The sequence below is a fragment of the Vipera berus genome (assembly GCF_964194415.1).
Source record: "Vipera berus genome assembly, chromosome: 1".
Lineage (NCBI taxonomy): Eukaryota > Metazoa > Chordata > Lepidosauria > Squamata > Viperidae > Vipera > Vipera berus.
Window position 1 is genome coordinate 111,575,155 of NC_138202.1, and position 144,179 is coordinate 111,719,333.

The 144,179-nt window shown below is 39.5% G+C and overlaps 1 protein-coding gene across 9 annotated transcripts; it reads right to left on the minus strand.

Moving 5' to 3' along the window:
• Positions 1 to 9,779: 9,779 nt before the first annotated feature.
• RASSF7 (Ras association domain family member 7) lies at positions 9,780 to 75,493 on the minus strand. 9 transcript variants are annotated; one of them, XM_081341136.1, is made up of 7 exons: positions 75,183 to 75,493; positions 28,053 to 28,172; positions 25,601 to 25,753; positions 19,987 to 20,894; positions 17,263 to 17,431; positions 13,779 to 13,886; positions 9,780 to 12,636 (listed from the first exon to the last, which is right to left on the minus strand). In XM_081341136.1, exons 3-7 carry the CDS (start codon positions 25,701 to 25,703, stop codon positions 12,605 to 12,607), a joined length of 1,320 nt encoding a protein of 439 aa, XP_081197262.1. In that variant the 5' UTR covers positions 25,704 to 25,753; positions 28,053 to 28,172; positions 75,183 to 75,493; the 3' UTR covers positions 9,780 to 12,604. The 9 variants fall into 9 exon arrangements, with proteins under 9 accessions (XP_081197262.1, XP_081197259.1, XP_081197263.1 ...); XM_081341133.1 differs by lacking the exon at positions 75,183 to 75,493 and adding an exon at positions 38,582 to 38,689 and having other exon boundaries at positions 28,057 to 28,172; XM_081341137.1 differs by lacking the exon at positions 75,183 to 75,493 and adding an exon at positions 38,582 to 38,668.
• Between the last annotated feature and the right edge of the window lie 68,686 nt (positions 75,494 to 144,179).

Sequence of the window (144,179 nt, forward strand, 5' to 3'; positions counted from 1 at the left end):
TTGCGGCCACAATTAGATGGAATTGGTCCCTGGCCTTAAGCTCTGGTAATCTTTTTTTTTAAAGAAAAAACATGGCCTGGAAACAAAGTCATTGTTTTTAAGCGATGTTAATTCAACAGAAATCATTTTTTCAGTCTCAAAAATGCAAGGATAAGGCAATGTAAATCTGTAGAAACACTCAGTGAAATCTTTGTTCAAACTCAAAGAATTAAATTTGTTGAGCGTGAGACTTGAAAACAACTAGAAAATCTCAAGAAGTTATAAAATGCAGTGTGTAAAGTATTGCAAAAGTCCTAAAAAAAGAGGGGGAAGGGGTCAGCCCCCCTAAATTTTCAATGAAAGCATTGTGTTTCTTTCTGTCATTCCCCTCCTCCTTCATTTGCTTTGATCTTCAACCATGTAACAAGCAGGCAAGAAGACAGACACAGTGAGAGTCTGTAGAGGGGGCTTGAACGAAAGTAAAGCTGAGGCAAATGTGAAAAAAAACGCTTCAAAAAATGAAGAATAGACAGCAGAGAATGTGAACAACAGAAAGCTCTTAACTTTTATTTTAACATGCACTCAGGTTACACAAATCACAATGCACAAAATATACACAAGACTCTTACACACAAGAATGAGTGGTGAATGCAAGTGTGGCCAGATCCTGCATTCACTTTCCAAACACTATTTTATTACTACAGAGATTCGGCTTTTATGTTTATGTTTGTTTATGTTTATTGGACTTACATACCGCCCTTCTCCCGTAGGACTCAGGGCGGTTCACAAGGTATTTAAAATAACAATACAAATTACAAAAGTTAAGAACAATTAAAATAATTAAATTTAGTCCTTGAATAAAGTATAAAACCCCTGTTAAACTCCAATTAAAACCCAATTAAAATAAAATTAAAATTAAAATTCTCAGTCCTGGCCAGAAAGCTCAAAGAGCCAGGTCTTCAGGTCCCGGCAGAATGAACAAAGGTCAGGGGCAGTCCTGAGCTCTACGGGCAGCTGGTTCCAAAGGGCAGGTGCACCCACAGAGAAGGCCCTCCCCCTGGGTGTTACCCGCCGGCAATCTTTTGCCGGCGGCACCCTGAGAAGGCCCTCCCTGTGGGAGCGCACAGGACGAAGGGAGCTTGATGCCGGCAGCAGGTGTTTTCTCAAATATCCCGGACCCAAGCCATTTAGGGCTTTATAGGTCATCACCAGCACCTTGAATATCACCCGGAGGGCATCCGGAAGCCAATGCAGCTCGCGGAGCAGAGGTGTTACATGGGAGTATCGGGGAAAACCCCATCACAACTCGTGCGGCTGAATTCTGCACCAGCTGAAGCCTCCGAGTGGTCCTCAAGGGCAGCCCCATGTAGAGAGCGTTGCAGTAGTCCAACCAGGAGGTCACGAGCGCATGAGTGACTGTGCGTAGGGCATCTCAGTCCAGATAGGGCCGCAACTGGCGCACCAGGCGAACCTGGGCAAAGGCCCCCCTGGTCACGGCTCCTATATGATCTTCAAAACTGAGCTGTGAATCCAGGAGGACACCCAAGTTGCGAGCCCTATCAACGGGGGGTAACACCTCACCCCACATCATTAAAGGTGGAATGGACTGGTTAACCCGAGATGCCGGTATGCACAGCCACTCAGTCTTGGCAGGATTGAGACGAAGCCTGTTTCTCCCCATCCAGACCCGGACCGCCTCCAGGCAACAGGACATCACGGCGAGGGCATCGCTGGGTTGGTTCGGGGTGGAGAAAAAAAGTTGGGTATCATCAGCATACTGATGATACCCCACCCCAAAACCACGAATGATCTCGCCCAGCGGCTTCATATAGATGTTGAACAGGAGGGGAGAGAGAACCGACCCCTGAGGAACTCCACAAACGAGAGGCCTCGGGGCGGATCTCTGCCCTCCCATCAACACCAACTGCGAGCGGCCCAGAGATAGGAGGAGAACCACTGCAAAACAGTGCCTCCCACTCCCAACCCCCTGAGACGCCGCAGTAGGATACCATGGTTGATGGTATCAAAAGCCGCTGAGAGATCTAATAGGACTAGGATGGGACAGACCTGCTAGTCAAATTGTTTCTATCAACATTAACACTGACAATGTAGCATCTCTGTCTCCCCCCCCCGCTCCAAACCCCCCTCCCACTTCCCTGCTTGTTCTTGCATACAATCTGTCACCATCCTCAGCCAGGAGGAAGAGATGCCTAATCCTGGTGTGCAGGTAGGATGGTTCAAGTGAAATTCAATCAAACCATTCAACCAGGAGACAGGTAAACAAAAACTAAAAATATTGTTCTATTATGTACATATTCAATAAACTAAAGGCTGATTATGCTGATTGTAATGGCATGGTGGTAGAATTTGTCTAAGTATCAAATCTTCTATTAGCTTTAATGGTTTCAAATTTCAATCTTTCAATAATCTTAATCTTTCCAATTGGCATATTACTTTGCCCTGAGCAATATTTAGATTAAGGGGGAAAAATTACAAATGTCAGTGGCAAATTAATTCACATACACGCGCACAGACACAACCCCTTGTATAGCTTCAAGATCTTTTTTATTTTTAGAACTAAGCTGTACGTGCTTAAAAGTCTTTCACATTTTGCATCATGAGTTTCATCAGTGCTCTGAACTATGTTGTGGTTTCCCCCCCCCACTCATTTGATTGATTTCCTGATATTTCTGTAAATACTCAAATAGGGTTAACTTTGGTTCTTGACCAGATTACGAGGAGATCCTAAGACATTATTACAATTAAATCCTGGATTGCAGGAATATCATCTGAAAGTTGTGCCCAGCAGCCCGTTTTTATCTATTTTTAAATTCTTCTCACCAAAAAAAAGTTTCAAAAATTTCAGTTGTCAACAGTTAAAAGTTCCTAATTCTGGCCTATTTTGCTTACCATATTTATCTAACAATCTCTTCTGTTTAGCTTTGTTTCCTATTCATTCCTATTTGAACCAGGAACTTTCCACCATCTCAAGCTTACAGGAGTTTTTCTAAGTAAGGTTGTTGTATGATTCTTAGAGGGAACAGTCCAGCTGCTCCTGTGGCAGTGTTTGTTGGCTGCTTCAAGTTGTGCTAGTTTTTCATGTTGCTTTTTGTGATCTCAAGGTTGTAGTCTAGTTGATTTTCTCCCAAAGCAGAGAGCCCCTCCTCAGGCTTCCTCTCGCCCCACCCTGTCCACTTGCTCTGTCTGAATAGAGCTGGTCACAGCTCCTTCTCAAGTTGGTGAAGGGTCTCCAGGTGAAAACATCTGCATGACAAAAGACTTGAAGGCTACAAGACAGGAATCAAGTCATCTTCTTCCCTTCAGAAGTAGGATAGGGATCGAGGGAAAAGATGAAAGGCATAGTAATTTGAACCATTATCTGGGCAACTTGTCACTCAGTTACATCAGCCCACTGAACCCAGGAGTCCATTTGGGAGGATGATTCTGCTCAATTTGCACTCAGACATCCCCCCCCATGGTTGCAAATCCAAGGGGTCCCACGTCAGTCACTTCTCTCGTGAAAGATGTCGAATTTATCTTGTCCACTTCCCTGTGCACAATATGACTATTTTTCCCCCTGTTCTGTGCTGGACAGAGTTCCCTAGTTCCACAAATGGACCACGAGACACAACAGGCTGCTCCCCTGTCCCATTACCTTTGTGTTCTCTCCTATTGAACTACCAGTTAGTGCTCACCCTCTCCTCTTTTCAATTGTCTGCCTCCTCCAAAGATATGAAGATAAATTCTGCCTGTACCAGCTGTTGCATGTTCTGTGACTGAGGTGGGACAGTCCGAGCCTTGAAGGGAGCCACACCGCAATTCTGCAAAGCCCCCAAGTTGTTGTCCAAACAACTCAGGCACCTGAGTTGGCACAGAGCTGGAAAGAACCTAGACCTTGTACATTTGTTTAACAAATTTATATATCTGCCCAATTCACTCTCAATGATTGAATTTGGTTCGCTTAATGACTGCAGCACTTAGTCATTAATAACCATCACAAAAAAGGTTGTAAAATCAAGTTGGTCACGTGACTGACCTGTCTTACAACCCTCATAGCACACGACCACAATGAACAAGCTCCATTATGGTCATACGTCAAGGACTAAAGATTTCCTCTGTCCAATCGTGTCCGACTCTAGGGGGCGGTGCTCATCTCCATTTCTTAGTCGAGGGAGCCAGCGTTGTCCAAAGACATTTCTGTGGTCATGTGGCCAGCATGACTATATGCCGAAGGGCACAGAAAATGTTACTTTCCTACCAAAGTGGTGCCTATTTATCTATTTGCATTTGCATGCTTTCAGATTGCTGGGGAGCGGGGAGCAGTAGCTGGGGCAAATAACTAGAGCTCAGCCCACCACACGGTGCTCAGGTTTCAAATCTGGCTGTCAACTTTCCAGCTGACAAGCTCAGTGTAGTATGTCAAGGACTACCTGCAACATAATCAATGATTTGGGTTTTGGGTCAGTTTTTTAGAGTTTGCGAAAATTGAGAGATTTAATGTCACCAACAATTCAGAAATCTTTTATGTTCACAAATCCTAGTTTTTTCAGGCTTCCAGTAAAATACACTATATTTGATTTAAGAATTTCACATTCTAGCTTGTAAATGAAGTAGGAACATACCAGCAACATCTCACAAAAAATCAAAATGACATACATGTTACTGTGCAAATAGCATGAATATATAATGAGACCATAACGTTTGAAACAAATACATGATGGCATTTGAGTGATGTCTTGCATGTGCTGTGGATTAAGGTCTCTCCCCCAGATTTCCATAGTTTATACCATTCTTCACATGCTAATTGCCGCAAGTTTGATAAAATCTGGTAAATGTAGGATTATTTTTTAAAAAAATTAAGATAAAAAAATTAAGCTTGACCATTTGTTTTGGAAAATATAGTCAGTGGGAATATATTAATCTCTAACTTTATAGCATTTTCTATTTTTCTATTCCTTGTTTAGGACAAAGGCTTTAAATACATTATTAATTCCTCAGGATCAGAAAGAAATGGCAATTGTCCTGATAACTAAAGAATCTAATGCATGTTTAGTTAGTATCAATTGACCTTTATTTGAATTCCTATTATTACTTATTTTAACCCAAATAATAATAATAATAAAATGTTTTAACTGGTCCCGAGAAGCAGAAGATGCCATACTAACATTATTAGGGTTAGATGTTAAAAAGATGCATCTTTATTTTTTACCTGTTTGGCGCAATTAAAGAAATTACATTGAAATTCAATTAGGTTTTAGCTGGCCTCATCCTGTTTTCTTAGTGGTTCCACCTCATGACAGCAATTTTGTGGAAGTGTGGCTGACAGTGCAAATGCACCCACATGCACCAACAGATTTCCTAATGTTGTGGTACACTATGTCTGGTATTAGTGGAGGACCCCAAGGATTACCTCTTAACATGGTAAAATAATTCAGTAATTTATTTATTTATTTATTTATTTATTTAATTAAATTTTTATACCGCCCTTCTCCCGAAGGACTCAGGGCGGTGAACAGGGCATATCTTAAAACTACAAAAGTACAAAAGTTAAAAAAGAATTAAATTATTGCCCACAATAAAAACAATAAAAAATATATATAAATATTAAAACCCTAAGTAATTCCCCATCAGGCCAGGCCAGCTTGTTCAAATAAATGGGTCTTTAACCCGCGCCGGAAGGAGCGGAGATCCGGTGCCATCCGGAGCTCAACCGGCAGCTGATTCCACAAAGCCGGAGCGCCCACAGAGAAGGCCCTCCCCCTGGGGGCCACCAGCCGACATTCTCTGACTGGAGGCACCCTGAGGAGGCCCTCTCTGTGGGAAGGCACGGGGCGGAGTGACCCTGAGGGCAAATGGCACAGGTAGTCCTTGATTTTTAACCATTCGTTTGGGAACTGTTCACAACAGCACTGGGAAAAATGACTTATGACTGTTTTCACACTTACGACTGTTGCAGCAGCTCCATGGTCACATGTTCAAAATCCAGATGCTTGGCAGCTGGTTCAGATTTATGATGGTTGCAGTGTGATCACCTTTTGCAACCTTTTGACAAGTAAAGTCATTGAGGAAGCCAGAATCACTTTACAACTGCTTACTAACTTAACAATTAGCAGTGATTCACTTAACAATTGTGGCAAGAAAGCTCGTAAAATGGGGCAAAACTCAAAACTGTCTTGCTTAGCAACAGAAATTTTGGATCAATTGTGGCTGTAAGTCAAGGACTACCTGTAATATTTTCTGTATTCCCCCTTCCTCCTTTAAAAAAAAGTGAATAAGACTTATTCAGTAAAAGTTTGCCTGGAAGCAGTGCTAGAGACTTAGTCACTTTCTAAACTATTTTTAATTTTTTGCATTTCTTTATTTGTCCTCAATGCAAAGCTGAAAGGACTGAGTATTGTCTTTTCTCATAAGGGAGTTGGTCTATCTGTTGATTAATAATGAATTTAGTGAGCGATAAATTAGTAATCCAGTCTACCCCCATGCCACACAATGAGCTGGTGAATACTGGCTGAATCACTGATCATGCTGTGTAAGGGGCAGTCTGGATGAGCGCTTTTGTTTGCTTGCTCAAGCAACATGCAATGATAAGTTTCCTTTTTGGCAGAAATCCAGATGACACATGCAGCTCCACTGTTTCAGGTTTGAGTGGAATGTGCTTGATTGTTGCAAATATTGTGTGGGAAGTTAATAAAAAAATATAGCAAGGTTTGCTAAAACAGCTCTTAAAGATATGCAAGTCAGTAAGTCTCCTGTTGTAATGATCTACTATTAAATAAACACTCTTGCTCTTCTTCAATTTATTTCACATTTTGGGGTTAGGGTTAGGGTAAGTGAAGTGTCTGAATCTAGCAAACAGTGGCTTATTGAACAAACCTGGTTAATAAAATGGAACTTTAGTGCAGCATTGACATCCTGCTATTGCACACACACACCCACTCCCCGTTTGCTGTTTGTTCATAAGCATCAATATACTTGGGGAAGCCACAATATGCATTTTTAAGAAATACAGCATTAGCCCATGTTCATCAGTATGTTGTGACAATATATTTTGAAGTGTCTTTCTTCACGTTCTCCACCTTTCATATTTTTTTAGATTTTTAAAAAATGAAATGGAAATTAGCGTGTTGTAAAACAAAGCACCAAGCTGAATTCCTAACTATTGCTAAATGGACACACAGAGGCTGTAAGCAGCCAGCCCTTCATCAACTTCATCTGATGCAGTTAACAGACCTTCTGGAAACATCCAATATGTTCACCTCAGCAGAAACTCTTGCTTCTATCCCACTCCAGGAAGGGAGGCAAGCCAAGGCCAGGCAAGGCTCCTGCTTCATCATCATTGTGGATTTGTGGAATAGACTCCCTTTAGAATTAAGGTTTGCCCCGTGTTACAAACCCTCTGGGGGCTCTTCTGAAGAACATTGGTGGCTAGTGAACTCTCACTCTCTTTTAGTTTTACCAATAGTTATCAATCACTCTGTACTATGTTTTACCTGCTGACTATTAGACTCTCTAATCAATAAAATAACTTCCTTCAGTGCCTTTGAGAATCATCTAGACTCCAAAAACAGGCTGTAGTCCGCGGGTGTCAAACTCTCGACGTCACGTGATGTGTTGCAATGTATCACGACTTTTTTCCCATTGCCGGCAATGGGGTGGGTGCAGTTTTGGCGTGATGCATCTGGCCCATGGGCCGGCAATTTGACACCCTTGCTGTAGTCTAATACTTTCCCTTCCAAGATAGAAGAATTTTGTGACTGGACATCCCTACTATGGCAAATGTGTCCATAATACTCCTGTGGTGGTTTTAAGAAAATGCTAACATTTTGTTTTCAGGTCCTGTTAAGCATCATAAAGATCCATAATTTTCCTCAGTTATGTCTTTTTATGCACTTTTTAAAGGCTAGGAACAAGTGCCATTAACTCAAACTGGGATTGCATTTACTTCCGTACTTACAAATGCAGAGGATATTTATTGGTTAGCTGGAAGTGACCAGTGTGGTTTAATTGCTCTAGTAATGTGTGTTTTATTACTCATGAACCCTGGATTGTTTGTCCCAGGTCTAGTTTCTAATGCTGGCTGGCAGGCATGGTAAGAGGGGATAAAAACTTGCTTCATTCTACAAAGGGTGATTGATCTTTTTGCAGAAACAGGCAGACATGATTAGATTATTTTTGAAAGGAGCCTGCAGAGCTGATTAACTTTGCTTGTGAAAAAAGGCACGTAATGTGCTCCACAAAGATGTCTACTGTCACCGGACTGTACAACTGTTTAGTGAGAATACAGTGAAAAACAGTCTGTTTCAATAGATGGAAACCATATGATTCCAGAAAGTCCTCAGTCTCTCTTAACATTATAAAGTAAGTTCAACTTGCCTTTCTCATTCGGTTTTCCCAGTAGAAATCACATGGATCTGACAGAGTTCCTCAAAAGGGAAATTCAGCCAGGAAACCAAGAAGCAAGAGTGCCTCTGAGAGTGTGCATGTTGCATACCCTCGTGCTGAACAGTCACAACTGGATAAAAGCAGAAAATATTACTCTGTGTGTCAGTGTGAGGCTGCGTGGGTGGTTGAAAGGGGGGGGGAGAGAGAGAGGAACCTTATACTGTAGTATCTAATACCACTAGATGGCACCCACTGGCAATTTTTTAAGATTTAGCCAAACTGTCACATAAATTTGGCCATTTAATTATACATACTGTATCTTTGAAATTTTTCTTATAACTCGCGAATTTTGCTGACTTCTCTTATAAAAGGACATATGTTTGGCTTATGCTGAAATCTATGATTATTTCTTGTGCTGTAATCTAATCCAGATGATTGGACCTTGCATCACTTCCCAAGTTTTTAAATGCAGCTCCAATATATCCCTTTTTAAAAGTGGAGAGGAGAGCCATTCCCCACAATATGCACACAAGGCAACGTATTCTTAATCCCATCTTCCTAAAAGATTGGCTGAATGGTGTATGCAACCTGTAGGTAACCACCAGAATACTTTGGCTAAGACTGCTAGCTTTGTGCACCCTTGAGAGCTGAAAGGGTTTTTAAAAAAAAACGTTGAAGAGCAAAATAAAATTGGTGCATGCTTGAGGCTTATTGCTGCTTGAATGCAACAAGTACAGGAAGTCCTCGACTTACAACAGTTCATTTAGTGAGCGTTCAAAGTTACCAGTGACTTATGACCATTTTTCATCTTCTGTAGCATCCCCACAATCATGTGATCAAAATTCAGATTCTTGGCAACTGGTTCATACCTAGGAGTGTTGCTGTGTCCCAAGGTGATGCGATCACCTTTTGCAACCTTTTGACAAGTAAAATCAATGGGGAAGTCAGATCCACCGAACAACTGTGTTACTAACTTAACTGCGGTGATTCACTTAACAACTGTGGGAAGAAAGGTCATAAAATGGGGCAAAATTCAGTTAACAAATGCCTCCCTTAAGAACAGAAATTTTGAGCTCAGTTGTGGTCCTTGTCGAGGACTACCTGTATTACATACGTCAAATGTGTTATCTGAAACAGGCAACGCTACAAATGTGAGTTCTGCAAGTTCATTACAATCCCTAATTTGACCTTATGCTGTTTGGAACTACATCTCTTGTCTAAAATGAGATTCTTATTGGGAAATATCCCAGACCTGCAGCTGCCTGTATGACTAGAGAGAATCTCTCTAGAACCGCCATGTGCAAGTACAGAATGTAGAGAAGTTTCCATTGCAGCAAATGTACAGCAGAGGACGGTAGTTGTGTTCTTTGCAATCCTTGCTACAAATTACAAGAGACCCCTTTATGAAATCTTTCCAATGTTTTATTACAGTCTCAATCCAGAAAATATCATTAGTTCATGGGATATATACATTCTTACATGGAACCCCCTCGCCCCACTTTTTAAGCAGGCAATTGTATTTCATATACGATTCATGGACATGATATACATCAAATTAAAAAAGAAGTTTGGGAATTCCAAGGCTATTTGTGGTCCCCCAGGCCTTTCGTGCATACATTTGCTTTTCTTGGTCATACTTCAGCTGTGAGCAACTAAATGCATACAAACCCTCCCAAATGTACTGGCCAAACAGAGAGATTGGCAAGAAATGCTACCAGGAATTACTTTCGTAGTTCAGTAATCTGCAGTTATTAAGAGTCTCAACTGCCCATTTCAAAAATGGAGTTACCTTTGTCTACGGCAGGGGTGTCAAACTGCCGGCACGCGGGCCAGATGCATCATGCCAAAAACGCGCCCACCCCATTGCCAGAGCAATGGGAAAAAAAGTTGTGATACGTTGTGACACATCACATGATGTTGCGAGTTTGACACCCCTGGTTTACCGTCAGTGAGACATGACTAGGTTACACAGAGCAAGGCTCAATAAAATGTCTGGGTTTTTATTTGGTTCCATTAATGCAGTTCCCCTATGCTGCTGTCATAATGCTGTTTAGTATTTCAAAGTAAACTGAGTTTGCAAGTGAAGATGGTAGTAAAATGCTAATTACTAAGTTAAGTGCAATAATGTCATTTTTTCCATTCTAATCCGTGTTCCAGGCTTCATTTAAAAGTGGTAACCACCACTTGCCTTTAAAAATATAAGCACTTAAAAGAAAAAGAAAGTCCAGAAGGTTTTTTCTTTAAAAAAAACCAACAAAACTTGAAAATATTTTATCTTGAAAAAAATCAGCTCATTTTTACTGAAGGACAGAGTTTATAGAAAGTATTTTAAAAATGCTAGGTTTTTAAATGGCACACAAGTTCAGAAAAAAAAGAGAATGATTTCACTCTCTGTCCAAAACTGAAGTCCAGATTTTTAGCCTACCTGGGAAGAGCACTTCTGAAAAAGATATTGTGCCCTGGGACTCTTTCTAACATGCCCAATCTTTACTACGTTTTTTTAAAAATTATTTTTCTACCTCAACTACCTCAAAAAGGTTGTACTGGTACTGGGTGGTATATCTGGAGAATAATCTGGCTCATTTAGTGTTCCCACTAAAGATCACTTTAGCTGTTAATCAAAGTTCAACATATCCACATCAGTATTCACATCGCTTCTCAGTCTATTCTGAGAATGGTCAAAAACAACCGACAAAGGAAGAAGCTATTGAAAGCAGCCAGAAAGTCATAATTAGAGGAGAACATATATAATTTTGGGCAGTGGCCATCTCAAAGATTTGTCCAGGCATACACGTGGCCTCTTTCCTTGCCTTGCACTTTGTTCAACAGTAGCACAAATTGTATTATTATAAAGCTAAGGTGCTGCTGGGAATGAGAAGGGAAGGGTATATTTTCCTTCCTTTCGTTGCTGCTTTCAGATTTCAGGTTCCAATACACAGTGAATTAAATCTATTATGAGGCCAAATCAGCTGCAGCTAGTTGGAGGAGCAGAGGTAGCAATATTCTTTATCCTTAAATCAAAGCAAGTATCTTAACAAGAAACACCTTTCAAATGCTATTCAGGCTTTTGCCAAAAATGATCGGGCATAGACAAGCTTCACATTTCAGGATGGACTACAATTCCCATCCATTCCCTATTATTTGTCATGGTAGCAGTTGATGAGACTTATAATCCAAAATATCTGAAAAGTTCTAAATTGCTTATCCCCTGTGGAGACCATAATGTATTGCAGTTTGTTGCACCACCTCTGCATTGGCAATTCTCCTGTGCAACTCAGAATATATAACTAACCCACCAGAAGCTGCTCTGAAAAGAAAGACCACCAGTTGCTCTAAAGTGGAAGACGGTCCTTCTTATGGCTGGCTTCCACTGGAACATATCTATTTTCCACCGTATGAAAGTATCAAGAATTCGTTCACTTGGTAAAATTTTATTTTTACATCTTGGGTTTTAGAATAGTCCAGAATTATTGTGTGAGTAGAGAATATACATTTCTATGCTGGAGCAATTTATATGCAAAATTACATTGTACAACACTGGATGACAAAATACTTGGCATGTGACACAAATGGCAAGACAGGACTAGCACCTTGATCCCATCTTTTATCAGAGCTGAAGGATTTTTATATATATATAAAAGTCTGACTCAGGATCAACCACACCATAAAAGGCATCTGTGGATGGTCAAAAAACCTCTGTCCCAGAGCAGTATTTCTGGTTTTTATATTCTTATCAGGAATGAGATAATTTCTCTCTCATCAAGTTTTTTTTAAAAAACCCAACCACTTACTTTACAAAATATTATCATCATTCAACAAAAAAATCATCCAGCAAACAGTAAATGCTCCAGTGCATTGATAGAGTTCAGTAAAGAAATCCAGTTAGTAATACACACCTCCTTTGTTGGACGTTCTCTGCTTTGAACACTTCTCCAGCAGTTTATAGCCCTCCAGGACAATTGCTATTCAGTCCAAAGCATTATCATAGAATGGAGTCTTATATACATTTTCAACAAAGCTGTTCCAGTTTTTTCATTTGAAATTATAACAGGCACATTTTAAAAACAAAAACAAGCAGTCTGCTTCCTCCAAGGATCGTTTTTACTTTAAAAAAAAATCCTGTAAAAATATTCTGCACAACCATCTATATCCATCTAAGAAGGCAAATATACATAGGTAAAAAGAGTTTTATCTGTGCATCTGTTAAATTCGCAAAACTATCAGTCCTTCTTGGCTGGCCTTTTTACCTCCAGATGCTCTGCTTTGCTGATACGACTGCAAGACACATAAAAATAAATGAAGTGATCCCATTATTAAAGCTTAACATTTGAGAAACAAAAGGATAATAAAGTGTGGAGTTAAAAATGTTATTCCATGCAACCGAAAAATAGTGATAATCTTTACAATGGTTTCTTCAAAAATAAAGTCCAGATTTGGAACCTGCTACATATTTTAAGCTCCTGGACTTAAAAGCAATCTCAAAATTCAACCTCCTCCAGCAAAGGAAAAACAGTTTGAGGAAGCTAAATCGATTTAACAAAGCAGAACGAAAAGAAAGAGAGAAATATGGAGAATCTGGCTTTTTTATTCTCTTCTTTCTAGAATCATGGTTCAGGAATATACCCAAAGCATTCTAATGAAGGCTGCTGGGATTAAGAATATGATAGCAGAATAATTATTGCAGATTTAAATAAAAGGGACTTGCATAGGATAAATAAACAGTACAGTATCTGTTTGTAGTAATATATTCTCAAAGCATCAGAGACAATTTCACCAATTAAAACCAATTAGGTTTTCCAAGATTAAAATCTGGAGTTTGAGCCTAAGCCTGAACCATGCTCTGAGTTTATCTAACTCAAGGTCATGGAGTATGAGGGTTTTCTGAGAAGTCACCTTTTTCAATTGGAACTATTACTCATTATGAACCAGACCGTTTAAAATTAAGGTAAATTTCCTTCCAAGTACAAATAGCATTTTTTAAATCGTGGAATATAGTTCCTCAGAGGTTTACATTGTTTTTAAGGACTCTGAATTAAATCCCTTCATTTCCTATTCTTTCATTACTTTAAAAAAACATGGCACCTCAATAACACATACAAGTAGTTCTTGACTTACAAAGGTTTAATGACCATTCAAATTTACAATGACACTGAAAAAAATTGACTTATGACTGTTTTTCATACAACCATGGCAGCATCCCCATGGTCACCACCGCCATTTGCCAGGTGTGATTGCTGGCTTTGATAACCATGGAAAGACAAGCCATTCGAGCTCTAAAGACGAAAGAGGAGGAGCTAAAGCATTTGTAATTTCTTGTAGCTGGAAGCTACCCCCACCAAAGGAAGAACATTATATCTGGAGACCTGCTTGACAAGACCAGGCACAAAAGAGACTTAGGCCCCTTCAAACATACACACCCTCGGGGTTCAAGCTGGACACCAGGGGATTCTGCAGGTTCCGTGGATTGCCGAGGAAATGCTTGGCTGTAGTTCTGGGAGGTGAGTCTCTGCCGAGTTCTGACAAATCTAAGGAAAATGATAGTTTAATATCTAGCTCATAAATCCATCATTTATTCATAAATCAGCATTAGTGAATATTAATAATGCCAATTTTGTTTTCCTTCGCTCTTCTGAGAAAGAAAGGGGGGATCCAAACCTTTGAGCTGGATCAACTGTAATGGATATGAGAGTGCAAGTGTTGAACTGGGAACCAATTATTCCCAGGCTAGAAACTTGTGTTATGTAAACATGTATTTGTTTAGCACATTTCTCCATCGCCCATTACATCTAAGTGACTCTTGAGTGGTTTATACAGATAGTCCTCAACTTACAACAGTTCATTTAGTGACCATTCAAAGTTATAAATGCCACTGACAAAAGTAACTTATGACCGTTTTTCACACTTACGACCGCTGCAGTATCCCCCTAGTCACATGATCAAAATTTGGACGCCTGGCAACTGACTTATATTTATGAAGAGTTGCAGTGTCCCAAGGTCATGCGATCACCTTTTGTGACCTTCTTAACAGGAAGGTCAATGGGGAAGTGAGACTCACTTTACAACTGTGTTACTACCTTAGCAAGTGCAGTGATTCACTTAACAAGTGTGGCAAGAAAGGTCATAAAATGGGGCAAAAATCACTTAACAAATTTTCGCTTAGCCACAGAAAGTTTGGGCTCAATCGTGTCGTAAGTCGAGGACTACCTGTAATAAAAAACATACTGTAATTATAAAAAGCAGAGATAAAAACAGAAATAAAACAAAATATCCCCTCTGGGGGCAAGTGTTCCAAAGGGCAAAGGTAATAGTAGAAAGGGCTCTTTCCCTGGATCCCACCAATCGAAATCTTTAACATATTTCAGCTTATCTCAGCTGCTTCCACCGAAGACCATCAAAGGACCAGCTAAGCATCTGTAAATTTGGAAGGCCAGGAGGTTTTGGAGGGACTTTTATGTGCTTCCCTATGCTGGGCAATCAATGTCTGAGGATTCGTTCTTATCTGCAATTCGGTTTGTAAATTAGCTGAACTGTTTTTTAAAGTCTAGTCAAGAGCTGAATTAAAAGTATCTAGAAACCTGTACAGGTAGTCCTTGACTTACAACCATTTGTTTAGTGACCATTCGCAGTTACGACGACACTGAAAGAAGTAACTTATGACTGTTTTGACACACACTTATGATGATGCAGCATCCTCATGGTCATGATCAAAATTTGGGCACTTGGCAACTGACTTGCATTTATGACTGTTGCACTGTCCCCAGGTCAAACGATCATCATTTGTAACTTTCCCAGCAGGCTTCTGACAAGCAATGTCAATGGGGGAAGCCAGATTCACTTAGCGACCATATGATTCGCTTAAGAACTGCAATGATTCACTTAACACCTGTGGCAAAAAAGTTCATAAAATGGGAAAAAGCTCACTTAACAACTGCCTTCTTTAACAACAGAAATTGTAAATTTGATAATGGCAGCTAGGTTAGTGATGGTTAAATATTGGAGATGGAATTGGGTTATTCAAAGAAATGAGTGGTATAATGAAATATGGAATATGGCAATAAATGATAAATTAACAACAGAAATTAAATTTAAAAAAGGGATGATTAAATTAATTATAATGAAGTATGAGAGGATTTTATAAAGTCTTGGTAGAAGGCAAAGGGAATAAACTTTTGTTTTGGAGGAGATAAGGCGACAATTGAAATATATTGTATATTGTTAGTTGTTATATGAGAAGAAATATAGAGGGGCACTATAATATTTGTACTTTTTAATACCGTTTTTTATTTAGACTTATATGTATTGTGTTTGTATTATTTGTATTTGAATAAAATTTAAAAAAATTAAAACAACAACAACAGAGAATTTTGGGCTCAATTGTGGTCAAGAAGACAAGGACTACTTGTAATTTACTTCTGAGCCTGAATTTGAAGCCTGATAATTAGAAGGCAAATAAAATTCACAATATCGTTTGCACTTGATGGGTCATGCCAAGATAGTGTCAGGGATCAGCAGGATTCACAACAGCTTTGGCTCAGGAAGCTTAACTCAGGTTAAGTGATAGCTAGTCAAATGCTACACTTTACCAAAAAGGCATATTGTTTCTACAGCAATTGTTTATTTAAACTGAGATTTTTGAAGGCTGCACATTGGGGTTACTATCATAATATTCTTCACTGTTTCTTCTAAAGCAAAGATGGGAAACTAACACAGACCAAATTTCCGTAATATGTACTATAAATTCAAGTCAACCACAGATCCTGGTGATCAAATGGACACACCCTATGCAGTTTTCTGGGAAGGCAAAGTGTGGATTTTTCAAATGTTCCTAGTCTAACCTGCAGCCCCGGAATTCCTGATGGTCTCCTATTTTTAAGAACTAAGTACATTTAGCCCCGCTTAAGTTCCAAGCCCGCATAAATAGCACTAGTCAAGTTCTGACACCTGCTGAGACCAATCTGAAAAATAAAAAAGTGCTGTAGAAGTAAGAAAGAATACATATTTCAAATACCACTACCAAGACTACAATCTTCCACACTTATGTCTGCCTGCTAATGACTGCTGCACAGAAAAATTAAAATCTGCATAAATAGTTGTGAATGCCTATCATGCCCATTCCCCCAAAAGCAAAAGACATCTGAAAATGGACTAGGTTGGATGTAAGATAACTAGGGTTGAACCTCCCCTTCTTGAATTGTTAGCTTTTAACTCAGAACCTCCACTGTGCACTATCCTGTTCCATTCTTCTGCAGTTTTAGTCCAGTCAATAATGCACTAAATACTCAACAGAGCTGGGCCTCCACATCTATCAAGAATTTAAAAAGATGGTCAATTAATTGTTCTTTCACATGCCCCATACATACAGGGTGTACCAAAAGCCAAGCCCATAGGTCATAGGACAATCACAATATGTTTTATTGATTAAAAAAATCTGCAGAGAAAATGTTGCGGTACTTTGGAATTTTTAAAGATCATGCATTGAACAGGCAAGGAAGTATTTAGAACAAAATAGCAGCCAATTTGAAGGTTTAATGAAATGTATATGCTAAACTGGTATATCCTGTATTTTTATACAGAAAAGGGTTTGTTTTTGCTATTTGCTTCTCTGAAAGATTCTTTCAACTGAGGTTTGAACAGAAATCACTCTCACTCCACTATTTAACTACCATTTCTATGGATTCCATTTACAGCTATCAAAAATGGTTTGATGGAAATACTAATGATAATACTCTTTTTTCTCACATCCTAGTGCCTTCTAAATATGTTGGCTAATGCTTCTCATAATGCCTAGTGACATGGCCACTACCTGTATAATCTATAAAGCACCTCTGTAGGGGTACCAGACTGGGGAAGCCTTAAAACAATTCTCCTTCCTCTTTCCTGCCCAGTGAGTTATATTCTGACCTCCATTTCTCTGGTGAGTTGGCAACTCTTGGCTAATTTGATCCAGCTGCGATTCTGCCTCTGATCTGGCCTGTGGAGTAGTCACCATGGCTCCTGTCTGCTGGATGAATTGTTGTAAATTACATTGCCTGAGTTCCTTATTCAATTCCTCCAGCTCTTGGTTCTGGGCCTGAAAGACAGAGGAGGAACAGGCAGAGTAAATTCCAAATTTATTTGAAATAATAATCAACTCAAATTGCAGGGAATAAAAGGTTTGTAATTTCATCTAAGCTCCACCCAGTTTAACTCTTTTCTCTTTGTTCCTTAAATATGTAGTAGAAATCTATCAGAATTTTCAAGGCAAGTGGTAAATGGTATCAAGGTACACCTATCTGATCTTTCAAAAGTGGAGGAGAAAATTGCCTCCTTTGTTATGGAGTCATATTAAACAGGCAGCCCATTGTCTGGTATGTACGTGTGATGGTGTTTATGGAGGGTGTTGGGTAGAAGTGGAAATCCATCCAATACTTCAAGGCAATTTATTATAATTTGTAAGATATCAAAAAGCACATAATCTCAAGATCAGCTCTCTTCCATTCAAACACACTTTGGCAAAGGCAGCCAAAGATAATCTTGCCCAGCTCACATTACCTCACACTGGTCAGTCTTTGGGTGCTTTCCTCATTCCAGGGGTTTGATTAAGATCAGCTGCTGTAAAACTATCTATTCGGGATGCCGTTGTACTGTAATTAATCCCTTATTAAGACTTCTATGGTCTATATAAGCAGATGCCATTACCATTAACAGCTCTCTCTCCAGATAGTTGGAAGTCGTGGAAACACCTTTATCATTTAGAAATACCTTTATTGCATGTAGAATAGCTTTCAGCATGGTGAGGTGCACTCAGATGATGTTTGTCAGTATTTCCAAGATCAGAAAATGGTAATACTCCCAGTGTCTGCACATGTCTGCTGTTATCACGTTTGCTGGTTAAAGGAGAAAGAGAAGTCTCTAGGGACAAAGGAGGAGTAAGTCCATCCCAGAAAGGGGAGGGAAGAGGAAATACATGATAGGGTAGGAGGGTCTGACTGCCCACATTGTAAATTCTCCAAAACAGCCATGTGGCAGCAGCACACTATCTCTATTTACAAAGTGGAAAAGAGAGGACCTACTGGTATATCTGTTTTATCACAGATGGAGAATTCAGTGGACAATGATAAGTTTTCTACCATAAAGGAGGAGAGTTGCTGGGAGGAGGGCATATCAGTGCACTATTTTACAGACGGACACTATTTCTAATGTAGTCCCTATGTTAAAAAAAAGAGCATCTAGGAATCTGATAACCAGCAACATTCCAGTAGGAATAGGCAACAAATTAAGAAAGTATTTGGACACAAATATTTTTGCTTTATAACTCTGCATCCAGTGGAACTAAGCACCCAGAACATGAGATTTTATCTAAATAATATTAAATAAGTTACAGGTTTATTATAGCTGTGCAGAGTATAAAATATGATGCAGGACTGCAGAGAATTTCAGTTTAGAAACTCTCCTTTTTGTTTTTCTCATCCACTCATAACTAGTGAACTACTACTTTTACTTTAGATAGGAGACATAACAAGTTAATACAGATGCCACACTGGATGAATCTTGGAAGAAGTGAGGAAGCAGACAAAAGCTAGACATCATGTGTGCGTTCTTATGGAGTCCTCATTTAGTCAGCCTCCGATCAAAAAACCGCCAACAAGATAGCATATTTAGAGGAGTAGACATAAATTGTATGGTGCAAGAAGGAAAAAATAATTATTTATTCCAGGAATAAAGAATTATCTTGAGTTTCCCAATGGCCTAGTAGTACGATATATTTAGTTACTTTTTCCTTTCAGCAAGAATAGAAATTCTCAAGGCTTTTTCTTTGATCACAAAACTGCAAACAAGACCTGTATCAAAGAAGCCAAATTATGGGCTATGGCAAGTTTAGAACGAATCCAAAGCTTTAATCTTTATATGTGCTGAAAATAAATTTATATATAGGAGTTAGTTTATGCCTGGCCGGCCTGCTATACTTCAGGTATTACATTCCTATATGTCCCATTATACCATAAAATGAAAAGCAAGTTGATCTTTGAAGACAAAAAACTGTGAGGAGACGAGGTTTATGTAATGTACAGAATTTCTAGCCAGTATAGATAATGAATGTGCTGGTTGGAAATACTGGGCACTGTAGTATCTTCACACCTGAACAAGGGAAGGCAAAATTAGCTTACCACATGCAATTAATGAAAACTAGCCATCTCCCCCCACTCCCCTCTTCTCAAATCTCATATAGGGCATGAAAGTAGCCAGAATTGCTTTAACAGTCATATAACTTTTAATCATAGGATAGCTTCATGAAGCCATAGCATAGAGCATATGCATAAGGTGGAGGGAGAGGAAATAAATATCCAGCTTAAATTAAAAATGCAGTTTGGTTATTATGTTGATTTGCAATGATTTTGTTTGGATCACATTATCTCATACTTGAACATAGTTTGAAGGTGGTTCCCAAAGAGATATGCATAGGCATCTAATTCTGCTCCTAAGCACTGTCATGGAGGAAACAGGTGTAGCAGAGATGCAGTGTGGAACAGTCATTAGAAGCAAGCAAAATCAGAGAAGCATATCGTGAGTGCACATGGTGAAGGACAATCCTTTGGACTCACGCGTGGCTTGCTAAGAAAAAGATCATTATCTGTAAGCACAAACCTGCAGACTGTGCTCTACTTCCTCCAAGGCCCTCCCAACCGTATCCAGGCTGCTTTCAAGCTGGGCACTTTGCTTGGACTTGGCTTCCAGGTCTCTTTTTATTTTAGCTGCCATCTCCTCTAGCTCAGTAGGATTCACGGTAGAGGTTTCCTTGGTCCTCTTGGCTCTCTCAGCAATTTCCCACTGGATTTCTCTTTCCAAGGTCTCCGTTTTTACCATCAGCTCATGGATTTTTTTTGTATACTCCTCCATTGTGGCCCTCAGGCTGTGCACTTTTTCCCGCCGCTCCCTTTCATGCTCTTTTTCGGACTGTAGCTCCTTCTGCCAAAATTCTTCCTCACTCAGCTGACTCTCGTTTTGGCGGATCAGCTGCTCCAGCTGCAAAATCTCCTCCTCCTGATATGAGCCCTGGCTGCATTCCCAGTGCCTGATGTCCATTTCCAAGGCATCACCTTGCATCTCCAGGGTGCAGAGATGCTCCTGTTGGTGTAAGACAGTCTTGAATAGCTCCTCTTTGGAAAGTAACCCTCCTCTAGCTCCATCTCTAACACCCATCGGGTCCTTTCTGGGCTGCCGGAGTTTGTTTTTAGCGCAGGCATCACTTGAACTCACAGGACCCAAGTTGAAGGTTAAAGATTTTTTGGGTTGCCTGGTTCTAGGTACTTCTGTGCTGAGCGGTCTAGGTTTAATAGGCAAGCTAGCCCTGACAAACGTCCTCTCAGGCATCTGGGGGGCAGTTTCTGAAGACGGCCTCTCTATGAGGCTGGGGCCAGTACGTTGCAATATAAATTGCACATCCTGGGCATACTGGCCACATTTGGAAAGAGACTCTGCAGGACATTCATGCGGGAGAAGCTGTCTCTCCTTCTCACGTAGCCTTTGGATGAGAACATAGCGGCCTGTTTGACCTGAGAAAACAAGAGAGAGATTATGAGGAAAAGATTCCTTTGCTACAAAAAAAAAAACACGCCAGTAAATTTCCTTTCTCCTATCCAGCTGTATCAGGCTCACATTCCACAGTAATTTCCCTTGCCAGCCCACACCCATTGGCCCCTGAAGGCAAAAAGCTTTGGAGAATCGGGCATGGAGAATGGGGCAACTGATTCCCAAAGAAGCATGGAGAGGCCTGTAAATAGTGAAGTAATAAGAAGGATTGCCAGTGGTCTTCTATTTTTCTTTGTTATTTGAGTCTATATACCTAAACAAGGTACCTCCATACAGAACTAAGATTTAGGGGTGTTTTTTTTTAACTGGAGGTACCAGTTTTAAAAGCAGTTGTGATTTGGGAAGTGAGAATTTGAGAAGTGGCTTGTGCATTCATGCAGCAACATTTCTTCAAATTAAGCATGACCTTCACAGATACCCTCATCTATGTCGATAGCTCATATGTTAGTATTACAAAAGCACTTTGGAAAAATGTCACAGTAAGTGCATTACTTTTACCTGTGCTCTAAAAGGTAAAGGTAAAGGTTCCCCCGCACATGCGTGCTAGTCGTTTCCGACTCTAGGGGCCGGTGCTCATCTCCGTTTCAAAGCCGAAGAGCCAGCGCTTGTCCGAGGACGTCTCCGTGGTCATGTGGCCGGCATGACTAGACGCCAGAGGCGCACGGAACGCTGTTACCTTCCCACCGTAGTGGTCCCTATTTTTCTACTTGCATTTTTACGTGCTTTCGAACTGCTAGGTTGGCAGAAGCTGGGACAAGTAACAGGCGCTCACTCTGTTACGCGGCACTCGGGATTCGACCCGCCAAACTGCCGACCATCTGATCGACAAGCTCAGCGTCCTAACCCACTGAGCCACCGCGTCCCTACCTGTGCTCTACATGGTCACTTTAACAAAATGGGCATGCTCTCATCTGCAGCATTTTTGCTCATTTAACAAATATTCTTCACAACATACCACATATTATCCAAAATGTTTCTATCATACTTTCAAGTCTTATTTTTTCATATTTAATAAAAAAAAATCCTGCCAAGTAACAAATTTGGATACTTGCTCTATTTTTCATCATTCATGTATCACTTCCAACTGTTCACTCCATTGTGAAAAATAATTAACTTGGTCTTTGTTACACTAATTTTCAGATATATGCTCCTTGTTCCATCATATAATTTTCTAATATTTGCTGCAAATCAGTTGGACTCTGAGTCAGTTCTATGGCATACAAGAATACATGCTCATTCACATCCCTGATCAACACACTTCTAATGTTGCACAAGCATTTATTTGTAAAATTTGTCACCCGTATCGTATCCAATGACTCTGGACGGACAAGCATTCCTTAAACAATGATGCAAAAATGCATTAAACCAGGGGTCCCCAACCCTGGTCCACGCACCGGCACCGAACCACGGTATGCCAGAAACTGGGCCGTGCAAACAAGCAAAGCCCCATCCGTGGGATGCATGAAACCACACCCCCTCCAGTCCACAGAAAAACCTCTCTCCACAGAACCAGTTCCTGGTGCCCAAAAGGTTGGGGACCTCTGCATTAAACAACCAAGGGACATTATACCCACTTGTCTTACACTGCTCAGAGTTGAACCATTCAGGGAGTTTTCCATTTATTTTTTATGTGTGCTTTGTTTTCATCATACACAGCTCTTAATGTACTGAACAATCAACCTTTGATTCCATATTCATGCAAAATATTCATTTTATTGTACGCTTTCATTAAATCAACAAACCTGCAATAAACTTCCTCTCTCACACTCATGTTTTTCTTGATGATCTGCCAAAGAGCAAAATCTGTTCTTGCATGGGATATAGCCATACAGCATTTCTCAAATTTTGCTCATTGTCAATTTCACATACTCTTTTGGTCAGAATTCTGCCAAACACTTTCCCAAGCATGCTTACAACACACTAATCCTCCTGTAATTTTTTGCATTTTTTTCTTCCTTCCTTCTCTTTGTACGGGGGAACAATAAAAGCATTCTAGCGATTGTTAAGGCAAATATAGGCTTCAAAATATTAATCAAATTGCGCAGCCACTCTATAAGCATATCACATTCATATTTTAACATTTCTCCACTTACACCATCTACAGCTGCAACTTTACAAATTTTCAACATTTTCCTCTTTTTCATTATTTTTTCATGGAGTTCTCTATTTAATCTTACCCTTTTTCTTTGCTGACTATATGCTCTTTCCTATCTCTTCACTTTCCTCTACATACCCATTATCCAGTATCTTTCTCTCATGCTAATTTATAGCAGCAACTGTTCTCTTATGTAGATTTTTATCATCCAGAGGTTTGTTTTTTTTACTTCATCCCACTCGGTGTCTTTTCCATATTCCTTGGAATTAACTTTTTACATTGGATTCTGTAATTTGATTCTCTTCACTCTCCCCAAGCAGCTTCCATGTCCCTCTTTATTACAGGTAGTCCTGGTTTAACAAACTTAATTGGGAGTAGAAATTTCACTGTTAAGTGACATGGTTGTAAGTTGAAAAATCATCTAATTATGCTACTTAGTGACAGCAGTTCTGGCAGCTGACATCATTAAACAAGGGCCACATAAGTCATTAAGCGAGGACCTCCAATGACTGCAACTTTCAACTTCCTGCCAGCTTCCCCACTGACTTTGCTTCTGAGAAGCTGGCAGGGAATGATGCAAATCACAATGATGTGACTGTGGGGATGCTGTGCTGTACAAGATTCCGGTCATAACTACTATTTGCTCAGTGCCATCATAAGTTGGAACTGTCAGCGAACAAGAAGTTCACCTGTACTTCCACTCAACATTTAATCTAGACTTTCCTCAATAGAGTCCATTTTTTTCTTTCTGTAGTCATTCTATAACAGTATTTGCACTCAATTTTCCTTTCCTTTTATGCCCATTCCCCTCCCCCTATCTTCTTCTGACTGTATGAATAGCAGTCTGTCCCAAATTCAACAGCCTCTCATCACCTTCTCTCAACATTTCATTATAATCAACCAATTCCATCTTGCTTCAAGATTCTTTCCTTTACCGTATGAATACATGAAAGGACATATGTTTAAACCATGTATTTAAAACAAACAGCCCTTCTTCCAACCAGTTATTCATAATCATTCCCATTCATTCTTGGTTACTTTTCCCCCTCTTGTACTCTTGTCTCATTCCAGGCTTCCATTCATGCCATTTAACAAAAAAAATCACCCCACCTTACCTCAACAGCATTCATTCAAATTGTTGCATTCAACATAAAAGCTATTACCATCCCATGAATTCCTACCTGTATATTTACCCAAATCATTTTAGATAAGTTACATATTGTACTTTGATACTGAATTTTGCCCTTTCATTCATAATTAAATGTACATTCTTACTTACATGCATTTATTCATCAATTCCATTCCACAAGATCAGAATACTGTCATGCAAATCTATTCCGTCCTTTTTTAATTTCATTTTTTTTAAAAAAAAATCATTTGTGAATTCAGGTGTTTTTTATCTTAAATTTCTTTCACATTCCAAGTTGTAATCATCGCTATATCAGACATCGCATGCTGACCAGTTTTCTTAGTTTTGATATAATGGTTTTTAGTAAGATAAAGGAGCTGTAATCTAGGTGACCAGCTTTTCTTATAGCCATACCACATGCAGTGTTCCATGCTTATATTATGAACAGTACTAGTCAGTTCTGGCATATTTTGGCCAGCATGTTATGAACACAACCAAAGTCCAGTTTTACCCTAGACCTGGCATGATCACCCCGTACAATGCAAAGCAGAATTCCAATCTAGAGACAATCTTGTAAGCCAACATAATGTTTTCTCCTTTGATTTTTTTTCCTCCTGCCAAGTCCAATACTTTTCCCACATGGTCACACATGTGCAGCACTGTAAGGAAGGTGCAATGTAAGGGAGGAGAAAAAAGATTTCACAGCATAAAAGGATATTCTTAGTTTGTGAAAACAAATCTTTATTAGTAAAATCTGTTAAAGATGGAGCAGATGAACAATTACTATACCAGCAGAAAAGAATATTTAAAATAATTTTGCAAATCTTGGCAATAATAATTTTGAACAGTGTTTTTCAACTTTGGCAACATTAAGATGTGTGGACTTCAACTCCCAGAATTCCACCACCATAATTGTGGGAGCAGGAATTCATGTCTTAAAATTGCCAAGGTTAAAAAATGTTGTTTTAGAACAGGGGTTCCCAAACTCCCTGAGGGTGCGAGATGATATTCCAGGGGGTGTGAAAAATTGGATTTTCAAAATTATAGTTTATATGCATAATTCGTTGCTATTATTTTGAACTTTTGTAAGGGGTGCGTGAATGTATCAGAAGCATTCTATGGGTGTGGGGTATAGAAAAGGTTGGGAGCTGCTGCTTTAGAAGAAAGAAATGTCAACAGACATTGTGAAAAAACTTCTTATCATTCAAGTTGTTGTATTTATACAACTGTTTACACAAACAATTTCCTCTTGGATATCACATCTATACAGCACTATTTTGCCAATCAGTTTTTAAAAAAGAATTTTGGACAGGAGACTAATCTGCAATTCTATATACACTTACCTTGGAAGTAAATCCCCTCAGTGATAGATGTTTCTAAGTAAACATGTTTAGGACTGGACTACATAAATCCTATTAGGCATCATGAATATAAAAACTACTTACCAATGGCCCGTGCCAGTGCTATGACAACTTCCTGACACGTTGTCTGATCTGAAACGCCACATACAACCCGCTGGACTCCATCTACCCAGACTTTCAACTCCATCACAAAAAGGTAGAGGATTAAACTTTCTGGATCATTTCTGTGATTTGTTCCTACGACAACAATTAAAAATACAAACAGAAATGTAAGCACAGTATCTTGTTTGATTTCATTTACATGTAAGCAGTATGGAACAAGGAAACATAGAAGCAACGCTTTGGAATGCTTGAATATGGCTTCTTTCCACACGTCACATTTCTAGCTCTCTTGCTCTAATAGTTTTAGGTAGAGCACTAGTAGAAGTTCAAACGAAAGGATTAGCCATAAGCAAACAAAGCTTTTCAGTTTCACTGCTTCATAGATCCACTACTCCAAAATGTTACATAATATAAATATGAATGTTCAATACTCTAAATAAGCCAGCAATATCTGACTTGAATCTTCAGAAATCAATCCAATTACGTTACTAACTACAATTATGCCATTTTTGCTTGTGCTTGATTTCTCAAAAACTGTATTGGGGCCTTAAGTCAATGAAAAGTAACAGGACTGTACACTGTAGTTCTATTTTTTTAACCACTAGCTCATTGCAATAATGAGCATTATATGTTACCTACATGCCACCCATAAGCATGAAAGCGCTGAAATGAAATAAATTGCTCAATTTAAGAGCTTTGGTAAGCTATGGAGATAAGGTCAACTAAACATATATGGATATATAGTGGATTTAACTTCTATTTATTATTGATTAGCCTACATGTAAGCTAACCGAAATGTAAACTTAACATTAAGAAAACCAAGATCATGGCATCCGGCCCTCTCAATTCCTGGCAAATAGATGGGGAAGAAATGGAGGTAGTGGCAAATTTTATTTTCCTGGGCTCCAAGATCACCGCAGATGGGGACTGTACCCAAGAAATTAAAAGACGCTTGCCCCTGGGGAGGAAAACAATGGCAAATCTAGACAGCACACTAAAAAGCAGAGACATCACCCTGTCAACAAAAGTGCATATAGTTAAGGCTATGGTCTTCCCAGTTGCAATGTATGGCAGTGAAAGTTGGACCATGGAAGCAGTAGATGTGAGCTTAAATGGACTCCAGAAGATGGTAGAGGACAGAAAGGCTTGGAGGAACATTGTCCATGGGGTAGTGATGGGTCGGACACGACTTCGCAGCTAACAACAACAACAAGCTAACTAGAACTAAGGAGAAATTTCCTGACAATTAGAACAATTAATCAGTAGAAGAACCTGCCTCCAGAAGTTGTGAATGCTCCAATACTGGAAGTTTTTAAGAAGAGACTAGACATCCATTTGTCTGAAATTGTAAAGGGTTTCCTGCCTGAGCAGGGGGTTGGACTAGATGACCTCTAAGGTACCTTCCAACTTTATTATCATTATTATCATTATCATTCATACACATATAATACAGCATATAAACACTGAAGTCATGGACCTAGAATATGCCAGGCAACGCAAACGCATCTGCATTAGGCTACATGTTATTAATTGCCAGAAATAGGTGTTGCTTAAATATGAACAATTATTAGCACAGAGATTAGTAAAAACTACAATGTCACTTCCATTCTCTTTAAACATCGAATAAAATGGTTTCAAATCTAGCAATAATTCTGTGTTTAAAGCCTTGGAAGAAAGATGGGTAATTTAGTTGTTTTTTTAATACTGGGTTGGGCTGGAGAGTGAAACAGATCCATTCTAACATGAAACTGATAAAGAGCTAAAAAATAATACAAAGCAGTCCAAAAAGCATTTCTGTGCTTTCTCCATTTCTTTCTTCCAATTTTAATTAAATATAAATGGCTAAGTCTTCCAGTACCTCAAATAACAAAAACAAACATCGCATAGATATGATTTTGAATAATACAAATATGGTATGTATGAATGAATCAACCACCAAAACTGAAAATAATGAAGACTTGGGATTTGGGGCAGATTATCAACTTGTTGGAATTTAGTCCTGACTAAAAAGACAATACTACACCTAAAAATCCTTCTCCCAACTAGAATAACATGAAACAAATACAATAACCTGAGAAAGGAGAAAACAAAACAAAAACAATACCAACAACTTAATAGCTGGACATCAACACCCCATCAACAACTAAAAAGCCACACACCCTCAGACATCATATAAATACCACACAGTGAATATAGCCCAAAGCACACGCTCTGCTAGAAAGAGGTTTCCTGTGGATGGGCTCCAGCATGGGTCCGAAAGCTTGGAAGACTAAACCTGTGGTCCCAGATTGGATCCTGCAACATTATCCTGGGACACGTGTACTTGTCTTCATTCGTAAAACAAAAACAAAACAAATACATACACTCAACGGCTGCAACATGTTGAAAATACTTTTCTATAAAGTTTTATTTACATATCTCAGCTTTTTCTCACCTACTTCAATAACCAAGTTTTTAGCCCTGGGTCTTCACTTTGTCAATAAAAGGGACAATTTTTTGCTCTAGGCAAAAGGAAGCCAGCCTAACATAATCCTCCTTTAAGGATTTTCAGGGTCTAAGAAGAAATAAATGTAATTAGGTATACATATTTGTGGTATTTACAGAGAGGAAAAAAAGGAAATATTGGTGTACAACATATTTTAAATTTGAAACATCTCAAAATACTCCACTTTGAATTTAAAATGCTCTGTTCTGAATTCAAAACAGCTATTGTGATGTTGACAGAAGTATTTTGATATTATTGATATTCCTGGAGGTTGTATATAGATAGAATTAGAATGAACTAATAAGGATAAAGGATAAACTGAAGGATAAAGTTAATTCATCAGAAAATCTTGTTCCATGACTTCCAAAAGTACATTTTTAAATGGATGGTTGTCAATTTTTTTATGTTGGCAATGTGAAAAATTCAAAGGCACTCTGACTTATGATCTGATCTGATCTGTTCTATCCTGGTTCTTTTTTGATTTCAAGTCATCACTTCTGTAAATACAGCTATGGCAAAAAAAAATTCTTAATGTTTAAAGATGTAAAGGTCATGCTTCAAAATTACATACCGTACTTTGCCACTGTATGTTGCTGTCTATAGTGTGGCTATCAAAATGAGAATTTTGTTATTATTGCTTCTTTGGCTATTGTCCTGATTGTTTTATCTTTGAAATTTTATTTTGGTTTTACTTGCTTATAAACTGCTATGAATTTATCTGATTTAGAAGCATATGTCTATTGTGAATTGATAAATAAGAGCTGAAGATCTATTCTAAGGTCATATTGTTTTTTAAAGCTTTGAGTCTTTTTGTTTTGGCTGCCATACAAGTCAAATAAAGAAATGTTTTGCCCTTAGCCAAGTCAGAACACTCCAATGGAATATTTTCATGGGGATGTTTTGTTCTGTGTGTAAACTGAAACATATTTATTTTTGCACACTTATATTCACATGGTCATTTCCAAAATCATCCTTTTTCAGGGACATCTTTAAAAATCATGTGTTTGGGACAGACCCTTAAACAGAGGAACATTACACATGTCACATTATACTCTTGTCTAATATTAACAAAAGAACAATGAATATTTTTTTTCCTCAGCTTTCCCTTGAACCTTGAATTTGTATTAAACCGTATTCATTAAATTCAAGTTCAAGGGAAAGCTGAGGAATTATTACAGAATAAAAATATTAAAATCACAGCAATTCACTTCAGAATTACATACTATTTTTCACTACAAGCTATTGGCTATGAACTATTAGAGAACATAGGCATTACTTTCCTGTCCACTTAATAATCTCCACCTAGCACTCTCCTGAAAAATCCCCATTCCTAGTTGAGCTGCCTCTAAAAAACGTTGTAAAAGACTTCTTGATTTTGAGTTATATTCTTATTATATACAACTTCTCCCCCACCCACTAATGAAGGCATTGTGCGGAAAGTTGAGCCAACCTCTTTTGAACAATAAATGGAAAGATACTGTAAAGAGATACCTCTATTAACATCAGATAGTTAATGAAACCACTTTTAGACTTCTAAACTAAGAGATATGTAATTTTGATTTTGGGATTTGATGATTAGAATTGTATGAGATTATAGAAATAATACAGACTACTGTTAATTTTAGAGTAAGATTTAGATATATTTTTTATCTGTACCAAAAACTGTTGAAAGACATTCTTCCTTTACTCTCATTTTTTGCACTTTTATGTTGCTTTTTGTCTCTTTTTGTCTTGCTTGTTTACTTTTTATTCATGTTTTCAATATTGAAAATATTATACCTGAAAACCCTATCATAAACTAAGATAACAAAATGAAATGTTCTTAATTACTTTGAACTGAGAGGTTATTTTCTATTGCCACTTTAAAAATGTTAATTTTATCTGTACCATGTTGCAAAACATTATAAAGTTGCATCCCCCAAAATTTAATCATAACACATCTGACTTGCTAATTTTTTAATTTTCATTTACAGATGAAGTCTACATATTCACTTCTTGAGAGATAAAAATACAATTGGGGGAGGTGGTGGAAGAAGAGGAGTACTGTGTACATAAATTGCAGGAATATGCAGGTGTTTTTAGCATCCAGTCCAATACACAGTGTGTGTGTGTGTGTGTGTGTGTGTGTGTGTGTGTGTGTGTGTGTGTGTGTATGTGTGTGTGTACACACACATACATACATACATTTTATATATATAAAAATATAAAATAAAAAAATAGAAGTAACTATGATTGCCTGTGTGCTAACAAAGAATAAAGGGAGCCAAAAAATTTACAGAAATATGAGCTGCCACTACTGTGGCTACTGCCTGTAGATGGCCTTGGGCTAGGCTGAAACAGGAAATAAGATTTGTCCCGTGTCTGGGACTAAACAAGTGTATTCTGAATGCTTAACAAACATTTATCACACACACACACACACACACACACACACACACACACACACACACATAAAAATATAAAAGTATAAAAGTATAAAAATAGAAGTAATTATGATTGCCTGTGTGTGTAGAATATATACCACTATGCAATTATGGCCAAATAAAAATAGTTGCAGTGTTACACATTATATTCCAGAATCACTAATCACAAAAGCAATTTATCAGACCAGTTCCAAAGGGACCATATATCTCTCTGTCTTCAGAGATTATACAAGTCTTTAACTTATTTTTTAAAATTAGAGATAGAACTATCAAGGATTTGTACCAGATACAACTATTAGAATCTCTTTGCACTCTGCATTCCCAAACAAACTCAAAAAGCTTAAAGACGTCGTCTCTGCCTTCCTTTTCCACTGTATTCTCTCCCCGCAACTCCCGGTGTTACTCATTCCTTGTCTCTTCCATCCTTAGGAGTGTAGAATGTTCATTTATTCCATCCAAGTGCAGATATTATGAGGGAAGAAAAACTCCCTCTTTCTTGGCTGGATCTGAAGGGGATTATAGCCTTGTGACTTTTCTAATCCTTTCTGTAATGCCATTTTCCCAATCAGATCCATATTCCCTCAGAATTGTTAACAGATGCCAAGGTCAGAACATGTGGCTTGTCAGGAGGCATAAGTTGTGAGGATACTGCAGTTGCAACTACTGAACTAGGAGAAGACATGTACATCCTGTTCCTTCCCTCTTTCTGAGTTCTGGGTAATCTTCCAAATGAATGAAACATTTACCTCTTCTGTGCTGGGTCAACAATTTATACAACTTTGAATTCTTTCTTCCTCCATCAAAACAGGGAATGATATAATAGAAGTACTTAAGATGCAAAGATGACATCCCAACATTAAGAGGGTTGAGGAAAACAGGATATATCTTCAGTGTGGGCAGAAGCTACACATAAAACAGGTTCACATCAGTGTGTGTAAATATAAGAAAATGTTTGGTACATTTGGCATCTGGTATGTCCAGGGGAGAAGTTCTGCAGAAAGATACTTGTAGATTTCAACAGAAATGGGACGGCCTTCCAGAAATGCCAGTTCCTAAAAACTTAAGTAGGAGCCCTACCATGATCTACATGATCTTCGAAGTGATGCTAAATGGTCTGAAGTTCTAGAGAAAATGGGAGGACTCTGGGATGGGAGGGAACTGGGAAGCATTACGGTAAGTAGCAGTGTCAGGCAATGATTGTAGGTGTCCTGAAATGATGACATCTGATTAAAGATATGAAGTCAATTATTTCGTGAACTCAGCCTCAGTAAATTATTAGGTCAGTTGGTATTTAACCTAGCAATGCAAGTAGCATTTGTCCTCTCTGTATACCATCCCACTGTGCATGATGGGCACAAAATAGGTGACATTGTACATCCAAGAGATGACATAGAGATTTCCAACAGTGTGCTGCAAAGTGTGTGAGTCTCTATCAGAAATCAGATCATTAAGCAAGCTATGTTTCTGGAAAACCTATCAAATAAATAGACAAGTTGTCTCAGAAGCACAGAGGAAGCTGCAATACAGAATCAAATGGGCCAGCTTAGAGCCAGGCCAGGCACTGCTAAATCATCCAGGCTCTGTCTAGACACATGACAGGCCAGTAATAAAAGTTTAAGGAAAATGTGTCCCAAGCTCCCTGGTGAGATGAATTTGAGATAGATGGAGCCACTTAAGATGCCCTAAATACCAACCTCAAAGGGAATGGCCCAGAATTACCCTGTGGTAAGTTGGGCAGCCAATATATTTGATAAAAAACAAACAAACAAAACTAGCAATCAGGCACCTCAGGCTTGCATGCGGCTGGAGGCAGCACGAGCATCTGGATCTAGGATCTCCTCATAGCCCTCTTCAATTAATACTGAATGAACTTCAGTGAGTTGAAATACAATTTATCAAGATTTATAACAACCTAATAAAGAAAAGAAAAAACAAAACCCTACTCCTTGGAACCTGGACCAGTTGATGACTTTTATTTGGATTTCTGGACTGGGATATGACTGCCCACTTTGGACTCTGGCTCTTTGGAACTCAACAGTGGGTAAGCTCCCCAAAGATTTGGAAATTTGCTCCTATATATGCGCACGAATGCCTTGCCTGCTAAATCCTAAGTAACGCTTTTTTCAAACTACTATTTGGTGCTTCTGCACACGTGGCCTAGGAGAGGACACTGAGGAGAGGAGAGCCAACATCAATCCAGTTGGTTTGTGGTTAAGAGGCATGGTGTGGTAGAAAGAATATCACTTTAACCAGAGACCACGGTAAGACATGGAAAACAAGATGCTTCATTTTAAATTTCCAAAATGTCCAGCTGGCTAGCTGTCAAGGAAGAGATGAGATTTCTTCCATCAGAGGAGGGATATATAGTTGTTTCTTTTGATGCAGTTCTCTTTTGTTCCCAACAGAAGAGGATGGGGAAGATGCAGGACTTCTGAAGTTGATTTATTTGAGTTGGCACAAATGGTCTCATTGATGCCAAGTATAGATTAGAGACGTTAAAGAAGAAATGTCCCCTCCACCTCCAAGCATCTCACATGAGGAGGGGTGGGATGGGACAGAAGATTTGGGGAAGTTTATAGGACAAGAAATATGATCTTATGTGACAAAATATTAATCTATTCTGGAACTAGAAATGTAAAATATAGAAAAAGGAAAAAGAATTGTGCTTGCTGAACTTGCTAGTTAACTGGTCCATCTCAAGTGCACCAATAACGCATTGGTGACTTGATTCATGAACAACAGGTTTGCAAGAGGATCTATTTATAGTTGCTTAATCTCAGACTATTCTCTTGTAGTAATGGGAGCATCCCCTTTATGGATTACTGCCTTGTCGTGACGAAGGGGCTTGCGTAACTCAATGAAGCTATGAGCTATGCCATGCAGGGCCACCCAAGATGGATAGGTCATAGCAGAGAGTTCTGACAAAATGTGATCCACTGGAGAAGGAAATGGCAACCCACTCCAGTATCTTTGCCATGAAAACCCCACAGGCAGTACCAAAAGGCAAAACGATATGACGCTGGAAGATGAGCCCCTCAGGTCAGAAGGCATCCAATATGCTACTGGGGAAGACCAGAGGGCTAGTACTAGTAGAGCCAGAAAGAATGAAGCAACTGGGCCAAAGCCGAAAGGACGCTCAGCTGTGGATGTGTCTGGTGGTGAAAGGAAAGTTTGATGCTGTAAAGATCTATTCTCCATAGGAACCTGGAATGTAAGATCCATGAATCAAAGAAAGCTGGAGGTGGTCAAAGAAGAGATGACAAGACTGAACATCGACATCTTAGGAATCAGCAAACTAAAATGGACAGGAATGGGTGAATTTAATTCAGATGACCATCAGGCATACTACTGCAGGCAAGAATCCCTAAGAAGAAATGGAGTAGCCTTCATAGTCAATAAAAGAGTAGGAAAAGCAATACTGGGATACAATCCCCAAAATGACAGAATGATCTCAGTGCAAATCCAAGGCAAACCATTCAATATCACAGTAGTCCAAGTCTATGCCCCAACCACTGGTGTTGAAGAGGATGAAATTGACTGGTTCTATGAAGCCCTACAGCACCTTATAGAACTAACACCAAAAAATGATGTCCTTATCATCATGGGGGATTGGAATGCTAAAGTAGAAAGCCAAAAGATAACCGGAATAACAGGCACGTTTGACCTTGAAATACAAAATGAAGCAGGGCACAGGCTGATAGAATTTTGTCAAGAGAATACGATGGTCATAGCAAACACTCTTTTCCAACAACCCAAGAGACGGCTCTACACATGGACATCACCAGATGGTCAACACAAAAATCAGATTGACTATGTGCTCTGCAGCCAAAGTTGGAGAAGCTCTATACAGTCAGTAAAAACAAGACCAGGAGCTCACTGTGGCTCAGATCATGAGCTTCTCACTGCAAAATTTAGGCTTAAATTGAAGAAAGTAGGGAGAAGCACTAGGCCACTCAGATATGAACTAAATCATATCCCTGATGAATATGCAGTAGAGGTGACAAATAGATTTAAGGAAATAGATCTGATAGACAGATTGCCTGAAGAATTATGGACGGAGTTTCGCAACATTGTACAAGAGGTAGCAACTTAAACCATCCCAAAGAAAAAGAAATGCAAGAAAGCAAAATGGCTGTCTGAGGAAGCTTTGTAAATAGCTGAGGAAAGAAGGGAAGTGAAAGGTAAGGGAGAAAGAGAAAGATACACCCAATTGAATGCAGAATTCCAGAGAACAGCTAGAAGAGATAAGAATGCCTTCTTAAATAAACAGTGCAAAGAAATAGAAGAAAACAATAGAATAGGGAGGACCAGAGATCTCTTCAAGAAAATTGGAGAGATGAAGGGAACGTTTCATGCAAAGATGGGCATGATACAGGACCAAAATGGCAGGGACCTAACAGAGGCAGAAGAGATTAAGAAGAGGTGGCAAAACTACACAGAAGAACTATACAAGAATGAGCTTAACGTCCCAGATAACCATGATGGGGCGGTCACTGACCCTGAGCCAGACATCCTAGAATGTGAAGTGAAATGGGCCTTAGGAAATCTGAGCAACAACAAAGCTAGTGGAGGTGACAGTATTCCAGCTGAGCTATTCAAAATCTTAAAAGACGATGCAGTAAAAGTGCTACACGCAATTTGCCAGCAAATTTGGAAAACTCAACAGTGACCACAGGATTGGAAAAGGTCAGTTTACATTTCAGTTCCAAAGAAAAGTAATGCCAAAGAATGTTCAAACTATCGCACCATTGCACTCATTTCACATGCTAGTAAAGTTATGCTTAAAATCCTACAAGCTAGACTCCAGCAGTATGCAGATTGAGAACTACCAGAAGTACAGGCAGGATTTCGAAGAGGCAGAGGAACTAGAGATCAAATTGCCAACATACGCTGGATCATGGAGAAAGTAGGGAGTTCCAGAAAAACATCTACTTCTGCTTCATTGACTATGCCAAAGCCTTTGATTGTGTGGATCATAACAAATTGTGGCAAGTTCTTAAAGAAATAGGAGTACCAGACCATCTTATTTGTCTCTTGAGAAACCTATATCCGGGCCAAGAAGCAACAGTGAGAACTGAACACAGAACCACTGATTGGTTCAAAATTGGGAAAGGAGTCCGGCAAGGCTGTATACTGTCACCCTGCCTATTTAACTTATATGCAGAGCACATCATGAGAAAGGCAGGGCTAGATGAATCAAAAGTTGGAATTAAGATTGCCGGGAGAAATATCAACAACCTAACATATGCAGATGATATGACTCTAATGGCAGAAAGTGAAGAGGAACTAAAAAACTTCTTGTTGCGGGTGAAGAAGGAGAGTGCAAAAGTTGGCTTAAAACTTAACATTAAGAAAACCAAGATCATGGCATCCGGCCCTCTCAATTCCTGGCAAATAGATGGGGAAGAAATGGAGGTAGTGACAGATTTTATTTTCCTGGGCTCCAAGATCACTGCAGATTGGGACTGCAGCCAAGAAATTAAAAGATGCTTGGCTCCTGGAGAGGAAAGCTATGGCAAATCTAGACAGCATACTAAAAAGCAGAGACATCACCCTGCCTACAAAAGTGTGTATAGTCAAGGCCATGGTTTTCCCAGTTGCAATGTATGGTTGTGGAAGTTGGACCAGTAAGAAAGGCTGAGTGCCAAAGAATTGAGGCCTTTGAACTCTGGTGCTGGAGAAGACTCCTGTGACTCCCTTGGACTGCAAGGCATTCAAACCAGTCAGTTCTAGAGGAGATCAACCCTGACTGCTCTTTAGAAGGCCAGATCCTGAAGTTGAAACTCAAATACTTTGGCCACCTAATGAGAAGGAAGGACTCACTGGGAAAGATTGAGGGCAATAGAGGAAGGGGATGACAGAGAATGAGATGGATGGATGGAGTCACTGAAGCAGTAGGTGTGAGCTTAAATGGACTGCAGAAGATGGTAGAGGACAGGAAGGCCTGGAGGAACATTGTCCATGGGGTTGTGATGGGTCAGACACGACTTCACAACTAACAACAACAATGGGAGCAGTGATCTGACAATCTGCTCCTCATTTCACCAACAACAGACTTTCTCACTTTGCAGACTAGACAAGTTTAGATGACTTTATTGCATAGAATTAGGAAGTCCTACAATACAAGAAATGTTCAAACTAAAATAACAAAAAAACCATTCTTTTTTATAGTTTCAAGTTTAGTTCCAAGGTTTGAACTTATGTATTCTTCCGATTCTCTTGAGGCAACAACTGTGTCACTACTCATTTCGTGGTTTTGAAGGTTTCTGTGATCTGGTCCACATTCAGAAAATGACTTACTTTGGCAGCAGAATCAGAAACTTTTACCTTACTAGCCTCTATCTTTAAAGTACAAGAATCATTGGATTAAAACTTTTATAGGTTATGATTACTGAAAATGTGGGTGGTAGCTGATTGATCACTGAAATTATTTTATCTGGAACCTTCAAGCTACTAAGCAATAAGTGAAACAAAAATATAAGCTTACTTTGCTTCACTCTATAAGGACAGCAATGGAAGTCTAGTAAAGATTATATTTTCATCACAGTGTGCTAACCTATAATCCAAGCCTCCATTACATCTTCACACTGGTACTATAATTAATGTAACCCATGATTCACTTCATTTTAAGAAAAGATAAGGGTGAAAAACCCAGCCTTCTACAAATCAGCACTAATGGGAGATAAGAAGCTCTCTTTGGATGCCTACCTATCTAGGATTTACTGTTGCTCCTTATGGAAATTATGCCTTCTAGGTACTTCACAAAGTCAAATCTCAATCTAATTTTATTATGTGATTTATAAACATGAAGAAAATTGCATATGTAATGAATTACCAACAACAAAAAGTAGATTGAGAAAGGTAAGGTAGGAAGAAGACAGCAAAGCAAGGCAAGGTAATGTTTAATCAGGTCTACAACTACTGGTAGGAATCTATATAAATTCAGACTAAGCCCCCACACAAACCACAATGCCCTCCAAGAGAATGAAAATACTGCCATTTCTTAGATGGAAAAGCCAAAATGAGAAGTCAATGAAAAACCATCTCTATATTATGTCCAAAAAACAATGTCTATATAGTTGAGCTCAGGTTGAAGGGATCTTCACTAATCAGCTTCTGCAACTCAGGTCTCTCTTCAGAGGGCTCCTTAATCTACTAGCCAAGTATTTGCAGAAATTGTATATAGTACCTCAGGGAGTATATCAAAAGAGCCATTGTGGTACAAAGGTTAAAGTGTTGGACCAGGAACAGAGAGCACCAAATACTAACTTACTATAAGCCATGGAAGTTTTACCAGGCAACTTTGGGCGAGTTACTCATTCTCAGCACAAGCCATCTCACAGGTTATCATGGAGAGAAATAGGATGAGGGATTCATAAACCATTTGAGCTCGTGAATGAAGGACAGGACTTATAAGCTGACAAATAAACACTCCAACATAAAATTAACTGGCATATAAAATTCTATGTAATTTTACAACTTTTGAAATCTATGCTAGCAAAGTTCATCAAGCTTGCTATTCCACCAATATAAATTGTGATAAAAATTACATTGTACATTTGTTTGTCTGGTGAATATAGTTTTCAATAATACTAAAATTTCTACTTCCTTATCAATTTAGATGCAAAGTGCACCTTTCTAATTCAGTAAATAACAAAGGAAAACAAAAGGCTGTATTTTGAGGATGTTAATTACCGTAGTCAAACAACAAACTGAGAATATTTCAATTATAAACTTTTTCTCTTCTCTAGCCTGCCACTAACTAATCCAGCACTTAATCAGTTATTTTGGGGCCCACTTCATATTCTAAGCATTATGTGGGCGCGTCATATAAAGAATGCTACATTTCCTGAAAACGAAACAGTAAATTAAAAAGCCATGCAGTTATTACTAACCAGTCAATGCTTCTTTCTTTCTAAGGAAGAAGGAAAGTCAGAAATAAATGGTGGAGTGGGGGCAGGGGAGGAAGCACCATTAAAGAACACAAGCTGCTGCTAAGTGCAGCTGTGTTCAATCTATTCAAGCAGAAAGAACCAGCTATTTTTACATACTTACATTATCAAATTTGTTTCAAACATTTCAAACAGGAAAAAATTATCTCAGCTTACTGCTTCGTTTCTGTTCTGCCCTAGTCACTCATTTACCACCCGTGGCAATCATTAACCAGCCTTCTTTTGCAGTACTTCCAAACAAAATGTAGGAAAAACAAAATGAACTATGTTTACTTTTAACGTATAATTGTTTTCTCTAAGAATGAAAAGGAAAAAAAAAACTCATTCCAAACAACTTGTGTAATCAAAATTGCTCTTTCATTCTGGGTAATATCACAATGCTCCTTTATTCCCTGCTCTGCTTCCTGTTGGCTCTGCCCATGTGTATATACACACAAAAACTATTTAAAATATTTCAAGGAATTTATTTTTTTACCTGGGGTTTTGGTGAAAACTTCCATTCACCAGGTAATAATAGGCCATGGTTTCAATCTTCCAACTCAGTTCAAGCTACAAACTGACTCATCCTTAAAAAGTAAAGAGGCACAACAGCACTTGGAAAGTGGGCAGTTGTATGACTGAGCAGATGAACTTGTTCAAAATGAGTTTTGCAAATAATGTTATTGCTGTATGAACAATATTTTTCCCCTCTACAGATTTAAGGAGTAAAGAAGGGAGCTTGAAGACAGCAGCCAAGGAAGGATAACAAAACAGCAACAATTGTTTGATAAATAACACATCTCTGCTATAAGACCAACTAGACCAGGGGTCGGCAACCTCGGCTCTTTTATGACTCGTGGACTTCAACTCCCAGAATTCCTCAGCCAGCATGCCTGGCTCAGGAATTCTGGGAGTTGAAGTCCACGAGTCATAAAAGAGCCGAGGTTGCCGACCCCTGAACTAGACTATCCTTCAGGGAAACAAAGATGGAAGACAGTAGTCCCAACAGAGTGCTGATATGAATGGGATCAATATGCCATTAGGTTTTGGAACAGTTACATTAATAGCAATAGGATAGAGTTGTTGTATTAACAACAATATAACTGTACTAATGTGACTACAATAGAGAGAGAGAGCAGGATAGGAATGGAAGAAAGTCAAATTGCCTTCAGAGGATTAGAGTTAATTTGGTATAGTGGTTAAGGCACCAGCCTAGAAAATGGGAGACGTGAATTCAAGTCTCGTCTTAGCTATGAATACTAGCTGTGTGACTTTGGGCCAGTCACTCTTCTCTTAGCCCAACCCACCTCACAGGGTTGCTGTGGGGAAAATAAGAGGAAGGTATGTTATACATGTTCACTGCTTTGAGTTATTTGTAAAAAAAATAAAAATAAAGATGGGATCTCAATAAATAAATTAGCATTGAGAAGTCTTCTAGCAACACTGCATACCTATAGTAGTTACTGTAAAAAATTTTTCCCTGAAATTGCATTTTTCTCTTCCAATACTACCCTGACTCCCATTAATTAATCAGTATCCAATAAATGAACCACTCCCACAGGTGAGATATTAAGAAATGTAATAATAATGTCACTATTCAACATATCTGAGAAGGAAACGCCTCTAAATTAACAGCTGTTGATTCTCAAGCTCTTGATCCCTCAGTTCTAATGGCTGACTTAGTCCCGAATATACTGAGTTACATGACTACCTGAACTCAACTTTATCTTCTTAAAAAACCTCAGATAGTAATGATGCCCTATACTTGGAAGAAGACCAATTTAGACTCATATTGAGTAGAAACAGAACAACGAAAGAACTGACTTTTCCCCAGCCTTATTTTAAGACATATGATCTCAAAGTTTCTAGAGTCAAAGTTCAAATGGCTGTAATCAGGCACCACACACTTCCTTCAACCAGCTGTTCCATTAACAAGTCAATGGAACTTTCAAGATAGCACTAGTTCTGTTTTTTCTATGTCTGAATCTACAACTTCAAATCCTTCTCTTAAAAAGCCCTGAAGAAAGATACTTTGCTTCTCCTTCCTTTCCTAGGGCAATATGGTATTCTTCAAATGATTGTGACTAGATCTTTCATTACCCAGATAATTAAAGGTAAAGGTAAAGGTTCCCCTGTACATGCGTGCTAGTCGTTTCCGACTCTAGGGGCCGATGCTCATCTCCGTTTCAAAGCCGAAGAGCCAGCGCTTGTCCGAGGACGTCTCTGTGGTCATGTGGCCGGCATGACTAGACGCCAAAGGCGGACGGAACGCTGTTACCTTCCCACCGTAGTGGTCCCTATTTTTCTACTTGCATTTTTACGTGCTTTCGAACTGCTAGGTTGGCAGAAGCTGGGACGAGTAACAAGCACTCACTCTGCTACGCGGCACTCGGGATTCGACCCGCCAAACTGCCGATCTTCTGATCGACAAGCTCAGCGTCCTAACCCACTGAGCCACCGCGTCCCTTACCCAGATAATTAGGGCATACTAAAATCTAGCTGCAAACTACTGACTTTCATGAATCAGCGAAGTAAGTCTTTGGATGGATTTCTTGTTTACACATGAACATTCATTCCACTGAGCTTCTCTAGAGGAAAACACCTTTTTGTGCCATAGACAGTGAATGTGCTGAAGAGGTCAAGCAGAAGTACCAGAAAAAGATCCAAAAGGAAATGACACACTAGAGTGTTTATAGAGAGGATCAATCATTGAGATCATGGATGTCCCAAAGGTGCTTTTCAAAAGGCAACTGGACTTTCTTGGGTTTTTTTCCCCTTGAAAAGTCCAGTTGCCTTTTGAAAAGCACCCTCGGGACACACCAGAATATTAAAAATGAATATTGTCAACAAAATGAGGATTCAAAACTTTCTGAAATATTCTGCACTATCAAACCACTACGGCATATGGGGACATGTTCTATTGATAAAGGAGAATGTTTGTAGCTCAAGAGAGCTCAGGATCCTTGGAGCTCTCTGGGCTTTGGGTGGGTTTTTGTTGTTGTTGTTGTTTTGGTAGATGTTTCATAAACCAAACTGATGATGTTACCTAGTTTGGGTAACAAAATGTCTGCAAGAAAACAACCAAGTTCAGAGAGCACCAAGACTCCCACATGTACTATTGTTCTGAAAGTTACTATGGAATTGTAGGGCGAAAAAGCCCATATGCGTCTACTGGTCTATGTGTTCTATCAAGATGGCTACTAAGGAAGAAAAATCTCTCTTGTTAAATATAATAAACCAAAGAAGCAAAGGCAAGAAAAGAAATGATTGGTCAAATATTTTTTTTCCAGTTTTTTGGAGCTTGACAACTTTGTTCTAAATTATGCTGGGAAATGGAGAAAGTTGAAATGTTATATTTCCAACTTTTTCTGGACATTGGATGCACAATTGAAAAAATCCTTCCAAGCAGGAAACTACATTAAGGAAAGACATTACCTGTGGATTCTTTGCCCCAGGATCACAATTCTGCGGTCTAACTGCAGGAAACAGGTCCAGGCTAAAAATAATAATAATAAAGGGCACAACAGTGCAGGTTTGCGTCCCACCAGGCTCAAGGTTGACTCAGCCTTCCATCCTTCCGAGGTAGGTAAAATGAGGACCCAGATTGTTGGGGGCAATAAGCTGACTTTGTAATGCCGCTTGGTGGGGGGGGCGCGAAAGCCCTAATAAGCAGGCATATACATAGAATGAAGGCTATTGCTAACCACATTGATTTGTGCTTTAGATTGTAAGCTGCCCTGAGTCTTCGGAGAAGGGCGGGATATAAATGGGATTAAAAAAAAACAATGCGAGGTTTAAAACCAGAGCCTAGTTCTGAGCAAGTAATTTTCACACAGAGGGTGTGTGTGTGTTACAAAACAAACAAAAAAAGGAGGAGAATTTAGGGATTATGTTTACTTTAAATATAAAACATAATTTGAAAAAATCCAATTGTTTTCAGTTTGGCACACAAATTGGCGTAAAAGAATTTAAAACATGACTGAAAAGAGAGCAGGAAACAATTTTTTAAAAGTAACATAACAAAAGGGATTTCCAAGGATATGGGATTGGTTTTGTAAGGTGCATTTGTAAGCTTGCCAAATCAGCAAGCAAACACATTCCAAAGACTCATAACTAGAAAAAACGCTGATAAAAATAAGTCAATTAGCAGTTAGATTAAATGTAACCATTCAGGAAAAGGTTTCACTATGGTAATATTAAGAGGAGGATGCTATTCTCCCTATGAAAGAATATTGATCCATAGGATTTTCTGTTTTGGGGTCTTTGTAGCAATACATTTTAAAGAATCCACATTAGCAAGAACAATTGAAATATGCTTTAGTTGTTTAATCTACAGCTACAATTACCACTTGGGGAACAAGTGGTAATTGAATTAAGGGTAATTTTCCTACTCTTAGAACAAACAGTTAAAAGTTACAGCCAGTTTGCTAAATAAGCAGGAATAGGAAAGTAAGCAGGCAGGCAAGAAGCCTTAGGGCAGAGGTCCCCAACCTTTTGGGCACCAGGTTTTTCCGTGGACCAGAGGGTGCGTGTTTTTGTGTGCTGCCTGCATCCTGCAGATGGGGCCTTGCTTGTTTGTGCGGACCGGTTGCTGGCATGCCGTGGCCCGGTACTGTTCCATGGACTGAGGGTTGGGGACCCCTGCCTTAGGGCATGTGTGTAAGTGTAAATTTGGAATGGACATCTGGTAGCAAATACCATATCTACGTTATTTACAAAGTAATTAAAATTAATATTAATCAAGCATAGCAAATCAGTTTAATTTACTTGGTGTTGTTAGCTGCGAAGTCGTGTCCAACCCATCGCGACCCCATGGACAACATTCCTCCAGGCCTTCCTGTCCTCTACCATCTTCTGGAGTCCATTTAAGCTCACGCCTACTGCTTCAGTGACTCCATCCAGCCACCTCATTCTCTGTCGTCCCCTTCTTCTCTTGCCCTCAACCTTTCCCAGCATTAGGCTCTTCTCCAGTGAGTCCTTCCTTCTCATTACGTGGCCAAAGTATTTGAGTTTCAACTTCAGGATCTGGCCTTCTAAAGAGCAGTCAGGGTTGATCTCCTCTAAGACTGACCGATTTGATCACCTTGCAGTCCAAGGAACTTGCAGGAATCTTCTCCAGCACCATAGTTCAAAGTCCTCAATTCTTTGGCACTCTTTCTTATGGTCCAACTTTCACATCCATACATTGCAACTGGGAAGACCATAGCCTTGAATATATGCACTTTGGTTGGCAGGGTGATGTCTCTGCTTTTAGTGTGCTGTCTAGATTTGCCATGGCTTTCCTCCCGAGGAGCAAGCGTCTTTTAATTTCTTGGCTGCAGTCCCCATCTGCAGTGATCTTGGAGCCCAGGAAAATAAAATCTGTTTAATTTACTTAAGTACAGTGTATTACATGATCATCTTGATCATGCAGAAGATAAAAATGCAGAAACAAAGGTCCCAGGGCATTATCTGCTTCCAAAAACACTCAGGATGGTTTCCAATAACTTTTCTAAAATTAATTACAAATGTGATTTTTTAATGTTCAAAAATGGTAAATATTATTAAAAATTAGGAGAATAAATCATACTAAGTGAAGTAAAGTAATCCAGTGCCACTATACCATTACATTTAAAATTAAATCCATTTAAATGTGTGTCCTGAGGTCACCAGGGAAATCTTTTGGCCCATCCACAGAATTATGCACCCTTGTTCTGAGAGAAAACTGCAATTCCAAATGTGTAACTTCCATTCCATTATATATTTCTAATGCCTATAAAACTGGCTCAGTTACAGAACAATAATTTCTCATGCTACTTATAAGACAATGGGAGACATAACCTACCCTGCATCCTCACCACATGGCACAAAATTCTAATTTTAGCTTTAATCTTAATTTTAACTGGGGTTTTATTTATACAGGGACGAATATAATTTTTTTAATCTGTTTTTAACTTTTGTATCGTTTTTTAATTCACCCTGTAAACCGCCCTGAGTCCTTCAGGAAAGGGCGGTATATAAATGTGATAAAATAAAATAAAATAAATAAAATATTTTATTTTTTCTATATATAAATGGTTGGCTTCTTCCAAACATCATCTAACAAGCTATTTTTTCTTTTCTCTGTTCTCTGCAACCAAAATCAGCAGAAAAAAATAGAATACAAGGCCTATTAATCCTTGTGCAAGAGAATGCAGGGCTTATCTTCAATGTTTATATCACGGAGTTTAATTAAGTGACTCCCAAATAGTAGGAAGATCCATGCCAACACTCCCCATATGTACATTATGTTGTGATTTTTAGCAGCAGGACACATCAACACTTCCACGATACCAGGAAGTATAACTCAAACCAGATGAGCAAGTGTATTTACATTTAAACAAGTTCTTATAAAGATAAAGGCTGCAACACTACTTCTAAGAACAGGTATTTCCAGTTGCTGGGAAACATCAAGTAAGTCATCACAGACTGGGGTTACAGTACTTTTTTAAAATAACCAGATCACAGGTAACAAAAACCTCTTTATCTCTTCAACTGTGAGGCTTTCTTTATGCTTATCCCTAATTCCAGAGAGACTCACTCGTTGTATAAGATACTCATCCCCAGCCCCCACTCCTTTTAAAAGCCTCGCTTCAAGTAAACTGAATCTGCTCATTTGTCTTCTCAGAATGATAAATTCCTCTTCTATTCTTGTTTCATTCTTCATGCTAGTTCTAGTCAGCGAGCGGTTCATTTAAAATATATTCTCAAGGATTCCTTTAATACTTCAGATTTAGGAGAAAATGATGGAATAATTTGCTGTTTGCAACCCAGAAATAAAAAGAGGAGGATATGTGATACAAATCACAGTGGTAGTTATCAAGAGTATGAAATAGCTTTTCTGAATAGACTATGGTCAGCAAAACAGGCAATGCAAAAGTAATGATTAATACAAATTCTTTAATAATCTAACAAATTTATACTGCCGGTAAAATCTGGGAGAAAACAATCTCTAAATAGATATTTAAATTAGCATGCTAGTAACTAAATAAAACCAAAAACAAGATAAAGCCTTCAGGAGATCTGGTCTAGAATCCGCTTAAGGATGCTAAGGAAATGCTGGCAGATGTGGCCTCTATGATAGATATCAAAATAATATGGACCCATTCTACAGAAAGAAACAATATGACTTTAGAAATAAAACATAGATCTTGTCTTCAAAGGCTAAAGGTTTGGAGAATTAAGAAAGAGTAAACAATATCTTTCCAATATAACTTTCAAGTGACCTGGATCTTGAAAATAGGTATAATTGTTTGAACATGGGCGCTATTCTAACAATGGCTTTCATTTCTTCCAGAAGATAAAAAAAATCTGGAAAACACTTAGTTCATGAGGAAGCTTCTAAGGGCAGTGGGAAACTGAAACACCAGACCTTTTCTGGGAGTACCAGGGCACACTGAGACATTGATAAAAAACAGAATAAAATACCACTGGGGATTCCCCTTTCATCTTACTGTTTCACAGAACAAAGTTTACACTGCTTAAAACATAGAATTATGCAACCTGCTGATCTTAGTTCTGATATTCCAAAACATCTGGCACAAGTGGATGTTAATATAGACCAGCAAAGCACTCTCATTAATGAATAAAAATTGTAATGTTGCTCCATAATATTTGCAAATTTTCTCATGTCCTAAAATAGTTTTGGCAGTTTTACTTTCATAGAACAGATCTTTGATGTCAGAAATCTTGTTCTAAACTTAAACCTAAATCTTCTTAACAGGTTCCCATTTCATGGAACATTTATATATATGTTTATTTTTGACAGCAGTAAATTGAGGGAGGATCAAAAGTATCTTATACTTACAATGTATTTTTAATTTTCTTGGTATTTTTATATAAATACTACATACTATTTCTGCTGAACCAGAATGGATAAAAAATGTTTGGGTAATGTTATAGTCCAAGAATGTACATAAAAAAAAATCCCAATCTTAAATCCACTAATTTTATCAAACAATTTTCATTAGCAGATCTATTCAAAGGATAGAGCATATCTGTTCTGTCAATGTTTGGCTTTAATGCATGTGGCTTTAATGGAAGTGCCTCTTCATAAGTGGTTAGCAAGGCCTCTTATCAATACACAGCAAAAAAAAAAAAACTTTAAACTTTTTTCAGGAATTTACAAATAATACTCAATACTTACTAAAGAACAGTAACAAATTAAACAAGACTGCCATCAGAAAAATTATTTGCTTTCAATTTTTGCCAAGATGTTATTAAAAAATACACAAATTTCAATTACCAGCAATGTGAAACTTATTATAATCATCTTCATGTCAGCATCCACAGCATTTCTACAGCAGATGATACAGTATATTTTGGCCCAATTTACAATCTCTCTCTCTCTCTCTCTCTCAGAATATATCTTTATTCTTAAGATGTTGATCTAACAATGATTCTAGCACAAAAAAAAACCAAAAAAACCCAGACCATACACTTTTGCTAAGTACAACTAAGTATAACAGGGCTGTTCATAGCTTCAACATAAACAGTAAATTTTTACTCACTCCCCAGGCCACCGGCATTGCTGATGTTTGAGATAAAAATGGGAGAAAGAAGGTTTAGTTGCTTGATTATAGTCTGCAGAGGTGAAGGGCCTAATAGTAGAAAATGTCACCAGTGAAAAAAACAAGATAAAGTCAATTTCATGCCATTTATATTTGCAACTCATTTTTAAACTGAATACTGTTCTGATCTGTTATTGTACTGTAAGACATTTTTTATGTGTTATACAGTAAACACTTTAAAAAGCTGTTTGTATCGGATAGCCTTTAAAAGCTTTGCTTTAAAGTTCCAAACAAACTCAAATGTACATCAAATGATTATTATTTGGAGTCTCAATCTTGGGACTCAAAACAGAAAGTGACACTTTTAACATGGTTGTGCATAATTTAATCCAAAAGTTCTTTGTTTATTGTCCTGGAGAAAAATCCATCTATCTGTGTGGTCACTAAGAGTAGACATTGACTTGATGGTACATAATTAATCGTCAATCATTTTTTTTTTTTTTTTGCTTAAAAATGTTGCCAGGTACAGACATTTCAGACAGGAACATCTGAGGCATGCAGAGCAGATGGAGTAATGAGATCACACTGTTTGGCTTAAGTTTATATTTGGCTTATAATCAAGTGGAAAAAAAGGAAGTGTATGCATGTGCAGCAAATATATAAAGTAGGTGAGAAAGAAACATTTTAAAGACCAACAGCATAGCTAGAACTTGACACTGAAGGTCAGGAGTCCCTATTCTCAAATTAGAAGAGCGTTGAAACGGACATGGGGATGCTGAGGGAAACCTGGATGCTGCCATTTTTTAAAAAAATTGAAAACAAGTCTGTCTGTACCCAGATAGAGTATACATTACAGGCATGATAGCAAGTTAGATTCCAATTAACTGCATTTAAGTCCTCCTGAAATCAGCAATGGATCACATGTACTCCTCAATCCACCTCCTCTGTCTTTGTAATATTTATTGAACAGCTTAACATGATTTTGTTCTGTTACTTTCATTCTCTTTTCAAGAAAAGAGGAAGCCTGCAAAAATCTAGAGTTCCTTCAACCATTCTGAGCCAAGATTCAATGAAAGTTGATTCTTGACTATTTCTATCATGATTGTCCAATATCAGACTAAAATGCTGTGGCCAAGTGCTTTAAAACTTTAAAGAGAAAGCTCAAGTATGGCCATGGAGAAGGTAAAAGTACCTGGTTCTAATAACTAACCTATCACCACAAAAGAAAAAGTTAAAATGAAAATCTGAATACACTTGATATAACATTTTGTTTTGCCGATATTTAAACTGGAGAGCCAGTTTGGTCTACTACAGGTAGTCCTTAAGTTACGACCACAATTGAGCCTAAAATTTCTGTTGCAAAATGAGACGTGTTAAGTGAGTTTTGCTCCATTTTACGACCTTTCTTGCCTCAGTTATCAAGTGAATCACTGTAGTTAATAAGTCAGTAACCCAACTGTTAAGTGAACCTGTCTTTCTCATTGACTTTGCTTGTTAGGCAGTTGCAAAAGGCGATCACATGACCTTGAGACACAGCAACAGTCATAAATATGAACCAGTTGCCAAGCATCTGAATTTTTGATCATGGGAATTTTGATGATGGGGATGCTGCAAAGATTGTAACTGTGAAAAAAGGTCATGTCACTTTTTTCAGTGCCGTTGTAACTTTGAATGGTCACTAAATGAACTGTTGTAAGTTGAAGACTACCTGTAGTTAAAGACCAGTAGACCCTGAGGCAGGCAGGCAGGCAGGCAGATGACTTTGAGCAGCCAATCTCACATCTAGGAAAAAGACATTGGCAACCAAAGTCTAAAAAAGTTGGCAAGAAAACTCCTGGGAGCCAAAATTCACTTGGAGAAATAAAAATCACATAAAATATTATTAGCTTGTGATTTTGGCTAGAGGTGATCACAGATAGATCAGAAAAGGAAACGTGTTATTAGCCTTCTCAAGAATATCCTTGTTCAACTAAGCTTGGTTTGGAGGTAAGAAAGAGATCTGTGTTTCTTTATGCACCGTACACTAAAGTATTACTAGCACGAGATTTTTGTAAGTGGAAAGAGAAGGATGAAGCACCCTAATAATGAATTCCCAAAGAGACAGCTGTATTGCATTAAGGTGTGGACTTCAAAAAGTAACAAATGCAATATAGCTGGCAGGCATATAATGGGAGTGCTCAATGTCTATTCCATATGACTAAATCTGATGGGGACTGTCATAGGCAATGTGACTGCAGGAATTAAAAATAATAAAAATAAATGAGGACGTGCAATAAGTGAAAGGGGCCAGTTTCTAAAATAATGAAGTTTGGGCTTGAACAAAACCCATTCACATCTGCAGTACTAAATATGGACATCCTTAGGCAGATGTGAATGGGTTTTGATTAAAAATAAATGTAAAGTAAATTTACAAAATGGTTTTTGTAAAAGATACAAACAAATGAATAGCCAGCTGGAGCTTAAGCTCACAATACTTCACAAAAATAGAAGAAATGATTTTTTGTAGCTGGAAGGAAACTTATTCTACAGTATGTAATTCCAATTGTAACATCATGATCATCATCATCATAATCCACTTAGTTGATGACAACCTGTTGATTCTGTCTAAAACTGAATTTAAAAGAAAAATGTAAGATAATGAAGTGGAGACAAAAGTGGACAAAAATAACATAGAATTATTTGATACAAAGAACTCATTCCTATAATGACATTAAGTACTACTATAATAATGTACACAGAACATCTCTGAAATCTTTCATCCTCCTGAATTATTTATTCTATGTTTCTCAGGCTTTCAGATGGAGAGCAGCTATAGCTTTTATTAATTCAACATAAGGTGTTAGAATATGAGTTGTTATACTGTATTTTTCAGAACTCTTCTTTGGTAATAAGTATTAAAGCCAAATTAAAATAGCTATTCCCCCTCACCTCCCATACAAACAATGTAATGAAAGAAAGTGAGCGAAGGATCTAACTAATGACATATGAATTCAATTGGTATATTCATTCTCTCTCTGATGTAAACGTTTTAGATTTAAAACATCTTGTCTTTTAAAATTCAGATGCTGTAATGTTACATTTTAATTAGAAACAGTAGACTAAATGGACAAATATTCTCATTCAAATTTGTTTAGGCGGTATTACATGGCAGACTTAACCTGATAATATATGGTATGCTTTAAGACAAAAGACAGATAGTAAATATAATAGGCCCATATTAAGCAGATCAAATACATTGCAGATTTGCTACAGCAACATTACAGATACCAGAAAGCCCTCAATCAAAAAACTCCAACACGCTCTTTATGCAAGTGTATATATTATACGCAGCATTGTTCACAGTGGAGGTCAACATATTCCCCTTCCTGATACAATATGCTCATTCTTCCAGCTCTGTCACTCTCCACTTTACCTAACTTATTCATGCTTAAAATTACATGCCCACCATCTTTCCCATACAATGATTTCATCTCTGTAAAAAAAGAGCTCCTCAACAACATTCCAGGAAACTTTCAAAGCTGGTGAAGTTATTACATCAGGCTCCTAATCAGTTCTGACTTTTTTTAAAGTGAAGTATAGGTTTCTATTCATTTACTGAAAATGCCTTCTTAATCATTAAACACATATCTGCATCAGCTCATTCTTTGCCAAATCAACTATCTGGACCCGTACCAATTATTATCTGGACCTGTACCAATCGGGTTTCAGGCCCGGGCACAGCACGGAGACGGCATTGGTCGCGCTGGTGAATGATCTCTGGCGGGCTCGGGACAGGGGTTGTTCCTCTGTCCTAGTCCTATTAGACCTCTCAGCGGCTTTTGATACCATCGACCATGGTATCCTACTGCGGCGTCTCAGGGGGTTGGGAGTGGGAGGCACCGTTTTACGGTGGTTCTCCTCCTATCTCCTGGGCCGCTCGCAGTCGGTGTTGACGGGAGGGCAGAGATCCGCCCCGAGGCCTCTCAGGGGTCGGTTCTCTCTCCCCTCCTGTTCAACATCTATATGAAGCCGCTGGGCGAGATCATTTGTGGTTTTGGGGTGGGGTATCATCAGTACGCTGATGATACCCAACTTTTTTTCTCCACCCCGAACCAACCCAGTGTTGCCCTCACCGTGATGTCCCTCTGCCTGGGGACAGTCCGGGTTTGGATGGGGAGAAACAGGCTTCGTCTCAATCCTGCCAAGACTGAGTGGCTGTGCATACCGGCATCTTGGGTTAACCAGACTATTCCATCGTTAACGATGGGGGGTGAGGTGTTACCCCCCCGTTGATAGGGCTCGCAACTTGGGTGTCCTCCTGGATTCGCGGCTCAGTTTTGAAGACCATATAGGAGCCGTGACCAGGGGGGCTTTTGCCCAGGTTCGCCTGGTGCGCCAGTTGTGACCCTATCTGGACCAAGATGCCCTATGCACAGTCACTCATGCACTCGTGACCTCCCGTTTAGACTACTGCAACGCTCTCTACATGGGGCTGCCCTTGAGGACCACTCGGAAGCTTCAGCTGGTGCAAAATGCAGCCGCGCGAGTTTTGATGGGGGTTTCCCGTTACTCCCATGTAACACCTCTGCTCCGCGAGCTGCATTGGCTTCCGGTTGCCCTCCGGGTGAGATTCAAGGTGCTGGTGATGACCTATAAAGCCCTAAATGGCTTGGGTCCGGGATATCTGAGGGAACACCTGCTGCCGGCATCAAGCTCCCTTCGCCCTGTGCGCTCCCACAGGGAGGGCCTTCTCAGGGTACCGCCGGTAAAAGAATGCCGGCGGATAACAACCAGGGGGAGGGCCTTCTCTGTGGGGGCACCTGCCCTTTGGAACCAGCTGCCTGTGCAGCTTAGGACTGCCCCCGACCTTCGATCATTTTGCCGAGACCTGAAGACCTGGCTCTTCGAGCTTTCCGGCCCAGGCTGAGTTTTAATTGGGGTTTTAACTGGGGTTTTATATTTTTTCAGGGATTTAGTTTAATCTTTTTAAATTGCTCTTAATTTTTGTATTGATGTTTTATATACCCTGTAAACCGCCCTGAGTCCTACGGGAAAGGGTGGTATATAAATTCAATAAAATTCAAATAAATTCAAACTAACCAATTTCTTCATAGCTTCTAAGACAGCCAAAATGACTGCTAACAATTTACAGTGACACAGTTGTTTCTCCAGTCACATGAGTTTAAATTCTTAAAACAGGGACAGAAAACCATTTTAAGTTTAAATAATTACTATTTGTGTGGAGTGGACTTAGAAGGCACTGGTGAAACTGGTATAAAACAAGTTAGTTAAAAAAAAATGAGTATACATCAGGGGTATCAAACTGCCGGCCCATGGGCCGGATGCATCATAGCAAAACCGCGCCCACCCTATTGCCAGCAATGGCAAAAAAAATCACGATATGTCACGTGACATTGTGAGTTTGACACCCCAGTATACATCATGCTAATATTTTTCGTTCATGATTTATTGGATAAGCTATAATTGGCTTAGTTCATCTAAATACCCTACAGCAGGGGTCCCCAACCCCCGGTCCATGGACCAGTACCAGGCCACAGCAAGTCAGCAACCAGGTCCGCACAAACAAGCAAAGGCCCATCCCCAGGATGCAGGCAGCACACAAAACTACACATTCTCCAGTCCATGGAAAAACCTTTCTGCAGGGAACTGGCCTCTGGTGCCCCAAAGGTTGGGGACCTCTGCCCTACAGTAACCCTTAACATAGTATATCAGAACAGCCATTAAATGAAATAATCTTGTAACATGATGTGCTCAAATGGTTTTTAGTTACCAGTTACCAGTTTTAACAGATGATTTCTAAATTCATCTGAAAAATTGAACTCTTCCCTCCTTCATCATCACTGTTTCAGCTTACACAGAATGCAAAACACTGGCAAAAAAAAGGATAAGGAGTTTTTATCCAATCACCACTACAAGTAGGAAGCATAATGCTAATGCTTTTCTAATATTATTGCTATTATTGAAATCTCTATTAGGATGGTCTTAGAAGAATCCTATTAAGACAGAAATGGTGTAGCCCACATTATTTTGATAAAAGCAAACAGGAGAATTCTTGAGATAATCCTGCATTTTTCTTTTTTCCCCTGGGAATTATTTATTTTATTACATTTATATACCATCTATCCTTCAGGAGCTCAAGGTGACGCATAGAACACTAGAATAGAGTAGAGCTGGAAAGGATCTTGGAGGTCTTCTAGTCCAGCCCCCTGCTCAAGCAGGAGAACCTATACCATCTCTGACCCCCCTCTTCCAATTTTTCCCCACAACAAACTTGTGAGATATGGTAAATTAAACTGAGGGACTGTGACTGGTCCAAAGTCAACTAATGAGTTTAGTATCAGAGCTGGATTTGCACTGTGGGTTTTCCTGATGCTAGTCCAATACTGTATGTAGATATGAAGTAATTTCTGATATATTTAAATATCTAACAAGAGATACTACATATGTTAGCAAGCACTTCACAGAATCAGCTACAATGATTAGACTATATTTATCAGTGCTTATCCTCAGTAAGAAGCATGTTTTTCCTTATGGACTCAAATCTTATCGACAGAATACTCTACTTTTGAATTGCTTTTGTCAGCATCTGAAGTATTAAAAAGAGGATCAATAAATCACAAATAATGAGACACAAATTAATAGTATCAATATCAATAATTCAGTATGAATTTGGCAATTCATTCAACAACTCTTAATAGGCATTATGATTGAAATAAGACATAAAACATCTCCAATGAGACAACTGATTAAAATTCATTCTCACTGGTCATTCAGTAATCAGCTAAGAAGTATTCTACTTTATGTCATTTAAATCCCATCAATTTACCTTTTTTTAAAAAAAATGTGATATTTTAATCAATCCAGAATAATTTATTTTATTTCACTTCAAATCAGATAATTCTTCAAATAGCATAAATCCTAAATCAGGTAAGTTTTAATTTGTCTAAAATATGTACTTATTATTTATTTGGCTAGTCTTATTTGCTGCTCTAATTGTTGACCAATTCTGAGGCTCACAATGTTATCATACATAAATAAGACTAAAATATCCAATTAAATAGCAAAAACTAACAAAATAACAGCAATCTAGTCCTATGCCAATGAACCATAAAAACAATATAATCAATACTCATACCCAGGAGGACTCTTTTTCAACTGATCTCTCAAGCAAAGGTCTGATATAACTAGTTTTAAATTTCCTTTCTAATTCTTAATTTTATGTCAAGGCAAGTAAAATTTCTGAGAGGATGCCACTGCAGAGAAGTGATGTAGTGATTAAACAAGGCCTGTCTCTGAATCACCTGTCTTTAAAAGAGGGAACCTGGTGGTTGGACAAAAAATTGCAAGCAGGTAGTCCTGAATACATACATGTTTACAACTATGAAGGGCTGCAAAAATCACAAACAGCACCTTCAATTGTATCTGGAGTTGTATACCACTAGAGCTCCTCATATATCCCACCTGCTACAGTGCCCTTTGTCCATAAAGTTTTACTACCTTCAGCCTCAAACTGTGGGGCTGCACAATGACTTCCCTCAGTCCTTTTCTTCACTAGCAGGACTCAGAAGTGGAGGCCATGCAACAAAAGAGGTCACAGCATCCCAAGGCCACCCATAAAAAAACCTCTCTGGTGCACTGCCAGCATCTCCACAGCTGCAGATTCCTTTACCCTGCCTCTACACCTAGAGACTCGTTCAGTAACCCCATACCCCATAGGAATACTGGCTTCTCCTTAACACATCTACCTACTGCAGCCCACCATTTCAGCCGTGAAATAAGGGACTCTCTAAGTATGTATACACTACATCCTCATTCATACAAGACAAGAACCAAGGGATGGAGGAATAACAGGAATAATAGAATTATAGAATCATACAGCTGGAAATGGCCTTGGAGGTTTTCCATTCCTCAGGGCAGGAATCTCCATACTATTCCACCCCCAATAGCTGTCCAACCTTTGTTCCAAAACCTCCAGGAATGAAGCATCCATAACTCCAGGAAGTAATTTGTATTATTGCTTAATAGGTCATATATTGTATATGGATGTTTGATCAAATGTGAATTCATCTAACAGTGATATCATATTCTTCTGTACATCAAACCCTTTTCCGATTTGTTTTAAACTCATTTCGTCTTTCTAGTAATTATATGTGTGTGTGTCTGTGTAAGGTCAGGAAACAGAAATGTAATGGAAACAGAAGATGGTTGTTGCCAGTCTGTTGAACTATGTTAGCAGTTTGCTAAAGGGCTTCTTTATCTTAGCAGGAAAAATAACAGCAACCATCTGTAGAATAAATAAAATGTATGGACACAAGTTTTAAGTTCTATATGGATGATGTGATAAATAAAATACAGAATTCATTTAAAAACATTAGTTAAAAGTAGCCTTTTTTTACTATGCTTTATTTCTATCAGCAGAAGTACAATTATTATCATATGGGATCCAGGTATTCTTTTAATGATCAAGATAGAGCTATCTTAAGATAGTTCTTTTTTACTGAGAGTCTAATTTTCCTTCCCCTCCATGTCTAGCCTAAAGGTCAAAGACAATCTTTGCTGCTCATGTATGTCACAGGCATATTCTCCATTTCTCACCTCCGAAAGAAAACCAACTTGAACAGAAATTTCTGTAGGCTTATAGCTCCAACTACAATGGACAGCAGAAAGTTGGTTACACCAGCAGTAATGTCTTCTAAGGAAGAAGTATGCCATACTCCAGATGAAAACATTGTGCATTGCTCTCTCAAATTTGTAATTTGGATTGTAAAATAATATACTTTGTTATCAAACAAATCTCAGTTACGGCAGCAATGAGTGCACTGTTTAAAGAGCTGAAGGAGCAAGTTAGGGATCACAATGGTGAAAATCTGTGTAGTTGCCAGGAGTGACAACTATTTGATGGCATGTAATCACCATGAAACAAATGAATATTAAGTGGAAGAAACTGCACAATCACATATTGGAGGAAATAACAAGTGGATATTAGGAATCAAGATTTGTCTGGCGCAGTAGAGAAATCAAGAAGCTAGTTTTGTACTCTTATGTATGACTAATCCCTGCAGCAATTCTAGGAATCATGATGTCCTTACCATTTAAAAAAGCAGGGCCACTTCCTGCCCAGCTAAAGTTAAGAGCAGTTAAGTGTATAATGTTTAGGATTTTACCTCCGAGTTCTTGAAAGGTTATGAATGGCTAGCAAATAATGCTGGAACTACAAGATAATCCTGATCCTTATTCATTGATCTAAATAACCCTCACCCCCCAAAAAAACAACATTAACACAACCCCACCTCAGCTGCACTCATGCACCTGCCAGCCTACTTGTGACCTACCCAGGACTTCCTGCCAGCTTCTCCATTGGCTTTTCTTGTAGGGAGTTAAAAAATGCAAGTCGCTATTACACAAAGTCCTCATTTAATAAACCATGATCTTTGCTTAACAGGGGCAACAGGGACTGCTGGGATTGTAATCGCTAAGTAATGCGGTCACACTTTAGAACTGCATTGCTTAGTGATGGAAATCCTGGCCGCAATTGCTGCAGTTAAGCAAGAACTACCTGTACACATTTAGAAGAAACTTCAAAATAGCTCATTAACTGTTACTATTGAAGAGGGATTAGCGGGCAAATCGTACAATGCTTTTGGTCATACAATGATTGGATTGTCATTAAATATAAATAAAAACTAGAGGGATGGAGTAAGTCTGCCCGATCATGCATTACAGTACAACCAGAACAGCGGCTATATTACATCTAATCAAAAGGGCTAAAGTAACAACATCCCCCTTGAAAGTTCCTATAATTCTAAACAATTTTCTCAGTAAAATCAAAAACCTTATTTTCATAAAATCTGAGGAGGGATTATACATTTTGAAGGATGTAAATGCCCTTCCAGTCATTAGGCTATTATGAACAATTTTGCTAGATTTTTTAACTACTGAAGTAGCCAAAGTTACTAAGCAACTTTTCTGATACACTGTTACAATTGTCCCTATTTTCTCCCAGGAAATGAATCTGTAAAAGCCAGGGGTGTTAAAGTGCCGGCCCATGGGCCAGATGTGTCACGGCCACCTCATTGCTGGCAATGGCAAAACTGTCCCAATATGTTGTGTGACGTCACGTGACGTTGCGAGTTTGACGTGTCTGCTGTAAGCTATTTCATTCATTCTTTCAATTCATGTAGTCACCCATCGCACATATATGACTCTTGGCAGTTGATAACAAAACATTATATATAGTATACACAATATAAAAATCCATCATAGCCAAACACCAACAAAGCCAAAAGATGGGCTCCATCATATATTCAAAGACCCAGACCAGGTTCTGAGAGCCCAATGAAAGGCCAATAGGATTGAGGTCAACCTTATCTCAGGTGGAATGGTGTTCCACACAGGTGGGTGCTATGGCAAAAAAAGGCTTTCCTTCCGGTTCCCATAAATAACCTGGTCCCAAACCATAAAGGAAGAAGATAAAGGAATGGATTCAGTGCATTCTGAACTGGGAGCACCGTAATTTTCTGCCTGTAAATCCCTGCCCAGAAAAGCAATGTTGCAAGCAACATATTATAACCCCACTACTATAGACTTGAAGATCTAGGAAGGAAGTTCAAGACCTTAGGGGCTCGATATGGAAGAGGACTAAAGGGGAAAATATTGCAAGTGAATGGCTGCAGAAATGGCATCAGTGGATAAGACTTGACTTAAAACTATGGTCAGAATTACTTCAATAATGATCTGTTGGTACATGGTAGTTGAACCTTCACAAAGAGAAGTAAAAGCATGATCAAAGCATGGTGAGTTAGATCAAGAAAACTCTGCACTAAATTCTGTGGTGGTTAGTAACAAAAGTCCTCAAATAAAAGCTTATGCACTGTAGAAGAATGTGGAAGTATTATCATAATGGAGGCTTTTCATCAAGTTAAACTACTCGATGAAAAACTATAAAAGCTCATGAAGTTCACACCCTTTGCTATATATACAATATGGGAAGTAAATGACTGTAAATTTCTAGTGGCAAATTGATTAAAAAGTATAATCGAGACAACCCTCAATTTTTATGTTGTCCCCATACCACTAGTTTTTTTTTTTAAGAAACTCAATCTTCTAATATTTTATAATACGATAAAAGTTTATATTCTTTAATGTGTGTACTCCTTTCTGTTAGTTCTGTAAAATTTATATCCAGAAACAATTGTACCTCATTCATGTTTCCATTCTACCCGATTTCTGTCATACCTGGTATTTGTTTCATTCACAATTAAACATTCTAAGTGTCTCAGTTTGGCTCAGAGATTTCTGTCATTTACATAAAGATACTCCATGTCCCTTTTTCAAAATATTGTTGAAACAAGCCCTTTTCCATATCCTTGTTGTCTCCTGTCATGTCTGCCCAATAATCCACTTCTAACATTGGCTTTGCCTTATGGTATTTTCTGAAACATCAATATCCTTCTGAACCAGATCCTGCCCAAGTGCCTGTTGGCTTTCCCCCCAGGGATCAGTGCCAACTGATCTGGTTCAATCAGGCTCTGAGGATTTTAAGAGAGCATTGGCTTGAACAAATGTTTTCATGCCTCCAATCTAGTTTAACAGTGGAAAAATATCAAACATGCACTGCAATCTCTTCTACAGTATCTCCAAATCCAAGGATTTGCAAATGAGTATCTAACAGCTTATCCTCTGGAAAACAAAACGATCATCATCAGTGACTAAGCATAAAATATCATTAAGAGTTAGGATTAGATAACCTACTGAAATGCAATGGTGAGAAGACTGATGCAGAGATCAAATGTTACTTAGCTTCTGAAAAGAAAAGAAGTATACATCAATATGTCCTCCACTGCAATTCATTGTCCATCCACATCACTGTCAGAACCAATAATGTGTGTACAGCATTTGTTTTGAGTCAGGTCCCAATTAATTCCAACAATTGCCACTAATACGCTGTATGTACAGTATATTTACTACCGCAAGGTGTTTGCCTTGGACATTCAGTCGCAACAAAAGAAAGGGATGATAATGTTAGCAGCTGCAGACTGCAATTAGGTGATAAAAACCAATCCAGTTTCCATTAGCATATGATAGCCAGCACCAGCACATGAAGATCTGTTGAATTTGTAGGATGAGAAAAAAATGTAAGTGGCTACAGTCATATACATAGGACACAGAATAACAAAGTTGGAAGGGACTTGCAGGCCTTCTAGTAGTCTAAACCCCTGCTCAAGCAGAAGACCTTATAGCACTCTAGACAAATGGTTGTCTAATCTTTTCTTGAAAATCTCCAGTGATGGAGCACCCACAATTTCTGGAGCCAAGCAGTTCCATTCATTAATTGCTCTTACTGTCAGGAAATTTCTCCTTAGTTCTAGGCTGGATCTCTTTTTAATTATTTTCGAGCCATTACTTCTTATCCTGTTCTCAGATGCTTTGGAGAACAGGTCAGTCCCCCCCCCCACTTTCTCTGATACCCCCTCAAATATTGGAAGACTGCTATCATGTCACCTCTAGTCCTTCTCTTTATCAGGCTAGGCCACGGGTCGGCAACCCGCGGCTCCGGAGCCGCATGCAGCTCTTTGAGCCGTCTCCTGCGGCTCCCAGTCGCCCGGTGTGCACGCACCTCTTCGAACGGGCAGTGGTGCGCACGCACCTCTCCAAATGGAGAGTGGCACCGCCCGTTCAGAGAGGTGCGCGCGCACCTTTCCGAAGGGCAGAGGTGCGCGCGCACCTCTCCCAAACCGCCGCCGTCCCGTTTGCACAGCTGCCGCGTTCGTCCAAATGGGATGGCGGCGGCTTGGGAGAGGTGCGTGCGCACCTCTCCCAAGCCGCCGCCGTCCCTTTCGGAGACCTGCCGCGTTCGTCAAACATGGACGCGTTTGCACAGCTGCTGCGTTCGTCCATGTTTGACGAACGCAGCAGGTCTCCGAAAGGGACGGCGGCGGCTTGGGAGAGGTGCGCGCGCACCTCTCCCAAGCCGCCGCCGTCCCGTTTGCACAGCTGCCGCGTTCGTCCATGTTTGACGAACGCAGCAGGTCTCCGAACGGGACGGAGACCCGTCGCCGCGCAGGTGCCTCCCATTTTGCGCATGCGCAAAATGTTTTTTGTGCACGTGCTTGAGTGGACGCACGTGCGCGCACTTTTTGCGGCTCCCACTTTTTTGTTTGTGTGATGGAACCGGTTCTGAGTGGCTCTTTTCCTTTTTCCAGTTGCCGACCCCTGGGCTAGGCATACCTAGTTTTCAACATTCATTGTACAGTTTAGCCTTTGTAGCCCTTTTCAACTTCGTTGCATTTCTTGGTACTCTTTGTAGGGTCTCAACATCTTTTTTTTGTATCCTGCTGACCAGAACTGGATGCAGTATTCCAAGTGTGGTCTCATCAGTGCTATATAAAGTAGCACCATCACTTTACATGATCTGTAGATTATCCCTTTGTTGATCCAGCCTAAGACTGCATTGGCTTTTTTGGCAACTGCAGCACATTGTTGGTTCAAATTAAATAGTGTGAAAAGAAAAATTAATACTGTGGCATGTTTGTCCAGATATTAAAATTCTAAGGAGATTTGCTGATTGTTTTCACAATATATTACTATCCAGCATTCCAATGTTAAGAAATATCCAATTGACCTTGGGCTGTAATATAATTTCAAAATAAAATTCTTCATCAGAAATCATTTAGTCATATAATGAACCGAAATGTGCATTATACTAGGTTACCACATCTAACCACAAACCTAACAGATTAACAAGTAGTTTAACAAACAAAGACCAGCATCATGCTGATAATGGTTTTCCTTAGTAGTCTATGGAAGCTGACTTTGAAGAAGCAGGACTGGAAGAGTACTAACTGCCTTTGAATTTTGGGTTGCAGAAGATTACTGTAAATACTATGGATAACCAAGAAAACAAACAAGAAAATCATAAATCAATTATTCTCATGACCAAGCTCAAATTATCATATTTTGGTCATATTATGTGAAAATTCTTGAGAAGTTCATTGTACAGAAATGTGAGAAAAGAGAAGAAAAATATGATCAGCAGCAAGGTATATGGATTCAATTATAGCAGTGATGGATGTACCTTTGAAGATCTGAAGGACAATCATCCTGGAGAAGATCTATGTAGTTAACAAGAGTCAACACCAACTTGATGGTGCATAATAAACAAATAAAACATATAGTAAAGGTAAAGGTTCCCCCGCACATGTGTGCTAGTCGTTTCCAACTCTAGGGGCCGGTGCTCATCTCCGTTTCAAAGCCGAAGAGCCAGCGCTTGTCCAAGGACATCTCCGTGGTCATGTGGCCAGCATGACTAGACGCCAAAGGCACACGGAACGCTGTTACCTTCCCACTGTAGTGATCCCTATTTTTCTACTTGCATTTTTACGTGCTTTCGAACTGCTAGGTTGGCAGAAGCTGGGACGAGTAACAGGCGCTCACTCTGTTACACGGCACTCGGGATTCGACCCGCCAAACTGCCGACCTTCTGATCGACAAGCTCAGCGTCCTAACCCACTGAGCCACCGCGTCCCTAATAAAACATATACAAACTTAGCATTTATCCATATTATTTTTACTTGCAGGTATGATACTGAAGGTGAAATAAACAGAGGTCCCCTTGTACAGAGTTTTAAATAATGAGTTCCAAGAACACGCCCTCATACTTGCCTCACCGAGATAGAAACAGCTTTCATTACTATCTGAAGTTGGCAAAATGATATCTTGAGAAGAGGATCAATTTTCAGGTTTTATCTACTAAGCTTTGAGAAGAAATCGCAGCATATTATGGGAGTGTTTTTTATTTTCTGCAGAGCACAAAAATGCCTATTTACTGTAAAGGGGGTAGAAAGAAAATTCTAACTTCTCAGAAACTCCCTTAAGTAAAAAATATTAACACAGATATGCTAAAGGAGAAAAATATAAATAATGAAAGAAGTATGGTGTATTTTTCCAAAATGCTATAATACTGCTGAATGATGCAAAGGTCTTTTTTTTTCAAATGCAGACCCTGAAAATATTAATGGAAGAGCCAGGGTAGTCTAGTGGTTAAGGCACCAAACTACTAGAAAGCGGGAGATCGTGAACTCTAGTCGCACCTGAAAGCCAGCTGGGTGACTTTGGGCCAGTCACTCTCTCCTAGACCCACCCCACCTCACAAGCTATTGTTGGGGGCAAAAGAGGAGAACGAAAGAGTGTTAGGTATCTTTGTGATTTTGAGTTATTTATGAAAATAATGAAGATGGGATAAATTTAAAACAAAAGATAAATGTTTTTTTTTATTATTTATTAAGCAAGTGGCACCAGGATTCTGAGCATTGGAAGGTGCAGGGGTAGTCCTCAACATGACCATAATTGGGCCCAAAATTTCTACTGCTCAGCAAAGCAGTTGTTAAATGAATTGTGCCTCATTTTATAACCTTTTTTACCACAGTTGTTAAGCAAATCACTGCTATTGCTAAGTGAATCATGTGGTCATTAAGTGAATTTGGCTTCCCCCATTGACTTGGCTTGTACAAAGCCAGGTGGGAAGCTTACAAATGATGATCACATGACTGCGGGATAGCGTAACTGTCATGAATACATGCCAATTGCCAAGCACACAAATTTTGATCATGTAACCATGGAGATGATGCAATGGTTGTAAGTGTGAAAAAACAGCCATAAGTCACTTTTTTCTGTACCGCTGTTAATTTCAAATGGTCAAAAACAAATGGTTGTAAGTGAAGTACTACCTGTAGTTAAAAACAGCAAAAAGATGCCAGAAGGTGGCAAGGACCAACTATTTCTGTTTTGCTACTGAGAAAATGTGTGTCATACAGTGGACAAGAATCCAGTTTAATTCAAAGAAGCCTTTATCTTTATATTGGAAGTCATGTGCTTGAAAACGCATTGCGATAAATTCCCATCCCACTCATAATAGTTAAATAATAACTGAAGCGAACTTAAATACCACAGCGTTTTCTAGCTGTGTGTAAAAGCAACTTTCTTTTATTTCTTGACAAATGCAGAGCCAAAAATATTGATGACAGAACCACTTTTTAATGGCCTAGTGACAAATTATGATTGCCAAGTGAAAAATGTTGACTACTTTCCCATTTTACATTCAGCATATTGCTAGTAATGCTTATTAAAATAATTTAGCTTTTTTCTATGCTGTATTTATGATTCAGAATGAAACTGTAATGATCTGACTTTAGCATTCAAGTTTTGGAGAAGCAGACCACCATCAACTAGGCCACTATCAACTGTATTTCCCAACCAGAATTATACCTAGGCTTTGCCAGCTAATTAAAGAACATTATATTGTCCCTAAAACATTTTACACGTGAGTTTTTGCAAATCACTGCACAGCACATAAACAGAAGGGCAAAGGAGGACAATCCCATTTTTTTCTCACACCTCCACATATCACAGATGTTTTTCAGTGCAGCAATATCAGCAAGTGCAAGTCAAGACAACTGTGCAAGATCCAGATTAGTAAACTAATACTTGCTAGGGGCTGTAAGCCTGTGATTCTGAAAATACAAAATACTTTCTGGCAAATGCAAATCATGGGAAAATGCATATATTTATATTGTACTCACTTAATTCTAGAACTGTAATTAGTCACTGTGGATAAATAAGTGTATGTAAAGTGCAAATGGCTGGGTGGAAACACAAAATCTAAAGTGACTTTTTAAAAAGCATAGTAGCCATTACCCTACAAGTTTCAAAGACATAGCTGAGCATGGCAAACCTGCACCACAGAGCAGAATTTCAGGATTTCTATCAGGTAAAAGGGTTTTGATATGTGAAATGCAAAGCTGGCTTGATTGCTTTAAATATGTCATGGGACAGCCATGCACTTTTCATCCAACTTGGAAGAAAAACTTGCCAGGATCGCTAGAAAGAAACTGTATACTGTACTATCAGTAAAGCTTCTACAGGCCTTCCATTTCATTCCTTTAATGTCACTTCATTTCATGAACAGAGTAGCTTTCAACAGTTAACCTTATGGTGGGCTACACAGTTTCATGGTGATTTTTAAAAGGTCTTAAAAACTGTTCTTAATAGCATGGAATAATATTTGAATGTGAGTATCAGACTTTCTATCCACATTCAGCACATGATTATTCCTCAACAGAAAATTGAACAAGTGTTCAGAATGGTTCAACACTTCAATATTTACAATAAATACCATTTCATCTATTTAACTGTATTCAGCCTGGAAAAATCAGATCAATTAAGTGGCATTAAATTGAGAAAAATAAAATATTTTGTTTAAAAAAAGAAAAGCAGGATAACTACATTAGAAAATGAAGAACCAAGACTGTCAAATTATTCAGGCAGTGATTAACATCACCTAAAGGCTTTCCAAACCTTTTCCTTCATTATTCAATATTGATTAGGTGAGGAGTTAGTTTGGTGTTATTAACCAAAGAAAAACCACTTTTACCCAATTTACCCAGGTTTGGAAAAACACTGATCTAAACAATATCCACCTAAATCAATGTAAGAATTTTTCATATGCCATCAAGATTTATGACACTTCAGTTATGGCGGGGGGAAAAATCACTTCTCTTTAAGAAGGATAAGGAGTCATTGCCTAACACAAAATACCTTTGATGTGGAGCTGTACCATCTTCTGTAGTCTGCATAGCATTAACTCAGTTCTGAGCAAAAGGCTCAATGCAGCCAATTTATAAAAAATTAATACAGGTAGTCATTGGGTTAGGACAACAATTGGAACCAGAACTCTTGTTGCTAAGCAATGCAGTTTTAAAATACAATGTCGCGTGACTGCTTAGCAGTAGCAATCCTGGCAGTCCCAGGATTGTGTGTTGTGTGCCATAGGTATTCCATAGGTACACGGAGCAGGGGCCACTGACGGGTTCTACAGAGTACAAGTGAGAGCTACTGAGGGAGCAGGGGCAGAGTGGGTGTTACGGAGTGTGAGGAGGCACAACTCAGAGTGCAGGCAGGCAAGCAGGGGGATGTTACAGAGCATAAGATCCCAAGGATCTTGTACACTGAAGCTAGAACCTTGGGAAAAAAGTAGGCAGGAGCAATTTGTGATTTTCCCTAGTATCTTTTCCACTGATTTTGCTTGTGAGAAGCTGGCACAGAAGGCTACAAATGATCATGTGATTGTCAGATACTGCAACTGTCATAAATGCAAGCCAAGTGCCTGAATCATAATCCCTTGACTGGAGGGATGCTGCAACGACTAGAACTTCCAAGTACAAATAATAAATATGTACCATCCATTCAGCGCCACCACAACTTTGAACAGACACTGATAAGTGGTCATAACTACCTGTACTGTAGATAAGCATTCTTGATTCTTTAAACAGTGGTTAATATGTGTTTTTGTTGAAATAAATTTTGCATATTACTGAAATTAACTGACATAAATGCTGAACTGTATTAACTTTTTGTCATACATATAATAAACACGATAATATTGCCAGGTAGTTTTAAAAGCATGCCATAGAAACTTCACATGTCATGTAATTTTCATATGTTTGTTCTCTGTACATAAACATATGTTTTAGCCTACAGAATTGAAATCTTTGTTGATGGAAATTCAACAGTTGGATCTTGTAGATGTGTATTCTCAATTCTTTCTTTTAAAGTGCTTATATTTGTTCCTGCTGAAATAATTGTGCATATTACTGAATTCAACTGACATAAATGCTTAACTGTGTTAACATTTTCTCAGTTTAATTACAAATATTCTCCTTTTTCCTAATGTGTTTTCAAAATCCATCTTCCTGAAAATGTCGGTTAAGGTTGCTATCTCTCCTACAGCTTCTGAAATGAAAACAGTTGCAACAAATAGCATTATCCATAGCTAATTTCCTGTTTTATGTGTTTATTTTTTAAATTATTGGTTTAAAAGCTCATATTAGATACCAGTAAATTTACTATATAGTATACTCATATATTTGGTATATTAACTAAAAAGTATAGTAATGATGTCATTAATATACTTTGTTCTCAAAGTCCTTTTCTGTATTCGCTATTGCACATTTGCATTATTTTTGTACAAATTGGTATTCCTTTTTTTCCCATTTGACCCAAACTTATGTTTTTGAAGGAAGACTTTTGTTCAGTATCTTCCTTGACATAAATTAGTTAACTTTAATCGTAATGTTACTGACTTGCAGTATGTGTCCTAGCTAAACTTCCATTATTGAGCAGTATAACTAAAATTGAAATTTGGCATCCTTTCAGAGAACTGTACAAAAGTTCTGAGACAGTTTTCTGTATGTTTGTACTAAGTATGTTTTATACTGCCACCCATTGATATGCATGATCTTGGAGTGTTTAGTATGTTTCTACACTGAGTGGCTGTTAATATTCTTTTGGATAAGTATAATATTCAGCATTTGTGTCACAAAACAGCATAAAACACATTTCTGAAAATTAAAGGATTATATTTAATAGATCCATATTACTGTGAACGATATCTAACATCCTTTTTACTCTTACGTTTTAACCAGGCTTCACAGTTTCGATCCAATCAGGCTGGATTTCTGGACAATTTTCCTCTTAAACATGAACTAAATTGAATAATACTACAGTAGTTAGTGGGGGATGCATTTTTATAAAACCTACACAATCTTAGTTGATTGTCAGGAAGTCCAAGGGCTGTAGAACAGATTGAGAAGTTGAAGAAGCATCCCAGAAGAAGGTAACAACAATTACCTTGTCCACATTATTGCCAAGAAAATTATGTGGGAGTGACCCACAGAGACAAAAGAAACTGAGCTTGACAGGAAGGAATCTTTATCTTTATGGTAATAATTTCAATAACATCAGCAACGCTGATACAATTATTCTGAATCAGTACAAGCATCTTATAACCACTAACACAATCATTTAGAAAATGTATAAAACTAATCTCCATCATCACTGGGTTAATTTTTATCCTGTTTGTCTGAACCTAATTAAACTTACTTCCTGCTATCTTTTCTCCTTTGGATCCCTTATTTCTTCTATTCTTCATCCCCATATCACTCTAAGCATTTGCATTAGGGTAATTATAGCTCCCAGCATATGGTGCCATCTCTATTTTGCTTTCTTGAGTTTCCCAGTTTGACATCATAACTGGTCTCACATATTGCACTAAATTATGATGTATTATATAAATCATACTTTATTATTTATTATTATATATGAACATAAAATTATACATTCAATAAAGCAATAGTTAAAATGTAACTTAGCAAGCTGTTAAGTAATGTTACTCTTAATACTATTTAATTTTCCCTACATATCTTACAATTTTTAATACATGTGACTAGCTCTCTCCATTTCTCCATGTTTTCTGAATTCACTTTATTCACTTTATATCTATTCTTTTCATTAAAACCAATGCTCTACCTCTTGTGTCTGATTCTGTGCATTAGTGTGTAAGGTCTACAAATGATGTCCTATTCTAAATATCTTTAGCAGACACATTTTCCCCCATAGCCAATCAGACTGCATATGGCTTTTTCCTGTACCCTTTCTACCTGGGCAATCAAAACATTTTCCAATTCAATCCTTAGGGATAGCTCTTTCTGCACCAGGTATTTCCCACTGTCTATTGATATTCTCCTAGGAATCTGTTTAAAGCAGCTTTGTTAGTTTCTCTCTGTGTCTTAAGTCTAAGAGAAAATGAAATACTATTAGCAGTTGATTAATTGTTGCTAAAGCCTATTTCTCCTAATTTCTTCTGAGTTGCTCCCCAACCTTGCTTATAATCACCCAGAGTTGCTGGGATATTATTATTAGCCTTTCATATTAATAGCAAAAGCTTATAAATGCACTGAAATCTTTTAACTTTCTTGCTGCAAATAACATTTTATTATTTCTTTATGTAATTTCTACTGAGACTTCTAAACAAAAAACCCTAACACAAAGTAATATAAAGTAGGGAAAAGAAAGAAACGGAAGATCAAGTACAGGGGGGGAAAATGGAAGGAAAATAGAAAAAGAAAAAAGATACAATGAAGTGGATTCTGATATTCTTCACAGCAGCGATAAGTACAAATATATTTTAACCTTATATATTCTGGTTCTAAGAATAATCTCCCATCTAATCATCAAAACCATTAAATCACAATTTCATTTCCCCCCCCCCATTTTTACGCAGGAAGACCGTAAGAAACTTCCAGTCATCAATAAATATATCTTTTTCTCTAAACAAAGAAATTAAGTTGTCCTTTTCAACAACAAATGATATTTTAAAGGGAATTATGTCTGGAAGAGTTCGATTCAAAGCAGACTCAATAGTTTCATCCTGGAAGTTCTGCCTTTCAACCTTCAACCTAGCAACTGGAATTTGGTTTCCAGAACAAAAGCTAGATTTCTCCTTTGATGCCAACCTTTGCAAACTTTGTGCCAGGCAAATAAGTCATCATGGCCTCTGACTGCTCTTCCATTACAAGCTGAACTGTATCTGTCTTTAAAGGCAACACCCAGTACCATCACCCCATTCCCAGAGGCAAAGCTCTGGTAAATAACTTCTCTGTTTATTCCCCAAAGATCAATCTTCAAGATTATCTTGAAGATTGACCCTCTTTCCCTCCCCGAAACCATCCTTTATTAAGACAACAAAGGAGCCATCACTCTGGGAAAAGATCTTTACTGTCCCTCGTTGACATAAAAAAATACACAAAAATACTGAATAATTTATCTTATCTTTCCATTCCAGCTTGGAATCATTTGTAAGTTTGATGAAGAAAAAAATTATTTTCTGCAGTTTTTTTTAAAAAAGTTACACAATAATTGTTTGGAGATAAATTGTCTGTGTGTGCCTTTTGATAAAAATGTGATGAAAAGTCACATTTTTAAAAAATGTGCTGCAATAAACTTTCCCAACCTGAGGATTTCTAGGTTTGTGGATTTTAAATCCCCAAATTCTGTTAACAAGCATGATTATTGCTGAATATTGTGAATATTTTCATGTCTCACCTACACACAGATTGGGGAAGACTACAAGACATTTTCATAGCCTTAATAATAATAAGTTGGAAGGGACCTTGGAGGTCATCTAGTCCAACCCCCTGCTCAGGCAGGAAACCCTATACCATTTCAGACAAGTGGCTGGCCAGTCTCTTCTTAAAAACTTCCAGTGTTGGAGCATTCACCACTTCTGGAGGCAGGTTGTTCCACTGGTTAATTGTTCTAACTGTCAGGAAGTTTCTCCTTAGTTCTAGGTTGCTTCTCTCCTTGGATAGTTTCCATCCGTTGCTTCTTGTCCTGCTTTCAGGTGCTTTGGAGAATAGCTTGACTCCCTCTTCTTTGTGGCAGCCCCTGAGATATTGGAACACTGCTATCATGTCACCCCTCACCCTTCTCTTCGTTAAACTACACATACCCAATTCCAGCAACCGTTCCCTACTGTATATGTTTTAGCCTCTAGTCCCCCAATCATCTTTGTTGCTCTTCTCTGTACTCTTTCTAGAGTCTCGACATCTTTTTTACATCGTGGTGACCAAAACTGGATGCAGTATTCCAGGTGTGGCCTTACCAAGCAAGGCATTGTAAAGTGGTATTAGTATTTCATGCGATCTTGATTCTATCCCTCCGTTAATGCAGCCTAGCACTGTGTTGGCTTTTTTGGCAGCTGCAGCACACTGCTGGCTCATATTGAAGTGATTGTCCATTAGGACTCCGAGATCTCTCTCACAGTTGCTACTATTGAGCAAGGTACCACCTATACTATACCTGTGCATTTGATTTTTCCTGCCTAAATGTAGAACCTTACTTTTTTCACAACTGAATTTCATTTTGTTAGATAGTGCCCAGTGTTCGAGTCTGTCCAGATCCTCCTGTATCTTAAGCCTATCTTTTGGAGTATTGGCTATTCCTGCCAGCTTGGTGTCATCTGCAAATTTGATGAGTTCCCCATTTATCCCCTCATCCAAATCGTTGATGAAGATGTTGAAGAGCACTGGGCCCAGAACAGAGCCCTGGGACACTTCCTTCCATGTAGATGCAGTTCTATTGAGGACCACACACTGAGTACGGCCTGTCAGCCAGCTATGAATCCATCTGGTGGTGATGCTGTCTAACCCACATTTTTCTATCTTATCAAGTAGAAGGTTGTGATCTACTTTATCAAATGCCTTACTGAAGTCCAAGTAAATTATATCTAAAGATAGAAGAGAAGGTGTATGTGTGCTCTAGATATTTTTCCCAGCATGTGCATTCTCAAAATATAAAGTTCAAATAGGGCCTGCAGTTTAAATATTTTTTAATTACTATTGGTGTATCCTTGAAATAGGAAATACAATGAATATATGCAAAGGGTATATATGCCACTTCCAACCATGTTAGGGTTAAGAATACTGTAATATTAATATTTGAGGAAAAACTAGCAAATATAGCTTTTAAGAAATACTTTTTTTGTAATTGCAGCATTCTAAATGCTTACATTTGAAACTGACAATCAATGTATTCAGTTAAGATACGTATATTGCAGTTTGTTAGATATTGGCTTTGTGTCTTTTGTGAACCAACTGCTTAATGATAAGCTTAACATTAATTTATGTTCAGAAGATATACAAGTTGAGGTCACATATTACACTAAGCTACTTGTTTATTAAATAAATCACAACTGGGTACATACAGCACATAAGCCAATACTAAATACTCTGAAGCTCAGTGTGATTTATAAATCTAACTATCAGGATAATCCTCACAACACATAAATGAAGCAGGTCATTTTCAATTAAAATCAAGCCAGACCAAACTCATCCTCTCCTGTGGTTATCATCTGTATAGATTTCCACAAAAATTGCAAATTATTGCACAATTTAAATTTTCTGCAGGGGCAGGTAATGCTCTAAATGCAACTGTCCAAATTCAAAATCTGATGCAAATTGTCCTTTTTGCCTCCCTTGCTGTGAGAAAGCACTGTTCCATGCTTGTGACCCACATGCAATGGGATTCTGGGGGAAAAATTATGTATGATTCACTGCATATGGATGGATTACAAGCATAGAACATGGCTTTCTCACAGCAAGTAGGAAATGAAAAAATATATTAGAACAGTCAATATTTCTGGAATGAATTTCAATCCATTAGCAGCAACACAGTCATTCACAACATATGATAGGTCAATTGATAGACTGAACTAACAATTTGAAAAGCATTTGGTCAGAAAACAAAACTGGTCAACAATCGGAGAAGTTTAAAGAATTCAGGCAAGTGAATTTAAAGCAGTCTTTTATATTCATTTATTTTGTAATGAATGGGCATGTGCTTTTCTAATCTTTCCAAACCATACTCCTAATCAACAAAATTAGCAGTCTCTTTATCTGCTTTAAGATACATAATTAGCCATTATACAGGATCTGATATTTAAAACCAGGATAATTAAATGTAAATGATAGATGTAAGATTTTTATCCCGCCTTATTTTTCCAATACAACTCAAGATGGCAAACATACCAATACTCATTCCTCCTCCTACTTTCCACACAATAACAACAACCCTGTAAGGTGGTTGGGCTGAAACAGAGTGATTGGCCCAAAGTTACCCAGCTGGTTTTTCATGCCTAAAATGAGACTAGAACTCCATCTCCTAGTTTCTAAATTAGCCCTTAACCATTACACCAAACTGGCCAGCACCTTTACCATACATTAGCATAAAGCAGTTTATGATACAATACAAAGTGTTATAAAACTGCCCTTTTGCAATCCCCTTGTCTCTTCTTTCAGACTCTCCTGGTGGTCTCCCATCCTATCGCTGAGGATACTTTGGTTACAAAGCCAGGTCTCCTCGCATGGAGAGGGAGTGGGCCTCCCTCTGACCCACTCATTTTGCCATCCCACACACACACCATGAGCAACCTGGCCAAGGAGAGCGAGCCAAGCAGCAGCCTCGAGGAGAAGGTAGTGTAGCTGGGGGTCCCCTTGGGGAAGGCTGGGCTGGGCGTTTGCCCTCCACTGCCCAGGGCTCTGGGCATCCTGCACTACCGGGGGTCCTCCGGGTGGCCTGAGAACAAAGGAACTGCCACTGAAGAAATTAAAACCGGTACATTTTTCCTTTTTTTTTAACGGTTTGTAACATTTTACTAGATTGTGGAATAAAATACAATTCCTCTTGTTGCAGTAAAATGAAGCATTAACATTGAACCTCAACTTTTTTCTTTTCCATAATAGTATAAACTAGCTAGCCATTTCTATAACAACAAATGAATCTAAACAGTAAAATCAGTGGGATTCAGCTGGTTCGCACCACTTCGGCAGAACCGGTAGCTAATTTTTTGTTGCCCGTGCCCAGAATGGACTTTCGGAAGTGGCATCCACACAGAGAACTGGTTGTTCACATATCTGAATCCCACCATGGAATAAAACCCAAAGTCCCGCGCACCCCCTCCCCCTTTTTTTCAGTCATCAAGTTTTTGACACCTTGCTAATCACTGGTGGTACTCAAATATCGTCATGTCCTAAAAGTGGTACAATCTGTGAAAAGGTTGAAAAGCCCTGCTTTAGTAGTTCCTCCTTAAATGCTAAGGAGTAAGTGATAAGCCAGCTGATCATGCTGTAAAAACAAAAAGCAGTCTGATATTACTTAATAAAATTAACTTCATTAGTTCTAGCTTTTACCAAAATGTTATCTTTAAAGAAGAAAAAACCTAACTCCTCCAGCTTATTTTTGCTTACAAAATGTATTTTAATTGCTTTTGTTTTACAATAATACTATCCCAAAAACTGTTCAATAGGTAGTGCCTTTATCTTTGATGCTTTGGACATCAATACAGTACTAAAGTATCTGGGTGAATATAATAAAGTGGCAATGTGAAAGTCATCTGAAGAGTGTGCTTATTTCTATAACATGCTAAGCAATAGTTTGTTTGCTTCATACAGTGTGATAGAATAGAATAGATGGTTTACAGCAACAGACCATTGCAGTTTAGAGTATGATTCAAACAGAACATGGCCTAGTCACATCCCTTTGCACTACAGTATCATTCCAAAAAATGAATCACAGAATTTTATTTGTATTTAATATCCATTGTATGTTGCACTAAGTTTTTCACTGACCAAATATTCCTTAGCAACAGTAATGCTGCTTCTGTCAGGCTGATTATAATTACAGCCCAGTAAGTCTGAGCAATTCAGACTAATCCTGATAATGCTCATTATTACTTTAACGTTTCTTTAAAATAGGATGATCAACTTGAGTAAGATTATAATTAATGTCAGTAGTAGGAATTTGGAATCGGGTTTAGAGAATTTCAATCCTCAGGAACATGATTCAATAATGTTACCTAATATGAAATGTCAATATGAAAAACAGGCAAATACAGGCAAACACTAAGTGAACAACCAGATCTGTATAACATACAGCAAAAAGACTTAGGCCTCCAATACTTAGGATAGTTTCCTGACATGGAAAATCTTGAAAGAAGACACACACAGTAACTTCTAAAATGTAGCCCATCCTACAAAAAATGAAAAGGGTTGAGTGCTATATTAAGAAAAATGCAGGGAGAAATAAGAAGCTGATCAACTCCCAACTAAAATGACAGATACTACAGGATTTGCCTAAAATATACATTCTTTGCAATTTTTCATGTCTACAAATTAGAGCAAGCAGAAGGCAACTGGTACTTCTGCACCGGTTGCAAAGAGATTCAGCTAATGTTAATAGCTGTATAAAGTTACATAATTAAAAAAACCCTATTTTTTTATCTCCTTAACTTTAGAGCCATGGGAAGACTGGAATCATGTTGCCAGGGTGAGAGCAAATATATTAGCACCATGAAAGCTAAGTCTGCTGCACTGTTGGTGCCACCTGGGCCCACTCATTTCATCATTTACCAATCATCTGCTGAGTACTGAATGATAACAATAAAATATTTCTAATTTAAAGAAATTTTAGCAGAAACAAACAAGTAATTCTATCTCTAAAGCTGTCACTTTCAAAAACAGAGGGGTAAAAAATGCTACTGTCAGTATAACTATTTTACTTGGGGAAAAAAGGACATAGGATTGTAATTTTAGACCCTGGTGGTATGCATGTTTGTGTTTATTACAACTATAATTTCAACTCACATGCTTTTACATACTAGGTTACAATAGCTGTTGATACATGCTCTTAAGCCTTAGGGATAGGGCAGGCCAAATATCTAAATGGAAGAGTTCAAGGAAGAGGCCACATGCTTATAAATCAAGGGTAACAAAGTGTGTGTATGAATGTATGTAGGTGCATGTGTATGTGTGTGTGTGTGTGTGTGTGTGTGTGTGTGTATATATATATATATATATATATATATATATATATATATATATATATATATATATACACACACACACACACACACATATACACATATGTATATATATGTATGTGTGTATACACACACACACAAATTTGAACTTCAGCTGATTGTGTATGCTGGAGGTTAAGAATTTCATTGCTGTACTCATGCTTTAATTTCAATCATTCAGTATTTTTCTTAAGATTTAAATTCAGAGAGGAAACCTCACACGATTGTCAAATAATGCAAGAGGAACTCCAGATAACCCTTTGTCATGCTGGCAAAATCATCTAAAACACTAAGAAACAATAATGAAAAATAGAAAAGTGATTCTGCCCTCCAAAAATATTCGCTAAAATTACCAGGATCTGCAACTCTGAGGGGGGGGGGGGAAAGAAGAGAGAGAATGAAGCAGGAAGAACAGGCTAAGCCACTCATAGAGGACTTAGGAGGCAGATTGCCAAATGGCCCCACCCTCCCTCAGAAAGGGACGACAAAATAATAACAATAAAAATTAAAAAGTGTTCAGATTAGTTCAACTGGCTGAACCCTAACTTGTGGAAGGGGCCAGCCTATCCCGGAAGACAGGTCTGTTAACAAGAGCGAGTTCGACCCTACCTTCAAAGACATAGGAAGGAGAAAGACCATCGGGCTAAGAAGATGCGAGTCCAAATTTGTGGGTCCCTTGAGAACAAGGGACCTTGAGTCGGGCGCCCATCCGCAAATCTTGTGGCTGCAGCGCTGGAGATAAAGCGCTAGCCTACTCAGACGGAAGTCCGCACTGACTTCCAAGGATTTTTTTTTACTCACAGGTGCGTGTTCCGGATTACAGCCCAGGAGTTTGGGGCTGCAAAAAGTAAGGACGCACACGCACACACACAAAATGCAGATCTGACGAAATAGGAAGGGAAAAAAGAGACTTCGGGATCTATTGGTCCGTCGCGCTTCAGTTCAGTTACCTGGACGAACCTTGGGCAAAGCAGATCCTCTTCCTCGCGCGGCTTCTTTTCCGCCTCCTCACCCTCTCGGAGCAGCCAGCCGAGTCCTCCCCTGCGCAAGGTCACAGGCTCCGCTCTACTAGGCGAGAGATACTTCGCGTTTCGTTCCTGCGGCTTCCCCGCCGAGGGGAGCCACCCCCCCCCACCCGCGAGTTGGCAAATTCGTCGCGCGCCTCCTTCCAGGCGGAGTAGCGGCTAGGGCGCCCGAGCGACCGGCTTTTTTCCTTCTCCGCCCGCCACCTGCAGCCTCTCCTCGCCACACCGGTCCGGGGGAACGGGAGTTCTTTCCCTTCGTCTTATCGGTGAACCCCGCCTTCCGTCCTGGACTAAGCTCCGCCCCGAATGCTGCTCTCCGCCAGCAGGTATGGGCAGAGCTACAACGGAACAGGGAAGCCCAGAAGGACAGCCTGGCGGACCAACCACCGTTTGCTTCCACTGCTCTGGGCGAAGTTTGGGCCTTTCTTAACGCTCGGTTTAAGCTCGTCCTTTACCTGCCTCTTTTCCTTAAGGCAGGGGTCTTCAAACTTGGCCCTTTTATGACTCGTGGACTTCAGCTCCCAGAATTCCTCAGCCAGCCTGCCTGGCTGAGGAATTCTGGGAGCTGAAGTCCACGAGTCATAAAAGGGCCAAGTTTGAAGACCCCTGCCTTAAGGCCTTATAAAAGCGAGTAACCACAGCATGGCTTTCGGGAACCACTTGCTTTCACGGGCCAATTACACAGTTCTAGTTGTAGCATTTAAAACACAAGTCGGGACAAATCAACGTGCATTTGTTTGTAGCTAGGATTCCTGGCACAATTCAGCCAAATCCCAAGAGCGCGCCTCCCAAATTGTTTTTAAGAACCCAGCAACAACCAGGCAATAGTAGCCTCCCAGACATTTAACCGGCAAGATCACCATGTTGCTCAGCGTTTACAGTACAAAGATTGAACTTGCCTAACCTTGTAAGTCCTGTGCAGGGACTTGAGTTGCTTGGCAAATACAGCATACGGGAGGTCAAGGGTGACATTTCCCACAAGAATGTAGACTATAATATGGGTGGCATCAGTCCGCCATGAAAGCAGTTGCCAAACTGAACTTTCTGTGAAGTGCCATTTTGGGCGCCATAAAATGAACCTGAGAAGAATGAATTAATTCTATTTTTTCCAGGCAAAGCTAAACTTTTGCAACCCAGTGAGGGACACACACACCCCATTCAATTCCCAATTGTCCCATTGACTTCAGAGCAAAAATAAATCTGTTTACATCTTAATTGATTCTAAAATCTGTGTCTCTTTCAAATCGTTGTTCAATTCCATGGGGGGGGGGGAAATCCAGCAGCTCTGAAATGCAATCCTTTCTCATACCCAGCCTCTTCCCATGTAATAGCATTCAAAGGTCCTGCGGTACATTCTCACTATGCTTGGTCAATTGCATGCTAAGATGGCCTTCAGAAGCTGTTCCCATTGAAGTTTTTGGCACGAAGATGGTGCCATTGTGTGTTTGGGTGAAGGAAGGGGCCCTGACTCAGAAAGCCTGAATGCAAAAAGAATGCCATTCTTCCACTACACTCATCATAATTAAAGCTGAGAACCAAGACTTCCACAGCCAGAAAGAAATGATTAAGTTCATTTGTGCTCCAAGCATCTTTGTGAATTATTTTTCTCAAGGTAGGAACTGGCAACCACAGACAGCAATCTCTCTGACCAAAGAACAACAAGGGATCAGTCCTGTTTAACTCATCATCCTAAAAGCAAGCAAAGAAGCAACTAATATTTTTTGCTGCAGCAAATAAACTGATAATCTGCAATTTTTTGGAAGATGTAAGGATGGCACCCTAGTCAGCCTTAGAAAAGCTCTATTGGCTCAACTAGTCTGCTATTTTCCACTTGCGTAACAGATGCCACCCCACTCAGGACAGATGAGATACCTCCCTCTGGAGTCCCTTTGATTTGTATTCCCCTGGCTGTTAATGTAAAGATTTTAGAAATCTTGCCCATTCAAAATAGTGTATGAAGCCTCTCCATTGGGTGAGCCAGAGTTTCGAACATCAAATACGTTAACCTCAACTCCAATTATTGGGTTCATACTAGGACCAATGGCCCTTAGTTCAGTGGTTCATCAAGTGAGCTACCCAATCAGTTAAGCTGGCATTTGTCACAATCTGGTCTTTGACCAACTGCCTTAATGGCATTTCCTAAGATAGATTGGATGGAACAGGTTACCAGTGCAGAGATTTGATCACACTCTCTGATACCTCTAGACCACGGGCCACCAGTTTGACACCCCTGCTCTAGACTAAACAAATTCTGATGGTGATCTGTTCCTGGAGTGGCAACAGAATCCATTGAAGTAGTCTGGCATAAAAAGTGCCCGCAATAGAGTGTCCCATGCCACAATTATCTTTCCCTGTAGTTTTGCAAGGGCCATGAGCAATTTCCTCTTGGATGTCAGGACTCCCATAATGTGTTGTTGAGTCTAAGCAAAACAAAATTCTCTTCTGCTTAGTGTTTATTAGAAGCCCCAGGTACAAAATCTGTCCTAAGGAAGGTAAGAAATTCTTTCAATTTCCATGATCCCTTCCTCATTTGTACATGGGCTGAACAGCCTGACTGATGCACAATCATAAACAAATTATATAGGTATGCATAAATATGGAAAAAAAACCCACCGGGTCTTCAAATGTCCATTAATTTTGTGTATTATCTGGATACCAATGTAGGATCAAATATAAGGGGCCTGGATTTAAACTGTTACTTTCTGTAAGGAAATGTGATGAACCTGCAGTGCTTTGATCTGATGAAAAGATGAAGATGCACCTTGAACAGGTCTATTGATGCAAGGCAATTGTTCAAAATGATAGCTTCATTTGGAGTCCAATGTAATTGTCCAGTGCCTTTAGGTTCAAACGGCTCTTCAGATCCCTTTCCATTTTGGAACTATGAACATATTGAAAAAATAGGCAATCTAGTCTCTTGAAAACTATAATTTGCTCTATAGTATTGATTATTCTTAAAGATGGAGTTTTTCTTCTAACATTTTGTAATGCTTCTCTGCTTTCTTGGAAATGGGCTACAAAAGCCTTGGTGGAGCCTTGGTGGAGCAGTGGGCTAATGCCTCCTTAAGTAACACCAGCTGCCTGCAATTAGTGCAGGTTCGCATCCCACCAGGCTCAAGGTTGACTCAGCCTTCCATCCTTCCAAGGTAGGTAAAATGAGGACCCAGATTGTTGGGGGCAATTAAGCTGACTTTGTAATAATGCCGCTTGGGGGGTGTGTGAAAGCCCTAATAAGCAGGCATATACATAGAATGAAGGCTACTGCTAAGCTTGTAAGCCACCCTGAGTCTTCGGAGAAGGGCGGGATATAAATGGAATTAATAAAAAAAAAAAAATAAAAGAAACCATCTCCTGAATTTTTGGTTCTCCATATTCCCTGTCCTTGTTCAATTTTTTGTTTGTTTTCTTTTTCTCCCTTTGTACTGAACCATTTTTACATTCAGAACTGTAATCTGAATTTTAGGAGTCCCAAATAAAAGTACAATCTCTTGATTTCCCCCCCCCCCTCCTTTAGTGCCACTTCTGACTGCCCTTTTTATGGCACAAATATTTGCTTGCTTTCAATTTTGTTTAATATAGGTAACAACCTTTTAAAAGCCTAACCCCCCCAAAGTGCAAGAGAATGAATCAGACACAACTATGAAAGACAGTGTTATTCCTCTGGAAACCCTCTAGGAAAAAAACATCTACTGTATACTATAGGTTTAAAATGATCACAATATTTTGAAGCATTTTGAATACACGTATAGCATTTGTTTCTTTCCTGAAAGATGTTTATTGAGCAATTGCTTGCAGAAAAAAATGATCAAATAAAAATTTTGCACTTATCTTCATTTTATTTGGCAAAAGTAAAGGAATATGATAAGAAATTAGCACCTCATCCATGAACAGATGGCAATTACTCATTTTCTTAACTTTATATTAAACAAAGCAACTGTAGATCAATGACTAGTGTCGAATAACTAAGATAAAGAATCCTGCTGGAAACCACATGGAATTGTAACTAGAGCTGATATGACCTGACTCATAGCAAAGGTTATTTAGCTCTACAAATAAGGGAACAACCAGTTATACCATATGATCAGCTGACTTCTTTATTTTTAGTTGAGTCAAACGTATTAATTGATCTACAATTTATTAAAGTCATTAACAAAACAGAAGAAATAAATTAGTGGAACCAATGAAATTATTTGTTCAATTACTATGCTGATATTATAGATGCCAGTCAATTTTGGGGTTCATTGTCACTTTTGGAATAAGATAATGGCAGTGTAGGGCATCAGTGACTGGTAATCTTTATAGCTACATCTGCAATAAGTGTCCATAGCAAGCCATAACAACAAAATAAAAGAAAACATGGATCTGGTGATATCATAGCACAAATTCTAGTTTTGTCTATTTACATTCCATCATCTAGCCAAAGTTCTTAAGTCAGGATTTGCATCATGATATGTGTTTTGTCACTTGATTCCCCTTGCTGTCTTCCCTCCCAGATTCTTACTCTTGTTTATGCTATTTATTTTACTTCAATAGTGCTCTTCCTGCTAAAGAAATTCAAAATGTTATATGAAAAGAACAAGCAATAAAAACCATTTATCATAAAAGAAGACAAGGAAACAAGAATACAAATTATTAACACATTAATCTGTTAATTTTAATGTTTGGAAAAATGGCCTTTGATTACATTCACCGCACTGTTGACTTGTTTAGCCTTTTTAATCTTATAAATTTGAGTTTTATATTCCTCCCTCAAACCTGTTATTTATTTTACAGGGAAAATAAAAAGTTAACTGAATGCATGTTTTTTCATACAATTCAAATGCATGTTTGATTGTGGGAATACAGAGATTAGCCAAGCAAATGACTATTATTTCATTTTGTTTTTCATTACTGGATAGACATAAATATTTCACAATAAAAATAGTGTCAATTAAAATCTTTGTTAAATAAAATCTTTTTCTTAAAATCTTAAAATTTTCTCTACAGTTTCAATAGGTTTTATCCATCCTTCCCAGACAGCTTTGATTTTGAAGAGCAGGACTTAATTTAGAGCCTCTGGGCACCTATTCTTGTAGACACCTCCTTTGACACTTCCCAGGATCATTGCCCCATCTGACTAATTTCTTTTCTAGAAACATTTCATTAATAAAAGAAATAGGAAATTGGTATGCAGAAAAGCAAACATAAGCATCTACACATTTCTGTTTGCTTTCACAAGGATAATGTTAATGTCTGCAAGCACATTTAGAAATCATTTGGTATTGGCAATAGTTGTTCAGTGTTTTGTTTGGGTATGTGCCAGCTGTGAGATAAAAGTAATCAAGGTACACAGCATCAGAGATACTAGAGGGAGTGGCAGCAGCAGTGTCCTCACTTGCCTTTCTGAAACATGCATGTTTGTGAACTTTGACTAAGTAGCAACCATTTTGTGAATAGGCAACTCCTCTAGACTTCAAAAGTGCCTATCTACACAAATAGGTTGCCTTTTCTCCGATGCAGAATAAGTGGAAGAATCAGTAGGAGATTCTAATGATGAATTTCTTGCATTACATTATAAACTAAAAAAAATTGAAAGTTTATAAATTTATGAATTTCTAGCACAAGGCCCTATCGCCTAAATGCTGAGTTAAAATTGTATACTCTTGTAAAACTGAGGAAATAACTTCAGAGGAAATTAGGATTTAGGTCATACTTGACAACGCATTCCTTATTGGGTCACTGTTTCAAAGATATTTCCTTAATTAAACAGAGAAAGAGAATGACAACAGGTGGGCAAAAAAATCAGTGGGAGCAGGAGCAACTTCTGAATTCCTGCTGGCTTCCTTATTGAGTTTAACCTTCCTTCCTCCTATCATCCTTCCTTCCCTCTTTCCTTTCTCCCTCCACTTTCCTTTCATCCTTCTTTCCTCTCTCCTTCCTCTCTTCCTTGCCTCCTTCCCTCTCTTTCATTAGCTTCCTTCTTTCTTTCCTACTTTCCTCTCTCCCTCCCTCCCTCCAATTACTGCAGGCTTCCCTATTTACTTTGCTGGTGGAAAGCTTACAACGAGAAAGTCAATGGGGAAGGCAGCAGGAAGTTGCAAGTCCAAGGCCAGCAAGCAAGTAAATGGTTGCTGCTGGGTAGGGGAGGGAACAAGCAGGTGTTGCAGAGGTGTGGATCAGGAATGGTCCATGGGTATGTATGAGAGAAGCTGGATGGGTTGGGAAGGGTGCGTGGGACTGCACTAGAGATGCCGCACAGAAGTATGTAGGTTGGGAAGAGTGCCTGGGAGTGTGTGAAAGATACTGCATGCGTTGGGTGGACCCTGCGGGGAGTGGCACAGGTCAAGAAGGGTGCATGGGGTCATGAAGGTGCATTAGAGGTGCTGGTCTAGTAGGACTCATGGAGGCAGTATGGGTCAGGACGATGGCCATGTAATTTCAACAACAGCCCAGTAGAACAGCAGGAGCCAGTAGCACTGAAGCAACCACAACTTCCCCAAATTTCATTCCCTCAGAATCATGGGTCTCGGACTCACGACTGTAAGTTAGCCCATTTGAGGTACTTGATTCAAAAATTGTTGTACTGTGATGCACCGTTTCACTGAGTTAAAGATCATGACGAAAGCGTTTTAGTAATATATAAATAAATAAATAAATAAATAAATAAATAAATAAATAAATAAATAAATAAATAAATAAATAAATATTCTTAACTCAATACTTTTTCTTTGTCAATTTTTACATTTGCAGCATCATAAAAATGCACACGATCTCTCTTTGGGTTCTTTAAATCAAAATGTCTTATTTTCTGGAAGTAATATGCAAAGTTGTTTCAGCAATAGGACGTGGAAGAGCCACTTCAATGAGAAATGTCAACATGTCAAAACAATTAAATCACCTCATCTTATAAGAACTGGATTCTTTAATTATAAGCCATAACTGCTGTATTTTTTAAAGGAGAAATCCCTGTGGCACATTGATTTTGATGATATTCTTAAAGAAAATACAACAGGGAACTTCTGTTGAGAACTAGTTAAACATACTTCATAGAAATAATTAAAAGCCTGTGTTTTTCTGAAGATAAGGCCACACCATCAAACTATCACTTTTCTTGGCAGTAATCAACATGGGGGCTTGAAAAAACAATCTCTGTTTGGAGAACTGCCAAGAGTGAAATATGTCTGCTTGATGTTTTCTAAACTCCAGTCATTTGCTAAAGCCTTTGCAGATTAGAAACTTTAAGAAGCTGGGCACTGAATCAAAAGCTTTTCAAATGGCCCTAATTTTCAGGTACTCTATAATCCAAATTTTACAGATTATATAAAGGCAGAACGATTAGAAGGGCAAAACAAACAGGAAAATATTAGATTATCCCATTATTAGAGCAAAGGGCTGAAATATTTCCAAAACATAAGCACTACTGTAGACAAGTAGCCCCCCCCGCCAGAAAACCTCTTCTCTCTCATTTTTTCAGAAAATTGGGTGTAGAAAGAGCCTTCAAATCACAAAGACTGCATGTTGAGAAGAAGACTCCGTTATCATCTGCACTGCAAAAGCAAGCACCAGTGGTTGGCAGCAGGGCTAAGTATTTGATTTAAAACATAGTGGCATTTGAGATTGTAGTTTCAAATGGTATTTATGTGGTAAACCCAACAATAAAGTAAATAAATGTACTGTGTGCTGATCCAGATTCAACCATAGTTTCATTCCATACAGCATTAACCTTGTGAACTCTAAGGCTTCCTCCTTCTGTTATATATTCAAGTTGGACAGTATTTAATATTTTATTGTTATGTATATGTCAGGGTGTGGGTCTATACATATGTTGTATGTAGTATGTTTTGGGGGTATGTCATGTATGTGCCTCACTTTGAGAGCAGGCAACTAAATTTCATTTTTGATGCGCGCCATTGTGCCCACAGTAAAAATGACAATAAAGATTCTTATCTTAATGTTGCAGGCAAATTTACCATCTGAGGCATGCAACTGTGGAGCTGATTCTGCATACAAATGTTGGTGTTAGTTTCTATACCAACTTAATCACAAGGAACTGAATGGTATTATTACTACAAACTACGACGCCTAATACTGTGAAATATTGTCCCATACAGAATATAAATCTGTAAGAGCAGAGAATAAACAATTTATCTATTAGTCTTCACATAGCATGCCTTAACATATCTGGGATGCCATAAAGAAGATTAAAGGCAATAAAGAATGGAAGCTTGACCTACTGATCTCCAGCATAGATAACACTGGAGAGAACTTCTATTGCAGTAAAAGGCATTATGCTCTTGAATAGGGGTCCCCAACCCCCAGTCCATGAACCAGTACTGGGCCGTAGCATGCCAGCAACCAGACTGCACAAACAAGCAAAGCCTCATCTGCAGGATGCAGGCAGCACACAAAACCACGCCTCCTCCGGTCTGCAGAAAAATGTCTCTCCACGTAATCGGTCCCTGGTGCCCAAAAGGTTGGGGATCTCTGCTCTTGAGCATGATACAAAGAGAGGAACTAGTACTTTCCCTGGAAACAATCCTAATACAGATCCAGCACTCAGTCAGAAAATAACTTCTCTGAGACATATTATTAGCCTCACACCAAACAAGTTTGGACCTGGCTATTAGTTGGAGAAAATACTATACAAGAGATACAAAAAGCAGCACTTAACTCCTCAAGGGAAGAGCATAATATGATTTAGGAAATAAAAAGATAGTGCGAAAGCAATGTAATTTTCTATTGACTATAGCTAAAATTTCTCTAGCTGATGTAATCTGAAAAGAGCAAAATGCAGTAACTTTTTAATGATATTTCTAATGGTTCAGTATTTTTCATATTTCATTTGATTAGTTAAGCAGGTTTTTCTGGAAACTTTGCATATGATGCAAATGAAATAAGTTTTTGGCACTTCATTAGAATAAACTTCCTTGCTATATGGGAACTATCAAGTGCATACATTATCCTTCAGGATGTATTTCATTAATTGAAATAAATTCTTAATTGCAAAGAGTGTGTATGATACAATGTCATTCAACAACTTTAATTGCTTCTTAATTTCTTTTTATTTGTTTTTTATAATGTTTAAATATAAGCAGTACTGTAAAGACAGTATAATTTTTTTGAAGCACTTATATTCTAAAATGCAGTAAACATTTGTTTTTCAAACTTGCTGTTTTTACTTAGAATATACAATTGAGATTCAGCAAGACAATTGTGTATGATTTCTCGGTTCATAGAATGGAGATCTTCTACTTCAACCCATGAGCAATGCAGAAGCCTTATACCAGGGGTGTCAAACTGCCAGCCTGCGGGCCGGATGCAGCATAGCGAAACCGCGCCCACCCCATTGCCGGCAATGGCAAAAAAGTCACGATGCGTTGCAACATGTCACATGACGTTGCGCATTTGACACCCCTGCCTTATACCATCCCAATCAAAGTTTGCACCAGGCTGCACTTTTAAGGTTTCATCAGAGTATCTTAGTAAACTTTAAGCTCATGAAAGTTTAATATTTGTCATACAGCAGTGACACTTTTCTGTTAAAACTGTGCATCCCTTGAAAGTAATATTGCTGAAAGATATCTTCAGGAAAGCATTTTCAGCCAGATATCATTCAATATTTAAAAGAAAAAGAGAGAGAGAGCATCCATTGGGGTCATTGCCAGCAGAAATCAAAAACTAACCAGATCTCTCAGACTGGGTCTGCAAAACGAGTAAGGAACTGCTAGTGAAAAACAGCACTGTTAACTGCCTTGAATTGCCAAGAAACCTGATTGTGCGATTATGTATGTGTATATTTTGGTCATAACTCCAGCTATTTTCCATCACTACATGACTAAAAGAATTAGAAGAAATATGACTTGTACTCCAATATCAAGGAGGCCACAAACCCTAATTCCTTAGCAGTTTTTTCCCCTATGAGTTAGATAGGCACATTTAATGATTTTTCTAAGAATACAGTGCATTTGTCTGCCTGAGATACTGAGCCACATCACTTTTTAAGCTATCTTGTGAAAATCTAACCCATGCAGTCAGTTACGGGTTGAACTCATAGAGAAAAATCCTCAAAATTGGTCTAATTCAATGAACCAAGATTCAGTTAATCACAGAGAAGTGTGTCATGTGAAGACAGTGTGGTAGCCAATTAAGATTGCTACAGATTTCTGCCTGCTTGAATAAGAGATAAATTTAAGTCTGATAGTTTTTTTTTTTAATTTTATGATAAGGACGAACATTACTGTGTGATAAGCCTTTACCTTAGATGAAAGATATACAATAACAGACCTATTGTCAGGAATCAGCACGTTGGAAGCTTTTTGAAAAAGGCCCTATTAAATTCTACTATTCCTTTCCTTCCCTTGTTAAGTAGCAGCAATTTTTTTTATAATTTACTAGCAAGAGTTCCAGCTGGGCCTGCTTGCCATCTAATTCTCCTACAATGTCCCATAACTCCTTTAGTGAATAGTTTTGCACAGCAACAATCCATCAAGATTACAGAGTTATAATCTGTGCAGTAATAACACATGCTGGCACAAGTGGCTTTTTGCTGGACATGTTTCAACAATGTAATGGGATGATGGTAAGGGCAATTATACCAACTGCAGACTTGTTGTTTTTTTTCCTGCCACTTTCACCAGCTCTTGTATATATATTTTTTCCATTCCCAAGTGAAGAAGAGAGATATTGTCACTCTGACACTTCTGGTACCTGTGGGAATCTCCACCATCATCAAGGGAATTTTCTTTAGGCTAAACTACTGAGATGATGAAATATATGCTACCTTTCCCTATGATATGCCCTATACTGGCATCTAGCTTGAATGAAAAAGATGGCGTGAGAACAAGCTAAGGGAATGCATGCATCCATTTGTGCATTTGTAACCTTGCACTGGAATAGGAATTCAATCACTCTGTGCTTAGGATTTCAGGAGAAAGGGAGAGGGAAAGAGGGAAAGGTGGGAGACCTATCTCTAGATTGTCTTCCCCTGGAATCTATAGGGCTATAGTTGTTATGTTGAAAGACCAAATAATTTGTTGTGCCATGAATTGCTTACTGAAATTTTAAAGAATGTGTTTCCATGTTACTTGTAAGCTGCCTTGAAAGTTTTGCATCCTAAAAGATGTAGTAATTGTTACTAATATTTTTACTGTTAATTACAATAATTCAGTTAATCACTTACACACTGATACAATGCAAACACTATTATAGCACTCTTCTACATTTCTAAACATTCAGTTGAAAACTTCAAACAGGTTGTGTCCGAGTATAAATTAAATTCTGCTGACCTGTGAAAACAGCTCTGCCTGAACAACTCTGTGAATGGTTACCTGATTTGATGTCTACAGCTTCAAAGCTTTGTGACCTTTTACACTGCAGGTGAACCCCACACCCAAGCTGCTTTTGTTTTTTATCCTATGACCTCCACAATCTGATGAACTATACCAGTTAGCCATCCTTTTCACCTCTCAGGCCTAATAACTGAGTAAACAAACAAATCTCTTGGAAAATAACTTCATATCTCCCGCTACATTTAAACTAGTGACTGAAAGCACCATATATATATTTCAGAGAGAAGAAGACATTGAAATTCCAACTGATCTCAGTTGGAAATATTTGTTCAACACCTGCAATCACACAATCTTATCTATAAATATGTTCTTTGGTGAGGGAAAAAGTTGAGGGAAAAAGCGGCATAGGATAAATATCTCTTTGGCATAGCACTACTATTGGAACATGTTAATAATTGCTGAACATATATTTTTTGCATAGGTATAAATTAAATTATGAAACATATGACAACAGTTTTGAATATCTACATTTCCAGAAGCTGTGGAACAGTAACCAGATCCTCTCTGGATGCAGCAATCAATTTCAACCCAAATGGAAAACTGGATTGGCAAATAGGTGTGTTTCTGAACAAGGTTTTTGTCAGTGGGTAAATCATAAAAAGTTATGTGAGGTATTAATGTTACTGTTAATACCTTTCTACTAATGGAGCCCCATGGATACTGCAAATCTAATGCCAAATAAAAGAATAGTGGCTTTTGTTTCACAATTACTATTCTGTGCACTAGGCATTTCACTGTTTAATAAGTGTGTGGTTGAAATCTGGGTATTAAAATAATCAAGTCTCTTACTTTTTTTTTCTTTACCCCAATCACAGATATTCTTTCTAGCAATTTTGAAAATTGGACACATGAAAATTGGATTGATATCCTGTGAAGCTAGTTAGATTGAGAAAGTTTCACTAGCCCCAAATTTCCCAGTGTGTTTCCTTGGCTGAGGGTGGACCTGAAGATAAATCTCTTCTAGACTAACATTCTAATTATTGTACTGCACTGGCTCTCAACATACCTCAACTGTGACTCTCAGGGTTAAGAGTCTGAGATTTGATTCAATACTTCTCTGAAGGGACTCTAAGTACACAGTCTCATGTAACATTTCCAGATCTGTTTTATGGAGTGATTTAGTGAGTACCTAAAGGAACACACAATTGAAATGAGAAACAGAATCCCAGATTGATGGGTTATTATTATTTCTGCTTGTGTATTAAAGGGGGGGGGGGAAAGAATACAGTAAATTGAGCATGTCGAAGCCCAGTTCATAGGAGTTAACCATCTGAGGAAAACACACTTAACTGGATTCGCAAATTGTGCTAGCCAGTAATTTGCTTAATCCTATTTTACTGAATAAAACATTGTTTGGTTTACGTGACAAATTAAACAAAACCAAACTGACCACATTATTATTTAATGCCTTGCGTGAACCCAGTCATTATGCTGGAACAGAGTCTAGATCTGCACTCATGTATCCATTTACAGGAGAATCAGCACCACAGAATTCTGAGCATGCATGTATGCATGAATGCTAGGCAGAAAATGAACCAGACTGTTTCTAATACGATAGTTGGGAATATCTGATCCTCACTTTGCTTATCAGTAGCAATTAAAAAATTACATTATTAGAGTATATGATCAACCCAAATGTAAATTATCCTTTCCAGGCAAAAAAAAGCATCTGAAATACTTTTAGGTTGCTTTGCGACATTTTTAACCATTTTCTTCCCTTCTTAGAGTAGTGTCCATTGTAAGCTATCTTAACATACTTGTTGAACAGAAGGGTAGAATATAAAAAACATAGTTAATAAATATAAGTAAATAAATGTAGCATTCCAGTTGTAAAGTAGGCCCTGCAAATCTTAAGTCTTCCAATATTTAACATGTAGGAGTACACTTTAGGTTAATTATTTGGTTCATGCATCATGATAAGCCAAAACCCACAGCTTACATTTGCAATAGTTATATTCTTACAGCATGCTAAATCAGAGCCAAACAAAAAACATTGAGACTTAGCAGAATGTATGAATCAGATTTATAAGTAATGAATGTAAAGCTCACAAAGTTCAATGAAGCTTGCCTTCCACTCAGATGAATTAACCATTACCATCTTTATAGTAGTCTAAAACCAATTGGTGAAGGAAAACAAGGCTGAAGCAAGTCAGCTGGTTAACATTTATTCTTCATCAGAAGCATGTTTGTTCTTCACAGGTACTAACATCAAGCCTCTTTCTTTCTAACAATATTTATTATACTACCCAGTATGGGAATAAAAACAACTTTTACGGCCTCTGCTTGCAAGAAAACTGATGACTTGGCCACCTGGACTTCTCAAAGCAGTTAGCAATACCAGTCGTACTACTTTAGTTAAGAGTTTAAAATATTTTTTAAGAGAAGCTTCCCCTTTCCCAGGGATATTCGGAATAGTAACCGACTAATCTTAATAACTAGATTCAAAAGCAAATGCATTAGCTGTTGACAATTACTCTTTCTTGACCAGTGCCAGTGTTTGAAGAGAATTAAGGCTATTGGAATAATGTAACTAGTTATCTTTCCCAAAAATAAAGAGACTGTATTTCGTTTTGCTCCTCAACCAAACATTTTCTCTGACAGCCAAAAGGTTGGTTGCTGTCAACCTTTTGACAGATTTTGTAGCATCTAATACAGACATGTCAAATTTGCAACATCACGTGACGTCACGCAACATATCGGAGCTTTTTCTCCGTTGCCGGCAATGGGGTGTGCGCGGTTTTAGGATGACGCATCCAGCCCATGGGCCGGCAGTTTGACACCCCTGATCTAATAGGTAGCAGGGATGAGTAAACAAAGAACTGTGATCCACATCTTGACTTTGCTCAGAGCTTACTATATGTTAGACTAGAGAAACCATTTTTCTGGTGTTCAACTGTCTAACTAATCTTATTTCCAGAACTGTGATAAACTGCTGAGGAATAAGCCACCTAGCTGGCAGGGCCATCAAGGTCATGCCATTTCCGTGCTATATTTGTAAAAATGCCATTTTCAGGTAGTGTGAAATCTTGAACGAATAGATGTTTTTCCTATCATCACATAAATCCTAGCCTAAGCTAGCAATAGAAACCAGGGAACACAGCAGGCCTCTTTACAGGAAACCCTGCAAATCTGACTGACTCAGTTAAATCTGTTAAGGATTATGTCTAAAGTGTTTTGAATGGGCTAAACATATGAAAAGTATCATCATTCATTCATTCGTTCATTTGTTCGTTCATTCATTCATTCAATTTATATGCTGCCCATCCTACTGTCTGAAGTTGACTCTGGGAGGTTATAAACCAAAGTTTCATTTAGCCGAAGTGTTTAGATATGAAATGAACACAGAGGATCAATTAATGGGCAAATTCCAAGTAGTTTTCCATAAAATGTAGATTAAAGTATAAGTACGGTAGTCCTCAACCTACAATCACAATCGAGCCCAAGATTTCTGTTGCTACACAAGACATTTGTCAAGTGAATTTTGCTCCATTTTATGACTTTTCTTACCACCGCTGTTAAGTGAATCATTGCAATTAAGTTAGTAACACGGTTATTAAGTAAATCTGGCTTCCCCATTGACTCTGCTCATCAGAAGGTCGTAAAAGACTGCAGCCATCATAAATACATGTCAGCTGCCAAGCATCTGAATTTTGATCACATAACCATAACAATGCTGCAACAGCTGTAAGTGTGAAGTCATAAGTCACTTCTTTCAGTGCTGTGTAACTTTCAATGGTCACTAAATTAACCATTGTAAGTTGAGGACTACCTGTATAGTTCCTATATATTACATTATCAAAACTATTCCCGTCCTCAGATGGGTATAAAATATCACATAGTGTTCTTAAAAAAGAGCAATTCTATAAATAGATAATATTATTTACACAAGAGGATAAATCAGATCCAGGGTACAAAACCTATAAAGAGAAATAAAATAGATTCTAAAGTTTGGAATGACATTTTGAGTTTTTACTTTGTAAAAATTATCAGGCAAATTAAAATCACTTTTTTTTTATAAGTAACATTTTCTCTAGTTCAGAGTTCCCCAACGTTTCCGGCTTTGCGGACCGACAGAGGGGGGGTAGAGGGGATGGTTCAATGCAAGTGGCTGACAAATGCACGCGCGGCTCCATTTGCACGAGCAGCGTGCGCACATGCCTGCCACTCTCTTAAATGGAGCGTGCGCGCTTGCCCACTACTTGCACAAGTGAAGATGTGTGTACGCACACACATGCTCACTGGCTGTTTCGACAGCCCAGTTGCAAACCCCTCACACCCCATTAGTGAGCTGTGGCCAACAGGATGGGGACCTCTGCTCTAGATATATTGCCTTTTATCTTCAAAATGTGCACGTATAATAATAAGGAACAGAGATACTGGAAGTTCTTCTATGAAAGGTAGGTGGCATTATGAAAACCACTTCATCTCAGATTTGATAAATATTATTTAGTGCAAAGTCAATTTATTTCTATACAATTAATATGATAGTTATCTCATTCAACAGGTTTTGTTATTTCTTATATAGTTCAATATTATTTCAATGAACACTGTAATGTAAGCATAAAGAGGTTATAAAATAAGAGAAAATTGTTATTACTGTAAAGCAGGCTAATAATTATTTTATTTTATTTCTGTTAATTATATACAACAACTTTCAGCTCCTTCTCTAAAAGAGAAATATATTCTGTATCTACTACTTTTTACATTTTTGTTTTATGGTCACATCCTTTGAAAACAAATCTTTTGTTTCAGAATATTAGTAGTCAACGGAAAACCAAGTGGGTTGCTGAACGCCCAGAACACAGGAATGGACCCCACAAAAAAAGTGTCAGGCTTTGTATTATCATGTCAGCAATGGACAATCCTGAAGAGAATTTGCACCTCCCATGCTGTATGCTGGGGCTGTCTGCTATGGGGCATAGAATCAGTGGTGGGATTCAAATATGTGAACAACCAGTTCTCTGTGTGGATGCCACTTCCGGAAGTCCATTCTGGGCCTGGGCAACAAAAAATTAGCTACCGGTTCTGCCAAAGTGGTGCGAACTGGCTGAATCCCACCACTGCATAGGATCTTCTCCTCTGTGTCACTGCGGGGGTCTCATGTCAAACTGTAGATCACTTCAGGAGTGGCCATAACTTGAAGGCATATGCTGGTCCAGTATCTGATTTTTCAAAAATATAAACAATGCTGCGCTTCAATGGTTAGATGACCTAGATATTGGTATTTGAACACAGACTTTTTAACATTTATATTTTATTTACAATAAAGATTAAATATTAATATATATTGCTAGTGCATGTACAACAGGGGTGTCAAACTGCCGGCCCGCGGACCGGACGTGTCAGGTGGAAGCCGCGCCCACCCCATTGCTGGCAATGGAGAAAAAGCTCCAATACGTCAGGCGATGTCACATGATGTCATGAGTTTGACATGTATGATGTACAATATGTCATATGCTAAACATCATATTGTTAACAACAACAAAATACATTTCTTATTTTGCTTCTTTTTTGTTAAAAATGAAAAGTAATATAGAATAGTTGGCCATCTCCAATTCGATACTCTCCTCATGTATTAGAATAATATACTCAGCTAGAGCAGCAGATTGAGGAAAGATGGCATATATAATTTTATAACTTTTTATTCCTGTAAAGCTAAATAGAGCAGTTTAGGGTTCTTTAAAGTACATATTCAGAATTATAATTTATAAATAATCTTTATAGGTAATAATATTTATCATCAAATAAATATAATAATTAAAACATTTTAATTATAGCATTTCACTTTACAGTGAACTGAGCATTACTTTACATCCTCACTGGAAAAAATTCCTGGAAGTGTAATCACGCAATCAAATTTATTTCCTCCTTTTTAAAAATAAAATAATACAACACTATAATGTAATGCTCCATTTTAGGGTTAGCTGCTGGATTGAGAAACCTCAAAAGAACATCTTGTCTGGCATGTTTCCAGCCACAACAGACTACTGTTGTAAAATACTCTAATGTTCTAACAACATTACAACTGGGCTTTGTGGGGAATTTTAAATGACAACTCATTCAGCTTAGACAGCTGGAATGAGACCCAAACAAAGTCAACATTGGTGGGTCCTGTGAGGATGCTGGAATTTGCATTTTTGCTTTTGCTTGGTTTTTTAAATGATAATTTTCTTATGTTAGAACATAGTTGGCTTATGTACAATCACAGAATCTATTATGTTGCTTATACATTATGTTTGTTACGATGTTTGATCACTAATTAAATTCTAACCAAGTGGAAGAAATTCACCCACAGAATGAGCAGAGAGGTAGATTGATACGAAGGTTCAATTGATGAGAGTAAAAAGAGAGATGAGAGGAAAGAAAGACAGGGGAAGACTGAAGGAGAGGAAGAGATTGCTGATTACTGCTGCCTTTTTCCAGATAATTGCCTGTTGTGATTCTGGTGATTGCCCTCTTTGTGTAATTGGGGTATGATTTCCTGCTGACTTAGATGGACAGCTTCAAGAGTCATGTAAAGAAATCAGCTCTCCACAGAATTAGTATATAGGAACTTGACAAGCTAGGCCAAAGGGAAGATCCTTTTGGTTTTTTTTAACAGCCATTTATATTTTAGTTTAAGGCTGAGGAAACTGGTGGAAGCCCACCCTCAACCACGGAAACCTACTGAGTGATTTGGGGTTAGTCATAGTTCATTCCAACAAAACTTACAGAACTGATTGCCACAAGAAAAAAAAATATGAGAAGATACTAAGTATGCTACTTTGAACTTCTAGAGAAAAGATGGAGTAAAAATTTAATCCACAAAAGGATACATTTTTTGTGGCAGCCAGGTTAATTTTATACTGAATAAATCATTTATCTTCTCAATTAATTTTTATTTTTCTCTTTGCAACATTCATAATTTCATACATTTCTACCATATTCTCCATCATTTTCTAAGTTAAGAAGCCCCAATAATGTATTATGTGCTAAGTATGATTGTACCACAGATTTACCTAACAATTATCTCTGATATAAGGGTTAAACTAGCAAGGTATACAGAGCCAAGTCCTTTTAGACAGATCGTTCCCTATTCCAATTTGCTCATCAAGAAGTTTTGATATACTAGCTGCTTTGCAAGAAAGGAGAGACCATGACTAGCAATTAAAAAAAAAATCTGGATTTGAGACTCTTAAACTGAGAGGATCAATTTCATGTGAATATGGATGGCATATCTATTAGATGAATCCACAGTTAGCTTGAATACCATATGCAAATAGCGCTCATTAATTGTTTCTTCTCAGAGTGAGGTAGCAAGTGGGGTGCCACTGAGTATGGCTCTGTGGATGGCATTCTTCATTTCATTAATTGCTGAATAAAGAAGTACAGGGAAGGCTTACTAAATTTGCAAATGATACAATAGTAGGTGGATAGATAATTTTGAACACGGGAACAAAACACGGGGATTGGTCAGAAAAGTGGGCTGAAAAATAACATATTAAATTTGAACCAAGATAAATGCAAAATTCTTCATTAAAGAAAAGGGAGTCAAATTCAGGGTATAGTAGAGGAGATTGGTAACAGCATATGTGAAAAGCTCATGGAACTGTAAAGGTAACTGTAAAGACGCATACAAATTAGAAGATCAGTTTTCAAATTATAGGACTTTATATTTAACTGCAATACGTATAGATCAGATTTCAATTAAAGACATGGCACAACTCAGTGCTACAGATTTTAAGAAGGATTCAGAGCACTATACCAATAATGAAGATGTCTGGTAGGCTGAAATTAGTTCTTAAAAGGAATGGCAATATTTCTTGAGAAAAGACAATGAGGATATATGTGACAGTATTTTTTTTAGCACTTAAAAGACTGATGCATAGAAAGTCAATACCTGTTCTTTATAATTCCAATATTTGGATAGGAAATAATGTCTTTGAGTTACACAAGATAGATTTGAATTGAATATTAGGAAAAACCTGTAAATAATAAATAGCTCAATAGAGTATCTAATTAACAAGGGAGGTGATAAGTTGCCCTTTGCTGGATGGATTCAATCAGAAGCCAGACACTAATCTATCTGGGATGCTTATGTTTGGATTTCTGCACAGAGCAGGGTATTAATATTCAGTAGCCCAAATTGCTCCTTCAAATTATATGAGTTTGTGATATTTATGGAGCCAGCTCTTTGGTGGCTTTTCAAAATATTTGATGGAAAAAAGGAATCTATTAATATAATCTATTAATGTATTCAATATTTTGAGAGTTGTTCTATAAGCAGGAGAGGGAGGGAGGAAAGAATTTTGAGAAGGGAATTAACATCAAAAATAAAACAGTATGTGTTTAGACAGAGATTAGACTGTGTAGTGTGGTAGAAACAAGAACCTTAGAAGTCATCAAGACATTTTAATACAAAAAAGAACAGCACACTTAGGATTTCAATTATTATCTTGAAAGAAAATCAGTGATATTCACAAACCTTATGTACAACACAGGTCTATTTTGAAATTACATCATTCAAGACAGAAATCTAAATTGATAAATCAACTACAATAATAGGGGAATGCAAATATTCTAAAACTGAATCCTAACATTCAACAGCCTATCACATAAATTGTGGGGGGAAATCAATAAAGATGTGTTTAGATTAGAAGACTTATGAATTGCTACACTTACATCAAATTGTACAATCGGAGCTGTGTGTGTTTATTCACAACTAACACAGTGGCTCAGTGGGTTAGGACGCTGAGCTTGTCGATCAGAAGATCGGCAGTTTGGCGGGTCGAATCCCGAGTGCCGCGTAACAGAGTGAGCACCTGTTACTCATCCCAGCTTCTGCCAACCTAGCAGTTCGAAAGCACGTAAAAATGCAAGTAGAAAAATAGGGACCACTACGGTGGGAAGGTAACAGTGTTCCGTGCGCCTTTGGCGTCTAGTCATGCCGGCCACATGACCACGGAGAGTTGGAAACGACTAGCACGCATGTGCGGGGGAACCTTTACCTTTACCTTTTAAAGTCTTAATTACTTCATAACCTCTTTGTCTATGATAGCATATTTCTTTGTAGAACAACTATCCGATCTAGGAATTTGGGGCCTTAGATTAAGCGAGATCAACACTATATTCTCCTGAATCTTCAAGTAACTTCTGCTTGCAGACACAGAGGTATCCAAGTAATTTTTTTTAATGGTCAGTGTTTTTTCCCATACATTGAAAGAATCTTCCTTTGAGCCATAGATCACAGGACCTTCAAACAATACATAGCTAGTGCTGCGGAAGACAAATATATTGCCATCTGAAAAAGTAAAAACTAGTTGATCTATAGGGTGAGAAGAAATAAAAAAAGATACAATAAAGAAATTTCAAGATGGAGAGGATTGATATGGAATCCACTGAGGAGCATTTTCATCAGAAAAAAATCATTCCATCACTGACTTAAGGATCTTACTGAAAGGGAAGTGGCTTGGGACAATTATTTTCCTTCCTCCCAGTATGTATAATAAGAAAGCAAAGAAACAATGAATAGACCACATTCATGAACGATTCCCAAGGCACAGGACAGTGTTCTACTAAGAAATAATTGTGTTTGGCTCTCAGTCATTTTTTGGATCAACAATCAAAGGAGAACACATACAAAATCCTATTTCTTCCTTTTTTAAAAAAACCATATTTGTACAAGTAGAATAGAATAGAGCTGGAAGGCCCTTTGGAGGTCTTCTAGTCCAGCCCTCTGCTCAAGCAGGAGACCTATACCATCTCAGACAGGTGATTATCCAGTCTCTTTTAAAAACTTCCAGCAATGAAGCGCCCACGATTTCTGGAGGTAAGCTGTTCCACTGGTTGATTATTCTCAGGAAGTTTCTCCTTAAGTCCAGGTTGCTTCTCTCTTTGATCAGCTTCCAACCATTGTTTCTCGTCCTTCCCTCTGGTGCTCTGGTAAACAACCTTACCCCCTCTTCTTTGTGGCAGCCCCTCAGATAGTGGAATACTGCTATCAGGTCTCCCCTATTTCTACTTTTCTTTAAACTCGCCAAACCCAAGTTCCGCAGCCGTTCTTCGTACATTTTGGTTTTCAGGCCTTTGATCATCTTAGTTGCTCTTCTCTGAATTTTTTCCAAACTCTCAACATCTTTTTTGTGATATGGTGATCAAAACTGGCTGCAGTATTCGAGGTGTGGTCTTACTAGGGCTTTATAAAGTGGTACTAGTACTTTGCGTGATCTTGATTCTATACCTCTGTTTATACAACCCGGGATTGTATTAGCTTTTTTGGTTGCTGGTACACACTGCTGGCTCATAGTTAAGTGATCATCCACCAGGACTCCAAGATCCCTCTCACAGTTGCTGCCTCTAAGCCAGGTCTTGCTCAATCTATATTTGTTCCTTTGGTTTTTCCTGCATAAGTGTAAGACTTTGCTTTTCTCCACACTGAAATTCATTTTGTTGGATAGGGCCCATTGTTCGAGTTTGTCAAGATCTTTTTGGCTCCTGAGTTTGTCTTCTGGGGTGTTGGCTACTCTTGACAGTTTGGTGTTATCTGCAAATTTGATGTGTTCACCTTCAATTTCCTCATCTAAATCGTTTATGAAGATATTGAAGAGTACTGGGCCTAAGACGGAACCTTGTGGTACCCCACTGCTTACTTCTCTCCATGTGAACGTAGTGCCATTGAGGACTACTTGTTGAGTACGGTTTGTCAGCCAGCTAGTATAATCAGTAAAACAAAATGAAGTGTGTTGACACACACAGAGGCTATAATCCAAAAGACCAAGGCCTTCCTGTCACATAAGGCCTTCTGTTAACTTGTCAAGGATAGAAAATACTTTCCTTATCTCTCAGCCAGCACATCAAGGCTTGCTATTGTTACCTTTTTTAATAAAATGCTTGAGATTGATGAAGCACAGCTAGTATTTCGGGATCGTAAATGATTATACTGTCTATAATTGTCTGCAATTAGTAATGCAGGTTCTCTCACTTGGGTCCTATACGTACAGCAAAAAATTATCTTCAAAAAATAACTGTATAACTGTAATAAAAGACGTAATTATGCTGCAAAGCATCTGCCACAAAACAAGCAAATAAATTTTGAATGGAATGTTTACATAGCAATTATCAGAAGCACGTATACATAAGAAAAGTTAAAATAACCTTTTAATATAACAGTGAGAGTAAGTTTTACACAAAATTGTCAGGCTGTGCTATGTTGTTTCAGTCCACAATTTCCTGATTTCTTGTATCCCTGGAGGATAATATTGTATTTGATTGCAGCTCAGAAAAACATGTGCCAAAATTGTTAGTTTTTGAGGGACCATGGCATACTGTTTTTCTTTTCTAAAAGTTTTTCAACCCTAACAAAATAATTGGTTGCTTCTGGCAAATACAGTATAACAAAAAATTCCCAAAACTATATTATGGAAATTTTATATTTTTCTTAGTTCAAATGTTACATGCCATTTTAACATCTAGATGTGTTAGAGAAGAATCTAATAATCAGAAAACAGGATCTGGGATTGGGAGGGAGCCAGAAAACAGACGATAGGGTATTAAAGTGAAATAATGAAATCTGCACAGCCAGAGTGCAATGTGCAATAAAAAATGCATACATTCAAATTGCGTTTTACTCAATCTATTGATTTCGGATGTTTTGCCACATAAGACATAATGGAACAATACTTGTATTGAGAGATCTTGAATTTGCCCTTATATATTTCCACACAAATTTATTATACTAAATCTCAACAGTTTGATTTGGATAAAAACAATTCTCTCATCATCTCTGCTATTTGGCAGGTATTAAACAATGGACTTTGAGAGAAAGAATTATTGGCAGGTATAGTATGTTTACTAAACTTTAATAAAACTGAAGATGCAAAATTGCAAAATAATATTAGTAGTAATAAAACTGTAAAAACTCACAAAGACAGTACAATTTATGAAAGGGACAGATATCCACGTCTTGGTTCCATCCTATACAATGATGGTGAACCTTTTAAAGACCGAGTGCCCCAAAACCGCCTCAACCCTGCCCCGACCCTGCCTCTCCTGCCTGCAGGGCCACCCACCGCCTTCATGGCCCACCACAGCAGATCGCCCAGGTGGCCCAGCAGCGTCATGGCAGCCACGCCCTCAGTCCGCAGCCTGCAGCAGCATCTGCCCACGATGGGACACGAGGGCAGAGTCTTGTCCCCGCAGCTCGGCTGCCATGTCCTTGGCTGTGCTGCTCCACGCAGGCTACGCACTGGGCAACTCTCCTCCGGGGGGGGCTGCTGGTGAGGAGGGGGCCACGGGGGGTGGCGGGGCTGGGGCGACGGCATGCGTGCCCATAGAGAGGGCTCTGAGTGCTGCCTCTGGCACGCGTGCCATAGGTTTGCCACCATTGCCATATAGGTTACGGCAACACAGATTTTTTTACACCTATCCTTGAAAACTATCTTGCAGTTGTAGCAAGTTGATTAGGCTGCTAGTCAAACTGGTTATCAACTAACAAGTGCATGATGTCATGATCACATTAAAGGTGGAATATATGCATTGGTTACTAATTTTTCCAGGCCCACACAGGGTGCAAATATTTAATTTTATAGCTTTATTTGACAACGAAGTTGCATGTCAGATTATGAGACCACTATCTACCTGAAGTATCCTATTGAGGACACGGTCACTCACAGAACTCCTGTTTGTCAGCCATGAAGGGACTTTCTTGTTTCACTTCTAAATTACAGAGTGTGAATGAGAAAAAAAAGTCTCAGTTTTCCAGAAAGAAGTTAAGCTGTATCTACTTAAGCCTTCTTAAAGTGTTAATAGTGTTTCAGTATTAGGTTTTTCTTCTTTATTTTTATCATACCAAAGGAAAATGCTCTTTTGTATAAAGGCAAATAGCTACAAAAAAATAAAATACGAAATTGGATACTACTTGTAAACGATATGCTAGATAGCACACTGGGAAATTCATGTTTCCATGTAGTAATGAAAAGAAAAGTAGTATTTACATTATAATCTAGAAAAACACAAATCTTTTTTTTTTTCAACACGACAACTAAGATATACTATGTAACTATTATTTATTTATTATAAATAATTAATTTTAATTAATTTAAACAATATTATTTCTATTTGTAGACTACTATAAAAAGAAATGATACATTACAGGATGAGAAGGTTACTTACTAAATAGTAATAGAAAGCTTCTTACACTGCTTAGCTTATAATAAGAAAAAAGAAAGTGGAAAGAAAAGAGGTAAAGACACATATCACCAAAGAAGTATAGTAAAGGAAAAATTATATAAGATGCTGAGGGTGCAGGGTCAGTTCTCCTGGTGTATCTTTTTCCTCAAAAGCATAAGAAGAAGATGAATTTGGACTAACGCTGCTCCCAGTAAGGACAATTAGCACTCAGTTCCATGGCATTTCTCTAATATAAATCAACACCTCAAAATAAACAATAGAAATTTACAATCTGATACATATAGGGAGGCACATTCTAAACATATTTAGCGGAAAAACTAATTCAAAAATTGCTAATTCTGAGTGTTGTTAAGTCAACACACAGAACAGTCTACATACTCCTATAAAATTTCCTATACAAATACAGGTAAGGCTCACAACCATTTGTTTAGTGACCATTTGAAGTTACGACGGCACTGAAAAAAGGGACTTATGACTGGTTTTCACGTTTACGAACATTGCATCCCCATAATCACGTAACCAAAATTCAGGCACAAGGCAACTGGTCATGTGATCACCATTTGTAGCCTTCCCAGCTGGCTTCCAACAAGCAAAGTCAATGGGCAAAGGTGGATTCACTTAACAACCGTATGATTCACTTAACAAGTGCAATGATTTGCTTAACTACTGGGGGGGGAAAAAGGTCATAAAATGGGGCAAAACAACCGTCTCGCATAGCAATGGAAATCTGGGGCTTAATTGTGGTCATAAATTGAGGACTATCTGTAATAAATCGTGTCATTTTGATAACATCCATAGTCACTGTTTCCCTCACCTTTACCCTCCTCCAATTTTTTTAGTCTAACCTTACACATTTATTTTCTCTAAAATATTTTCTTTTTTCAGAGCTTCAGAATCATCTTTTAAAAATGACTGCTGCAGGAGATTGAAAGAAAATGAACTTTCTATCTTAACAATAATAATAATAGGAGGCTCCAGCAGAAAACTGCAAATCCTGGATCAATTACCACAATAACGACAGGTTGTCAGTTCTACCTGATTAGCTGCTACATTGATTAGACGGTAGCAATCTTTCAACACTTTCAAAATTTCATTATCCTAGTTCTATTGAGTACAGTATTTTTAAAGGGCATATTTTTAAAAAGGTGAAGAGAAAAATGTGATTTAAGAGTCAAGTTTAAAGAAGTAGAATTTAGCTAACCTGATACATTAATAGAGCTCCCCACCCTGCATTACGAGCATCACCCATCCTCAAATTTGCACCAAAAAGTTAGAAATGCTCTGGAATAGAAATTGCAGTGTGTTTGTGTGTGTGAAGGAAAGGGATGAGGAAATTCTGTACTGCAACCACAGGTAGTCCTTGACTTACAACCACTGAGTCCAAAATTTATGTTGCTAAGTGAGAAATTTGTTAAGTGAGTTTTGCCCCATTTTACAACTTTTCTTGCCACATTTGTTAAAGTGAATCATTGCAGTTCTTAAATTAGTAACATGGTTGCTACTAATTTGGTTACTAACACTGGTTTTCCCATTGACTTTGGTTGTTAGAAGGTCGCAAAAGGGGATCACATGACCCTGGGACACTGCAACCATCATAAATGTGAGTCAGTTATCAAGCATCCAAATTTAAATCACATGACTATGGCGATGCTGGAATGGTCATAAGTGTGAAAAATGGTCATAAGTCACTTTTTTCAGTGCTGTTGTAACTTCAGACAGTCACTAAATGACCTGTTGTAAGCTGAGCACTGCCTGCATAACATTTGAGAAGTTGAGGAGCTTATTGTTCTAAACATACAAGATGGAACACAAATAAAAAATTTATTTTTGCATCCTTTTCCAAAAATGAGATTTTTGATTCCAAGCAGGAGTGCAAGGATAAATTTCTTACGCATTTTTCTTTCTTTTATAAGGCTCTGGAAACTGAGAGAATAGCTACCATTTAACTTGTTGAAGGAATACAAACTTATAAAACTTTAGGCACATTTGAGTGTAGGAGGAGAGAGGCTAAAGAAGCCTGTAACAACTTGAAACCCAATAGATAAAGAAATTTCAGAATGCAAAAGTTGAGTTTGCAACAGTTTTGCAGATTACATACTCTGCTCTGGACTTTTATTGCTGATAAAAAAAAACACTGAGCAAATGCATTTCCAATTACAACTACCAAACTATGAACAAGAAAATGTAAAGAGGTACATTTGCAAAGAAACCACTGCAAAAAAAATGGTTGCAAAAAGACAGACATGAACAAATATGTGAACAAGTGGAAGACCTGGATTTGTCATGAACACTTTTGCATTTGAAACAGAAGTTACTCCTCATGAAAATTTCATTTAACATTATTTTTATTCACCTATTTTTTTAAAAAAAAATAAGCCTTTGGTTAAGGTACTTCTTGCAGCTCCTACATCTTGTTGCAGTTGCCTCGGAATTTTTTAAATTAGGGGTTGTCACATTTCAAACTTGTCAGATTTATTTTTGTTCCTATTAGCACTCAGAATTTGCTACAATGATACAAATGCACAAATGCACATTTAGCTATTTCCATATCACTATTCCTATTCCATTCAAAAGGTTTTTTTAAAAAATAAACTGCTTGCACAGATACCATTCCATCCACATACTCATGTCATGTAATCTAATGTTCATTTGCCATGTGATTGCATCCCCTCCCCTCCCCCACTTCTCATGAGATGAAGCTAAAAAGACATCAATGATTACACAAAACAGACATTTCAATTTGTTTAGCTGTAGCAATGAAATTTTATCTGATGCAATATTTTCAGAAATATATATTGAAAAAACAATTACAAGGAAGTGAATTCTGTTTATCTCAATGGTATACAGTAGTTTCAAAATTAAAAATGATATACTACATCAGTTCTTAATTCTAATATATGCAATCTCTTAAGGAGATAAGAATTAAGTTTTACATTGCAATAGTGCTTTGCAATTTTGATTGCACAATTCTACATATTCTGCATAGTTCTGAAATAATGAATTAAAAGGAAGATCTTTGACTCTGTGTCATGGTTCCGACAAATGCAATTCTTCAAAGAACCTTGAGGCATTGTTTACCTTAAGGAGTCTTTAATCAAAAGAGCATAGCTTCGGCAAGTACATGGTCAAGCCGAAATCTGGATTCCCCTCCCCTAAGCACACAGTATCAAAGCACAGTTCCTCCCTCTAATTAACCGTCATAAATCACATTCTCCAATTAGTTTGAATTGTAAGCTTTCCTTCCTGTTAACCAACCCACCGAATTCTTCTTCTCTTATTTCAAAACAGCCTTGAGAGACATTCTTCCTATTCCCCCCAGCATCAACTAATTCTAGCTCTAAAAGTAACAAACAAGTTTTAAAGAAGCAAAGCTGCCTCTCCACATGTTGTCAAAGCAAGAACATCTGATGTTAGCAGCGTTGACACTCTGAATCAATAAACCCAGCATTTGTACTGTGAGGCAAAACCCTCGAGCTGAGATATCTGTGGAACTCTAACATCACTATATGCCACTAAAGATTATAGTGGAAAATGATTATTATTAATAACTATATTATGTCTAATATTTTATGCATCCAGTTAATAGTACAACTTTACTGTATTATATGGAAAGGATGTTTTCTAACTCTTTTTTAACTTTTTCAGAACTTGAAAATGTCACGTACTGATTGTAAACGCACTGCAAGCAACATCTACAGTATACAATTTAAGATACTATTTTGCAAATAAAAAAAACTTGTGCAAAGAGAACTCTTGAAGCAAGAATCGGCCAATTTTTAAATATCGTTTCTTTTACGCAAACTCAGATATCATTTCTAACATCCCCTGCTGCAATGATACTTTAAAAATGTTGATTTTCAATTATACAAGCCTTCACCTACTACACAGGCACTCCTTGACAATTGCACCTTTATTTTATGCATTATTCTAACCTAATCAATTTTCCCACAAATTTAGAAAATGTTGTTGTTGGAAGAAAATTTTCTCCCACCCATACTATTATTGGAGCAATAACTTGTGTCATATTAGGCAGAGTGAAACTTTGCAAATAGCAATACCATACTGATTTATGATATTTCATTATATTACAGGGAAAGACAAATGGCAAAACTTGCTGTGATGCATTTAGAAGGGATTTTTCTTCACATGTATGTAACTATGGCACATAGAGACTCGTAACTTTATTTACTGCTGCATCCTCATTCCACTGCTTTCATGTGGTCCTAGCTCATAGCTGAGATGGCCTTATATTGTCCATGTGCTTCCCAAATTAGTGTTTTCCTTCTGATACTCCATAATTTTTGCTGGGAATATAATCTGACATGCTTCACAAGCTACTCCAGTGGCGGTACTGTCAGATGGCTCCCAAGGCATTATATCAAGCTGGTACTTATTGTAATGGTATATGGGAAGGACGCTGGGAAAAGGGCCAAAGAGATGCTGCCTAGAGAATGGTCAGATAAATCATAGTCTGAAGGTGGATAAAGGGAAAAGCAAGAGTCTCAGAAGGGATGCTCCCCAGATTCTTGAACTGTAAAAGAGAATTGGTTAAAACCTGCAAGATTCTGTTAATGTAGCTTTACAATAAAGTAAAATTATCTTAGCATTTTTCTTGTCAGTCCACTTGGTAAGGCTGACACCTATTAACCACTTTATGCTATGGGGACACCCGCCTTTCCTTCTTGGGCACTTTCTTTGTCCTGTACCCGTAAATGACATCAGCTATTGAGGAATGAATAGCAGTCTTCTTATTCAAAGTTGTTTTGAATAGCAACTGATGGACAGTGGTAATACAAAGAACTGTGTGGTAAAACAACAAAGAGAGTTTCTTCTGGAATGGCAAAGAAGAATGCACAGTCAGCCTGTAATAAAGCTCATTTATGAATCTATAATTTAACTGTGGTTAACTTTCTTTGCATCATTGAACTTGATGGGCCCAGAGGAACGGATTCTTTTCCTGGAGATATGTTCTGTTGGGTTTCATGTTCGACATCAGCTGCAAACCCAGACTCCAGGTGAAGTTGTGGCAACTGTTAACTAAGAATCTCTAGTGGCTGTTCAGGGGTGCTGCACCTTAGATTGCCAGGTATGAAATGTTGTTTGAGAAGTTGGGCTGTAGAGATTAAATGGGCTTATTGCTTGTGTACCACCTTTCCTGTGGCACAGCAATCTCCCTACCAGAGTTACTAGAGTTTGTGGCTGGGTTTGGCAGCTAAGTTGACCAGGCTTATGGCCCTAGGGGAGTAAAATCTGCATGAACATGGCAGTGGCTTGGGAGTTCATGACCATCATAGACCTGACACATGTTATCCTTAGCCTGAATCATGTTGGAGGCTATAGATTAGACCTGGTTTTCTTTTAATATATCAGAAAAATGCCAACCTGCTCTGGCATTTGGAGATGCTACCATCAGTTTCTTGTCATGGACAGATCACTCTGTATTGATTCTAGACTTATTTGATGCCTCACTTCTTCCCAGGGAGGCTGAACCTATTTGAACAGTCCTTTCCAGGCACCTGAGGGGTGTTCCAGAGGGAGTATGAGGTTGTTACTGAGTTCCAGAGGGAGTATGGGATTGTTGTTGAGGTTCTGGTAGAGGATTTGACCAAGGCTTTGTTCAACACTTGACGGTCACTAGCCTTGTATCAGATCAAACTAATGAGGACTCTCTATGCGCATGAGAGTTCCCTGGTTTTCAGAGGAAATCCAGGTGATGAAAGATGCAAGAGACATTTAGAACATACTGGAGGAAGAGTGAACCCGACTGAACACAGTAAGAGCCTTTCTTCATGATGATACTTCATGATAATAATAGAATAGAATAGAATAGAATAGAATAGAATAGAATAGAATAGAATAGAATAGAATAGAATAGAATAGAATAGAATAGAATAGAATAGAATAGAATAGAATAGAATAGAATAGAATAGAATAGAATAGAATAGAATGAGCTGGAAGGGACTTTGGAGGTCTTCTAGTCCAGCCCCCTGCTCAAGCAGGAGGACCTATACCAGACAGGTGATTGTCCAGTCTCTTTTTAAAAACTTCCAGCAATGGAGCGCCCACAATTTCTGGGTGTTAGCTGGTCCACTGGTTGATTGTTCTCACTGTCAGGAAGGATGATAATGACAGAACTGTAGTTATTTATTCACCCTTATTGTGACTGCAGAGAGCTGCTTGTGGCTGTTTAGGGTAACCCAGTCCCATCTGAGAAAGCTGCAGGGCTGTTCTGAGGATTATTTTAATCATCTCCTCTTTGGATTACTGTAATGTGCTGTACCTATGCCTTTGAAGGGCACTCAGAAGTTGTACTTGGCATTTTTTGTGCTTATATAATGCTTATATAATGTGCTTATATTATGCTTATATAATGCTGCTGTTTTGTTTTGCTCCCAGTAGGCTTCTAGGCATGATTCAAGGACTATTGGTAGAACTGTCTTTCTATCACTGTCTCAGGTTGCTCCCTCAAATTTAGGTATGAGGGCCTGCTCTGGGTCTCTTCCATCATACAATACCATCTTTTGAGCCCTACAGGCATACCTTCTCTGTGGCTGCACCTGCCCATTGGAACAGTTTCCTTCCAGAGATCCAGATGGCCCTTTTATAAGGCATTGAAAACCTAACTGCTCTCCCAGCTATTTGGGCCAGGAAATTAAATGAGTTCTGTTGGTGGTGTAGGTTTTCAGTTTCATTTTAACCAAGGTATCATGTATTATATGTTCTTATGATGGTTTTAATTTTTGTACACTGCCCAGAGTCACTACTGTGAAATATGTTGTTGTTAGTTGTGAAGTCGTGTCCGACCCATCGCGACCCTATGGACAACGTTCCTCCAGGCCTTCCTGTCCTCTGCTGGAGTCCATTTAAGCTCACGCCTACTGCTTCAGTGACTCCATCCAGCCACCTCATTCTCTGTCGTCCCCTTCTTCTATTGCCCTCAATCTTTCCCAGCATTAGGATCTTCTCCAGTGAGTCCTTCCTTCTCATTAGGTGGCCAAAGTATTTGAGTTTCAACTTCAGGATCTGCCCTTCTAAAGAGCAGTCAGGGTTGATCTCCTCTAGGACTGACCGGTTTGATCGCCTTGCAGTCCAAGGGACTCGCAGGAGTCTTCTCCAGCACCAGAGTTCAAAGGCCTCAATTCTTTGGCGCTCAGCCTTTTTTATGGTCCAACTTTCACTGCCATACATTGCAACTGGGAAGACCATAGCCTTGACTATACACACTTTTGTTGACAGGGTGATGTCTCTGCTTTTTAGAGTGTTGTGTAGATTTGCCATTGCTTTCCTCCAGAGGAGCAAGCGTCTTAATTTCTTGGCTACAGTCCCCATCTGCAGTGATCTTGGAGCCCAGGAAAATAAAATCTGTCACTACCTCCATTTCTTCCCCATCTATTTGCCAGGAATAGAGAGGACCAGATGCCATGATCTTGGTTTTCTTAATGTTTAGTTTCAAACCAAGTTTTGCACTCTCCTTCTTCACTCGCAACAAGAGGCTCTTTAGTTCCTCTTCACTTTCTGCCATTAGAGTGGTATCATCTGCATATCTTAGGTTGTTGATATTTCTTCCAGCAATCTTAATTCCAACTTTTGATTCATCTAGCCCTGCCTTTCTCATGATGTGCTCTGCATATAAGTTAAATAGGCAAGTCGACAGTATACAGCCTTGCTGGACTCCTTTCCCAATTTTGAACCAATCAGTGGTTCCGTGTCCAGTTCTCACTGTTGCTTCTTGGCCCGCATATAGGTTTCTCAAGAGACAAATAAGATGGTCTGGTACACCCATCTCTTTAAGGACTTGCCACAGTTTGTTATGATCCACACAATCAAAGGCTTTAGCATAGTCAATGAAGCAGAAGTAGATGTTTTTCTGGAACTCTCTAGCTTTCTTCATGATCCTGCGTATGTTGGCAATTTGATCTCTAGTTCCTTTGCCTCTTCAAAATCCTGCCTGTACTTCTGGTAGTTCTTGATCCACATACTGCTGAAGACTAGCTTGTAGGATTTTAAGCATAACTTTACTAGCATGTGAAATGAGTGCAATGGTGCGGTAGTTTGAACATTCTTTGGCACTGCCTTTCTTTGGAATTGGAATGTAAACTGATCTTTTCCAATCCTGTGGCCACTGTTGAGTTTTCCAAATTTGCTGTCAAATTGAGTGTAGCACTCAAAAGTGCTACACTGTGAAATATAACACTTTATAAATAATATAAATAAATAAGTATAAATTGGGGGTATAATTCTATATGGGACAGGTCTGTGCCATATTTCAAAAATAATTAAGATGCCTCACAATATGCAGCATAAACATACAGTAGTACCTCACTGCAACTCTTTAAAAGGGCCATTTTCCCCAAAATAAAGCACCATCAACAATATTCTAGAAAAAATGTGCTTGCATTAAGGAATTAAACTGATGCCAAATTCATGCACTCTCCTGGTTGGAGCATCAAGCTGGAAGCACTGAATTTGAAACTTGCATAACATTTACTGATACAGAGTAAATTAAACACTTTAAGTGTTAGGAGAGATAAGTTTAATATCTAGATCAGGGGTGTCAAACTCGTAACGTCATGTGACATGTCGCAAGGTATTGTGACTTTTTTTCTATTGCTGGCAGTGGGGTGGGCCGGCAGTTTGACACCCCTAATCTAGATGAATAACCTCACTTGGTGACCTTGAACTGGTCATGGAAGGTTTAACCTACCCTGTAGGATTTCTGTGAGGGACAAAACAAGACTAGAAAAATATGCATGCTGTTTTAACAAATGAGAGGTGAGATATAAATTTAGTAAATGATCTTAAATTGCCTGAAGCAAAAGTTAGGTCATATTAATACAGCAGGATGCATGCTTATTGAATGAATATTCTGCTTAAGGGATCAAACTATTCATATGTATTTTTATTCATGTAAAACAAAGTAAGAGATGTGGAATCATCCTCATTCCTTTGCCTCCAAGGCTTTTCTAATAGTTAAGCCCTCAGAGCTTATGTAGTTAATTACAGGTTATAAATCTACACAGGAACAGAAAGAAGGGAAGGATCTCCTCCTCCACCTGCTTTCCTATACACTGCTTGAAAAATGGCAAATCATTCAACAGGATCTACTTTGGCATTAAAGAGTCCTGGTTTTTCTGAAAATGTATTTCTGTTCCTGTGTACAATTACAACTATAATTAATTACATAAGACTCTCGAGGGCTTTTCAGCATTTCAGGAACGATGGATTCATTTCAGAAGCTCCCCATTTCAAGCGTACCTGTTTGGAAGCCAATTCTATGAGCGCTCATAGCATTACTTCCACTGTAGTTGCCTGTGCACAACCTGTGCTCCGGATTGTCGTGTAAATCAAGAGCTTTTAGTTCCTTTCGAACTCCGTTTAGCCCGCTACCGAGAATCAAACTACTAAACCATCACGATGCCTGACTGGGATGAGCCAAAAGGCTCCATTCTGAATGCAAGGGGGGCAAGATGGAAAGGCATTCTTCTCCCAGGCTTTGAGGGGCAGGTGCAATTCCCAAGAGTGCCGCAGCACTTGGGAAAAGGGCCCGAGGGCGTGCAACCCCCCGGATTAAACACTCGTGTCTTTTTTTTTAGCACACGCGCAACACGTGTTCTTTCCCACGCCGACCTTTGACTAGAAAGGTATCCAACGGCTGATGCATACCTGGAGAAACTCTTGGTGCTGCTGCTGCTGCTGCCGCCGCTGCTGCCGCCGCTGCTGCCGCCGTTGCCGCCGTGTACGCGTTTCTGGTCTTTCCTCTGCCCGGGTCGCCCTTCTCCGAAAGGCCAGAAAAGTATGGCTGAGCCGCCTCTCGTTGCCACGGCCACATAAAAGCTTTCAAAAAAGGAGCCGGGGACCAATCAGGCCTCGGGGCTAGAACCGCACAGCCCCGGGTCACGTGACACGGAGAGCGAAAAGCATGGCCAGAGTCATCAGGACCGACGCGAGCGGCCTTTGTATCCCACTTTCAACCGTTTCTCTCTCCCCCCAATTTCTTCCTCCCACCAGAGCCCTTCATTGCCGGGCTTTTCTTTACGCTGTCCCACAGGCATGCGGGGGATGGGGAGATTACAGAGCCCAGGGGAAGAGAAGAGCCCATGGACGGAACTGGCTTTAAGCGCAGCTTCCAAAACTCCCGATTTTCAACTTTGGGACAGGTTTAACTGCTGCCCCAAACAGCTGCTTTCATGCGGAAAGTTACTGACTAAGCTACCCTGACCAGAGATGAAAGGCCTGTCACTCAAGCCCCCCCCCCCCGAGAGACAAATCCGAGATGCCATCGGTGCTATAGGTCAAAGCCTGCTCCAGCTGCGTTTCAACTTTTGCATGAGCTCCCATTTCCAGGGACAACAGCACAATCTCGCAGCCTGCCTAGGTTATTCATAGACTCTATTTGCCCTTTTTGAAAATAATAGATATACACTCCAGCAAAAAAAAAGAGGGGAGGTGGGAAAGTAGATAACTTTCAAATGATATAAATTTAAAAATGGCAGAATGGCAGGGCACTGTGAGGGAAGAGGTTGCCACAAACTTGCCAAAAGATGATTTTTTTAAGTGTCAAAAAAAAAACGACACTTAAGAACACAAAGAGGGGCTGCTTCATGATCTTTCTGCTGCTATGCCATCCTAGCGTCATGTTTTTTGCTGCAATGGCCACATTTTATTGTCAAAGACTATCTTAAATTCTCTAGACAGCACCGATTTCAGGGGCTTATGGTTAAAGTTTCTTCATTGGAGATTGTATTCCAATGCAAACTGCAAACAAAAAAGGACTTACGGCAAGAAGTGAGTACCAGGAGGTTAGTGACAATTGATACATAAATATATTCTATATAAAAACATTCCTTTTGCACTTTTAACTAAGGGACAGGGAGCATAATATTTATTGAGATGCTGCTTTTTGAATTCTGCAGCAATAAAGTATATCAAAAGGGGGAGAAACCCTCAAGAAGAAGTATGTGCTAGGTACTTAAGAAATTATATGAGAGGGCTAGTTTTTCCTAATAGGAGCCAAGAGAAAGCACTGATTCATATTGAGCATGCTCACTGTAGTTATTAACTATATTAACTAATCTGCTTAACTCTACTGTATTTTGTTGAATAAATCAGAAGTGAATACATAAAATAATGGATTACACAGGATGTTAAGCCAAAACAAAACAACAGGCCAGCATAGTAAGACATACAATGCCTTTACACCTGTCTTCTTTAAACAAAATGTATAATTGCATAATACATTTCCACTCTGATACAGAGCTGTACCTACCTTGCTCTTCAGAATACTTTTGTATTTATCAATTCATTTAGCAAATTTATATTTTTAAACCACCCATTTCCCTCACAGGTGCATACATACATCACATCTGAAATAAATTACATCATACATGACCTGGGAAAAGTAGATTTGAGTTTTTATCCTACTATCATATTTGGGGTGGAAATGGAATCCATCCTTTGGAATGAGACACAAGGAGATTTATATCAAGTAATTGGAAGAACTTATTTATAGAACGCATAATTAACAGAAATGGCTATCAACAGTTAGGCAGTGACTTTCAATTTAGATAATTTTAAAAGGAGACTAAACAATGGCAGAAAGTTGATAGCTGCATACTACCTCTTGAATTAAAGGCAGCATGACTAAATATCAGTTGCTAGGGAACCAAAGTGAGGGAGGGTCACTATCCTTAAATGTGAATTTGTTTGTTAATTTCATGGATGCATCTGTTTGGCTTCTGCTTGAGAGAATGTAAGGATAAAATGTAGTAAGATATGCAACTCCCCACAAATTCAGTAAGTATGGAGCACACTCACTAGCTCTGAAATGAAAAAATTACCAGTGAAACATATGATAATTGGGGATGGGGGAGACAAATAGAAAGTCCTCCTTAAAGTAAATCATGGTATAGAAATACTATAGAACTTTCTCTTGGGAGAATCCACTGCAATATTCTACTGAAGACATCCCTTGAATTTCAGTCTGCATATTATAAATGCAGTTCATGCATAGTTACTGATGGTTAATGGTAATATTGTCAGATACAAAACCCTCTAAATGCTATTAAATTCTTTGAGTTTGCAGAAATCTCTGCCAAAGTACATACCGGTAATATAAATCTTTCACTTATTCCCTAGGTTTGCAGTGATTATTTTTGGCTCATCATTTTTTGTTTCAATTCATGCTGTCGACCAAGCAAAGCAGATCTTAGATATATTTTAGAGGGGTAAGACTGCCAGTGAGGTATCTCTTCCCAAAAGAAAATAAATTCACATAAGCTGGTTTTCTCTGTCCTTACCAGGACACACAGATACTCTCACACAAACACAAATTGTATGCCCTTCTGCCCTATAATTAGAAATTTTAACTGATTGATCATGTACATCAACAAAATCCATATGTTTATAATATTTTGTTTCAGTTTAGCTTAGTTATACTACTGGGACCACAATTTCATTCAATTTGTTTTGAAACCAGGCAATATGTATTTATTCATTATACTACTGTACATCTTGGAAGAGAAACTAAAAATTTATGGATACCCCTTCTCCATATTACAGTGGTATTCAATATATTATATTGCCACAATATCGCAAAGAGCAATAAAATGTAAAATGGTTTGGATGTTGGATGTAAAGCTACACATTGATTACATGCCATCAAATCATTAATTGCACATGTGATTTTGATTCACTATGTTCCATGATGATACTACAGACCATGGCTCTCAGCTAAGCATGTTATATGAAATAAATGCTATATCATCAAATCACTATCTAAAACAAAGTAGGGCTAAGTGCAATATATCTGTCTGGAATCTTTGAGTAGAGAAAATGTCTATGATGCTAGGTTAATTTACCCATTTTTCCTAATTTCTTTAAATTCACAACTTCTAAGTTTTTTTTAAGAAATACGAAAGTCAACAGACAAAACACAAGAAGATACATGAAAAGGATTTGGAAGGTACAGCTGGAGTAGAATGCAGCTGCAAGGACAGTTCAAAGGAGCCTTTGGGTGGGGGGGGGCACATAGCACCGCTCTTGTGCGAGCTGCTTGATTGCTGGTCTGCTTCCAGGTTCAGTTCAAAGTATTAGTTATGACCCTTCAAGTCTTTATGATATGATTCCAGGCTACCTGAGGAATCATCTCATCCCAATGGGATTAGTCGGCCCTATTCATTCCAGCAGAAGAGGCATGTTGAGGACCCCAACGGTCAAGAAATTTCCCTGATGGGGTCCAGGAGAAGAAACTTTCTTGCAGGGGTTTCCTCCCTCTGGATCATGTCCCTTATGGCCTTCCTTAAGAATCTCAAACCTGGCTCTGCCAACTAGCCTGAGGCTTTGCCTGGAATTCCATGTTGGAAGTGGTTAGTGAACTAGGAATAAGATTCCACCTCTACCCCATAGTATTCTGTTTTATTTTTAACTTATTTAATTTCTGTTCAATATTTAATGTTTTGATGTTTTCTACCTTTGTTTTTATGATATTTATAAGCGCCCAGAATCATTTAACAGTGAGAGGGATGGCCTATAAATTTAATAAATAAATGAATAAGCTGATTACCACCATTCACTCAGAAATAGTCTTTTTCAACAAGCTTTGTTTAGCTGGCTGACACGAGTTTATATTCATACAAACCTCCTAGCATTTAAGCTCAACAAACAAGCAGTCCTCTAATCTTTTCCTGATAAATGCTTTTAGTGATAATCTTACTGTATGCGATCAAATCCAAGACCATTATGGAGAATGGCTATGCTGGGTTTCAATTAATATTCGGATTCTTCAACATCATTCCATTTTGTTCCATCTTTGGTCTAGTGGTTAAGACACCAGGCTAGCAAGTGAGAGACCGTGAATTCAAGTTCCGCCTTAGCCATGAAAGCCAGGGAGCGGGACCTGGGGCCAGTCACTTCCTTTCTGCCGAACCCACCCCACAAGGTTGCTGTTGTAGGGAAAATAGGAGGAGGAAGGTGTGTTGGTATGTTGACTGCCTTGACTCTCTTTAAAAAAAATAGTAAAGGCAGGATATAAATAAATAAATAAATAAAATAATAAAAAATAAATATTCAGAGTCAGGTACTTTCTTGAACAAACTAGGTGTTTTGATCAGATGAGATGTTTAAACAAAAATTCTTTATTCATTCCATTGTCTTGCCTTCCCAATGACAAGATTTTTTAATTACTTTAATTGACAATAAGTGTGGTTGCTGTTGCTTTGCATTTCTAAGCCATCAGGTTATCCTTGCATTAATAAATAGTCAACTGCCACATAAAACAACCAAAAAGCTATTATACATTCTCCTGACTTGACAAAATTCTGGTGTTTTATTCCACCCATTAGAAACTATGTCAGGCTAATTTTTCCTTGATTTGCCTGTATGTGTGGTCTGAGATGAAATAACAAGAGAATAAATTATCTCATATGAGTGAAGGTGTGGAACGTAAGAGAATCACGCAATAAGCAAACATCAAGGGACAAAGGAGCATAGTTTTAGAAATGACTCAAGCTATCACTTAAAAACAAAATATAATTTCTTTATTAGTGTAAAGGCTAGAAAGCCAGAAACTGGGCGAGGTTACACTAGCCCTCTAAAATGGGTCAAGGTTTAGTAATGACAGAAAGAACAACTACTGTACCTCAACTCTTGAGATCCTTTGATTTTGTTCAAATTCCCAACTTTATCTGAGACATTGTTCCATTTCTCAGCAGAATTACCTCAAAGAAAGATTCTGACAAACTTAAATGTATTACAAGAAGGTCTTCAGTCAACCCTATCACATCACTGGATATTGCTCCCTCCTATTCTTTTGGCCCTTTGTATTTATGTGGTCATTGAAAATTGACAACTTTATAACATAATCAATAGCACTGTTCAGCAATCAATGAAAAGAGGATATGTGAAGAGGCATCATCAACTGTTGAATATCAATTGGACCCATATCTTAAATGTCAACTCATGTAGGCACCCTTTAGAGCAGGGGTGTCAAACTCGTAATGTCACATGATGTGTTGTGACGTATCGCAACTATTTTTCTATTGCCAGCAATGGGGTGGGCGCGGTTTCAGCATGACGCATCTGGCCTGCAGGCTGGCAGTTTGACACCCCTGCTTTAGAGTGATACAAATTGCACATTGTCCAAGTATATATGGATAGATAATTATCTGGTTACATCCAGGAAGCAAATTTAGTCTGGGTTTTTGTTTTTTTTCAGGGGGTAGTGGTGTCGTTATGTGTTTGGTTTCCAGAGGTTTTAAAGTGGCTAAAAAGACTATTATTAAATATTCCATATTTCGTCAAATCCTAGAGATAGTCCTATCAAAAGATAAATAATAATTTAAAGTATAACTCTTATAGTAAAGAGAAATTTAGATTTTCTCCCAGCAATCAGCTCTCATTCTGCAGTCTTTTAAATGTGACAAACATGGTAGAAAGCTATAATATTATAATAGAAGGTGGTTAGAAGATAATCCTAAGAAGTCCTTTTAGCTCTCAGTTGAATTGCATTGAGGGCAGAATTGATTTTTATTATTATCAATATCGTCAACTTCTTGAGAGAAGTTTGACAAAAATTGATATGTTGTAAGCCTGTGTCATTTTTCAGTATTTCGCTTCCTCTTTGGGCTAGCAATCCAGTCAGTAGAAAAGATGTCTCTGTGGTGGGTAGATCTGTCCAAATTATACAGAGATTTATATTTATTTCAAAACTATACTCCATTCAAATAGCCAGTGTTGTACTCAAATCTAACAAATGGAGAAGCTATCTAGATTTCAAACAATAATAGAAAATTAGAAACAATATTGGAGCTGTGGTATCCTACTAAACGCATCACTAATGTTATGATTGAAACAAGAATATAGTAATGAAGCAAGAAAACAGAAAAGGCATTTTTGCCTCACTACTCAGCAGCAAAATACCATAATCCATGTATGAGTAGGTGTGAGGTTGAACAGCAAGTGTTCATTATGATGCAAAGCAATGGGATGGAAGGGATGATTATTCATTAAACTAGCCTTGGTTGTTTTGCTACTCGATAATCACCTCTTCATGTGGTTAGAAAAATAAATAAATATCTAATGAACTGAATGTATATTAAATGAGAAATGCAATCTAATTACATGTACATGTATAAATATAAATCTACATTACATTTAATTAATGCAGTGGAAAGGTGCTGACAATTGAATGTTGGCTTTTAGTTTCATAAGCTGGAGCTTTTATAGCTCATACTAACCTTTATTCTATAGAAGCTTTGCTTTTGTCTTCCTGATTACAAAACAAACTGGAGAGACTCTAGATTGTATTGCTTTGCTTTAGAGTACAGCTGATTTGTTTTGTTTCACTTGTAGATCTGAAAGCATTTAGTTGGCTGGTAGACCTCTTCACCTAAACACAGTCTTGGCAGGAATGACATTTGCTACCACTCATTACTGAATGTAATATGCTGAATAAACAACCTCACCTAAACTCAGAGATTGTACAAAGTATCCTTTCATTCACCTTGCATCTGATGAAATGATCTATAGTCCATTAGAATTCGTACTATAATAAACTTACTTGGCATGTTATCCCAAGAACATTTGTTGTTTCACTATTCTGGATTACTTTTTGGTATTTCTGTAACTTACTAGCATGAAGAAATCAGATTTGCTTAATTCATTCTTTGTATCTTTCTTCACACAAAAGGAAAAAATAGACCAACCTACCAAAAGCAGGATTGTAGGGGACAGAATAGGAATGCAGTCAAAATAGGCAAGAAAATGGTAAGAGAATATCTATCCACTTTAGGTGAGTTCAATTGCCAGGACCAGATGGATTATATCCCAGGAGCTGGCAGACGTGATCTGGCAACCACTGAACATAATCTTTTAGAGCTCCTGGAGGATCTACCAGAGGACTGGAAAATAGCTGATGTGGTCCCAAGCTACAAAAAAGGTAAAAAGGAGATCCAGGAAACTGCAGAACAATTAGCCTCAATACCTGGGAAGATCGTGGAAAAGATAATCAAGTAGCACATTTGTGACCATTTAGAAATGAACAAGACAATTAATAGAAACTGGCATTGGAGTGTCAAAAACAGATCATGTCAGACAAAAACCTTGTTGCCTTCTTTGACAAAGTGACTAAATTAGTGGATAAGGAAAAGTTGTGAACATAGTTTACTTAGACAGTAAAGCATTTGACAAAGTAGACCACAGCCTACTTTTTGGTAGGACAAAACTGTTGAAAGAAAAGTCTTTATTGGGATCCAGTTCAAGTCGGGAATAAAGAAAATGGAGACTGTTTTAGAAAGAAGGTTGGAGTTTATTGAAGAGCAAAACCACAAGACATGAGGCTCTGGAGCAGCTGACCACATATTGCTGGGAGTGGTGGGTTTTTATACCTTCTTGGGCTTTTGTTTGAAGTGGTTTCCTGTTCCTGTGGCATGAACTTTGACTTGAGGTTTTGAGTGTGTCCTTTTTGGTATTGGTGGGATAATCCTATTATGTCCCAAAGGTCATATCCTGCTTCTCTGGGGCTGGGGCTGATGGCTTACTTCCTTTTTTGGATATTTTGGGTGAGGGATTGCTGGTTCTAATTCTATCACTCTGCTATTGTTAGTTTTCAGTTTTGCTGCAGGGGATTTTTCAAGATATTTTGTCCTGAATGGTCTGCTTGGTGGTATTTGCTCATGAATGGGGCTGAATGGGATTATCAAATCTGCATTTCTAAAAATGCAGATTTGCTGAGTTTCTACTGGGGGCTATTAAGAAAAACTGGGCCTGCTTTTATTTGGAGAAATATAATATTCTGCCTGTTAATATTTCCTTCTCTGAGTGGGGCTGACTTCCCACAGAACAATGTAGGATAGACAGTACTACCACCAGATGGATTCACAACTAGCTGACTAACCATATTCAGTAGGTAGTCCTCAATGGAATTAGATCTGCATGGAGGGAAGCATGCAGTGGGGTACCTCAAGGTTGTGTCTTAGGCCCAGTACTCTTCAACAATTTCATATGAGGGTCAGAATAGAATAGAATAGGAACTCATCCAATTTGCAGATGATACCAAGCTGGGGGAATAGCTAACACTTTAGATGATAGAGTCAAGATTCAAAAGGACTCTGACAGACTTGAACACTGGACCCTATCCAACAAAATGCAATTCAGTGGTGGGAAAAGTAGGTCCTACACTTAGATAAGAAAAACCAAATATACTCATAGAATATGTGACACCTGTATAAATAGTAGTAACTGAGAGAGATCTAGGTGTCCTAGTAGACTACAACGTACTATAAGTATGAGCCAGCAGTGTGCTGCAGCTGTCAAAAAAGCTAATACAGTCCTTGGTTGCATCAGCAGAGGGATAGTTTCAAAATCATGTGAAGTGATTGTACTGATTTATACTGCACTGGTGAGACCACTCTTGGAATACTGTATCCAGTTTAGGTCACCACAACACAAACAAGATTTTGAGAACCATGAAAGAATGCAGAGAAGAGCAACAAAAATGATAAGCGGTCTGAAGTCTAACCCATATGTTAAACAATTAAGGGAATTATATATGTCTAGCTAATGAAGAAAAATACTAGGGGTGATATGCTGGTGATGACCTATAAAGCCCTAAATGGCTTGGGTCCAGGATATCTGAGGAAACACCTGCTGCCGGCATCAAGCTCCCTTCGTCCTGTGCACTCCCACAGGGAGGGTCTTCTCAGGGTACCGCCAGTAAAAGATTGCCGGTGGATAACACCCAGGGGGGGCCCTTCTCTGTGGGTGCGCCTGCCCTTTGGAACCAGCTGCCCGTAGAGCTTAGGACTGCCCCCGACCTTCTTCGTTCATTCCGCCGGGACCTGAAGACTTGGCTCTTTGAGCTTTCTGGCCTGGACTGAGAGTATGAATTGGGGTTTTATTTTATTCAAGATCTAAATGTAATTATTTTTAACTGTTCTTAATTTTTGTAATTGTTGTATTGTTATTTTAATAAAACCTTGTGAACCGCCCTGAGTCCTACGGGAGAAGGGCGGTATATAAGTCCAATAAAGATAAAGATATGACAGCAGTCTTCCAGTACTGGAGGGGCTGTAACAGAGAAGAGAGGGTCACACTATTCTCCAAAATACCTGAGGGCAGGACAAGAACTAACAGATAGAAGATTATTCAAGAGAGATCCAATGTAGAACTAAGGAGAAATTTCCCAAACAATTAATCAATGGAACACCTTACCTCCAGATGTTGTGAGTGCTCCATCACTGGAGGTTTTCAAGAAGAGACTGGACAGTCATTTGCCTGTAACAGTATAGAACAGGGGTCGGCAACCTAAAAAAGAAAAAGAGCCACTGGGAACCGGTTCCATCACAAATTAAAAAAAGAGGGAGCCGCGTGCGTGTGTCCATGCACGCGCATGCGCAAAAAGGTTTTTTGCGCATGCGCGGACGCACGCGGCTGCCATTTTTTTAAAAATGAGATGGAACCGGTTCCCGGTTGCCCGACGGCGACGGCCCGTCTGCAAAGCTGCCGCTTTCGGCAGCTTTGCAGACGGGCCGTGGCAGCTTCCTCAAAGAGCGGCGCCCCTGCCCATTCCGAGAGGTGTGCGCGCACCTCTCCGAACGACCGGAGTTGCACGCGCACCTCCCCAAACCTTTGGGGAGGTGCGCGCGTACCTCCGTGCGAAGGGGCAGCGGCGCCGCTCTTTGAGGAAGCTGCCGAAAGCGGCAGCTTCCTCAAAGAGCGGCACCGCTGCCCGTTCGCGCGGAGGTACGCGCGCACCTCCCCAAAGGTTTGGGGAGGTGCGCGCGCAACTCCGGTCGTTCGGAGAGGTGCGCGCGCACCTCTCGGAATGGGCAGGGGCGCCGCTCTTTGAGGAAGCTGCCGCGGCCCGTCTGCTAAGCTGCCGCTTTCGGCAGCTTCACAGACGGGCCACGGCAGCTTCCTGAAAGAGCGGCACCGCTGCCCATTCGCGCGGAGGTACGCACGCACCTCCGGTCGTTCGGAGAGGTGCGCGCGCACCTCTCGGAATGGGCAGGGGCGCCGCTCTTTGAGGAAGCTGCCGCGGCCCGTCTGCTAAGCTGCCGCTTTCGGCAGCTTCACAGACGGGCCACGGCAGCTTCCTGAAAGAGCGGCACCGCTGCCCATTCGCGCGGAGGTACGCGCGCACCTCCGGTCGTTCGGAGAGGTGCGCGCGCACCTCTCGGAATGGGCAGGGGCGCCGCTCTTTGAGGAAGCTGCCGCGCCCCGTCTGCTAAGCTGCCGCTTTCGGCAGCTTCACAGACGGGCCACGGCAGCTTCCTGAAAGAGCGGCACCGCTGCCCATTCGCGCGGAGGTACGCGCGCACCTCCGGTCGTTCGGAGAGGTGCGCGCGCACCTCTCGGAATGGGCAGGGGCGCCGCTCTTTGAGGAAGCTGCCGCGCCCCGTCTGCGAAGCTGCCGAAAGCGGCAGCTTCGCAGACGGGCCGCAGCAGCTTCCTCAAAGAGCGGCACCGCTGCCCATTCGCGCGGAGGTACGCGCGCACCTCTCCAAAGGTTTGGGGAGGTGCGCGCGCACCTCCGCCCATTCGGGGAGGTGCGCGTGCACCTCTCCAAACGGGCGGTGCCACTCTCCATTTGGAGAGGTGCGCGCGCACCACTGCCCGTTGGAAGAGGTGCGCGCGCACCGGGCGGCTGGGAGCCGCAAGAGACGGCTCAAAGAGCCGCATGCGGCTCCGGAGCCGCAGGTTGCCGACCTGTGGTATAGAATCTCCTGCCGTGGACAGGGGCAGAGGGTTGGACTAGAAGACCTCGTACCATCATCTTAATATTAGATTATTTCTATATTCTGCATGCTGGAGTATTTTTATACACTGTACCTATTCAGCCCCAGTGACTTTGCTTGTCAGAAGCCAGCTGGGAAAGTTACAAATGGTGATCACAGGACCCTGGAACAGTGTAATTTGCATAAATACATGCCAGTTGTCAAATGGCTAAATTTTGATCATGTGACCATGGGGCTGCTGCATTGGTTGTAATTATGAAAACTAGCCATAAGTCACTTTTCTTCAGTGCTGTTGTAACTTTGAACAGTCAATAAATGAATGGTTGTAAATCGAGGATTACCTGTATTCCAAAAAGGAGCCTGCCATATTCCCTAACCAAAGGCCTGAGGGAAAAGCTAAGTCTTCAAGACTTCCTTAAAGAAGGTACTAGTAACAGTAAAAGTGTTAGTCCTTAAGATACCACATGATCATTTAATACAAAAAGCTGCTATTCCCATTCAATTCAATATCATCTCTGTTTAGTTATTGAAATTATGAGTTGAGTACCACTCCATTCTACCATCTACCCTCCTGTGTTAACTCTCACATCCAAGTGAATCCCATTTTTCTTGTATTTGGGGGCTCAGTGGGTTAGGACGCTGAGCTTGTCGATCAAAAGTTCGGCAGTTTGGCGGGTCGAATCCCGAGTGCCGCGTAACAGAGTGAGCGCCTGTTACTCGTCCCAGCTTCTGCCAACCTAGCAGTTCGAAAGCATGTAAAAATGCAAGTAGAAAAATAGGGACCACTACGGTGGGAAGGTAACAGCGTTCCGTGCGCCTTTGGCGTCTAGTCATGCCGGCCACATGACCACGGAGACGTCCTCGGACAAGCGCTGGCTCTTCAGCTTTGAAGCGGAGATGAGCACCGGCCCCTAGAGTTGGAAACGAGTAGCACGCATGTGCGGGGAACCTTTACCTTTACCTTTATCTTTCTGAATACAGCTCCTTTTCATTCAGAGTAAAATGGTCTCTTTCCCTGAAACAGCTGTCATCATAATTGCAAGTGAGCAGAAAGGCAGATAAAGCAAACAGCTATATATAGCTACAGATTGTCTTAGTTAAGATAAAAATGTTGTTTTGAATTGCATCCATAGGAACATGCCACTGTGCCGTAAAGTATAAAGACATTGCAGTCAAAAGCTAGGAAAAAGAAAATGCAGGCCACAACCTTAGGCTGGATAGATTCGGAATTGGGGGAAAAATACTAAGTACAAATGTCTTTTCCCCCTCTCTTCTCCAAATAAATATAATGAGGTGTGTTATTCACAGCACCTGTGCACTGTTATCAAGGCCTTCTATAGGAACGTAAATATTCTGCTTTAACCCTTATAGAAACAACAAATTTTCCATTATAGAAGAATCACCAAAAAACATACGGCAAACAAAACATTTAAAAATAAATAGTGGTCCATCAGAGTTTGGGTTGTGAAAGAAACCTGATACCACAGCACCACTCCACCATATTAAACGTTTATCTGGGCTGATTTATTCCACCTCCCTGAGAGTTGCCTGTTCAAAATAACCATTTCTATTTATCCTAACTGATGTACCTTTCAGTTTTCTTCTATGTCATATTAACGTGTATGCAACAGGCACAACAAAGTAGGAGGCTGTCTGCCATTGAGTCATTCACTCGGCCTACAGTCTGTAACGAAAACATCTAAGAATGCAAATGCTGCATCCTTGTTGTTGTTAGTTGCGAAGTCATGTCCGACCCATCGTGACCCTATGGACAACGTTCCTCTAGGCCTTCCTGTCCTCTACCATCTTCTGGAGTCCATTTAAGCTCACGCCTACTGCTTCAGTGACTCCATCCAGCCACCTCATTCTCTGTCGTCCCCTTCTTCTATTGCCCTCAATCTTTCCCAGCCTAAGCCTAAACTTTGCAACAAGAAGCTCATGGTCTGAGCCACAGTCAGCTCCTGGTCTTGTTTTTACTGACTGTATAGAGCTTCTCCATCTTTGGCTGCAGAGCATATAGTCAATCTGATTTCTGTGTTGACCGTCTGGTGATGTCCATGTGTAAAGCCGTCTCTTGGGTTGTTGGAAAAGAGTGTTTGCTATGACCATCGTATTCTCTTGACAAAATTCTATCAGCCTGTGCCCTGCTTCATTTTGTACTCCAAGGCCAAACTTGCCTGTTATTCCAGTTATCTTTTGGCTTCCTACTTTAGCATTCCAATCCCCCATGACGATAAGGACATCATTTTTGGGTGTTAGTTTTATAAGGTGCTGTAGGGCTTCATAGAACCGGTCAATTTCATCCTCTTCAGCACCGGTGGTTGGGGCATAGACTTGGACTACTGTGATATTGAATGGTTTGCCTTGGATTCGAACTGAGATAATTCTGTCATTTTGAGGATTGCATCCTTACACGATGCTAAAAAAATTAGTTTAACAAGGATCAGCCTGTGCAGTACAGAAATAAGAACTTCAGAAGCATCTGCTTTTGCTTTCCATTAAGTACTGGTGTGCTACCAAGTCAGTGTTGACTCATAGTTACCATATATATATGATGGTGCTATCTTGTCTTCATGATGATCTGTCCCCAACCTAGCCTGCAACTCTACCTATGGTGCAATCATTGCAGCCTAACTGAGGCCATTCATTTTGCTGTTATCCTCTTCTTCTCTTTCTTTCCATCTTCCCCCAAACTTTTCAAGAGAGCTAGGTTTTTTTTCTCATGTGTCTAAAATATGATAATCTGAGCTGGTCATTTGTGCCTCAATTAATGGGAAACCAAAGGAAGTGTGAAATAAAAGCAAAGAAGCTGTTAAGGGTAAATGTGAAAATAGGCTGCCAAAAAAAAAAAGGAACAGAGGAAAACTAACTGGATATCAGGGGGGAAAATGATAGAAATTGCCAAGAAACCACGAAAGATAGAGATCTCAGGAAGGAACTGAACAAAGAATTTCAGACAGTTGTTCCAAAAGATCTATCAATTCAGTAGGTGGTTCTAGTCTCCAAATAGTATGCTAAAGGATGCCAAAGGACAAATTCATAGTAACTTATTCAAAGAAGACCAAACAAGATGAAGGAGTAGCAACATCCAAGATTCTTTAGGAAATACAGTCTACTTATAATAACTTCCAATAGTGTATTGGAAGATAAAGTTGCATTAGCAGGGCAGTCGCTACCAGGTTAGTAGGCTACAGCAATTGATGGAGCATCTAAAATAATCTGACAAGCAACAAAAGAAGAATCGGTAAAGGTTCTAACCAAACTGTACCAACAAATCTGGAGAATGACACAATGACCAACAGATTAGAAGAGGTTAATTTACATACCAACAACAAAGAAATGAGACTGAACAGAGTACTGTACAATAGTCCTTGATTTATGACGGAGCTGATGGAGATGACTTATCACTCATCACCTTTCTCACTTTCTGCATAAGTGAATGGGCCAAAATTTAGATAAACATTTATTAAAGGGTTGCAAAATCTCATTAATATTTGGTTATTGGCTGCAACATACCCAAGTATACGGTCTTTGCTATATCCTTCTTAACTATGAAAACAATGCCGTTCTTTGTTTTTTGTGTCCTCAGTAGCAACAGTGCGTTCTTTTCATTGCAAGACTCCAGTTCCAGTCCATTTCAATCTGCTTAATACACAAGATGTCAATTTATAATTGATATAGTTCATCTTCCACTATACTGAGCTTCCCAATGTTCAGACTTCTTATATTCCATGTTTCTACTATAATTCTGACTCTGCAGCTTCAGAGTTTATTTTCCTCTATCATGGTAACATCAGTAACTGGATGGCAAACAGTAGGAGCAGGGCAGCATTTTAAAAAATATTTCTGCGTCCAAACCCAAAGTATTGCACACAAATAAATGTCTACATATGTCTAGTGAAGGCATTTTTTTAAAAATCCAGCAAACTCATTTTAGCTTACATACAAAAAGATGAATCAAAATATGATGTGAAACTTGGATTTTGTGTTCTCATTTTCTAAATACCACTGCACACATGTTGTGTGCTATTTGCACAATTAAAATATATGGAAGGAAAGAGTAATGTTGCTGTTCATTTAATTTCCAGCTAAGACAAAATTACTTTTATAAGCAATTCATAAATTTTATTTATATCAGGTGGGGATGGGGGTGGGGGAATAAAATAGCTTTACTTACATGAAAAGCACTGAGTGTTCTCTGCAGTCATAAGATAGCAAAATGTCTAGATAATGTTAAAAAGGAACAAAACACATCACTCCTTCTCCAGGGGTAAAGTCCTAAGAGTCAAAGAAAAATATAAGCCTATTACACAATCATCTTAATTGCTATTACTGAAATTGAATAGAATCATGGGAAGTGGATTGTAGCCAGAGTGAAACTGAAATCGTTGGACTGCAATAAGAGTTTTCTATCTTACTATTTTTTTTAAAAAAAAGCTGTATTGTCTAACTACAGGCAATAGTGAGTATCCCTAGTGAATAATGAATAGAAAGTGGTTGATGTTGTTTGGACTTAGTCTGTTGCATAAGTAAAGGTAGTGAATGTGTGGACCCAGCTATTGTGGTCTGAATAGTGTACGGATGAATAAGCAGTGCAATCCTAGACATATCTTAATTATTTTAATTTCTATTTGCCCTTCAGTCTATGTGAAAGAGTGTTCAAATAATGCCTTAGAATGGGATGCTTCTAGCAGCAAGGATTGTATTTGCTCAGCACTGGAAGAAGGAAGAAACACCATCAGAGGAAGAGATAATTAAGAAGATACTGGACTGTGTTGAAATGGACAGACTCAGGCTGAGGATTAAAGAGAAAGAACATTCAGAATATTTTCAAACATGGAATTTATTTTATCAGTGGCTGAAAAAACGGTGTAGAGACTAGACTTTTGTATTACTAAGCAAAACAAAAAGTAACCCAGATAATATGATGTTTATCAAGCACTAATGAAATGTGTTAATAATAATAATAATAATAATAATAATAATAATAATAATAATAATAATAATAATAATAATAATAATAATATAACAACAACAACAATAATAATAAAGAATGGGGTGCTTGTGTGTGCATATGTGTTTGTGTACATGTAAGAAAGACATTCTGAATTCCAAGCAAAAACAATGGCTGCCCCCACCTTAGTGGTCTCCAGATCTGTGAATAATGCAGTTTAATTTGTATATCTGAAGACTCGGCATCAATTTATTTAAGCATGCAATCTGGCATTTCCTCCCACTCTCTCTCTCTCTCTCTTTGCCTGATGAAGAGTTCTTGAAACTTGAAAGCTTGGAGCAATTTTCTACAGAACCAATTGGCTTATAAAGATATTGCCTCTTTTGGTGTTGTGTTTGGAACAGAACGTGCATATCTGCTTTCACATTCTCTAGCATTTATTTGCAACAAGGAAAAAAGAAAATAACACTGATATTTTTAGGAGGCTAAATGCCAGCTTTCTTGGCTCATTATATAGAAGAGATGAAGAATGTGCTGTACAAGTGTGCTGCAATTCCTCACCTCCTACAAATCTAACATCACATTTTTCTTATTTAAATAAATAACAATAGTCATACACCCAAGAGTTAAGATTCCCCCTTAAGATTGCATTGACTTTCTAGCACTGCGTAACCAACTCAAATTATTAATGTGAAAATCTGTGATCATTAAAGGAACGATTAATGCTCCATTGTCGTAAACACAAAAGGGGATAAAGTAGTATTCAAGTCAAATGTGAAGCAAATGACAACCTGCTGCAAATATGCTTTGTTGTATTTTCTTTTCTAAGATTAAAGGGAAGAGGTATAAAGAAGCAAAGTTAAACCTTAACATTAGATCAACATGCCTTCATTTGGCTAAGAAGATAAAGATCAGAAAATACTAAATAAAAGAAGAATAAGGACATGATGGTAGGAGTCTTGGGGATTATCTTTACCCATACAAATTTTGGGAAACAACCTAACGTATTCTAATGGGCAATTTCTGAAACGTGTAGGATTACCTTGTATTAAGCCATAACCTGGTTGTTTGATTTTGGCTTAGAGGATACATGGACTCACACACTGTGGTTTGCATTCTGGGAACCCATCCAACTGTGGTTTATTAAAGAGATCATAGTTGAACCATATAGCACGGCATGAAAATTAATTTAAACCTGACCCAGCAATTTGTGCTGCCATTTCAAAATCAAGCTCTTTCCTTTTCCTGGTATAGCATACTGTATTTGGACATTTACAGACCACATATACAAGAGGAATGAAAGGTAAAAAATATCTTGAATAAAGTCCCAAATCTAATTAACTACCTGGATAGAGTCCATATGGTATCCTTAGCAGTTATTGTATATGGAAATAAGTTTGCCATCACCCTAGGGCAGGGGTGGGCAACCTTGGCTCTTTTATGACTCATGGACTTCAATTCCCATAGCTGGCTCAGGAATTCTGAGTCCACGAGTCATAAAAGAGCCAAGGTTGCCTACCCCTGCCCTAGGGCATTTACGCAAGGTGGTTGCTATAGTGGGATTGAAGCCCTGCTCCTTTTTAATGTGCATAACAGTATGCATATAGAGGGTTTCAATCACACTGTCGCAACCGTCATCTTAATTTTTTTGACACGCACAGACATCCCACTCCAATGGACACCCTACCATCACCTTCGTCCTAGTTTTTTTTTTCGTTTCTCAGTATAACAGAGATCCTTTGGTGATCTCTTTTCAAAGTGCTACCTGGATCTGATCCTCATTACCTTTTTTCAACATCAACCAAGACCACACGGCAGCATGTAGCAAATTCCATAGCAGAGGAAGAGATGGCAAGAAAAAACTTACAAACCAATAAATCTATGTCATGGCTAGATGACTTAAGCTGCTACTTGAAATTAGGCTGTTTCTGTGCTGACAAGATCTAATTTCCAGCAAATATGAAATGGGTGGCACACAGTTGTTTTGCATATTCTACAAACATTGCAAGTTATGCTGAGGAAGGTTTATATATACATATGTGTACATGTATGCATATACCACCTTCATTATTTTTATAAACAATGCAAGGTGGCAAATATATCTAATATTCCTCCTTCCTCCTATTTTTCCTACAACAGGTTTGTGAGATGGGCTGGGCTGAAACAAAGTAACTGGCCCAAAGTCACCCATCTGGCTTTCATACCTAAGGCAGAATTAGAACCCAGTCTTCTGGTTTCTAGCCTGGTGCCTTAACTGCTAGGCCAAACTGGCACCTCCTATAATGAAATTTTAACAGAAATTTATTTATTTGATTATTAGATGTTTTTATTTTGTACCACTCAAGGCAGAGTACATCATGTTGCCTCCTCTGTTTTCCCCACATCAACCCTGTGAAGTAGATTGGGCTGAAGATGACAGTTTCCATAGGACTAGAATTCACAGCTTCTTTGTTTCAAGACCTTCATCTTAACTGTTGCATCAAACTCTCATCTAGAAGCATGGCAATTTTTTGACCCTACTCTCTTCATTTCTCACAAAATGTTCATTTCTCTTTCTTTTTGTAAGTGTGCAAAGGAAGAAATAATATAATGTAGCAATAGATTGATCAGAGGAGAGGGAAAGTGAAAAACCCAAGCCATTCAAGGCCGTAGATTTTTTTGCAGGATGAAAAAAAACACAAAGAAACATAAAGGAAAGGACTCTTAAAAGGAAACACAAAAAGTTCCAAGAAACTTTTTTAGAAACTATTGGAAACTATTGGAAACAAGTCATACTGAACGCCATGAGAAGCAAAGAGATGAAAGGCAATATGTGGAGAGTAAAAGAGAAGCAAAGGGATTCCTCCTACAGAATAGTCAATTCAATCTGTGAGTAATTAACTGAGATTACAGTCCCAGAAATTCTAGAATGGCTTTTTTCTATCCTGGCCCCTATAGATGCATCAAGTCAACAGCCAGGGTGTCTGGAAATTCTGGAAGTTGTCCTCGAACAAAACTGGAAGGCATCGGATTAAGAACAGATGCTCCAGGGCAAAAAAAGAAAAATTGTGCAAGAGAGTTATCAACTCTATTGATAGGAAAAGGAGAACTTTTTAGTAACACTGCAGCACCTGCATAAGTTTTAATGAAGTACTGAAGTAGAAGCCAGATTGAAAATGGTCTAATACAGAATTAGAAGGAACGAGTTCTAGGAGTTTGCAATAAAATGCAGACAGGAAAGGTTGGTGGTAATTTAGAGGAGGAGGAAGAGGCAGTAAATTGTGATAATTTGATAATATGGGAAACATTGTAACACGGTGGCTTGCACATTTAATTGACCTAGTCTGAGTCTGGACAACTTCTTTAACCACAGTAAACCCATTTTAAGTTAAGGAGCCACATGAGAGAGGAACAGGATAACAGCACATATATTCATTTTGACAAGCAAAGTGGGCAGCAGCATGTTATGTGAATGCATCTAGTAGAATATCTGAATATAGAAGCGGTAGAGTCTAAACTGGACAATAGGGAGAGATGGTAAAATACTGTATGTCATATTGGCACAGCATTCATTTTACGGACTGATGAGAAAAGGGTTAAGGCGTAGGAATAATTCATTTTTAAAAATCAGTTTAGGCTGTTTTTATTAAATTTGCACATTGGCTGCAGACTTAAACCGCTGTTTTGAGCAACTAACTCTCAATAATGTGTTACCTTGGCTGCTTTATCAATATGACATGTTGCCCTGCAAGCTCAGCAAAAATATTTGCCTTGGGGAATCCAGCCAAGTAGCATTGGAAAGCTGTTCCAAGCTTGTTCTTAAACCAGCTTTGATTAAGCAAAAATGATTTAACTGAAAAATCCCATCCATGTAAATAGGAAGAATCGCATTTTAATAGCCTTGAGATGCTTCTGTTGTTCTGAGAAAGAACAACAGAACACAATAGTACAAAACAGAAAGTTTAACACTTTCTGTTTTGTACTATTCTAAGGTCTGCTACCTTCTTCCTGCCCTTTCTGAACCCACAGACACCTTTAGTCCTTGGTTTGAATGGGAGGTGGGGATGCTGGGAGTTCTCACATTATGAAGGTGAGAAAGACACTTCTGGAATCACATGTTAATGTTGCTGAGAATTAATACCAACTTGATAGCCCTCAATCCATCAGTCATGTATTGCACATTTGTATTGTGCCTCATTTGCCTACCTTTCCTTCAAGTTAAAAGGCCTCAGGCTGAACTCTGTCCTCACAAGGAAATATTTTCATTATTTTTGTTGCCCTGCTTTATGCTTTTTTCATCACTCTGGGTGATTGGAACAGAGAGCATACTCCAAATATTGCTGCACCATAGATTTTTACAATGTTATTGCTATCTTGACTTTATTATTTTTCATGCTTCCATGGATTAATTCCAAGCATGGAATTCTCCATTTTTATAACATCTACGACTTACGTTGATGTTTTTGTTTTGAAATATATCCATTGTCATTCCAAGATCCTCTTCCTAATCAATCATAGTCACACAGATCCCATTAATGCAGGCATGTCCAAAGTCCGGCCCGGGGGCCATTTGCGGCCCGGGGGGCGGTTTAATATGGCCCTCTAACAGCCCTCCCTGCTCTGTGTAAATGCGGCCCTCCCTTCTGATTGAGGGCGGCAAGCAGAAGACTGTCTGCCACAGGAGGGAGGGCGGTGAGAGGGCCGCATCGGAAGCCCGATCCTGACGTCACCGCCCAAACTTGGAAGACGAGCGTAGGACAAGCGAGTTTGGAGTTGGAGAAGGCAAGCGAGGGAAGTAGGTTGGGTCATTGCTGGAGGCTCTTTAGCAGCCTCAAGGCGAGGCAAGGGGTGGGGGGTCCTTTCCACCAACATCTATCAGCCCATTTCTTCTGCGAAAGACTGGAGGGGCTGACCGGGCGAGGGAGCCGGCGCGCGGGGGGCGCAAGGCTCCTGCACAGAAAGCTGGCTGTGGCGTTCTTTAGGGGAAAGGCGGCGGGGGGAGGGGGGCTTACAGAAATTGGGGAGAGCTGCTTTTTGGTTTCAAGAGAGGGGCCGCCCGCATTGGCGGAGGGGCGTGGCGCCTCTGGGCACGTGCAGAATGCCTTCCAGTCGCGGCCCAGGTAAGCCACGGCTCTGCTGGGTGGGGCAGGAGCGCCCCTCCTTCCCAGCGAGGCGCTGAGCCCGGTGCGGGCAGCGGAGGCTACCAGGGTGCGGCTAGCGGGTTGGGGCGTGCGACGCTGGTTCTTTCCTCCTCGGCAGGGAGGAAGGTGAGGCAGCGGCGGGGCAGGCCTGGCCCGGGAGAATCAGGGCGCGCTTTCTTCGCCGCCGGAGTTGCCCCGGCTCCGAAGCCCTCTGGCTCCCCTGGGCGAAGGCGACATCCGGGGAAGGGCGGGGGGCTGCTGCGTGCTTTGGAGGGGAGGGAGGATGCACCTCCAGACGGCCGTGCTTAGGGGGCCTCCTGGGAGCGACCCCCCCCACACACATATGCCCAAGGGTATTTTCATGCAAGAATTTTGTACCTGTTCGAAAACAGCTCTGAATTTTGAGGTTGTTATAATGTTCGGAAAAATGTTCAGCCCTCCAGCATGTTCACTTCATCCAATCTGGCCCTCTTTGAAAAAAGTTTGGACACCCCTGCATTAATGAATGGGAAGGCGGGATCTTCTGTATCAAAATGTATCAATCATACCTATCATTTAGAGAGATCCTTTTGAAGTTCTTTGGAATCCCTGACTGGATAAATTTTACTTCATCCCAAATATTTATAAAGAAGCCCATATATTACTGTTTAAAATGTTTACATAGTATAAAAAATTCTTGCAGTACTTGCCGTACCTTTAATACATTATTAAACTTTACTAAAATAGTTATACACACATTAACATATGAAAGCCTCTTTCTTTTCTAGGATACCTCTTCTGACTGGATTAGGACATTCACATTTACCATGCATTTGGTCAAACTTTATACATGTGAATGAGCCCACAGGTCCAGCAGTCACTTCTTTTTAATGCTCATGGCACCATTTCATCATATATGAAGCTGAGGGCACTGCATGCCCACTGCATGCAAACCTGGGTCTTGAGGGATCCCAAATGAAGCAAATGATTGTCTCTAAACTCCATGATCATCCAGTTGGAGCTGAAGAAGCTTCTCGCATGAGAAGCAAAATGTCTTCAAAGAAAAACAAGAAAGTCCAGTTGCCTCCTGAAAAAGTATCTTTGTGATAACTATGACCTGGATGACTGAGAATCTCCACAGACATATGAGCAAGAACTAATAATTCACCAGTGTCATTTACTTACCAATGGTTCAATCAGCCTAACAGCTCAAGATTTTAATTCCTCCTATGGGGCCTAAATCCCTTCTAAATAGGGTTCTTCCAGTCTCCTTCCTTGCTACAGATTTCATTGGTTTCCCCTCCCTTTTCTTATGTTACCATGGTGACCTCAACAAAGACCTTCCTAGGACTCTGGGACAGAGATGCAAGCAATGGGACTTGCATCACAAAGCCTCTAGTGCATCTTCTGCAAGGGGCTACAGCAGCCATAAAATGTGAGTTGAAGGGCAGGGGATAAAAGGAACACTTTATTTGGGAGAAACACAACCCAGACACTATTTTGGGTTTTAAATCCCCTGGCAGACAATGGGGAGGGGAAGGAAGATTCCATACAAACTATTTTTAACAGGTTTCGTTTCTATTGCAATAACATGAATATCTAGACTGTGTGACATTTTTTAAAAAAATGATGCAACAATTATGTGAGAGTAATCCTTGTTTTTCATTCACTACGTACTAGAAATAAAAATGGGAGAAAACTTAGTTCAGCAATTATCAGATTGCAGCCTAAACAGATTTTTGAATATCTTTAGTTACAGTGATTATGCGGTACATTTTGCAGTTGTCAACTCATGGGTTTACTCTGGCACTTTAAAGATAGAAAAATGTGGGTTAGACAGCATCACCCCAGATGGATTCATAGCTGGCTGACTGGCCATACTCAGCATGTGGTCCTCAGTGGAACCGCATCTACATGGAGGGAAGTGTGTAGTGGGGTGCTACAGGGCTCTGTTCAGGGCGCAGTACTCTTCAACATCTTCATCAATGATTTGGACGAGGGAATAGATGGGGAACTCATCAAATTTGCAGACAACACCAAGCTGGCAGGAATAGCCAACACTCCAGAAGACAGGCTTAAGATACAGGAGGATCTGGACAGACTCGAACACTGGGCACTATCTAACAAAATGAAATTCAATGGTGAAAAGAGTAGGGTTCTACATTTAGGCAAGAAAAACCAAATGCACATGTATAGTATAGGCCCTTGCTCAATAGTAGTAACTGTGAGAGGGATCTCGGAGTCCTAGTGAACAATCACTTGAATATGAGCCAGCAGTGTGCTGCAGCTGCCAAAAAAGCCAACGTAGTGCTGGGCTGCATTAACAAAGGGATAGAATCAAGATCACATGAAGTATTAATATCACTTTACAATGCCTTGGTAAGGCCACACTTGGAATACTGCATCGAGTTTTGGTCACCATGAAGATGATTGGGGGACTGGAGGCTAGAACATATGAAGAACGGTTGCTGGAATTGGGTATGTCTAGTTTAACGAAGAGAAGGACCAGGGGGGACATGATAGCACTATTCCAATATCTCAGGGGCTGCCACAAAGAGGAGGGAGTCAAGCTATTTTCCAGAGCGCCTGAAGGCAGGACAAGAAGCAATGGATGGAAACTAATCAAGGAGAGAAGCAACCTAGAACTAAGGAGAAACTTCCTGACAGTTAGAACAATTAACCAGTGGAACAACCTGCCTCCTGAAGCAGTGAATGCTCCAACACTGGAAGTTTTTAAGAAGAGACTGGACAGCCATTTGTCCAAAATTGTATAGGGTTTCCTGTCTGAGCAGGGGGTTGGACTAGATGACCTCCAAGGTCCCTTCCAACTTTATTATTATTATTATTATTATTATTATTATTATTATTATTATTATTATTATTATTATTATTATTCTGGTATTGTTGGGGTTTTCAAAGCAAAAGCTAAAAACTAATTACTGAAAATTCATGGAATATATTTGGGATTGCCAGTGTCAAATATATTGTATCTTAACATGTAGTAAGAACCTTATAGCACTCTACATATTTATTATAGCACAAATCATGGTCAGGCAGCCTTTTGGCTTAAGCAACCACACTTTTGCAGGTGAAATTGAATGGTGAGTGGGATTAAAATGGTGGGAGATAAATTGGCAAGGCTAGAATTTTAGGGCTGACTGAGTCCTGCTAACAGTCAAAATTTAAAATTTTATTTTGTAGGAGAAATCCCAGGAAATCATGCCTCAGTTTTCAGAGATTTTCTGTCGTATTTTGGTTGCCTTTCTGGCCTCTGAGAAAACCCAAAAAACATGGCTGTTAAAGAAGCTGCACTATATCCACTCCTGTCATAAATGTATAACTTAACAGGCACAGGAAGAGATAGAATTATGATATAACGTAGACAGCATATTGGAATGCAATTAACAGTGAAGTCAGAAAGATATCAAATGCAGATGACAGATAGATAGATAGATAGATAGATAGATAGATAGATAGATAGATAGATAGATAGATAGATAGATAGATAGATAGATAGATAGATAGATAGATAGATAGATAGATGGATGGATGGATGGATGGATGGATGGATGGATGGATGGATGGATGGATGGATGGATGGATGGATGGATAGATGGATGGATGATAGATAGCATTCACAGTGCCTATTTATCAAACATTCTAGGCATGATACTGACATTGTTAAGGTAATTAAGATTTTTTAGTCATGTTTACTTCACCAGCATTATCTATTGATAACTGCTTCTATGAGTTCTTGTCAGCTCGTCCCTCTGACATCAGTGATAATATTTGCCCATCTTATTCCTTGTCATCTTCTTTTCTGATTGCCTTCAATTGTTCCATGATATGGGGTCCTCACCAATGACTCTTGGTTTGTATTACATGCCCCAAATATTTAAGCTTTAATTTTGTTCTTAATGCATCCATTACTGGTGTATGAATTGTGAGTGTGGTCCGAATATTCTTAACAATTTTCTCTAGCACCACAATTCAGAAGCTTCAATTTGTCTTCTTTCAGGTTTTCAAATACACCAGATTTCACAGCTGTTAGAAAAATCATTGCCTTGACGACACCTTGGTCAATGTAATATCTCTCATTATAGAAGTCTTTTGATTTCGTGGCTACTAACAGAATCTCTGTGAATTTTTCAACCTAGGAACATAAAATCTTCTGCTCCTTCATCTGTTTGTATTGGAGTTGCCTGTAGATACAATATTAGGTTGTTATTGTTTTAATTCTGAACAGACCTGGTTTTGAACATTTTTTTCACTTTTAGTGAGGGATTCCTTGGGTTTTCCTCTTTTTTCATTACCAAAGCAGTATTATCAACATATCCGAGCTGATTGAGATGTCTCTTAGCAGTTTGAAGTCCAGTTCTATTACTTATAGCAGGGGTGTCAAACTCAATTTCATTGAGGGCCGCATTACCATTGCGGTTGCCCTCAGGGGGCCGAGTGGGTGTGGCCTGGGTGGGTGTGGCCTACTGGGTGGGCGTGGCTAGAGTGCATATGGCCTACTGGGTGGGCGTGGCCAGCTCTACATCGTTCGCATCAAGGGTGCCTATGGGGGCCTGGGCAGGAGTGAGACAGATCTGAGGGTCTCTGGCAGGAGGAGGGTCTCTGGGCCAGGGCCAAGGCAGTAGGGGCCATTCCCTCACTGTTTCCAGGATGGCTTCACGGGCCGCATGAAACCACTTCGCGGGCCGGATCTGGCCCCCGGGCCTTGTGTTTGACATGTCTGACTTATAGGCTAGTGTTTGTCAATATATATATTCTGCTTATACATTTAAAAAGGTATCAATAGAGAACTGTGGCACACTCCTTTCCCAATTTTGAATCGTTTTGTTGTTCCCTATTTTCTTCCTGGTCAATGTATTATTTTATAGGCAGATATGGTAGCCAAATATCCTGATGTTTTTAAGAGCTAGCAAAAGGCTGTTGTAGTTTTGTCAGTAGTCTTTGTATAATCGAAGAAGCAAAACTATGTCTATAATTTTATAAACAAAGAAAAATGTCTAAGAGCTCTGTTGCCTGTTCTGTTTACCATCAGATATTAGCAATTTAATTCCAGGGTCTTCAGGAATCTAGCTTGGACATTTGGCAAATCTCATTCTATGTGTTATTGAAGTCTTTATTGCAAAATCTTGTCTTGAGCACGTTCACACTATCATGTGAGATGATTATGTGATAGAAAAACAGTTGCTATTTAATTAGTGGGAAATGTTGTTAAAACTCTTAAGGAATTCTAGCTCATGTATTGAGGGGCGAGAAAACCTCCTATCTCCGTTCCCGTCCTTTGATTCTGTGGTTCTATGTTTTTCAGTGAAATCAATTCTGATATAGAATTTTCCAGCCCATTCTGCGAAACCTTGGAAAGAAATACATGTAAATAATAATAAAATTGGGAATGGGCTTCTTTCCCCTTCTTTTTCTAAAGGATGATGGAGACTTGGCGGCTTGAAACTGAATATTTGACATCTATGATTGATTGATGAGTTCCCTGTTGCCCTGGAGATGGGTTCAGTGTGTTTGGCGTTTTGTCTCTGCTGCGCTACTACTCATGGTGTGATTGTACTTGATACCGGCTGGAGGCTGGAGCAGGATTTGAGATGGTTTGATATTCTCCTGCTCCTGTGTCTTCCCTGTGATTTTCCGGAACGAGTCTGGGACAGGACCGTGGTGAGAGGGCGGCCCTGGACTGACTATTACCCCCCGCTGGTGTGAGAGACCAGCAGGGGAGGTCTTCACCCAGCAATGCTGCCTTTATCCATCCCAGACTGGATCTCATGGCCGTGGTGAGAGGACAGTTATGGGCTCTTTGTCTGGACCGGCTCAGGTGAGAGCAGAGCCAGATTGGCGGATTGGCGGATGAAGACATGTTCCGGATTTAACATTTTAACATCTTGATAACATCTGACCCTCCATCCGTGGACAATGGCTTTTACGGACATTATTATTATTCCATGGCTCGATTGCAATACTCTAGATCAAACTTGTACGCCCTCAGGGGGGTTTCTCCTTCCTGGATACGACCAGCCTCCCTTTCTATCATCTCCCTTGATGATGGGCCCAATTTTTGGGACCCCGAGAGGTGGCTGGGCTTGACTAGGGGCCTCTGGTGGAGACACATTAAGAGGCCCCTGATACATTTTTAGCTGGGTATTTTAAAGGGTTAGGGAGGGGGAGGGATAGTAGGGTGGGGAGGGAATTTTTAACCGGTATTCAGTCTGGGCCAGTTAGGGGTCCTGGTGGGATGGGGTTGGGGGTGGAGGCTGCTGGTTCTGTGTGTGCTGGGGTGGGGTTTCAAATCCCCACGACAATAGGGAATGGCGGCAGGTGGTTGCATGGAGGGCCGCATCAACATCTGGGATCGCGCCCCTGCTGTCTTCGCACGGTGGCGTGCTCCGACTCTCCAGTTAGCACCCTTTTGCCCGGGGATGAGGGTGACCAGGTCCCTGAGCTTAGGCTGGTTTATCTTAATGCCAGATCCGTTGTTAATAAGGCTCCCCTCGTTCGTGACTTGATCGAGGAGGAATGCGCGGATCTGGCATGCATTAAGGAAACTTGGTTGGGCTCGGAGGGAGGGGTTCCTCTGACCGAGTTATGCCCCCCAGGTTTCCATGTGCTACACCAACCACGGGCTCAGGGTAGGGGTGGAGGGGTGGCGGTGGTTATTCGGGAGACTATGTCCACGGGAGACCACCATTGTCCAGAATGACGGGAGTGAATCCCTCCTCCTGAGATGCGGCCCCCGGGCTCAGATGGGCTTGTTGCTCACATACCTGGCACCCAGCTGTGTGGCAACAGCCCTGCCCGGGCTGCTCGACACCCTCTCAGGGTTGGCAGTGGAGTTCCCCAGGCTTATAGTTTTGGGTGACTTCAACCTGCCTTCCCTGGGAGGGTCGTTGGAGTTAGCCCGGGAGTTCATGGCTTCCATGATGGCCATGGACCTGACCCAGGTAATTCAAGGCCCGACTCATGTGGGGGGTCACACTCTCGACCTGGTGTTCCTGTCTGGACAGTGTTTGGATGATCTGGGAGAGGGTTCGCCAGTCATTGTCCCCCTGTCATGGTCCGATCATCATCTCCTGCAGCTGGTCTTCCGTTATGCCACCCCCCGCCGCTGGGCTGTGGAGCTGACCAGGTGGTTCCGCCCCAGGCACCTAATGGACCCAGAACGGTTCCAGATGGCACTTGGGTCTATACCCATTGCCCTCACTCACAGCCCAGTTGATGCCTTGGTGGGTACCTGGGAAAGGGCGGCAACTGAGGCACTCAACCGTGTTGTACCCTTGCAACCCCTGACTTGGCACAGATCCCGTTGGGCTCCATGGTTTTCTGTGGAGCTCCGGGAGATGAAGCGTTGGAGACGGGGTCTAGAGAGCGGTTGGAGGTCCAGCCGTTCTGAATCTGACCGATTACAGTTAAGAACCTTTATAAGGTCTTATCTTGCGGCAATGAGGACGGCGAAGGCTAACTACTTCGCTGCCCTCATCGCGTCCACAGATAATCGCCCAGCCGCCCTGTTTAGGGTGACTCGCTCCCTTCTTAACCAGGAGGTGAGGGAGGATCCCTTACAGGGTCGGGCTGAGGAGTTTAGTCATCATCTGAAGGACAAAATCGCTCAGATCCGGGCTGGTTTGGACTCTGACTGGGCAGAGTCTGATGTGGAGGAATCGGATGGTCTTGAGCATGTTATCTGGACTGAGTTCGACCCTGTTTCCCCTGATGATGTGGACAGGATTATGGGGAGGCTGAGCTCCACCACCTGTTCATTGGACCCGTGCCCCTCCTGGCTGGTGTATGCGGCCCGGGAGGAGACACGAGGCTGGTTCCAGGCAGTAATAACTCCTTCCTTGAAGGAGGGTATCTTCCCCGCTGCCTTGAAGGAGGCGGTGGTGAGACCCCTCCTCAAGAAGCCTGCCCTGGACCCGGCTGTTTTAAATAACTATCGTCCGGTCTCCAACCTTCGCTTTTTGGTGAAGGTTGTTGAGAGTGTGGTGGCGCATCAGCTTCCTCTGTTCCTGGAGGAAACTGATTATCTGGACCCATACCAATCAGGTTTCAGGCCCGAACGCAGCACGGAGACGGCATTGGTCGCGCTGGTGAATGATCTCTGGCGGGCTCGGGACAGGGGTTGTTCCTCTGTCCTAGTCCTATTAGATCTCTCAGCGGCTTTTGATACCATCGACCATGGTAGCCTACTGTGGCGTCTCAGGGGGTTGGGAGTGGGAGGCACCATTTTACGGTGGTTCTCCTCCTATCTCCTGGGCCGCTCGCAGTTGGTGTTGACGGGAGGGCAGAGATCCACCCTGAGGCCTCTCATTTGTGGAGTTCCTCAGGGGTCGGTTCTCTCTCCCCTCCTGTTCAACATCTATATGAAGCCACTGGGCGAGATCATTCATGGTTTCAGGGTGGGGTATCATCAGTATGCTGATGATACCCAACTTTTTTTCTCCACCCCAAACTAACCCAGTGATGCCCTCGCCGTGATGTCCTGTTGCCTGGAGGTGGTCCGGGTCTGGATGGTGAGAAACAGGCTTCGTCTCAATCCTGCCAAGACTGAGTGGCTGTGCATACCGGCATCTCGGGTTAACCAGACTATTCCATCTTTAACGATGGGGGGTGAGGTGTTACCCCCCATTGATAGGGCCCGCAACTTGGGCGTCCTCCTGGATTCACGGCTCAGTTTTGAAGATCACATAGGAGCCGTGACCAGGGGGGCTTTTGCCCAGGTTCAGCTTGTGCGCCAGTTGCGACCCTACCTGGACCGAGATGCCCTACGCACAGTCACTCATGTGCTCGTGACCTCCTGTTTAGACTACTGCAATGCTCTCTACATGGGGCTGCCCTTGAGGACCACTCGGAGGCTTCAGCTGATGCAGAATGCAGCCGCGCGAGTTATGATGGGGGTTTCCCGATACTCCCATGTAACACCTCTGCTCCGTGAGCTGCATTGGCTTCCGGTTGCCCTCCGGGTGAGATTCAAGGTGCTGGTGATGACCTATAAAGCCCTAAATGGCTTGGGTCCGGGATATCTGAGGGAACACCTGCTGCTGGCATCAAGTTCCCTTCGTCCTGTGCGCTCCCACAGGGAGGGCCTTCTCAGGGTTCTGTCAGTAAAAGATTGCTAGCAGACAACACCCAGGGGGAGGGCCTTCTCTGTGGGTGCGCCTGCCCTCTGGAACCAGCTGCCCGTGGAGCTTAGGACTGCCCCCGACCTCCGTTCATTTCGCCGGGACCTGAAGACCTGGCTCTTCGAGCTCTCCGGCCCAGGCTGAGAGTTTTAACTGGGGTTTTTATTTCTTCAGGGATTTCATTTAATCTTTTTAACTGTTTTTAATTTCTGTATTGTTGTTTTAAGTACCCTGTAAACCGCCCTGAGTCCTACAGGAGAGGGCAGTATATAAATTCAATACAATTCAAATTCAAAATATGATTTTTTTTAAAAAAGGAATCCATAATCAGAAAATTGGCAGCTACCTACAAATGATCAGAGAACTTTCTTGCCAAGCTTACATTAAAGGTGTATTTTCTGATTTTTGTTTGACTTTCCTGGATTTCTTCCCAAAGATTTTGCAAACCCAGAGTATTTTGTTTTTCATTAATTAAATAAATAAACTTTTACAGCTGCCCATTTCAGCTAAGGTACTCTGAGTGGTAAATAGTTTTAAAACAATTAAAAACAGTACAAAATAAATATATGCAGCTGGCAAGAAAATTATCATAACAATTGTCAAGAAAGCCAAGAAATGGGACCCTCGGGGGCCCCAGGCCCAGCTACATAAATAACCAAGTTTTAAAATCTTACAAAAGGCCAACAGTGTTGGGGCCATCCTGCTCTGAAGGAAGGACATTGCAAAGGAGAGGGGCTCCTCCAAAAAGGCCCATTTTCCAGTCCCTTCCAACTGACATTCCTTGGATGATGGGACCTGCAGCATGCTCAACATGTTGGTTTGGATTGGATAGGGAGAAACTACTGAGAAAAGACAGTTCCTTGCATAATCCACAACAGCTGAGGGACACTCAGTTGAAGAAAGTCAGAATACCTATAGTAAAGCCATACATTTCATGTTGTTGTTGTTTTTAATCCAAGGGAAAGAAGGACAAGTCTCCCTTTGAAGGCTGAAGAAGAACTTCAAAAAGAAGAAGATGGAGATGATACTAACAAACTTGGTGTACAGTGGGAAGAAAACAAGAAACCCTACATCACCAAGGTCAGCATGATGTTCTACCCGGGGACTGAAAACCAAAGTGAAGAAAACTTCTCCGTTGCTTCTTCGCAGTCCAAATTCTTTAAACAGAAGTGAGCATTATCCACATACTGATTCTTTCAAAACATTCATAGCGCTAATCAGTAACACGGTTTCTTATCAGTAATGTTGAAATCGACAGGGATCTTTTGGCATCAGCAAGCTCACCTTATCATCATCCGTGTGGGTTCACACATTGCACTAAGCTGTGTCATACTTGTTGAGTAAACCACCGTTGGATAAAGTTATATCAAACTCAGCCAGAAACTGGTTTACTACCTACAGAGGCCAGATTCACCCTGTAACCCATGTTCCAAAACTAAACCATGTTATAGCCTAGCTAGGACTATCAGATCTGGACTGCAAAGATCTGATGTACCATTATTGAGCATTTGGATTTTTGCAGCTCATATCTGTTAGCCCATAGAATAGCATATGGATTATGGACAGGGATTAGTTGGACCCAGAGCAATACAAGTAGAGTATTGCTTTGTGTATGGAATAAACTTTAGCTCATCTCCTTATAGAAACTTATTCCTTCCTGTGGGTAAAAAAATGTCCTTTAAATTGCTGGTGTTTATTTTTTTACTTTGTATAAAAGTTATAGGATCTTACTTGTCACATTTAAAAAGAAGTATATGTTATGCCTTTTTTGCACAAAAGGAAGAATTTGTGGCACTACATCACAAGGAACATTTGCAACTGCAGCTCTTCTGTGCAGTAGTTTAAAGGGAGAGAAGCACTCAACATACTTTTCTACCCTGAAAGTGGATAACAGCTGACTAGCCTGAGAAGCTCTCATAAGCTTAATTTCTTTCCTTTATCCAGGGCTAAGTTGAGAAAAAAAAGTTTGTTCTTCTGAAGGAGGGTTGCATCAGAATAGGGCTGGCAAAACCTCAGATTACCAGCAAAGGGATCAATCTTTCTGTATTGCTCTTCTGCCATCTAGAGACTGCCCAGATTTTCACAGCCCACATGTGGTTGTCCTAGGGCAGGGGTCTTCAAAGTTGGCCCTTTTATGACTTGTGGACTTCAACTCCCAGAATTCCTCAGCCAGCGTGCCTGGCTGAGGAATTCTTGGGGTTGCAAATCCACAAGTCATAAAAGGGCCAACTTTGAAGACCCCTGCCTTAGGGGAAAGGGCTAATTCTTTCCATTTTAATTCCCCCCACACACATACTCCCTCTATTTCTTTTGATCCAGCAGCCAGAGTTGCATAACTTCTCTTCTCTGCTTATTCTTTTCCCCCATGGCAACTAAAATATATCAAGACAAAACAAAATCACCAGATGGGAGATCGATGAGATCATGGGGAAGGAATGGGGAGACAGGTGGAGACAGGTAGAGGAAACGTGGAGCCTTGAGGAGCCCAGAAATTGTAGAACTGCTGCTTGTTGGAGCCCCAGAAGCTGACCCTGGTGGGAGGAAAGAGAAATAACAGGCTGTTGAAGAGGGCTAAGAATAGCAGGCAAGATATAATTAATCCAACAGATGGGAGGCAAGGAAGAAGTATCTTGATGCACGTACAGGAACATACACAGAAAAGATATAGATATATACACAAACACACACACACACACACTAGTTAGGAGGAGACATGACCAACAATAAGAGTTTACCATGTCAACATGGAATTAGGGGTGCAGCCCCCCTACCCCCATAAACTAAGAAGAGACTGGACAATCATTTGTCTGAAATGGCATAGGGTTTCCTGCCTGAGCAGGAGGTTGGACTAGAAGACCTCAAAGGTCCCTTCCAACTCTACTTCTACTACTACTACTACTACTACTATTATTACTAAGCCAGCTAACCTGATTAATGAGATTATACACTACCAACTTATCCAATCCTGCCTGCTTTCTACCCGAGAAGATCAGAAGCTAATTCTATCATATAAAACTTGAAATAACTTAAAACTACTTGGGGCTTTTGTGATTCAAATGACCTTAGACAAATTTTTGGCCCGATTAAGTGGCTGTACCCAGTGCTTTTTTTGTAAAAGAAAAAGGTGCCAGAACTCACACATGTCATACAACCCGCCTTGCCTACCCTACAAGGTTCCATCCAAAAAAGGTGCCGGAACTCCGTTCTGAGCGTTCTATGAGGAAAAAAGCCCTTCGCTGTACCAGAGAGATATGAGAATGTGTGCACTCTTGCTAACCAGGCTGGTTGATTAGTGTGTTTTGTGAATTGTGCCAAGTACAGGTTTATATCCAGCTTCCTGATTTCTGGCTTCTGAAGAGCATGTCCCCTCAGAGACGATCTCTCAGGAGTTTGGCTGCAGTAGCTGAGTGCGTCCTAAAGCTGGTGGTTGCCCAAGTCGGGCCAACTCTTCTTTTTAGCCTTCTTCCTGTATAGATCTGGTAGTTGCAAAGAGGAAAAAAAGGTCCCCTCTGGGACTGTACTTGTAGGGGACTGAGGGTACCTGGTGACCAGGCTGTTCCTAAAAGAAGTGGGTGGGTGGGAAGCAGGATCAGACCTGATAAATACAGGGATAGGAGGAATGTGGTAGATAGGATAGGAAACCCCAAGGCTGTATTTAGGCTTGGGAATAAAAGATCCCATGAAAAGGCAACAGCAAGCCATTTCCATGATGTTGCCAAAAAGATTGGTAGGGAATCTTTACTCTTTTTTTTTGCCTAGAGCAGGGGTGTCAAACTCAATTTCATTGAGGGCCACATCAGCATTGCGGTTGCCCTCAGGGGGCCGGGTGGGTATGGCCAGGGTGGGCGTGGCCTACTGGGTGGGCATATGGCCTACTGGGTGGGCGTGGCCAGCTCTACATCATTCGCATCAAGGGTGCCTATGGGGGCCTGGGCAGGAGTGGGACAGATCTGAGGGTCTCTGGCAGAAGGAGGGTCTCTGGGCCAGGGCCAAGGCAGTGGGGGCCGTTCCCTCACTGTTTCCAGGATGGCTTCGCAGGCCGCATGAAACCACTTCGCGGGCCGGATCCGGCCCCCGGACCTTATGTTCGACATGTCTGAATTAGAGGATATTGCTACTTTCAGCTGCATCATTTAGTTTAATTTTGTTTAACTTTTGCTTCAAAATGTTTGATAGGTCATTTTGGGAAAACAATTGTTGGGGGTATTTATTTTTTTTAAAAAATGTCAAATAATTTTTAAAAAAACCCTCAGAATCAACAGTTTGAGAGGTCAACTACTGTTTCCAAGTCCATTGGGAACACCGAGATCGAGTTATAAGGTTACTTCTTTCTTGCGTTTACTGTGTTGCCTCTCTTTCCCCAAAAAAGCTCAAGGCAGTGTGGTTTGGCTCACTTCTCATTTAATTATCAGAACAAACCAGTGAGTGGCTTAAAGTCACCAAATGAGTTTATGGGGACTTGAATTATGGAGATTCAATCCTTCATTTTTGACTCTCGAAAAAGTA

What these genes read in the sequence shown, in the direction of transcription:
- RASSF7 (XM_081341134.1), bottom strand. Translation starts at nt 25,703, where the DNA reads ATGGAGTTGAAAGTCTGGGTAGATGGAGTCCAGCGGGTTGTATGTGGC. An exon ending in AGCACTGGCACGGGCCATTG is followed by an intron (nt 20,895 to 25,600) that starts GTAAGTAGTTTT and finishes TTGTTTTCTCAG; the next exon opens with GTCAAACAGGCCGCTATGTT. An exon ending in AACTCACCAGAGAAATGGAG is followed by an intron (nt 13,887 to 17,262) that starts GTCAGAATATAA and finishes CATTTTCCTTAG; the next exon opens with ATTTGTCAGAACTCGGCAGA.